The sequence below is a fragment of the Chanos chanos genome, chromosome 3 (genome assembly GCF_902362185.1).
Source record: "Chanos chanos chromosome 3, fChaCha1.1, whole genome shotgun sequence".
NCBI lineage: Eukaryota > Metazoa > Chordata > Actinopteri > Gonorynchiformes > Chanidae > Chanos > Chanos chanos.
In genome coordinates this window covers 50,827,363-50,971,541 of record NC_044497.1, presented here as the reverse complement: position 1 = coordinate 50,971,541, position 144,179 = coordinate 50,827,363, and the positions used below count along the sequence as shown (strand labels likewise).

Sequence of the window (144,179 nt, the reverse complement as noted above, 5' to 3'; positions counted from 1 at the left end):
GTTAATAATACAACTCAGATACAGTGTTAAAATAACTAGTGTTAAAAATTAACTCTGCTCAACACCAGAAAGTGTTATCTACTTGCTACACTGGTTTCGTAACTCTGTAGTACGAGTTGAATCTCCAACACTTCTCAGTGACACCAACTCTATTTTGCATGTCGATTCCTTTAGTGTTAAATCATGTTTTTACAGTGTCAATTCCACTCTATATTCAACACTTTTTGCTTAACACCGGAAAATCAACTCTGAGAATTTTGCTGTGTAGACGACTGAATAACCAAGAACAACCCTCATGTCATTATGAATCAGCAATATCTAAACATAGCCACAGGGTGGCATCCTTATACATCTGCCCTGCTCCTGAAAGCCTCCTGTTCCAGGGGTTGAGCAGTTGCATATGTGTTGGAAACACAGGCAGTAATCTCCCTAGCTGTGTCGTATGTTACAACCGGGTCATTAAACCTGAGACTCCACCGGGCCTGACATTCGAGGGTTAAATGCTGCTTGGTTTTTGATCTCTTACTGTGAATGTCATACGGTTACTCTGCCCAAGGCTTCTCTTGTCAAGAACAGTGTGGCTTCTCCACCTGTCACAGCCCTGTGTTAACATTTCTGTGTGTATGTGAGTGCGTGCGTGCGTGCGTGCGTGCTTGCGTGCATGCGTGCGTGCGTGTATGCGTGCGTGCGTGCGTGTGTGTGTGTGAGAGAGAGAGAGAGCACGTGAGCGTGCTGTCTGTATGCATGTGTGTTTTGCTTTCGGGATAACCGCGCCTCATTAAACCTAATTGAAGCTGTCAGGGTTGTTTCCCAGTGCCTGGCTCCCCTCTCTCCCACCTGGCCCTGTGCTGCATACTGACTAGAGAGGAGGGAGAGATGGCTTTGTAATCGCTCAAGACCCATGTTTACAACCTGTTACAGGGGCCCACCATTTTGTATGGGATTAATCTTCTGCTGTCTTTTACCTTGCAGAATAGGAAAGAGTAGAATGGAATGGAATAGAATACTGTTCAAACCAGTCAGATGAGGCATTGTATAAAACACACAAAATGTTTAGGATTTAAGTAAGAACAAGAGACCTCCTATTAAACTGTTGGAATAAAGGGGTTTCAGTGACCGTGAGGCCAATCTTGCCTGCAGGTCTCCTGGAGATGGTGATGATGGTGAGGATGAAGGTATGAGGAAAGAGAGAGGGTGTTCTCCACAGTATCAGAGCACCCCTGTCCACGTCCTCACGTACTTTGAAGCTGAGCCCGATGAGCGCAGAGGGCAGACGGACTTCCTGCTGGGCACTGATTGGCAGGTGGATGTTACGGAGCTGGTGAAACATAAGCTGAGGGTGGAGGACCAACGCGTGGCAAGTCTACGGGACGGACAAGTTCTGACGGGCCTAAACACAGGGAGCACCAAAATCCAGGTGAGAGAGAGAGAGAGAGAGAGAGAGAAAACAAGAAAGGCAGAGAGAAAACGAAAGAGAAAGAGAGCGAGAGGGGAAGGTGAAGAGAATGGATACCCACAGGAGAAGGGATACTCACACTCTAGACATTGCAGAATTTATTACAGTGAAACTCTGCAGTATGGTATCCACTCTGTAGTATAAAAAAAATTCTTGGGTGCAGCCCCGCAGGCTGCTTAGGTGACAATCGCATTCCTGAGGGATGGGCTGCTAGTTTCCGCATGTTCTTACTGTTTCATTTGGGAGACGAATGAAAAGATGTCACTCATGTTTCAGGGCCAATCATTTATCTGACTCCATCTGGGCTAGTGGAAGATTACTCAGGTTTGATGGTATTCCACGTGTAAACTGCCAGACGTGCTCATGACAGCACACAATCACTCAGTCACCGTCTGCGAGCAGTTAGCCGCCCGTCACACCCACGTTCACGTTACTCTTACCTCCATTTTCCCTAAATCACACACACACACACACACACACACCAACACTCACTGTTGTGCTACAACACTTTAGTCGTGCACATCAGAAATTCTCTCAAAAAAAGAGTGAAGCTGTCACACGCACGCACACACACACAAACAGATTAGGAGTAAACACGAGTCCAAGCTCATTCTCATAAACACAGCCACACAGGGGAGTGCACACCTCCAGTCACACGCAGATACACACACACACACACACATACCAAACTGAAAAGAGTATTGACAATGCTGTTTGAGTGGTATGAAACTCTATTTGATAGCAAAATTGCGTTTTGGCTGAATGAAATGATTTGAGCCACAAACAAGAGAGCCTCGATTTGATCCAGTGGGTTGAAATTAAAATCAGATAAAAACCTCAGTAATAGCTGGAATAGGTACGGAGAGGGTGGGATTCAAAGTGCCTCTCTTAAGTGCTTTATGGATGTGAATTGCTCCCTGAAATAAAAAATCATTGAAGCTGTCAGATAGATTTTTGCCTGACCCTACCGTCAGCAACAACTAAATTACCCAAACTCTGTGCTTTGAACCAAACCTTGCATTTGTTTTCAGAAAGGTACCTCTGCAATTTTCAGTTTATTTAAGTTAATCAAATGATTAATTAAACATGATGTAAACTCCGAGTGTATTGTGGGAATGTAGTTAAACAGTTTGATATTTGGTTTCAACCAAAAAATTCAGATCATGCTAAAGAATTCTACAGCTGCCAGAAGCCCAATTTAGTTCTATGTTAATGAGCATAAAATTGGGACAATTAGACAGGAGGATATAGGATAATGCTCCAGGCCCTGTCTTTTGATTCTTATTTTTGATTTAGGGGGCTAATTATAAAGTCCATTAGTGTTTTTTTGAGAATAGAGAGAAGTTGTGGTTAATTGTGGAGGCCAGTGATCTTGTGAGAATTTCATTGCAAAAAGCATATCTCTGTATATACGGGCATATAGTATTGTCAAGCTGTTTTACCAGTGCACTGTGCTGTATATATGTCATAGTGTAGCAACTCTTTAAATACCTTCAGGTCGTTGTCTCCGATCAACTATCTGTGTTAACAGTGTAGTGCCACGCCAGCCGGGTCCTCCTCTGTTTGGGGATAAATTACTGCTGACAGTTCATTATGACAGAGTAAATGTGACAATATTTAGAGGGCTTGATTTGCTGTAATTGATCTGGATGGGAGGTTGCTGCTTCTCTTTTTTCATATCACAATCATTTCCATGCCTATGCTTCAAGCCATTTTCAGGGAGGCAGAAAACTGTCATCTTCTTCATATCACTGTCTTTTTTGCTCGCTGGGGATGTTTATTTTTATCTTTTTTTTTTTTTAAACATATGCGTGACATTTCGTGTACACATCTTTGAATGTTTTTGTGTCACGTGTCAGACACTGGTACAATGAGTGTTTTATGGAGTGGGTTTCTGGGTGTGCAGGTGATGTCCCCACTGTCTGAGGCGGTGTTAGCTGAGAGGATTGTCAGAGTGTTGGATGACAAAGTGAGCATCACAGAGCTTGGGGTGCAGCTGGTCTCTGGCCTCTCCCTCTCCCTACAGCTCAGCCCAGGAAGCAACAGAGCCATCGTTGCCACGGCTACCACGAAGGAGGTACTCCAAAGCCCCAAACAGGTAATTTTAAAGCTAATCAGATATGAGAGGACTTATTTGAGAGTGGAACATCTCATTATTATTATTTTTTTTATTATTATTTTAATTTTAGGAATAGTGATTAAGCTGCCTCATTGCACCAAGGAATTTTGTTCTTTTGAAATCCACAAGAACCTTTACCATGTAGAATTACGAAATTTAGAAAAAGATGAAAAACAATTAGATTCGGATCCTGTGTTGCAGTAACAATAAAAAAAAAAAAAAAAGAAATCAAAGCAGACTGTTTGCAGCTAGTGCTTTGTGTCTTCTTGGTCTGACAAGGACATTGTGCTGATGTCAGAGTTGTGGTGACTGTGATCACAGATGTTTTGCAGGTGTAATCACTATAATCATGAACACAGCTTCTGTGGATAGCCAAGGTCTCTTGGTATGGTTCCACAACTGCTTTGTCTTCATTTATCAGATAGCCCACCAAAGGGATGACAGTGAAAACCAACTGCATGCTCTTTTAACCGTGAATTTTAAAAGCTCTCTGATTAGACTGATTATGCCAGTTGTTTGTATCAGTGGGGGTCTGCCGGCTTTCCACCCTCGGGGACGTAAAACAAAAAAGATAGGCCGGATCTCCTGCTGATCGCAGTGTCTGTTATGTTAGTGACAACACTTTGTTTGTTTGCTGTGACTTTGAAGCTTTTGAAATTTCTCTTGTTCTGGATTTCTCTGGGGAGATATGGGAATTCATAGCATTATTTTTAGAGGGATATTGCTTTTTTTTTTTTTCTCTTGATTATTCAAAATCAAAAGGTTGTTTGGAGTTTATAATACTTCACACTGTCACTGTTTACTCACAGGAGTCGGTAATCAGTGCCTGGCTGCAGTTTAGCGATGGCTCTATGACACCGCTTGACCTCTACGACCCTTCCCACTTTGTTCTGTTGGCCACATCCCTGGACGAGAAGGTGGTGACGGTTCGGTCGGACCCTGCGTGGAAGTGGCCGGTCATCGTGTCTAAGGGAGAGGGTCAGGGAATGTTGGTTCGGGTGGAGATGTACGGCGTGGAGTCCTGTCAGAAGACCAAACGACGTGCCGTTCTGGCTACTGGCAGTGGAAACGTCCAGGTAAAATTCACTCGAAGCGAAGACTTGGACAATCGAGCAAACGATAGGAGACATCAACCTAACGCCCCGTACTACGGAGGTTCCATCTCTGACATAGAGGCTGGGATTATGAACAGAGGGGCCACCACTATCAAGACATCCGCTCCGGGAAAGCCCAGCGGAGGAAGGCTGGCGGCAGACGGTGGACAGAACATCCCCATTGACTTCTCTGAGTTCCCAGCACAAGCGGACCTCCCTCATGGTCGTAGTACGGATGAAGAGCTGCTACAAGGTCGGCGTGGGCTTACCGACCTGGAGATAGGGATGTATGCTCTACTGGGGGTCTTTTGTCTGGCCATTCTGGTCTTTCTCATCAACTGTGTCTCCTACGCTCTCAAGTATCGTAACAAGCAACTGCCTCTGGAGGGCCAGGAGACTATGGCCCATGCTCACGACTGGGTGTGGCTTGGTCATGCAGGAGAGCTCCTTGACGGCCAGCAGGGTTTGTGTCTGCAGCAGGAGGAGCTTAGTGGAGCTATGGACTCGGTTCTGGGTCTTGAGGAGGGCAGCCAGCTCCTTAATGGCCTCTCAGCTCAGAAGAACGTTCAGGGCCAAGTGCATAGGTCATCATCCGATGCCGGCTGTATGGGTAGGGATCATAAGAATGAGTCACTAAACTCTCCCACCACTAAGAGGAAACGAGTGAAGTTCACCACGTTCAGTAATGCCAAACCTAGTAATGGACTTACTGCCATTAGTCCTCTGGTTATTGGTCAAAATGATATAAAGTGGGTTTGTCCAGACATTGAACTTGGGGACTCCAAGGAGCTCCGAAGCTACATGGAGAGATTAAACGAGAACGCAACTAAGAATATTGCATAGTGAGATTTGTATTTTTTTTTCTCCTGGACAAAGAGTAGCTCACCCAAATGCCTTCAGTGCAATGAGGGAGGGTCAGGCAAGATATACTGCAAAACAGAGAAGCTGGCATCCCACCACCAAAAGGCAGGCCATTCTTCTGATCTTGTTTCCATGGCAACTGTCATAGGGGTTGATCATCTGGAATGAAGGAAAAACAGAAATGGCCATTAAATCACAGAGGACATATGTAAAATCAAGAATTTGAATTCTAGAATCACATAATTAAAATATCTATTTTCTTTCTAATTAAAAGAGAATTTTGTTCATTTTGTAGAATTTAGTCTTGAGTTCGTAATCTTTCTTTTTAGCTTTTTTTGGAAACCCTTAGTTACTATTCAGTACATGATGTGGTCATTTTTTTTTTTTCAAACAGAAAACCTTATGTGTGCAAATCTCAGAAACACTCTCCATGGAGGAAGGAAACATTTCCATAATGTATATAAAATGAGCATTCTGATAATGCAAGAACACATTTTGTGTATTTTTGTATTTTTATACATTTTACCTTTAGTCTATGTTATTGTGTTTTATTTCTCCAAAAAAAAAAAAAAAATGAAATCGCATATGTAGATGCATGTTATTCAGAATATAAACACACACGTCTATTTTGGAGACCTGACAGAGAAATAACAATGTAAATACTACTGCCAGGAAGCAATTACATAAATTACCCCAACATCGTTCCTTCTGATCTATTGAGCAAAAATTGTGTTGTTGTAGTTTGTATAATCCTGTACAATATGTTGTTTCTGTATAGTAGAACAATAGAATGTATGCAATCAACCTGCTATTGTAAGTTGTCTCTTGCTGTGCATTGCTACCACTGTTTCTTTTTTCTTTTCATTTCTTTTCTTTTCTTTCCTTTTCTTTTTTTTTTACCCTCTAGGTTTTATTCATCGCACAGAACAGAACTGTATGTTTACAGCATTGCTTTAATAGTAGTCCCCCCTTATAACGTGTAATTTTCCAAAGTAACGAAATAACCCTGGGACATAGTGGTAAAAGTAATTGAGCAACCAATAGTCTAATTTCCAAAACTCAGGTAACGTGATTTTAGTGACACAAAGGCAGTGCAAATAATGCATATATATACACAGCGATTCATTCCTCAGAGTCTGAAAGATCAGCTTGACATGTAAGTGTACAGTGCTCTCTCCCAGACAAATGCAGCCGCTGAAAACAACAACCCGGCTGTCATTGTTTCCTGGGCAAAATGAAAATGGTTTGGGTATAATTACACTGTAGTATGTTTGCTGACCTCACTCTAATCATGTGTCGCTTCATTTCAAATGTGAGTTAGATCAGCTTCCTTCTCGTGGACTTAAAGCGCACCTTCGCCCTTCTTCAGTCTAAGAGGCTAGAGCACTTTCTGTACAAGTCAGCATTTATTAAACTAACTGTGAAACAGCATGCTGTTTCTTATTTGACTGAGCTCCCTATACTTATTCCTGGAGTACTCTGATATTATAGGATAAGCTCAAGTCAGTATTGTGATGCTGCAAGGTTTTAATTAGTGCATTAGTGTGATAAGCAAAAGAACACCAACCAGCACTATCTGGAGCACCAAACAAGCAGCATTATATGGGATAGTTGTGATAAACACATGGCTTACATTGTCTGACTTGCATCATAATAAGCAGCACCATTCACCATATACATTTGCTGATAATATAAATGCAGGAAAATTATATTTCTATTTTTGGAGAGATAACATTGGTTAAATTAGTGGTGTGCTTAAGGTATGTGATGTTTGAACTGGTAAAAACAAACAAACAAACAAACAAAAAAAACCCCATGTTGAACATGGAATTAGGTGTAATTTGCTACACTTAATTTGTATTAGCTGTTTTTGTTTGACTTTGTAGTAAAACCTAGCAAAGTTGGATCAAAGTGTACCCTTCAACCCTATGGTTTTCAGACTGAAGGAAATGATCTTTTCTGTCATTCATTGGATCAAATCACTGAAAGTGTATCTTGCTATGATGCTACTTTAAAGAAGGCTTATTCTGCTTTTTATAGCCCTCTAAGATATTAACTTTACTGAAGGTAAAGCATTGTACCCATAAATGAATATCTCAAGAAAATTGAAATCTCTTGTTCAGAGTGAATTATACAATGACAGTTGGGGAGATAAACTTTTTCTCCGAGCTGTTTAGCATAGGATATAAAATGGGGGATGGGGGGGGGGGTCCAACTCTTAATTAGGGGGGAATCATACCCCCCCCCCCCCCAATCCCCCCCATAATTCAAACCCTGCTCTTGTTTGTGGCAAATTACTCTCTCTTTTTTGCACCAGCTGATGGTGCTAAAATCCAAAAGCTCTCCTAAGAAATAGGGCATGATTTTCTATTTCATGTCCACGTCTCTCAAGCACACATGAAAACGAACCAATACCAGATATATTGCTTGCCAGATATACTACTAACTGTCCCTTGTGTTGAACTTTTTCCCATTGAGCTATTTATGCAATGGTCTTCTGTTCTGTCGAGACTGATCACAATTTACAAAAATCCCCACAAAGTTTGTCCTACAGAAACTAAAATTACATTTGAAACGGAACAGTGCGACTGCGTTCATATTCGGGCTCCTTTTACACTGATATATCTCTATGTAGACACACGCCTTTTCACCACTGAAGTCTGTGTATCGGTACACCATTGTCACTATGAGCTAAGGCCTTCCTCTGTCCAGAACATTAAAACATCATTAATGCTGTTCCCGGCAATCTGAATCCTTCTCCTGGAAGGCGGCTCACGCTCCTCTCTGTGATAGGACAAGCTAATTAATGATCAGTGCAAGGATGTTTTTTTTTTTTTCCTCCGTTGTTAATGCCACATCTCTATTCAATGAGTTAAATTATTGAACCCATTTAACCTCAGATGTCAGTGATTCTTCATCACCTTTTGGAGGGAAATCGGTTTGCTGGTCGATAGTTTGCCTCATGACTTAGAGCTTCATTTGATGATATGACTACTTGTCATTTGTTCCATGACGAGCTTTGTAGCAAAAACGCATAGGGAATTACGTCAACTGGAACTGATGTGTTATATGTGTTTTATTATGCCATATCAGTCTAGTTATATCAAGTAATAATCATTATATGAGTAATATCTTTGTGCTAGGTCCAGCGATTGGGTGAATATGATTTTAAAGCCCATTTTTAAAATCATAGCATGTTCAAGGGCAAAACTATTGCCATTGTACAAATAATGGGAGAGACGTGAATTGAAATCTGAACACTTATTAAATATTTCTTTATATTTATAAAAGGATTGGAAGAATATGACAAATAAAGATAAATCTAGAGTCGAAAAGATATCATATTCTAAAAGTGGAAACGGAATGAAACTGCATTAAAATACTGGGTTTTAAACATTGCTAAGCAACAAGCTTGACTGATTAACTGTTAATTTTCTTCCTCTCCTCAAAAGACAATATTTGGTTATTGAAAAGAAGAGCAAGCAGGATGCACTGTTAGTCTTTTGGTGAATGGAAGGAAATACCATGTGGTAAACATCATTTACAATGCAGTTTAGAGAGACAGCCTTTAGAGCGCATAACTGTATCAAAGACGGAGATGGAGACTATACAAGTTCATTAAGGGAAATGTTTCATTGCCTTTTAGATGCACACAGTTAATTCAAATCCCACTGGTGACGGCCTTTTTCAGATCCAAATTGAGATGCTGCTAACTTAATCCTCTCAAGGATTCTTCCAGAAGTGGGTCTGTTTTCTCCTTTTATCTCTGCTGGTATTCCTGTATTGGTATTTCTGTATTTGGGTCTCTGTTTCCCAAAAATCCTTGAGGAATATTATGGAAACCCTCTTTGTGTCTAGTTGTAATGATGACATTTGCAGTCTGTCAGTCAGTCCTTAAACATACAGATTCAGTCACAGGAAGATCACTTTTTTTGTTTCTTTTGCACAATACGACAATTTAATACATTTTCAAAGAAAAAACAAACCTCAGTTAAAAAAAAAAAAAAAAGCCCAGATCTGCTCCTATTCAATCAAACACTATTGATAAAATTCTCCACAGACTAGCTGAATTACCATTGTGGAAAAAAAAGTCTAAATAGGTTGTCTTATTTGTGACTTAATGGTGAAATAATGAAACTGAATTATTTCACTGAAAAATGCAATGAGAAACCAGTACATGGTTTCTGGTACATAGGCACTGTGTTGTATTCCAACTGGGGTAATGTGAAAAAAAAAGCATAGTTTTCCTTATGTACATTACTGCCAGTGTTTTAGAGAATGTAAATATTTCTATCAGTTACATTTGTCTCAACTGACAGAAAGATTAGCATTCGTGCATCTGTGATCAGGATAGCTTTGACAGATATATTTGTGTGTGTATCTCTCTCAGGTTTTTCTTTATGTCTGGAGCACTTTGATGAACAAGCTGTAAGGAATAGAAAAAAAAAGACTAGACATATGTAAGAATCATAATTTGTTTACATTTTTGTTTATGTTCTTTTCACCAGGTTCCAATTTCTCTTTTCACAAGCTATTTTTAATAAGAGAGACTAGACAAGTGTCAAAGGGCCTCTGAGGTGCACAGAATGCATTACACACAGAGAACTTGTTCTTGGAAAAATGGTAGCTGTCACATGCTCTGCTAGCAACCATTGAACCAATGATAAAATTATAATTATTACTGTGGAGGATATGTCAGAGATCGGGCAAAAACAGACAGACAGACAAACAAACAAACAAACAACAGCAACAACAACAAAAAACTCTATCATACCTGCTTGTTTTCATCTGCTGTAGTGTGCAATAACTGACTACATGAGCTGAAAATATTCTCTGTATCCATATGCTGTACTAGGAATTAGTCAGCTTTCATCTGCTGTTCAAAGCTCAGACCCCTCCATTTGATGGCACCATCACATGAAGCAGTAAGGACAGCTAAGGAAAAGGTGGTGAGAGGACATACACAGTGAGAGTAATCAGAGAGTAGAAACTTGGTTGCAATGCCAGAACATTCCTATTTGAAAATATCCCAGGAGATCTTTAATGATCCTAAAGCATGATCTATAAAGATACTATCAAAACCTTTGAAAAACCTAATCAAGATTGTTAAGGACTATATAAACATCTGTAAAGATCCTAACCAGGATCTTAAAGGAGTCTAACAAGATCTTCACAGTCAAAGATCTTCAAGGGGACTGTCAAAATCTTCCAAGTGTCTTAACCCAGGCCTTCTTCTTTTTCTTCTTCTTTTTTTTTAGACTTTAAACTTCTGACAAGATTTTAGTGAAAGATAATGGCAAGACCCTAATTAGAATTTTAACAAGAGATACTTTGCATAACCATTATGCTTTGTGTCTAAAAAATCAATGAGATTTGAATGTTATTTTTTTTTTATGACTACAGTACAACAGTCTCTGATAAAACTGATTTGAAAGGAGTCTTTCTATAAGAGGGGAATAGGGTTCTAGATCACAATGAGTCTCTAAATATTAGATTCGTATGTTCTAACCTCTAACACTCCTGAACACCACCCTTTGGAAGAACACCTGGCAACCCTGGCACTAGAAGATTAATTTGATCCAATATGTTTAAGAGGTGTGAAGAATTTGCAGAAAACAGTTTCTGTCTAATGCTATGTATTGTATCGGCAGCATATTTGAACACGGAATCAGTGGTCAGTGTAATTTTCTGCATCTGTAACAGCAGATGTTAGCATTGTTAACATGTCTCTTAGGATGAAAACGAGGCATAAAAAGCGCTGTCAGCATTTAATGTGTTTTATAAAAACATCAGGTTATCGGTGTCAAAGTGGAGTCACCTCAGGACTGTCCAATGAATTGCATTACTGTCTTCAACAAAGACGGAAGAGAAAAGTGCTAAGACTTCAGCGTCCCTGGTAATATAATTAATGCGTTGCTCTCTGTCTCTGTCTCTCTCTCTTTATGTCAGTCTCCCAAGAGTCTGTTCCTAAATCAAAGTGTCTCCTCAGGAAGACAGAGGTTGAGAGTCAGAGGTGCTGACTTATTGTACAAAGCACAGGAGAGCTGCTTGTAGGTCTGTTACTTTGCCTCTGTCAGTCTGTCTTTAAGATATGGTTACTTCTCTTTGTACACACTATCGGAGGATGTTGTCATCCTTGGTGTCACGCCACAGCTCCTCAGAGAGAAGCGCTATGGCATACTGCAGAGAGATTCTGCTCTGAAGCGTCACAGCAATGGTCTCGGGTTACGGTCTAAATATTTTGTTCTGTAGTACTCACATGTGGAGTTATAGAGAAGAGTAAGAATAGCCCAGAGATATTATCCTGATATTCATTAGGACTTGTTCGTATATTAATTACCTCTTTTATTCTGGTATTGAAAGCAATTGAAATAATTTCCATGTTAAAAAGGAACACTTCAGCACAATGAATTATTATTTTTTTTTTGTCTTTGTAAAGATTTCTTTTCCAATTTTAATATCCCTTTAAATTCATTTATTCATTTTTTTTTATTCATTCCTCATAGATGTTTAAGGATGGAATAAGCTAGAAAAATACATTTTGAATTGTGAATTGAATCAGGCATGATCAAAATCTGTGACAATTCACTGATGGTAACTTCATAAAGATCAGATATATTATCTGTCTCATACTTCAGTATCCCAAACAAACTAGCACACACACACACTCACACACACACACACCTGAATACAAGTTGATGTTTTACAGCTGAAGCATTCTGCCCTAGTAAAGGCTTTCAAATGATTGAACGTTTGTAATCATTAAGTATTCCACAATATAGAAACATGAGTCAACTTTCTCAACAGCTGAAGGGAAGGTGAAATGAAACCTAATCAACAAACTAATATGATGCCAGGTGTGAAATTCATTAATAAGCGCTCTTCCTAAAGAATTTGATAATGACTGTCCAAAAAGTAAGACTATGAATATTTATCATTTCAGACACATTGGATTTCATAGACAGGCCGTTTCATTTATTATATGGGACCAAAGCGTCTGCAGAAAAAGAAAAAAAGAAGAAAAAAAAAGAGAAAAGCTGATGTTGCAGTGTTCGTCGGTTTGTTTTTATTCAGCTTTGCTTTTGTGAGTTGCTTTTGATGTTGTGAGCTTTCTCTGCCATGACTGCCCTCCCACCAGCAATGTGAACACAATTATAAACATTATAAACATCTCTCAGACTCTCCTGGTCTCCATGCCTTGAGTCTTGCAACAGTTGCTACTTTTCACTCCTAATTGCACTGCGGTATTCCCGTTTCAGTCAAATATAAAATAACCACTGGTATCTTCAGGATTTACTGAAAATAAATCTATACAGTTATCCTTTGTCATATCTAATTTTGCCATGTTATCCTGCTCTCTCCTTACAGTATATCAAAACACACTGATATCAGCTGACATTTAGTGGTCACTGATTACATTATTTCTAAGTTGTCTAATAATGAATAGCTGCACTCAGTGGAAGCACATTCTGGACTAGCGGTGCCCAACGGAAGCACATTCTGGAGCACATTTCCAGACTATTCCTCTTTTTGAAGTATAGTGGTACTAACATGGCTAGCATTACAAGACACAGGCAGAAGTTCACACACATAGGGGTTCACAGTGGCTTCAATCAGTATCATCAGTATCTTCAACTTCATCTTCACTCCAAACTATTAACTCATAAGAGAAAGGTGACATGCACCATGGGTCATCCTGACCCCATGACCTGAGTCTCAACCCTCTGAAACAGGATACACGGTCGTATAATCCACTCCTATGGGATTCCTCTGCATGTGTAGCTGTCCTCTGGTCCAAGTTATACCCTTATCCTTAAATCTCCCTGGGATTTCTGTGCCAATCCTTAGATCCTGTAATTTTACCAACCCACACATTTTTTTTTTTTTTTTTTTTGGCTGCTGGTGTCTTATAGAAATGATAAAAAAAAAAAAAATCCGTGTCTGATTCAACTAGAGAGGAGAGCCTGTGGAAAAGGATAGGATCTCTGCTGCAGTGGGGACCTTTGACCTGTTCTCTGAATGCTGATAGGCTACCGATGTCGGATGTAATCAGCATGGTGGAGTGTGAGGGTGAGGAAAGCCCAGCTGTTTGAGAGAGTGGGCATGCGCACGTGGCTCTGAGCAGACGGTGCTGTTTACTGACTTTTCAGCACCAGGGACAGCACCATCATCGCCATGCAGCAACAGCCCAGACCATGGAGCAGGAGGGGGGAGGGGGGGGGGGGGGGGGGCAGGAGGAGGAGGAGGATAGGGAGGAGGAGGAGGATAGGGAGGAGGAGAGGGGTGGGGGGGAGGGGTCAACAGCAGTGCAGAGACAGAAATAAACAGCATGCAATTACCAATCGACTCAGACAAGGTGAAAAATGGCAGATGGTCCCCTAACTGAAACCAACCTCTTCTGCGTGAGTGGATTTTCAACCAAGTAGATGAACAAAATGAATGCGATACCTTTGTTTCTCCTGTTGCCTGCTGAGCCCACCCAGAATCTTATTTTGCATTGGAATATGAAACACCTACCTGACCCGTGTGACTTGACCATAGCAAAGGTTCACTTGCTGTAGGATTATTATGTTTCAGTATTAAAATTTACAAAGGCACCAAAATAAAGATAAATATTTTCATTGGACCACAGCTGTGCAGGTGTGTCCTCAGGTTCACAAGGCTAGATGTTCATTTTTAAAGGCTGCGTGCTAAACAGGAGTAAAGGAAACAAGATGACTTTGACAAGTGGGATGTGAAAAACATATCTTAAAACCTTTTTAAAGACAAACATCTCTTTTTGTACAGACATAGGTTTCAGTCAGTTTAGTTTTGATTACCTTTTAGAAAAAAATCAGAACTGGGCTCTGCTCCCATGTATTCAACAAATGAACGAACGAATGAATGATTGAATGAATGAATGAATGAATGAATGAATGAATGAATGAATGAATGAATGAATGAATGAATGAGATCAAATACTTTATATATTTCTCTCCCTGAGGAATAGATGTGGTTGTCACAGTCTTGGCTAGACCACTGTTTCTCATTTCAGCAGTCCTTTTTCTCAAAATTAACAGAACATTTGAGAGAATATTGGAGAATCTGCACATTTTTGAAGTTGTTGTTTGAAGCTGCATTTGTAAGAGATAGACAATATCATTGTTTGGTAGTGAGTGCCAGATTTCTGTACTATCAGAGGGAACACGGCACAGGGGGTGACCTGGCCACCACCCATACCCTGCAGAGAGTTTGGAAACAAAGTGCACCTTTGGTCTTTTAAATCTGTGAGCTACCAGCATAGCAGACCAGCAGTGCATCCATACAAAGAATATTAATGCCCCTTGGGTAGGTAGCCTGCTGTGCTCTGAAGCACAGCGAGAGTACAGAAGGTCAGATCTGTGGAGGACAAAGACTAAAAACATCTTTCCAACACATGACTGCAATACAACACCCCTGATCAGTAGAAAGACAAACAGAGCATGATTATACTAGTTGTGCAAATTGACCCCTTCGGGATTTGTACCAAAACTACGGTAATGATGATATGAAAGTTAGTAGCACCAGGTTTGCGCCGCCAATGATACATATTTGAAATGTCAGTTTTCAACTGTCAGAAAAGGAAGAAAAACAAGTATTACAAGAAGATTCGCAAGGATGCATAAGTTGAGTTGGCTTTAAATGTCTTTACCTCTGTCGGTCTACACAGGAGTGCTCGTTGCAAAGAGGCCAATGGCAAAACTTTACTGGAGCGTGGTCCCACTGTGAGAGGTTAGAAAACAATCCTCTGTGTATCCTCTTTGTAGTGTGACGTAGAAGTAATCCAGCTCTGTACTGGGAATTGCATGGCCCATAGAAGCCCAGTACTGCTGTGATGAGTTCAGTGCACTGGCCAGTTGACCTTTCTGATCTTTGGCATTGCATTTGTGGAAGACCACTCGTGGAAATGGCAGATGTGACATTACTGTGGCATAGAGCACTGTTTCCAAAATTGTGTTGATTCTTCCAGAAGATTGTCAAATATCCGCACAGTGGTGGTTCTTCTAACAATATATGTCACCAGGAAACAATGAGATATTAATAAATTGTCTTTGGATATGATTACGAGTCTTCCTCTATTGTAAAGCTAAAGTGATTTTACAGTCTGGCCATGTCTTTTAGCCAAACCCAGACTGGACCCACATAATACAGGTTTTAGATCCTGTATTAAATCCTGTCAATATATGTATGTGTGCATATATATATATATATGGACAGATTAGATTTCAATTTTCTCCAGGATTTTCTTCAGCTTTCATTCTGCATTTGACATTATGCTGCTTGTGAATACAGACTACAGGCAAATTACATTTTGAACTAATTAAATTAACCCAGATAGCATTCTTCTAAGTAAAATGGGTCCTCAGAGACCACTTAACTTTCACTATATTCATTGTTCTACCTTCCAAAAAAAGCATTTACCTTCCAAAATGTAACTAATTTGTTTGCATACCTTTGAGGTTTGACAAACATGTCTGTGGGTGAGGTTGCTTGTTTCTTTTGCATCCACGCTACCTGTCAACCACTCTCATGTTCTAGAGAAAAGAAAAATAACCCAATTAGCATGCTTTCATAATGCTAAACAGCTGCCTCCCAGCAAGCTTCCCTGTGGTGTCTACACCTCAGCTCGCAGCATGGCTCTCTGTCGCATGTGTGGCAGACCGATAGAACATGGTTGGGTGCTGATAAAGTCATGGCAGGAGAATGATGGGGGAAAAAAATGTCCACATTCCCACGCAAAACACCAGCTAAAACAAAAACCAGCTGGGGGTTGGGTCACTCTAGTTCTCATGAGACCGGAACCACTTTTCAGAACCCATTGATAGATCATATTAATGAAATACAGGGCATGCCAACACAGAATTAATGTGCCGAGACATGTATTTTGTATTCCGAATGCCAGCTTCCCCTAAATTCTTAAAAGGTTGGACAATGGTGAAGCTCCTCAAAGTGATTATGTCTCAATAGTGAGGATCGTGAGGCAGCTTTGGAATACAGTTGCACTATGTGAAATTGTTTATGAAGCTAATTCATAATTAACATAATTAATAATGATAATTATAAGAAGTCAGTTTTGAGGCGTCGAGAGCAGTTGCAGTTGCTGGTATAAGGTATCAGGAAAAAGTGAGGTATAGGTGATAATGAAGGTTTAACTTCTTCTTCAAAACCAACAACAATCTCAGTATAATACTGAACTGACAAGCTAGGATCAGAATTGTAGAGAAGCAAGAACCATGTAGTGAGAGATAATTTAAGCAACTGACCTTTCATCTGCCACTCTAATAATATCCAACAGGATAATGTGACTAGCTCCCGATGATAAGCGTTTGATCCCACTGAATGTTTACCATCAGCCTGATAAAGCTCTCCATGCCACTGAATGTTTGGCCAGGCCTATGTTTATCCAAAATTCTCTGGATTTTGAATCTAACAACTGAAAACCCAAGCACTTGCCTAAAAAAAAGGGAGGAAAAAAACAAGTAATAAATTAAAATTAATTTGCTATTCTCCATTTCCATGCCTGACTGTGTTTTAATACGTTTGTGTGTGTGTGTTACAGTGTGTTTAGCTGGGCAGCTGATGCTGGGGTTGCATTGGCTACTGGGGCAGCATGTTTTGCCTGTTTACTCTGCTCATGCTAACTGATTTACATTCATGAACTGGTGAAAATGAGAAATGCCAGGCATCTATGTGAACTAAACAGTATAGCTCAATACACAATCATTGTTGCACAGTCTGCCTTGAACTGGTACAGTAAGGCAATGTGAAGAGATTGCAGAAAGACACAGGAGAAAGAGAGAGAGAGATAGAGAGAGAGAGAGAGAGAGAGAGAGAGCATTTGAACATCTCCACCTCTCAAAAAGAACAGTTGTAAATGAAATCAACTGCTGAAAACAGCTAGAAGAACAGAAAACACACAGGAATAAATCTTTATTTGTTTGTTGGTAATGAATAAAAATCTATCATTTATCATTTCTGGATCCTGTGTGGATTGGAGATGAGTATGAGCCGGGCTAAAAAATATAGTGGAAAAATGCTTCAAATGCAGACAAAACAACAGAAAAACTTGCACAGCATGTAGTTATTTGACATTTTTCTCATCGTGAAAAATCACACTGAAACATAACTGTGGCACAAATTGTCATTAAAAATGTCCTGAAATGCCTTCTTGACAAAGCGTTCGAATCTGAGAGATAAAGCGACCTTTCACTGTATGGTCTTCATTCGCCAGTGTCCTAGAAACTTCATGTGACAGTGAGACACCTGTGTCTGTGTCCCTGTAGGTATCGCGACTTCAGACGCCACTGTCAGCGGTGCCCCTGCTGTGGCAGCTACCTCACTTCTTCCCTTGATCAGAGCACAAGATCTTCTATGACTCCTGACATACTCCAGCTCTGTACTGCTTCCAGTAACCTTGCGTTCTCTTGTGTCAGTAGTCACTTTTCCATCCAGACACAGCTAACTCCCATCTCATCAACTGCAAGACTCTGCTCATTATCACCGCCTCTGTCTTCAAGTCACGACCATCTCAACTGGGGCTCTGATTTCAAAAAAGTTCATTTACGACTCCTCTGGAAAGGCTATCGTCCTCTCTTAGCTTGGAAGACTACCAGGAGTAGTGCCAATTACTCCGTGTCGTTAAAATGTTCTGCTGCGCAAAAGTGATTTCAAAGGCGTCCAGCCAAAATGACATATGCTCTGCACTGAAATGTGTGAGATGCATATCAATCTTCAGCCCGTCGTGATAAGGTTTTTTTTTTAAATTACACGGCAAAATGTACAGCCTGACTAGCAGACGCTCAAGCTCAGTACGCGTGAGCGCAGCTTTTTTATAACTTTTTGGAGTTCACCTTTCCTGCACTTTTTTTTTTTATAGCAGAAATGCTGGTAACAGTCTAATAAGAGCAAAGAAAAAGAGCCATGGTTGAACGATTACATTTCTTCAAGGCAACCTATGGCTCAAGGAAGGACGATAAAGCGAAAAAACCCCCCCGAAAAGCGAGAGATAGCTGGAGCAGCCGCGCTCGCGGTGGACGTACCGAAGACAGACAGAGGGGGCAAAAGGACACAGGAGACAAGCTGCTCACCAACTGTGTCACTGGGCTTTTCATTGGCATCTCATTGATCAGTACACTGCACCACAACTCATTTGAGGTCAGAGCCGCAGTGTAGCAGAACAAATGGACTCTTACTTTCTCCAACGTTGGAGAGCAGTAATAATGACCGAGCTGCAACCAGCCATCTACCACTGTCCTCGGGGTTGAGAACCACTGAACCCTTTGACCGAGTAGGGAATGGAGAATGGATTGTTGGGGGATTGGTAGGATGGGAAGAGAGGAAGAACCAGGAATGCAGACCATTGATTTGTCTATTACAGGATTGGGCCAAAGGCTGTAAGCCCCGCCAGTCACATGAATAGATCTTTAGCATTAAAGAAATGCCCACAGAGTGCATTCGTAATTCAGTGGAAATGGCCCTGATGTCATGGCGCGGTAAACAGACGCATCACCAGAGACACACAATAAATCACCTGCTCATTTTTTATTTATGTTTTTACAGGCACACAACAGCCTTTGCCATATGGAGTATGAACATCAGGGCAAGAGAGTCATTGTCACAATATTGGAAATCAGGTGACAGACAGAGAGATGGACAGTTAAAGCAGTCACATGCAGAGTCATCAATGTGAAAGGCTATTAAGAAAATGGGCGACCATGCCACTTTCAAGCTGGAAAAAAAAAATAATGCACAATAGATTTGACAAGTCATTGGTATTTAGTCCTCAAAAGAAATAGATTTCCGCCAGTCTTCCCAGACAAAGGGAAGAGATGACTTGAAAGAGTTTTGTTCTTTATGTGCTTGTGTCAACACAGTGGAACCTGTCAACAACCACCCCCCCCCTCCACCCCTCTCCCTCTACAGCGCCCCATCCCTTCCTTACCAGGAGCTCCGTTGTCACAAACATCCCTTCACAGCGGGAGCTCCTGTTTCATGTGACAACTTTTTAATACCTTGCCTGATGAGTGGAGTCACATCATCATTTTTCATTCCTGAATGTTACCAACCACCAAATCATCAAAGGAGCCTGAACAGACACAGTCCAAAGGCTTTATTTTGAAACAGTTGGAAAAAAAAAAGATATCAAATCATTGGCAGATATCAACATTCTTTCAAGGGAGGCATGAGAAAAGAGAATGTCCGATGCCAAAGAATCAAAATGGGCTCGTTCTATGCCTCATAGTCTTGGTCCTGCTTATGCTTTTCTTTTCTTTTCTTTTCTTTTCTTTTCTTTTCTTTTCTTTTCCATGTTATCAAAACCTATTTTTATTGCCTTGCGCTTCACCTTGAACTGAAGTCAAATATAAGGTAGTCAGATGAAAGAGGGTTTATATGTATGATAAATAAGAGGAGCAAAGAATACATGTGGTTTACACACACACACACACACACACACACACACACAAAACCACACCAAATAAATAAATAAATAAAGTTGTGAGTGTGTGGATGGTGTGTGGAGAAGGCAGTTCAGGGCCTGAGTAGGGGTGACAGCAGCCAAAGAAACAGAGGAGGAAATAACAGGCTGTCATATATCAAAGAGATAAAGAACACAGGATGCACTTGCTAGATGTGACAAAGAAGAAGACGGCCTCTGAATAAATACTGCAGGCTGATACAGACGATTTGTCCAAATATGTTCCTCTTTTGAACAAAGAGAGAGAGGGGGAGAGGGAGAGAGGGAGAGAGAGAGAGAGAGAGAAATCGCCCTTGTTTTCAGATAAGTCTGACACCGCCTCCCTGTTTCATTCTTCTTTTTATTTCTTCTTTCTTTGTCAGACCCTGGAGGTTTTCCAGTGTTAATTAAAAATTTAAACGGTTGGTTACGAAGATCAATACCGTTGCCCTTTGCATTTTTGTAAGAATTTCCTTCACCTGAGAAAATGTTTAACTGCGATAAATTGGCTAGAGTGATTTGGCACTGCATCCACTATACTAATGTTGTACACACCAAAATGAAGCGTCTTAATAGGGTGTGGTGCCTTCTTGTGTCACAGGAACAGCTTTGCTTTACCTTGGCACAGATTTTAAATGTGTTTGGTACTCTGTTGGCATGATTCTTGTCTGAAAAATGCCAAATAATTGGAATAGTTCACATTGTTTTAATCCACTGAGTAATGCTCTGTGGATACTTCATCACCCCCCCGCAATTGCCATTGTATAATTCGCTCTCTCGTTGTAGTTGATTGATTGGAATAACTTTTCATAAATTGCCATTTATCTTGGCCTTTGAGGACTTTAATGCGTTGAGACTATATGCACCCCACCACTTGGGGTGTCCCCGACTAAGAATTGCCATTGTCGAATTAGATTCGTCAAGTCTTGCATACAGTCAACTGATCGTCGAATCATGGCTTTTTTTTTTTGGCTCATTGGTCCGTATTCTCATTTGTGACACTGGCTTACATTTTTTCCACATCTGAAAAAAGGGCTGAAACACCCAATTAAACAATTTGTCTTCTTGACTTATGCATATGAATTTATTTTATAATAGGATGTGCTCCATCCTTTATCTCGCTCATTATTTGAAATGTCTGCATTGTGGTGACTTTATAACGACAATAAATATGCCCATTTAGAATATAGAAGGCCCATAGCTTACAGAAAAAAGAAGCCCGAGTAGGTAGGTACAAAACTGTTTTCTTCCGCACACAGACACAACTTGACAATGAAACGGCAAAAGCTGAAACAAAGTCATTGTCAAGTGTCGGCATATTAAACATCAAACAAAGTGGCATATAAAAATGACCATAACAAAATATGGGATTAAATAATAAACAGGCGAACACATTTTATTATTTTAACTTAAATTTAATCCCTACGAGCTATAAATTACAGGCAATATGGAGTAAACACTATTCGTTAAACGATTCCCTAACATTCACAGAAAACGAGCATTTTATGCTATGAAGTGCAGAACAACGTCAACACAAAGTAGAATAAAATGTACAACAACATTTTTGATTAAACAGAATGGGATAAACCTAATAAATAACAAATACATAACTGCAGAAAGCCGAATATGCGAGCTTGCAGCCATGTCCAGGAGTTGGTTGCATGACTTCCATATCTATCGTTCATTGCCCTGGCTCACGTTTGCTAATGTTCCTAAGGTATTTTCATAAGTTATCAGGAGTGCATGTTTGGGTCATTATTGAGTACATTTCTTATGTGTATAATGGAATTCTGCGCTGTTCCGAGCCTATATCTGACTTCCGATTTTATGTTCAAATAGTGCTTTTATGTTCAAATGTACCCTGCTCCCTTGCAAGTCAGAAGAAAAACAAATGTGAGAGAGGGAGCCAGAGAGACAACATCAGCATTTCGTCCCGGAGCATGTCACAGTCCGGAGTCACCTTTACATTCAGCACCGCCATACAGTCGGAATGAAATGATCCTTGTTTCATTATCACATTTTGCGACGATTCGACTATGAGATTGGCAGTCAAATCGGGCTCCTTAGATCGAATTCTCGAATAGTCGACAATTCGGGGTTACCCCCTACCCACCACAATGCAAACCTCTAAACCCTGCTCACACTTGAACAAACAGGTTTCTTTTGGCATCTGTCACGCCTGTCTGATCGTTGACAAGGTGGAGGATGAGCCATCTTCTCACATAAATTTTTTTCATCTGTTCCATTGACCATCGCTCATGTTCTTTGCTTCACTTCACTCACTGCTTTAACTGTACTTGAAGGTCAGTGTTCTCCCAGTGAAGTCTCATGTTATCTCACTCATTCAGATGTCTGCTGTATCCAGGGGCCCTCGGCCAGACAGAGCAAATTTGGAACAGCTGGAATTTTTCACTCCACAATCCCTGTAGTAAAATGTAGCTCTGCACAGCACCGCAGTGTCTCAATCAAAAGCAGCACATGGGAGCTATTTAGACCTTCTGAGCTGTATTTGAGTGTAAATGGAAGATTTCCAGCTAATAGAGTTATTTCTGGCCAATGTTACCATATTATGGGAGGTTTTCCTTTTAGACTGAGACTGACACTAGGTGCATTTCCGGGTTCTGTTGATGCTTTGTGAGCTATCTAAGGCAGGAAGATAGAAGCATTTGTTGTATATCAAGATACTGAATGAGGAGCAAGATTTCTCAAAATCTTCGAGAAAAAGTCTCAAACAACTGAAATTTTTTTCTTTCAATGTCAGGACAATACTAGGGGATCCTTCATATTAGGTGAGACTACTGATGCTGCCAATAAACTACAACCTCTGGAAGCCACCTGAGCTTTCTAAAATTGTCTATGTAAAACTGCTTGTCACTATGTATAAAATAACAGCATGGCTCAACATCACCGCAGCAACAGTTTCAAATATACATTCCAAGTTCTTACCTTACTATTTTAAAAGGATATCCCACTAAAATACTGGATCAGCACTTTTTTAAATGAATTAAAATGATTTCTTTTTTAAGTCCTTGATGACTTCTAGGAGAGTCTCTTTGTGCAAATCAGAGATCTATTTGACGGTGGAATACAGCCAGTACAAGGCCAGTCATGATTGGTTGAATGGGTCCAAGTGGTCTGTTTTATAATATTGTAGTTGTGGGCATAAATGAGATACCGTGGAACATTAACTTTCCCACTTTTGCTGTGCTTAACATGTGGCATTAGGCTTCTCCATAATGGTGACTAGGTAACTCTGAACTCACACACATCATTACTATGTTCAAAACCCCACCTCTAAACACACATGCACAGAACAGGCCAAAACATTTAACACTTCAGAAAAAAACTACTCTGAAGAACACAAAACAGTCCTACCCCTAATTCCAAATGCCAGGAACTGCCAACACAACATAAGCTCGCCACTACAATATTCTTTACGGTTGATATCAGACCAGACTGAGTGCCATTTTAAATGTCCATATGACACAAACAATGGCTCATCTATTCTTCCTAAGTGAGTCAGCAAGAGTTGTCGTGAGTAGGCGATTTGTTATTTTTTAACAGGGTAGATGGCCCAATGGTCACTGAAACTACTCTATAGAATATATTGGGGGATGGCAGGTTAACAAAGGGGATGCATTTTGGTCATTTTGCTAACAAGGTGGATGGGATCCCCCCCCCCATCTCCCTACAAATCACCTACTGGTTGTCGTGGACCATAATTGTCAACATTCAGTTGCAACTACCCTTTGAGTCAGAAGACACCACTACCATAAGTTAGTGAATCAGCTGCTAACTTGAAGTCTGAAGCTCAAGTATTGATCTAGAAGAGGCCTCTCTTGGAAAAAGGGAGTGAAGCAAAGAAAATTCACGTTCTTGTTTTTGTTTGTTGCACTCCACGACCCTTTGACCTCTCTTTACCCCTCCCCCAGAGAACATGGTTTGATATGTGCTAACCTGATCCTTGTGTCACAGCATTCAATCTCGGCTTGTCCTTAAAATCAATTGGTTTTCGTCTGTTTTTTTATCTTTCATCTTTTTCCCTGCATAAATTCGAGAGGCCTCTGCTGGTTTTATTTATTGCAACTCATCTTTAGATCCTCCCTGGTCCCTTTGTCTTCCTCTTCTCTTGTGTCTAAGCATTGTCTCAAAACAGAGATGGTTTGTGAAGTGTGTTTGTCCTAGTCGGAACGTACGCTCTCACTGATATTTTTCTGTCACAAGGAAAAAATAATGAAAAACCTTGGATCTCAACCAGTAACAATTTGCTTTGAGACATTTCTTTTTCTTTTTAGTTTATTGTAAATTTCAAATTGCTTTTTTGGAACAAGAACCTATGATTGGATGGCAATATGTCACGGCTGTGACAAAATCTGCTCTGAAAATCATCTCAAATTAAAAAAAAACAACAAAAAAAAAAACACTGTAGCTTTTGAAAATGCTGTCTTTTAGTCTGCTGTTAGAAATGTCATAACAGTAAAAAAAAAAAAAAATTCCAAACAAAACAAAACCAAAACAAAAAAAAAAAAACTGGACAGAACAGAAGCACTGGGGAATGAGAGCAGCCAAGGCGTCTTTGGCCCACATTAGTAAGCAGGCGCACAGAGGGGGGTCCACTAATACATGATAATCCAGCTACACAATGACCTCAATCCCTTAAATCTGTCAATAGAATAGCTGATGCTTAAGATTAACAGGTCACTGAAATGATAGCGCAGGAAAGAGCCTGTCATTTGCTGTCTTGCTCCAAAAATGACAATAAATGGATTTTACTGGGTTTGATCTGGGTCTCTATGTATCCCTCTCGAGGAAATTAATAAAGATTTTATGAATGCAAGATTAAAGCTTTTCTGTATTGCTTTAGCACTTGTCTCAAAATGGTACTTACATCAAACTGTAAATACCTCTCTCTGAACCAAAATGTTTTTTTGTTTTTTTTTTGTGAAAATGACACATTTGAGAAGGAACTCTGAGGTGCACTGTAGAAAAAGCAAATAATGCCATGAAAATAACCTCAGACAGCACTGGATGAATAGTTATTTGCATCAGCAACTTTAAAAGAGCACAAAATATGTAAATATTATCGTCCAAATGGCACAGAACCTTGAGGGTATGGAATGTTTTACAGTGGATCAATCGTTAAAAGACATTGCAAGCAAAGCTAAATTTGAACTCTCTGGAAAGGAATAAACTTAGACTAAATGTTGTTTGTATTTTTGGTAGTAACTACAAAAATGTCAGAATGAAATATAAACCAGGTAAAAATAACATATCATATGGATATTGTTTTGTCAAAAAATCACAATTTATAGTTCTCCTGATTTGATAAATATGAAGGTAGAACTGTTAACTGTGAATTTTGCAGTTGACAGTTTACAAGTCTCCTAACTAACTAACTATTAAAGGAGAATTGAACATTTCTGTATTCCAAAATTGTTTGGTGAAGAGGGTTAAAGAGTCTAACGGAAAAATATGTTAGGACCCAAGCCACTCTGCACAAATGCAGTGGATGACAGGTTTTTTTTTTCTTTCTTTTCTGTAAATCCATTGCTGACAGGGTTGTAGTTGAGGGCATCAGATTATCTGGGCTAGTCGAAGCCAGCACTGTCTTTGCATGAGATGCTGAAAAGTAATTTCAAGATGTGAGGCTCCTGCTATAGCTTGGCGAGAGTTATCAGCCCTTCACCAATGTGGAAGGTGGAAGTAGCTATTCCCAGACTAGCATCACTGCTCTCACTATAATGGAGAAGTGTGCTGTAGACATTTCCTTCTTTTCACTCAGGGAAAACAGAAAGATATTGATGAGCAGAGCCAGCAAACAGGTTGGAGGCCAGAAAAGGGCTTCTACAGCAAGACACAGTCAATAGAAGAGCCACATGTTAACAAGCTAGATTTAAAGAGAATGGACAAACACTCCAGAATAAACTTTTAGATACATTATAATTACACACCTTATAAACAGGAGGTCTTGGCTAGTGGTTAAAAATTGAATGAAATTGAAGATGTGGAGACAGAAATAGTTGTGTTTTCTGAGACATTTGTGACTCCTTTGGTGCCTCACAGTAAATACCCGGCCAGCAAGAAATACTGTGTTGATTTACTTTATTGGTTTCTTTCTTTTATGAATTAGACATAGCTTTTCACTTTTAAACAGAGACACACTGGTATCAGTGTAAACATCCACTTCCAAATGTATAATATATTACTCTGTGATTTAAAAAAAACCAAATAAACAAATAGACAAACAGAAAAGTAGGGTTTTTTTTTTTTGTTATCCCAGATTATTTTTTTTTTCTGTTACTGCTGGTGAAAATAAATTTGCTGAACTTTCTCACTGGGAGTATTTCAGGATGTGCATATATGTGAAGGTATTCAAACACAAAGATTAATTTGAAAACTAAATAAATATTATGTATTCTTTAACTGTCTTTCATCTATTCATATATGTCAGAGTAATATTATAATAATACAAATGTACAAAAGTCAGAAAGAATAAAAACATGATTGGAATACAATTGTTAAATGGGATATATATATATACATTTAACTATACATCTTATATACCTTAACGATGAATAAATATATAAAAAATCTCTCTACAGTCTTGTCCTCTCAAAAGAATCTTCGTCCTCAGATGTACATAAATAGATGTGTAGAAAATGTTGGAAACATACAAGTGTTGTGACAAACACTCAAACAGTAAGACACTCACTCAAATCATACACAAGTCAGCACTCACACACACTCACACACACATGCACGCTCACACAAACACATCAATTTACACTCGTGCCCCTGGCTGCACCACAGGCCAAGGCACATCTGAGAGATACCCTTTAGACTCTGTGCCGTTCCCTGTTTGTATGCAGGCCCCAGATTGGCCACAACCGCCAGCCTGGCTGCTCCAGTTAATGTCCAGTCCGTTCCTCTTAAGTGCCGTCAGGTGTTTGATGTCCAATGTAGTGAAAGTGGTAAACTGGACCTGGTTCCTCTTGCTGGTAGGAGAGTGCAAGGGCTCGGTTCTAACGGGCTTTGCCAGCAGGGTGGCCGACCGGCCTGCCGTGGGGTGAGGTCTTGGGGGTAGGGTGTTGCACCTTCTCCCTAGGGTGGCCGTCCTCTCTTCACCTGTACCTACTGCAGAATGAATGTCCCTGGGCAACCCCTGTTTGCAGGCGGCTGCCACAGGTACTGTTGTGACATGCTCTAAGGCTGAGCCAAGTCGGACCCAGTGATGCCGGTGCTCAGGGGGTCCCTGATTCTGTACAGGAGACTTCTTATTGCGCACCCTCAGTCTGTATGAGGCACAGTTAAGCACAAAAGCCACGATTGCCAAGCAGGAGACTCCTATCAGTGAATACATGCCAACCTCTAAGTCTGTGAGGGCACCAAACGTCCGTACCAAGTCACTTTTCACCAAGGGTGGCCGCTTTTTTGGCATTTCAACCTGGGAGGGAAAGTCAGAACCATCAACCAGGTTCCCGTAGTTTCTTCTCACTGTACCACCTCTACCAACAGTGACCAGGACCTTGTCAACAGAGGGCTTTATAGTGGTACTCACATGTGCCCTGTTGATTGGATTCATGGTGGAAATGTCAACACCAGCTGCCTCCTGTAAGGTGGACCTGGTTGAGGACGTGACCATTCTAATGACACTCTCCTGGAGACCAGCTAGAGTGTTGCTGAGGTTGTCCTGTAGACCACGCGATGAAGAGAGACTCATTTTGGAATCCTTCTCTGGCACTCCTCCATCGTTGCCATAGTCACTGCCACCTTTCTCCTCAACCCTGACAATTTCCCCATGCTCCCAACCTGACTGGAACTCAGCCTTGATGGTGCCTCCACCCACGGCTAGCTTGCTCTTGCGTTTGGATTTCTGACAGGCCTCGCAGATGGCCAGTTCTGCCCTGAGCAGCAAGCCTTGCCCCTCGCCCTCGGCAACCACCGAGAAGGGTGGAGACTCTTTCCGCACAGACACGACCCTCTCGTTCAGAGATGTGACTGTAAGTGTGTAGCCGCTGGGGTCGAATAAGTCGAGTGGTGTCAGTGAGCCATCACTGAACTGGATCCATAAGCCAACCACAGCTTCCTAAAAGGTAATTCAGAGAAACTCTTACCAAAATATGATAGGCGAGTCTAAACTCATATAGTTTACATATTGGTGAAGTACAGCGTATTAAGGATCAAACAAGCAGTAATTATTCAGTATTACAGAAGAAGTCATTTTCTGTGAAAGTGTTCCCATATCTACTGTTCAGCTCACTGTTGTGTACTTGTATCTCAAGGAAATGATCCTTTTAATCTCTTATTAATTAGTGCAGACGCTCAATGCTGTACATGACAGTCCAATAAAACTCCAGGATGAAGCGCCATTTAACTCCAGGGATCAATATTTATGTATTAAAAAATCCATCTGCCAACCCACCCCAGGGTGTAGTATGGTGTAATTGTTGTAACAAGCCGTGGTACAGTTACCCTGAGCTACTGGCTAATATGAACAACTGTTTCCCCAGGCTGTCCTATAATTTGGGGAAATACATTATGCATTGCCCGAGGAATTACATTAGCAGAGCCCATCACATCAACAAATGAGCTCTCTCACACAGTCCTAATAGCTTAATATTGACTGGGTCAACTAAATGGCCATGTTACTGAAATCTGAAATCTGAATTGGCCGTCATCTAAAAGAGTTTAGGGCCTCTAATGGTTTCCCTTGGCACATTTTTTAAATATTATCCTGTCACAGCAAATGTGTGAGCTTTATCAATCTTTGAACCCCACCGAGTTTTCAGCGAGCACAGAGCAGCCGACATTAACTCGGACACCAAACCCAGTAATTCTGTGTATGTAATATGGGAATAGGCTCTCAAATGTGATACTGGTTAATGTGTATCATTTATGGTCAAAACAAACACCTGTTTGGGGCTTTGGAGGACCTCCTTCGTGGTAGCCGTGGCAATGATGGCTCTGTTGCTTCCTGGGCTGAGCTGTAGGGACAGGGAGAGGCCAGAGACCAGCTGCACCCCAAGCTCTGTGATGCTTACTTTGTCATCCAGCACTCTGACCATCCTCTCAGCTAACACTGCCTCAGACAGCGGAGATACAACCTGTCGATATTCAGGGTCAGTTTTGTTTAGTTTTCACATGAAGGGCTTTCAAAAAAGAGAAATCAAATGAAACCATTCAACCTACACTCACTCATTTCTATCATTGACCATAATCCTATCAATTGGTTTCATCCAACAAAATGGCTTTTTGAAACCTCTCATATGTCCTGAAATTTCTGCACACAGTACAATTATTTAACACTAAAATACCTGCAATCCAGTGCCAAGAGTCAAACATACCAAAATGTACATATATGTCAAATCTCAAGTCTCTGAAAATATTATATTACTTGAACTTAACATTGCTGGAGGAGAGGCTTCATTGGTTCATTCAGGTTCATTTTACCTGTATAGTGGTGACTCCCACAGACTTGCCAGACAGCACTGTCCCTCCCTGCAGTCGGGCTATGCTTGGATCCTTAACCCTCAGGGAGTAACGCACTAGACGTGTGATGTCCACCTGCCATTCTGGACCCAGGAAGAAGGTCAGTGCTGAGCTGTTTGGGTCTCTGTTTGGGTCTGTGCTGAGGTCTGATGTCTCAGCACTGAAGACCGTGAGCACTCGGACGAGAGACTGCTGATACTGCAGCATGCAGCCTTTTCCCTTTCGTTCCTCCTCTTCCTCACTGTCCCAGCTCATTCTGAGAGATACAAGATGAAGAGGAGGGACTTGAACACAGAGGTCCTCTAACTGCCAAAGAACTGCTGTCATACACACCTGCTGTATTTTTACCCCAAAGGAAAGCTATGACAGCATTTCCACCGAAAAAAAACCCTATAGCAAAATAGACAAGCAATATTGTTGAGGGCCCTTTTATAAAATAACGATCTGCAATTAGGAAATGCTGTTACCATGGCTTCACAGCTGCAGTTTTACAGCTATCACAGGCACATCTAATGTTATCCTACTGACCTCTAAACATCTGTAAGCTACTGGGTAAAATGCCTAGAGTGATTAAATAGAGTGCATGTCAATAGTTAAAAAAAAAACAACAGAATGGGGGATTTCAGCTCTGTGACCCCTGCGTTGACCTCTTTAACTTATAACCATTTAATCTGGGCGCAGCTTTCTATGCAATTCTAGTAACATAGAAAAAAAAAATCCTGTTCTGACAGATACACTTCAGTACACTAAAAGATCATTAAATAGTTAAAGCATGTAATTGGTATCATGCGCTGATGATATCCGAAAGCATCAAACCTTCATAATACTCTGGGAGGCTGTATTATGTCGTAAGTGTATTCTATTCCGGTTTCCACCCACTGATCGTAATGATCATCTTTTTAAACAAAAGAAGGATCCCTGTAGACCTGATGCTTGAGGTGTTTGCACAAACCTGAATGCGTGTAGGTGTTTGTATGAATCTAAATGCATGAGTGCACGTGTAAAATCCTGTGTGTTTTTTCTTTGTGCATGTACCTCTTGCCTGAGGTGACAGGCACTCTCCAGCCCTTGATCTGGCTCAATTCTGGATCAGACATCTCAATCTGCAGAGGGAGGTGAGGCATCCACACACTCAACTCCAACTGAGCACTCAGATAACTGTAGGTGAAGTTCACTGTCATTCTCGTCTTTCCACGTGTCTCCTCTCCGTTCATGAACACGTAGTCGCAACTCTCTGACACCTGCGTGTGGGGACGACAAAATCAGTCTTTGGGCAGTGCTCCTGGGGTTTTAATAATGTTCAGTGGCTTTTTTATCTGTAATGACGGAATAAACATAAAAAAAAACTATGTCTTTGATAGAATTTCAAAGAAATGATGGATACCCCTGTGTGCAAACGCCTTCAAATTACAAGCAAATTTTTAATGTGTTTCCATTAACAGAACACAACAATGGCACAAAGATTGAGGTAACGTGAGGTAATTTGAGCCTACAGTTAAAGATGGAAAAAAAAGAAAAAAAAAAAAACTGTCATCACACTTCTTCATTAGCATAAACATGTTAGGGCCTACATGTTTATGCTAATGAAGGGGTTTAGCTCAGAATATTATAAAAGAATGGAGAATTTGCGGGAGGACTGGGGTTGATTCAGGACTTGAGGACTTCAGTTCCTGTTCAAATGCATACGTAGTTTTTTAAGTTGGAATTGCAGGCCGTCGAACTGAATTCCGTGGAATGAAGTCTAATTCTATTTTGTGGTGTGTATGCATGCTGATCTCATGCTTTTTGTCCTTGTGCATATAAACAATTTGCTTTACAAATTTGTGTTCAAAACAGAAAAATGAAAAACAAATTCCATTGCAATACTTTTACAAGTCATTGAATGGCTGTTTAGATCCATAACAGTGGATCAAAACAACAAGGAGTCTGTGTTATTTCTTTTTACAAACAGAATTCAAGATAACTGGATATAAGGCATTGGATATAAATATAAGACAAACTGCATTATGAAGCAAAGAATTCATATATCAGCAATGCGTGATCGAGACATTCTTCCTAGCATGTGCTGGCAATATACCAGTAGAGCAGAGATATTTTTAGCCCTCTTACTTCTCAGGACTATCTGTTGTCTGATGTCAGCACAGCAATGTATGTGATGTATGTGTTCATTATATAAGTCGCTTTGGACAAGATGAATGAATTAATGAATAAATGTAATTACAAATGTTAAGGTAAAAATTATTCAACTTTTCTAGTGAGGTCTTCCTTTAAAAAGGAGAGCGGTAGTGAACAAGCCCGTTCCCAAATCCAAACAAAACCAACCATTCAAACGGATTTCTGGGTTAGCTTGAGTATTCTGGATGCAGTCATCTAAAATAATCAGTCAGTCAATCGATCAATCAATCAGTCAATCAGTCAGTCAGTCAGTCAGTCAGTCAGTCAGTCTATCTATCTATCTATCTATCTATCTATCTATCTATCTATCTATCTATCTATCTATCTATCTATCTATCTATCTATAAAATGGGATTTTCTCCATATTTCAGCCAGTTAAATTAAATTAAACTGTATGTTATAGCTGTCAGCGGAACAATGAAAAATGAAGTATTCATGTTTACATGGACTCATATGTTCCATTTTTGTAAATTATTCCTTACATGTAAAAGGAATAATTTACAAAAGAAAAAGTAGATTTTCTGCACAAAAATGTCTCTGTTTTTTTGCTTTCAAAAGCTACAGAATTTCATTCATGCTAGCGAAACTATCTCATTTTTTTGTCTGTGAATGCTACGAAAACAAAAACAAAACAGGCTCTTTACTCTTCCTGAGTTGGTCATTTAATCTGTGACTTTGTATCTGCTCGGTGTGTGTGTTCCTTGCTGTATGTGTGCAAGTTTTGTCCTCAGGGCACACAGATATAATAAAAAAAAAAAAAAAAAAAAAAAACTGTGCTAAAAAACTATGGCACAGCTTCATCTTCAAATCTGACCCGATTAAGTTGTTGAAACCCTCTCCTAAAGCAGCGTGGTCCTGGGGAGAAATGCTATAATAACTGGATAAAGGTCCTGAGTCCTCATAATAAACACACACAGAGAGAAAAGATAGGCCTCAGGGGCAGGGATGTGCTCTGGGTAGCTAAGCACTAGCTCAAATAGAGGCCACTCGGATTCCGTCTCTCTCTTGTCTTGCTTTCTGTCTCTCTTTCTCTTTCTCTCTGTCTCTCTTGCTTGTGCTCTCTCTGTTTTTCTTTCTCTCTCTCTCTCTCTCTCTCTCTCTCTCTCTATGATCATGTAGGCTACGAGATATTGGGAGGGTTTCTGTGATGTAAAAGTATTTTGTTAGTGTACTTAAGTTGTGTATCTGCGGATTTGTACTCCGACAGAGTATGAGCAATATGAGCAGCTCTCAAATTCTGTCTGACTACATATGTAAAGATATCATATACTTCTTAGTCCAGTAGATTTCTTCTGACAACTGTCGTTGTATCCTTTTGGCACAGGCAGTCTTAAGCCATTGCTGTTTTTTTTTTTTTTTTAGCATATTGTTGAACATGTTTGGGACTACTATTACTTGAAGGGTATTTTAAACATTCCTGCAGGTGCAAGATTGTGTGTATTTGCGTGAGCTCCTAGGCCTAACTACAGCACTTGTCTCAGTGTGTAATTATCATCGGCAATGTGACTACGTCAGCTGATGGATGTCAAAGCAGTGTTGCTAACACTAGTGTGCTGCGCACCAGTCTCCCAGGTAGCTATTGTGATACGATGAAATGACTAGAGGTGAGTGATTCTCCTCTACTACCCTTTACATTTATTGGTCATTTGTACTTCTCATTTTATTGTATCTCACAGCTAAAATATTAGGCAGTAAGATGTTTGATTTAATAGTAACATTAAATTGTAGAGTACAAGCCAATATTTGAGGTTCAGTAACTTTAGAGGGCCAACGTTTTTGTTTCTTTGTTGTTGTTGTTGTTTTTTTTTTTTGTCTCATACTTTTAAAACTTGAGTAGTATTAAAAGCCTGATACTTTAAGACATTGACCCAATTTGTTTTTTAATGAGTGAATTTTACGAGGAACACTCTTTTATGGTTGCGTCCGTACTTTAACTCAAGTGTAATATCTAAGTACTTTTACCACCCCTGTTCATGATTTTATTTCTGGCCACTGCTCAGAGGAATGTAGTTGTCATGTTCTGGGGGTGTCAGACTGGTAATGAGCAGCACATGGAGACTGTAAGTAGCGAGGCATGGCCAGCACGGCCTACCTTCAGGACCTCCTCGTCTGTGGACTGGCAGCGAGTCGAGTTAGTGATGTCTGTGATTGAGCCATCTGCCTCCACTGCCAGGACCCTCACTGGGACTGTCACTTTCTTCCCTGTGAGCACAGCCGTGTTCAGGAGCTCCGTCTCCTGCAGAGACATCGCAATGGCGATGACACACACGCACGCGCGCGCGCACACACACACACACACACACACACACACACACATCGGCACGCACACGCGCGCACAGACACACACACACACACACACACACACACATGCACACACACACACATCGGCACGCACACGCGCGCACACACACACACACACACAGAAATATAGACGTGAACTGGATACGTCAATTAAATCAACTAAAATACATGCTTTTGAACTTGCGTACGGGTTTCAAGAGAACATGATATGACCGGCGCTCTAATAGGCTTTTAATATATTTTTTTTACCGAGTAAAATTGTCTCAACTGGTTCTAAGATGTGGAACAATTAAAATTAGTCAGAATTGCAGGTGAGTAACCTCTGAATAGGCCTGAGGTTGCCTGCGAAACATTTTGTTAAAAATGGTGAAAAACTAAGTCTGATACATTCATTTAAGCCATGTGGATCAGAGCCTATTTAGTGCCACAATGGTTTTTTTTTTCCTCTCTCTCTCTCTCTCTCTCTCTCTCTCTTTCTCCTCTAATAAAATAATGTCCATGCATGACATGCATGCCTGATGTGCTGGCTGATTAGGTCTGAATGTGGGTTGAACTAACAGTTCAACCAACAGATGTTGTTCACCAGTAGGCTCTGAATACAGCAGACGGCAGATGTTGCCTGTGATTTGAAAACTTAGACAAAATATCAATCTCAGCTTGTAAATGTTATATATACGCCAAAAACATATATTATGTAAACTCAAAAAGGCTCTAATTGTTAATTTAGAATTTTAAACCAACTTTTTAAACTGCAAAGACGATGTCTCAGGCAGTATGCCACACAATGGCCTGACCTTCCCTTGTAAACTAGTCTCTCATCAAATGTCCTGAATGCACTATTCCTTTTATTGACACCGCAATTCAGTATTGACCTATTCAGAGAGTTTAATAACTTGCAGTAAAAAAGGTGTATTTCAATGAAATTTGAAAATAGAAATTTCTGCTAAGAAAAGAGCTACACTGGTTAAAAGTGGCTAGCACATACTCACTACACATATTCTCTCTCTCTCTCTCTCCCTTTTTTTTTTTATATAAACATGTTTAATCACCCACAGCATGTTTGATAATATCCTCTAAATGAATGTCTATTCCATTAAGGTTGCATCAGAGGGAGGTTGACCTGTGCTTGGGATGCGGCATGCTGAGACCAAAACAGAAGGCAGAAAAACTGGCAATCTGCCTTCCTACAATTGACACTATGTCACACATCTGGTCTCCACAGACCAGTAAATCATTTATATTGGTTGTTGTGCTTATTCCTGGAGGAGGTATCTATATGAAAGTAGAGCAGGCCTAGTAGGTCAGTTACAAGCCTTGGATGAGTGAGGGACTATATGAAGGAAATAATTAATAAAGTACTGAATCATAAGTGTCTAATAAACACGCTTTGTGCCGACACACATTGCTCACCATCAGCAGTGGGGTCATGCCCACGTAGTCTTTCGGGGTGGTGTAAATCTTCATGACACCCTCGTCCCGTCTGTTACCGGGTAGCTCTAGACGCCACGTGATCACCTGGCTCGCTGATTGGTCACTGGACTCTTCAGTTTCAAAGTCTAGCTGCAGGACTTCTAATAGACCTCTGCCAATAAAAATAAACCCAAGACTTGTAACCACTTTCACAAAGAACTGAAGAAGATAGAAGGGCAATCTCTCTCTCTCTCTCTCTCTCTCTCTCTCTCTCTCTCTCATATTTTCCCTCATATTTTCAAGCCTGTATCGCCTTTTATTTCCTTAACAACTTTTCCTATAGATGTGGAAGTGATGAAACTCATCACTAAAGCGCTGACCGTGCTGCATTTGAGATCTCTCTATTGACAATTAAAACAATTATATCTCTGGTTGTGCAACACATTAGCGGGGCATGTGGCAAGACAATGAACGGATGACACACGACCATTTACTTTGACATTCTTTATCCAAATGTGTGCCTACTTAAAGACACTGAAAGCATTTGGATTACATAGCATTTAGCATTCATAAAATAATAGCTTTCTCCTATTCAAAGCTTGTGAATGTATGGGATTTGATTCTGTTATATCTGAAATCTCTCATTCCTAATGTATGTGAGAGTAAACCTTCAATCTACAATTGTCCTTTGTATGGCTGAGGACAAATGAGAGCAATTTATATTGCACAGTACAGAAATAAAAGGTCTTTCCATGACGGACTAAGGCTGTTTGGGGTGAAAGAGCAAACGGCCCATTTCCATCCCATCAGCCCTGGGCCATATCATGAATTTCTTAGTAAAGGGAAATCCTCTCAGGTTGGCTCTTCGCTGCTTAATACCACCGTTAAGACTTGAGATCTCCACTCTAATCTTCTGTGGAACGTGCCGGTTTTTAAGCTGGAATAACGCGCAGATGTATCAGGGATGATTACAGTTAAGTGGGTCGGGCTGTGGGAGATGGTAGGGGGGGGGGGGGGGGGGGGAGGGAGGGAGGGTGTTGTGCTTGTTGGCGGTTGCTGCGCTGTCTGTTGCAGAGGTCTAACAACCCTGAAAGTCCTATTAGTCAAACCCTTAGAGTAATTTAAACAATAATAAGTTTAGACTAAACATAGTTGCCAGTGTAAATACTTCTGAAGGACACAACTGCATGTAAACAAGAACAATGTCGGCAGCTGTGATATTCTGGAGACCTGTTCAAAAATCAGTTTAAGAATGTATGCTTCAGTTCAGTTCAGTTCAATTCAATTCAATTCAATTCAATTCAACTGCAGTATAGTGCTTCTGACAATTAACATTACTACAAAGAATCTGTACAGAATGCCAAACCTCTTAATGCCTTTAAGTTTCAGTATTTTAAATTTATGAATGTGTCTACAGAATGAGAGACTAAAAGCAGTAAAAAAATAAAGGATCTTCTTAATAAGATGTAAGCATTTTTAAAGATGGATTACAGTCTCCCAAAAAAATATCCAAAAGCTGTTTATGTGAAAACCAGGCTGATTGCTCTCCTGCTGAGATGTACAGCAGAGATAATAGTCTGATTCCATCACAATTAGTGAGGTCTGGATACTGATAGCAAATGAGAAAAAAAAAACCTGCAGATGCTCTCCAGTCATATGGTCTGAAATCAGCCTGCTTTGGGATTTTCTTAAATACCTTGATCCATAATGCGCTACGATGTAGTTAACTACACTCTGCTACTACTGTATTATACAGTATATTAAAAGGTAAGTTATGACAGTTGTCTCTCTGTAAATAAATTTTCCTCACAAGTTATCTCTGTAGACCAGTGTTTAAAGAAATTGTTGTTATTGTCTCTCTTGTGACAATGAATGAATGAATGAATGAATGTTTTCAGAAGATTTTTGGCTTGTTTGCTTGTTTATTTATGTATTTATTTATTTATTTTTAATTTGAATTGAAAAGTACAAAAGATAAAAAAAACAAGTCTTTAATTAAAAACCAATTAATGTTGAGGTATGGATGATAATGAACTGATATACTGTAAATCAAAAAGGAGGAACTTTACAGGTGGTCCTGGACATACTACTATTAAAACTCTCTGCATGGGTTTCATGGACCTGCGGTTAGATGGTACTCACACAATTTGTGATTAACAATGCAAGCAAACAAACAAACAAACAAACAAACAACAAAAAACCCAAACAAACAATGTAATACTTGGACACAGAGCAGGATTTTTCTTTATATTGATTTAAAACCAAGTTTTAAAAAAAAAAGTTTGACATTAGAAACACTTTAATCTTAGTCTGGTTCATTTTTTCAAGAACTCCCACTGACATCAACTGTCACAAAATATCACGATATCACACAACGCTGTGGACCTGCCCCTATTTTACCCAAGAAAGGGATTATATTTCATCTTTATTTTTTTAAAAAAAAGGTGGAACAGATTGTTTGAACAGCTGCTGGTATAAGAACAATGAGTGCAACCAAAATGATTGTTTTTTTTCATCAAACCTCAGCTTTGCAATCTGTTGCCTAATTCTGTCTGGTCTGAGAGGAAAACGGTTTCACATCTGGCAAAGTAGAGTAGTCTGGAACAGCACTTCACAGTTCTTTAAGCAGCAAATGAATTTAAAATGAAAAACAACTGCATATTCCTCTAAACTTTTAAGCACATAGCCCAAAGACCAAAGACATCAAAGGATGATAAGGTGCAGAAAGGTGGATGCACACGGCCACAGAACTTACCGTTTTCCACTGACAGCAGTCTTCCTCTGACATATGACTGAGATGGTTTGAGGACTGCTCCCTCTTTCTGGTTCCAAGACAATGTCCCACAAATGAGAATCACTGGGTCTGGCAGTACTGAAGGAAATGCCTTTCCTCACTGTGGCCCTATGGGAGAAATTACACACACAAAAAAACAATGCTTATTTTTTTTTTACATACAGGTTTACATTTCATGCAAGAAACATTATACATTTCATACCTGTGCCCCATCTTTTCCATTGTTAAGGCCTAGCGTGTCTATGTGAATTTATGTGTGTATGTATCTGTGTGTGTAGTTTGATGTATAGGTGCGTGAGAGTGGATGGAACTTCAGAAGTAGTAATGAGGTGGCGGGTGGGGGGGGGGGGGGCGGGTAATGTGTTCATGTCCTCGGGGCAGACAGAAAATCAACATAAGGCTCTCTGTGATCAAGCACTTCACCTACCCATCAGCTCTGCGTAGCATCTTTCTATTTAATCTTGTGTTAGACTTATCCTCCAAATCTTCCAAACAAACAGTAGCATGCAGGGGCACATTACTGGCCTTTGTGGGAGGCAAAATCGACAGTGCCTTAATCCAGATCTGTCACTGACATTCAAAAACACTCAGCAGGAAGTCGTCTCAAAGTTTCAGGACACTCCTTCTACGGAATTCTGTAATCTAATGCATGCAGAACTAAAATCTTTCATGTTGGACATTTAAACAGTTATTTGACTGTAAGTGATACCCATTTGCTTGTACTGACACAAATGCTAAATGAGGACTGTTAGGTGTGTGGCTCTGTTGAACATTAATCTCCAGAAAAAAACTACACGTTCAACCTCTCCCATGTAAAGATGGAGCTATATTGCTTTTTTTTTAAACAGCTTTATCTGTGAGACGGAGAGTTGGTTCCTGTCCTCCCATCAAGTACCGGAGCACAGAGGCATTTATCGCACATGTATAGATAGATTTTGATACGGATGGGACTTGAGCGTCTTGCAAACTCTTCCAAACTTTTGATGAACTTTCAAAGGAGGTTCAGGGCCACACATGGAAGACGATACATCAGTAGCATAATACACTCCCTAACCTGGCATTCGGTTTCCGCTGCTAACTGCATGGATAGATCATGTATGGCTCCAGGGCTATCAGTTGTCATGTGTTACATCTAAAAACTTCATCAGCATCACTTAAGTTATAAAAAATGAAAAAAAAAAAAAAAAGAGCGAGAGAGAGAAAAAAATGACTGAGTTCACTGAAATGAGCAGTGAGAAAACCTTGATGAACATTGAAGGGAGCAGAATCACCTAGCAAGACTACAGCATTGAATTTAACACTCCAAATGCAAGAACAAACCGTAAAAACCAATGAAATTAAATATAAATGTATAAATACATACGATTAAGATTTCTATCGACTGAGATCAGAATCCGTTAGTATTAAGCACGTGCATGGTAGGCTTTCCATTCGATATTTGGCATTAAACAGGAAATGAGATTAGGGGAGAAATCAGTGGTAGGGCAAATTCATGCAGGATGAACAATTTAGATATTGAAAGACCATCAAGAAAAGAGTGTGAGGGTTGGATAAACAAAGAAAGAAACACAAACTCCTGAACTTCCAAATGTTCAAAAGTGCATTTCTCAAGTTTGATACAGCTATATGTGCGCAGAGCCTGTCTCTGCAGCACACAGTTATCTGACTGTCAGTAAGCACAGTGAGTGATGGGCAATCTGGATCAAAGTCTGGATGGATGCACATAAATTCACAGGGTTTGACTGAAAACTTGAGCCTACTTTCGAGAACTGATATCATTACACAGCGAAAATAAATCAAGGATTTCTGGATTTCACTATTTCATTTCAAGTAGATTTCGCTGAGGGAGCTTTGTGTGGCCTATTTTCCGTGTGACTGGAGAAGAGACATTGTATGCATAAGAAGAGGCGGGGTTCGGGAGACTCCTTAATGAGGATCTTGGTCAAATAAGTCCCTTTCACAAATTAACGAGCTGCTGAAGCAGAACAGTGCAAATAAAGCTGAAGCTAGAGCTGTATGAAATGGAAAAAAAACAAAACAAAGTCAAGATCTTGTTTGTAATATGAGTAATATGAATAAAAAAAAAAAAAATAGCAGTTTGTTTAAATATTCCAGTCATAATCGCACCATCAGATCTTTGGCACTCAATCCAAATCGGCCGTAATCTTCCTGTCATCTCTTTAGTTTAAAGTCTTATACCACAACAAATGTGCACTCTTTGTCGAATAGAATAGAATAGAATAGAATAGAATAGAATAGAATAGAATAGAATACAGTGAGTGCAAATAAAACAGCTTTCTCAATCACAAAATTATGATTACAATGTATATTTTCAGATAGTGCTGCTTGCTCAAAATATAGTGTTTATTTTCCAGTCTGGGCTCTTATTGATTTGTATCTCTTGTACAGATAAGGTCCACCTGCTGCTTTTAGGCAGGGGAAGGGTCCCTTTGCTCTCAGACACAGTATTGTTCTGCAAAAGTTGTTTGAAGAGTGGACCTGCATAAACTGAATACTGTTTATTCCTCCCTGCAGTAGTTTCCGCAGATGTCAATCTAACAGTCTCTAAAGGAAGATGGGTTTCTAAAGGGTTAACAACTCCACTAATTTTCAATCAGGGTGCGGATTATCTCTCCTAACCCCCAGGGTCTGGACTCAATCTTGGAGAGAAGAGTGAAGTAGAGCAGAGATTTTTCCCAGGATAAAATCAATCTCTTTGTGAAACTAGGCTCCACTCCGGCTTAGCGCCCCCCCACCCCCCCCACCCCCCACCCAAGTGAGTATCCATTTGAGGGGGCAAAGGATAGAAAAGTGGGTCCTCCTTGAGGGCGGGGATTTGGGGGACTCAGGTGTTGCTCAAACCTGTACCTCAGAACAAAAACAATACTTTTTAAGAGCCAATATCTCCGCTAAAAAAAACTGTCGAGCTCTGAGAGAATACTTTGGGAAACTGCGAAAGAACACTATCTTCTTCAATGTTTTTTATGTTGATAATCATCTTTAGTCATCTCCATCAAGTGTCACCAGATGTCCAAATGTTAACAAATAGTGTGTAAATTTAAGAATACCTCAAGACCACACCAACAGGCAGGGAATATAGGAGGTAATTTATCAGAAAATGTCATTTTTTAGATGTTTACACAACAATCCCTACTAAGACAAAAACATTGTTTACCCAAGAAAGCAACAACAAACTCTATTATTGGTATGAAACCTCTAATAAAATACAGTTGCACTGAGTTATGTTTTACTTCCAAAACAGAGGTTTAGACTTCGGAAAACACATTTCTCAGTGTGCTTTTGCCTGGCATAGCTGTCTCCCTTATAAGTTCATCTGTGCCCAAAGGAGCCAAGTAGTTACTAGGTATTTGTTTTTTTTTGCTCCATTAAGTTGATGCATTATTTATGGAGGGAAATATCTTCACAAATAATGAAATGTAAAGAAATGAATGCTGCCAAATAATTTTGCTATTATTTTCCCATTTGTGGAAGAATGCTTTTGAATTTCCTCCAGTTAGAAAAATGAATTGAGCTGGCACAAGGTTATTGCATTTCTGTAATCTGTGTACAGAGTGGAACCACAGGATTCTCTCTGCTATCAAGTGCCATGACAGCACTGTCACACACTTCATTTAATTCACAACAAGCTTTTCAGACGCATGACAAGGCCTATATTTCAAAGCAACATATGAGGCGGTTTTTCTACTGGGATAGAAACATCCCAAAAGCCTCATTCACCTCCAGCCTATTTTTTCTTTTTTTTCAATTCTCATGATCCAATTTTGAACTGCTGTGGACTCCAAATCCTCTTCCGGGGAAAATGCTTGCTGTTTGCTGTGTTTTCAGGGAATATCCAGCACACAGTAATCCAGAGCAAAGACATTTTCTGACCATTTTTGTATTTGTTAAGGTTCACACAAACACAAACACAAAGCAGATCGCAAGCTGGAGAGTCAAACTAGTCATAATGCTAACCTGAGTATGAAATGCTCCACGGGAGATATGCTGGACAAGAAGACATAAAACGTGGCTGTGTCTGTGGGTCTCAGTGGTTTGGAGGAGGTCTGTATCACTACAGCTCCCCCCAGTCGGAGACGCATAAAGGTGGGGTTCCCTGGTGGAGAACGCAAGAGGCTGACTTTTCCAATCCTCTTCATGGTGGATCCCAAACTATCGGCATTCATCTGGATTGGACCCTTCCGCTGCTTGCTGTCCTGTGGAGTGCAGTGACTGGTTGGACTGGGTCGGGTCTGGTAGTACAGCTCTACAATGTTATTCCGCATCTCGCCTCTCTGCTCCCGGCTGGATCTCGTGCTGCCTGGGCTAAACCACATAGGCTCAGGCTTCAGGTGAGCCAAGCAAAAACCTCCGTCTGCAGGGACAGAGCAGGTGGTCCTGACCTCCCGTGTTTCCCAGAAGGCATAAGCTGTCATGCAGATGAACCCCTCATCGTTCTGTCCAGGATCTGTCTGGTCTGTCCCTTCACTGATAAAGCCCTTTCGGCCCACAGCTTGAAACAACAGCCGAATGAGAGGGGCTGAAGAACGGACTTGGCGGGTCAGGATGAAAGGTCGGACTCTGGGCCCAGTGTGGATTAGATCCAGGGGAACGACCTGTTCCACAGACATTGGCCCATAGCTAGCATTGATGGCTGGCTGCCCACTGAGCCCTGTGAGAATGAAAGACTGTCTCTGGGCCTGGAGACTGGAGTTACCCATTGGATACCGATTAGTCTCACTGAGAAAGAGGGACTCAGCATTGAGGATCTGATAGCTTATTGGTGGGAAGACAGGAAGCGGTGCATGGATCCATGGATCATCTGATAACTCTTCAACTTTCAATCCTAAAGGACGACATGAATAATACTTGCTTAAAAATGTATGATACAACTTAAAAAGCTTTAGATACAGATAGACAGGGCATCGCTGCACCGATTTGAAAAAGTAAAAACACATTATAGTCACCATAAGCAAAGCAACAGAAGAAGCATTCAACACAGGTGCCAGTGTACTGAATTTGCAGGCTTCAGTTGTGCCCTGATTTGAAGGTGGTACATGATGGCTATTTCCAAAAATAAACGAAGACATATGAACGAACAGACCAGCTGAAACGAGAAATATACCCTGTTCTTGCACCCCATTAATGCTGAGCAATACTCTATAATCTATTCAGAGAACATTTTTAAAATGCAGTGGGCATTAAGCCTTCTGCCATTAAAGGACTTTTATATCCTCAGTCTCTGAATGTGTTGATTTCTTAGCATGCAGAAGGAGAGGGAAGTGAGCAGAAGAAGGCAGAGAAATAGTGACAAACACTCTCATCAGGTGTTCAGTGTGTCCAGACAAGCAACTTGTCAAAGCCGTCGTCTGGAGGAGACACTTAACCTTTCCCTCCTGACAGGCTACGACGCTTCCGCTGTCTTCCTGCCTGTGATTGCCAAAGTGCAGCATTGGAAATTGAAGGTTGATCCTGACATGCTGCGTGTCTTCGAAGTAGTTTGTCAAAAGGTGTTCTGTGTGTCATGTTGATAAACTAATGTGTTTTCGTTTTGGCAATGACAGATATCTTTATGCCTGTACTGAAATGAGCCAATCCCAAAGAGAAAAGATTTTCATAAAAAAAAAAAAATGCAGTTTTAATCAATTTTTCATGCGCCGTCACTGAATGAGTGAATAAAACGTTCAGTATTTGTTCTCAGCCACGGATAAATAAATATAAAACAAGTACGTGAGGAAAATTTGAGAATGAGGTGTACAGAAAAACACTTGTTTGTCAAAACATACGCTTATTTTATCCCAGGCATTACTGAAACTTCATAGTTTTTAGACATCTATTCATTTTCTTTCATCACAGTGGCAAAGGTGCAACTCTTTTTTTTATTTCCACATATCTGCTCAGAAACAGCCTAAAATCTTTATCAGCACCAGACAGACGGCTTGACACTGTTCTTGTATTTATCTCTAAACAAGCAACAAGCACCACATTACTTCAAACCCACAGGCCACTAATCTGTTTGATGAGTGTTTCTACTGGCACGATATTGATTCTAAAACAAAAAGAAAAAAAAAAAACATATGAGGTTAATAAACAAATCCTGACTGCATCTGTGTCTGTTGATGGTATCTGTGAAAATGACAACTCAAAGTAGGTTAATGGACAGAGCCAGAGGGTAGTAATGGACTTGACCTCTCTGGGGTGTCTGCGCACATTAAATCGAAAGTGTGTGAGTTACCATTGTACTTGAGTCATGATGTGTCTCTTGCGTCTCTGACCACCCTAATTACTTAATTCACTTGCCAAATTTACATGGTCTTATTTTATCACTGATAAATCTATGAGCCTAATCAATGCAGGAGTTTTCTGCTAATCAAGGACGGGCGTTTTACTTAGTTTTAGATGCATAAGTATGTTCTCCCTGATATTTGCAGAACTGCCTCTCAACGAAGTGACTTTGTTTGGAAACATTGAATGAAATTACAAGCAAACACATGCCAAAGAAAAAGAAAAGAAAACGGATGAAATGGAATCTGTTGTGTCACTTTTTGCCACAATTTGATCACAAAAATCTACAAAAATGACATCTAATTAAAACATTAACGTCTCTACAGGATGGATTAATGCAATAATGGGACAACGCGAATGCGCTTCAATTATCAGTGTGAATAAGGGGTGCGAAGAAACTGTCATATACTAAGCATCAAACTTTTAAAATGCACGTATACTTTCTTCAGCACGAAATCGTAAAACTTTTCTGATCGCTCTCAATGAGCTGTCATTTCGGTGTGTGTAACCTAAAATGCGTTTTGGGATTTTGATATTTGAGTACATCAAAGATGTATAAAGTAGGTGACTTGTACAATGCAAATGAATCCTACCTTGAGTTGCAGTAGAAAGAGTAATCACCACGGTCATCAGCAACATTTTCCAAACTGAAACGAAGTTATTTATCCTGAAACTGGATAGTCCAAAGTGGAGCGCACAATGTCAGTGAGAGTCTCCTGGTATAGCCGTATATCTCAATGTTCGCTTAGGCGAAGGAAAATATATGGAGAAAAAACTTTCTCTGTAGATTCAAAAGAGGAAACATGGTTTCACTTTCATGAAATGGTTGTGTTATTCATCAGTGCCTGCACATATACTTAATAGCTGATTTATGAAAAAACTTCCCGTAAAAAAAAGTTTACATTAATTTCCATCAATCTCTTGACGCGTGCTTGAGCTCGGGAGGAAAACAATGCATCTGGGTTCTTGACATGTAAAGACAATTTTTGAACGCGAAGCGCGTAGCGCAGTCAGCTTACCCAAGAGTCCGGACGATTAGGAATCTCGTGCGTAATCGTCAAGAGTGCATGGCTCCCAGCAAATAAAATGCCTAAGAGGTCAAAGGTTTAACGATTTAGCTTTGGCTTACGGTGTTGCTCCCACCACTCTGTGCTGAGAAGGCCTACGTGTGGAGCTACATTTTATCTCTTAGACACGAGCAAATTCGACCCGTTCACATCATGATAATTACACTTTACTGCAACGAAGAAAAGAGAATTAATGATATTTACAAGACAAAAATATAGATATTCACTTGATACTTGATATTCACATTCATTTGATCTTGGATCACAAGCAGCTTAACAAATAGTCAAACACACAAACAAACAAACTTACAAAACAAGTATACAAAATAACAGTCAAAACAGAAGTTAACTAATATACGGGCAACTGTAAAGCCCTAGGTGGATACATGCTTTATCATATTAAACTGCAATTGCAGTGGCACTGCCCAGAGAACATGGAGGTGAAATCCAACTGAATTCAAAAACTGCAGAGTGATGTGGCTGATCAGCATCCCCTACTGACCATAGAGAGGTCAGGAGAGAGAGAGAGAGAGAGAGAGAGAGAGAGAGAGACAGAGAGAGACAGAGAGAGACAGAGAGAGCCTAAATCCTTTGAGCAAAGCAAAACAAATCTTCGAGAAAAAAAAATCATTGCTGTAGATTTTTAATGACTTTTAATGCTGTAGATTCTTAATTCACTGTCATGATTTATTGTCTTTATCATACTGAAATGCCATGTACGTTGGCATAAATACTGAAAGAAATCATTGTATGACATATCTTCTATCGTACACATGCCAAAATACAAATGGGAAAGCAGCCGTCATGTCTCTGTGGTCTTCCCTGTCAGTTCTCTGTGTAACAAAACATGTTGTGATGCCCTGCTGTTTGACGAGAGCTACGTATTCCTTTGCAAGGACACATATCTTGTCAACAACTAATGTGGAAAATAAATCAGACAAGAAGATCTTGCGTGGTTGCCAACTCTACATGCTGTTTAAAAGCTTGCTGGTTTTAAATGCGGATGCCCCAAATGCCAAGGTAAAGGCTTATGCAAGCTTCATTTGCAAACGAAAGGAAGATCCCTTGCTGTGCGTGAGGGTAAAAAAAAAAAAAAAAAAAAAGAAAGTGTCTCAAGTATCATCAGAATGCTTATAAATAAAAACCAACCAAAGGGAGCAAATTAAATTCAAGGTAAAATCCACAACTGGAGATTATGATCTTGACTGGACTCCTAATGCTGTAGTATTGACATTGTAGTCCTCAGCTGGAGACAAATAAGGGATTTTTTTCTTTTCAGTATTTGTTTGGCTCTGTTTATTAAGGCTCTCACGGCACTATTTTCAAACCACTGTTTTTTGGAAAATATCAAAATCTTATCTGAGTCTAAACGAAAAGAAAGAGAGAGAGAGAGAGAGAGAGAGAGAGCATCTGAAACAGACAGTTTAGAAAAGGTAATACCATAAGATATCAAAGATTATCAGTTTTTCCTCAGTGAGGCAGCAAAATATATCAAGAATACACTGCTTGGTCTGAACGTATGGGTATACAGCTTCTGCAGTTGGTTTGACTGTTTAATCAGTCCTGAAACAAGAGTCGGTTTGACTGTTTAATCAGTCCTGAAACAAGAGTCCTGCTCGTGCAGGGATCATGTGATGATTGGATGCCACATTAACACAGAGAGACACTAATCCCACTTGTGGATTCAGATATGCAGCATTAACCATTGCAGTTCTAAGGTATCTCGATCTTCATAACCTCAGACCTGTTTTAGAATATATAAATGACTCAACAAGCCATCACATATAAATCAAAACCAAAACTGTCATCATCAACAAACCATGCGTTAACGACATATGTACGGTCAATTTATTAGATTTTTCCTGCGTAATGATGAACGATATCCATGCATATCTAATATTTATGCAACAATATATAGCAGGGAATATTATTACGCTAGGATTGTTATGCTCATGTACTATTTGCAAATAACCAATAAAATGAATGGAAAGTACAGATGTTTGCACTTATATCTGAAGATGTAGCTATGTTCCTCTTCCATCTGACCTTTTTCTGCAAAATAATGCAAGCATTTAGAAGGCAATACACATACAGCGAACCTGACCAATGAGACCTTTGGAAATTCCTCGGTTTAAAGAAGGAAGGAGGAAACGAGAGATGTGGCTGGCTCAGTCACGGCAAACCTTGACGTTGATGAATGGATGAGTTTGGCCAGAGCTGGGTTCTTGCTCAGTGTGAGCTGCATTACCATGGAGGTGATGAATGAATGTACCTCGCCAAGCGTGTCATCGATGTATATCACTCCACTCTCTGCTGGATGGGCGGATAAGTTACAGCCAACCTGCAAAGTCGTTCCACCTACACCTTAGCTCGGAAGAAAAAAAAGAAAAAAAAAAGAAAGAAAAAAACCCTCCTTGAGTGAGGTATATAAAAAACGGCTTTAGGTCCTGACCTTTGAATTTAATGGTCTCTGCATCTCAAGAGACAATGCCTTTGTGCCTTACAGAGGTCAACCTGTAGTTGTAAAAAGCCATGCACGACTGTACAAGCCAATGCTGGAGTGACAGACTTGTCTTTAACCACTGCCACTTTAAGAGGAGCAGTGCCTAATGGCCTCATTTGGCGTATTTGTCCTTTGTCTGTGAGCTTATTGTTCCCTGCAGTCCCTGACTTGTTTTTCCACTGTAATCTGCCAACCATGGCAAAAACTGTCCATCTATTCTCATTCCTCTTGTCCTGAGGTGCACTTTTAAGTTCTCAAAAAATTTCGTATGTCCAGTCTTGTACGACCGAGTAGGAATCTGAAGTTCTTCCAACTCTAAGTCCACAAGCCCACAAGTGCAAATATCCAGGTTGATGATGATCAGGATCCTTTATTGAACCAGTTGAATCCTAAAGCATTTTTATGCCATGCATGGAAATACATCATTAAAATATTACAAGTGCTTTGGCTTTAGATCAGAGTCCATCATTCTGCACATGGGATACAGTGTTTTACAGGTTTACACACTGAGAACTATGCTGGTAATCTCTAACAAATCCTGCAGCTCTCTTGTAAGGGTATTGATGTGGATGCCACTATGTTAACATCTGTACATCCTCTGGTTCGTTCAGGGAGACCAATATTTCAGTGACATTCCTTGCTTGAAATAACAGGGTTGTGAGTTCAACACACAAATGGATGATAAAAGTGAACTCATGAATACAATGAAAAATGTGTCCCGTTGTGTTCGACCCTGAACCTCCTTTGAAGCCGGCAGATATTGAACACACCTCTGTCATTTAGGGGTCAGTAAAACGCTGTTCTCTGAAAAGGGCTGTTTTACAGCTTCTGAAATATTCAAGGGAAAGACTGCGGAAGATGAATGGGTCCTCATGTCCCTGCTTGGGGCTCTAGTTAAAAAGAGGCGTTGATCGAGAGGTCAAAGCCAGAGAGAATTTTAAACATCCATTGGCCCCGGGGCCTCGTGGGACCATTACAGCTCACTTGTGACTTGCGAGGATCATGAGGCCGAGAGAGAAGAGAGGAGAGAGGGTGCAGTGATGTATGGGCATAATCATCTCTCTTACAGTATCACCGTGGCCCCTGCAGCTTCAGCTCTGCAGCGGCATGGCTCTCCTGCGCAGGTGCTCTCAGAAGAAGGACTGGACCTGCGAATGCATGTACTTTTTTCTTCCTCACTATATTACTGCTGAGGTCTGTACTAAAGATCCCTATGAGTTAAAATACCTGAAATACCATAAGTAAGTTATTGATAGCAAAATGGACTCGCCTCACAAAATGGGGTGATAATATCAGGGATACAGCTCAGGTGTGGATTTCCGGGGGGAATTTCACTCAGTTGATACGTGTCAGTGCTCTTGGTATCATTTAATTGCGATCTTGGTTATTGTATGCAGTGGGAAGGTTCCCAGTGCCAGAGATAAGATAGAAACAACATCCTGTTGTCATGTTTCCTCGAATCGTCATTATAACGATGAATGACAAATAGATCAGGGTTTGGGGAAAGTAATTCTGTATGAAGAGCATTAAATGCAGTGTCATAAGTGCATTCCAGACATTCACATTACTGTCAGAAAATAAATAAATTAATAAATAAAAAACACTGCATTCAGATCTCAGTAAGTGACATCAGCTGTCTCTCTGGGCAGTGACTAATATACTGTAGAGCTAAGGTTAGACATAATGCCATGCTTTAAAAATGACTGACAAAAAAAATGATTGTGGTAAAACTGAGAAATCATTTATAAGACAGACGTGTAGGAAAAAAAAAATAAGCAAGCTTAAGTAGTCATTAATTTGTCTCTCCTTTGTCAGTAATTTTTTTTTTTTTTTCAAACACTTAACTCTTCTGCTCTGTGTAATGACTTGAAGCTTTGGTGCAGGCTTCAAACTAACCAAATGTCAGTCAGTGAAGATGGAACACACTGGTCACTACTGCCCCCCTGTGGATATACAGCACAATATTTGTTCAAGCGCAATACAGTGGCAATGGTCAGGCAGTTTACCGACAACTTACCACAAAACATGGGAGTGCAAAATTGAAAAATATCAAATTTATTCTCTTTAAAATTGTTTTTTTTTTCTTACACATGCACAGCCACACAGCAGATGATATCCATAAATATAGGCCAGCAATTTCTCTTTTTTCTTTATTCCACAGAGCGAGCACAGAATTGCAGACTTCAACATCTTTTGTTGGAAACACCATGAATAATGCTTGCACCACTGAATAATAAATTTAAAACTCTACTTTGAAAACCAAGTATAAACATTTATAAATTATCTACAAATGAATAAAAATACCAACGAGTAAGAGCGATGTGAACAGTAGAGATGCTATTCCCAGTCACAGATGAATGCTCATGGTTTGTGTAATTTATAGAGACATCTCTATTGTTCAACAAAAATATGTATGGTTTCCATTTTTGGCCCCCCCCCCCAAAAAACAAAATCAGGCTATACAGGCATCTGGACATAATGTACATTCCCTTTTTTTTTGGCGGTCCTCACAATATTTTTAACCATCTTTAGATATATATGTATAAAAAAAAATCTCAAAGAAACATATTTCTGATAGGTCCAAACATCTTTACAAAATATATTTAAAACAAGAAAAGAATTTCTAAAGTTTGATGCAAAAAAACAACTTCACACACAAACACCCACTCACACGCACTCAAATAAATACACACACATACACACACACACACACACTCAAAGTAAATAAAAAGCAAGAAAAGAAAAGAAAAGAAAAGAAAAGAAAAGAAAATGCATGTATCTGATACCCTGGATCAAACCAAAGCAAATGTGCAGTGCTAAACACACTGCTTAGCAACCTTACATTTGCAGTTGATGAAATGTTCAGATGATTTACGACTTAATTTATTGGTTTATGAGAAATTTTCTCTAATGAAAAGTTTCACTGTTTTTTCAGATAAATGTGCCCTGTTACTTAGCTCACATAGGCTGGGTTGCAGCCATTGTTAGCCAGAGATTTTTTTTTTCTACAGTTTTAACAGAGTAAAAGCCCCCCTCTACCCCAATTTTTTTTTCTTTTTCTTTTTTTAAATCTGTCCCAAAGAAAGTTTGGGTCAGATAGGTGTACATGTAAACACGTAATGGTGCAGATTTTTTCAGAGGATACACCAAGACATCTTTGATTAAATATTATATGCTCTGTTCTTCTTTTTTTCTTTTCTTTTTTTTTTTTTGAGAGGAAAATACTACCCCCACCAACAGGCAATGATACAGGATACACAGTGTCATTCTCAGCACAGCACTGATCACATGACTCGGAACTACAATTTCCTCTCTACTTTGAGGGATGTACAAACACGAATGCTTACAGCACACACACACACACACACACACACACACACACACACACACACACACACACACACACACACACACGCATGTCTTCTGTATTGATATCCTAGTGGGGACTTCCGATTGACTCCCATAATCCTGAAACTAGAGCGTATCCCTAACCCTAAAACCAACCTTAACCAAAGACGTGTTTTGACACGTTTGGTTTTATCAATAACAACAGTATAGTTCAGAAAAACGCTCTCCCAGTGGAGACCAGCATTTGGTCCCCACCAGGCACTTTTTGTCAGATTATACTGTCTTACTGGGGACTTTTGGTCCCCGGAAGGATACCAATACATGCTACACCCACACACACTCAATCACACAAACACACACACGCACACCACCATTTTTGCTGCATTTCGCAGACAAAACACACACCTTTGTGCATTTGGAAGGCAAACACAGGAGGCAAGATTCGACTAGGCATTTCATTAGTGTCTCAAATTGGTCACACTGTTACAAACCACATAATATTATAAATAATGACGAAGGGTTCTTGGCAACGACTGATGTTGAGAGAACATTGTCACGTAAGAAAAAAGTGTAAGAAAAGGTGAAACACTACGCTCATTGAGTTTCTAATGAAGGCCACAGCAATGTAGAATAAGGTTATGTTCTCTGTCCACTTGGCCACTTTGACTGGAGTCTTTCTTATCATAGTACCTTGCCTTCTGTCTGACAGCACTCGTTCTGAGAACGTTCGAGTAATGCACTGAAAATATTCAAACCTGCGTTTTGGAATACACTGAACCGTACTTAGGGGCATACAACGCTTGAAGGAAAACAACGACATGTAATGAGCCTTACAGCGTGTGATTTTCCTCATTCTCCGACTGAGTTCTGATTCTTTTCTTTGTCCTTTTTTTTTTTTTAACTATTCACCTCTTTTAAGATAACTTAGGTAGTTTTGTAAAGTTTTGTACCATCGACTTGTAGCACGTCACGTGTTATGGAGCTTCCTATCGCTCCAAGACTGTAATACACCGCTATTTATTTCAAGAAGGTATTTGAAATGACTAGTTTCATATACACTGTTTCTTCCTTCTGACTTTGGTAAGCTTACAGCATGGAAATATGTTATTGTTTAATTAGCTATTTGTTTAATCAGCTAGTTGTCATCGCAATTTTGACCATAAGCGCAAGCCCATTTGTCTTTGTCCTTGTGCATGACCATGAATGCTACAACGAAGTGATTTGATTATGCTGAGTACATCATTCCTGTGTTGACTCAGCTAATTCACCAGAAAACAGGTTAGTCATTGCCCTTTGATTAGCACTGTGTATGCAGTAAGTCGGTGGCGTTAGCGGATGTGGACCGTAACCTCTGAAGATCTTTACTTTGCAGAAAACTTCTTGAATAGTTTCTTCCCTTTGGAGAGCAGTCCTTTTTTCTTTTTGGATGCCAGGTCTCGAGGGCCACCGGAAGGACTCAGGGGCCTTATGGGGCCCACAGGGAGCTGGGGCCGCACGATGGGAGATGCTGGTCTTCCAGGCAGGGACATGTTTTCCACAGGTACCTAATAAGAGACCCATAGGAAGGAGGGACAGCGTAGGATATTACACAGAAAACTTGGCTCACACCTCCCTCCCGCACACGGACACACACACGCACACGCTCACGCACACGCACACACATACACACACACACACACACGCACACACGCACGCACACGCACACACTCACGCACACACATACACACACACATACACATGCACACACACACACATGCGCGCACACACACACACACACACACACACACACACACACACACACACACACACACAGCTTTAGCTCAATTTTTTAACACCTATCAAATTAGTTTGAATGGGCACATTGATACAGATTTCACTCCATTGTGAATAAGCACAAAATATATAACACAAGAGGGAATGAGAATTCACAGGGATACATGCAGATCAACATCTACCACAGATGTCACAAAGCCCCTTTTTCAATCCATGATGGATTATCTTTGTGAATGGGAAATTCATTTTTTTTATCGTGATTAAGAAAAATGTACAAATTGTCATAATTTAAAGACACAAAGAGACTTAAAAAGGGTGGATTAGGGAGGGTTTTGGTGAAACAGCTCTGAATAATTGATGTTGTCCTAAGTTTCTATGATACTGAAAAAGGATAATTGCTCATAGAAATGTAAACCATCTGCGTGAGGTGAAAACTATCTACTGCAAATGTAGCTGTATAAAAATAAATGTAACTCAAAGCTTAGAGGGAGGCTTGTCATATGGAAGTTTCAACTGTACAGTAATGTACCACAGTCCGGCAGAAAACGGGAGATACCACAGAACTGTCTAGTGCATTTCGCAGAAATGTTCTGTGTAACTGAAGAGACCATTTACTGCATGTTCGGCACCCTCGTGTAGACGTGAAATTGCTATTTTCTTAGTCGCCAACAATAAACAGTCAGTGGGTGAGATCAAGAGAAGTTATGAAATGACTACCTAGTGCTATGAGTAAACAATAATTAATAAAGATAAACACAGTGGATTATAATTCAAACAAGTAAATAAAGATAAAGAATATAGCATTGAGTGTAGACTATATATACTATATACTGTATATACTCAGTTTTTTCGCATGAGAACCATGTCCAGTGGACCCCAATTAGCGATTAGTACAATTAGTACTTTGTGAAGGAATTTATTATCAGAGGTATTAACACTAAATGTCAAAGAAGTGGACATGGGTAGAGCTGAGCTCTGCATAAGACCATTGGTATCCCCCAGCTGTTGACTTACTTAGCTGAAGCAAAAAGCCTGCTAGGATGGGAAATGTATCATCTCCCCCTGTTTTTATGCCAAGCGGGTGAGAGAAAAGGAAATCATAATGCAGTGACGTCATTTCAACAACACTCACACTATAAACATGAGAAAAAAAACCCAAACAAAACAAAAACGAAAACAAAAAAAAACAACAACTGCACCAATACACAAATGAGCACAGATGTCCACTAACACATCATCAGAAAACATATTCATTTCAATTTTGCATTTATTTCATAAATATTAGTGTTACAGCGTGTTTGTTGCTTTAGTTTTCTGTAGGAGATTATGAGTAAATTCAGCAGATCTAAAAAATAGATTTTTTGAAGGGTGGGCAATATACAAAAAAAGAAACAAAGCCTCCTCAAAGAAATACAACAATCAGGCCAAATGTACTGTATGTTTATAGAAAAGATATCAAGTTTATTTTGAAAAAGGCATGCATCTGTCATGACTGGCAAGCTACATTATTCTCCAATCGTTCATTAAAATAGGTGACAATTCACAAATTTAGGACCCTTTGGATATATTCATAAAGCACTTGAGATGTTAACAGATAGAGTATGCTTATGAAATATTTGAGTTTCAGTGCAAAGACATTAAGGTTCCGTTAATCCCATCCATTTCCATGTGCAAGTTTAGGATTAGGCGTTTCCCCAGTGTCCTCTGGGGATGCTCTATGAATATTTCCCATTGTAGACCAAGTCCTACTGTTTGCTCTGTGTGTCTCTATATGCTGAGCTGTGCTTTCACCATGGGCTTTGCTTCTCCCTTTCTGAACACAAGAAAGGTTTGGCTTGAAATCACCACGGTCACACACAAACAAACAAGCACGAAAAAAAACCAACCAACCAACCAAAACAAACAAACCAACCAACAAACAAACAAACAAAAAAAACCACAGAGACGGCGAGTGAGGAAATCGAGACGGAACTCAAACGAAGGATGGATGGACACAGGGCCTAGCGCTGTGAACGGCGATGTACCCTTTTGGTCTCAGCCTGTGGCGCCGGCTCTTCTTGGCCGTAGTGCGACGGAGTCTCTGTGAGATATACCTCCACATCATCAGGCACTTCTTCAAGAAAGTTGGAGGGAACCAATCCCCGGTGGCCATTTATCTCTCCCTGTGAGATTGCAGTACGGAAAAGACATAATAGAGCACGGAAATATAGACGCAGCCCGTGAGGACGACAGTTTCCTGCTTAAGTTCTACACATTTGCCTCTGCCGTAACAACTGTTTGTGTCCGACAGAAATGCATTCAACTGAGGAAAAATGAAATTGTTTAAAAGAGATTCTAAAAAAAATACGGACAAGAGTAAACCTAATAGCTTTGGGCCCAAAGTATCAGTTCGATGTCTGCCTTCAAGTGTGTCTAGTTACAGAGCTGCGGTGACCGAACAACGTGAATCGTCAGCACATGAAAACTACTTACGTAATAGAATCCGTCCTCATCGATCTCGCCGAACACAGTGATGATGTCACCGGCACAGAACGTTAGCTCTGCCTGTACCAGAAAACATCGGAAAACTCAGCCACCTCTGATGGGACAGCTCAGCAAGCTTAGAAAATGTATGCAGGTGTGTGTGCATGTGTGTTGATGTGGGTGTGTAGTGAAGTACCTCAACATCCACATTTGGAGAGCTTTCTCTGGGATCATAGTCATAGAGAGCGACCATTCTTCTGGTGTGAACAGAATGCTGGCGACCACCTCTCCTACTCTGTTCTGTAGAGAACAAGAAATAAACACTAATCTCTATATCCTTATTTTCAAAGAGTTTGGGGTGGGATCTGGAGAAGGCTGGAGGTAACGAGCTACCTATTCTATCCACTGGTGTATTTAGAGGGAGGAAGCCTTGCTTTATGAGCTGGTCCATGGTCTCCTCATCTTCTGCTCTGATCTCTGACACCATGTTACAGGGGATAAGTCCTGACCTGCCACGAATCTCACCCCGATAGAACCCATCTGTGTCTTTATCTCCATAAACCTGAGAGGGACAGAAAGAAAGAAAGAAAGAAAGAAAGAAAGAAAGAAAGAAAAGGTATTAGTTATATGCAAATCAGTGGGGGATACAAAAATGATCCATCTGAACGTCTAAAAACTAAGATTGCCTCTTACCCTGATTATCTGCCCTTCTTTGAAAGGCAGTTCCTCATCAGCAGCATCCGGGTTGGGGGACATGGAAAGGGGATCGTAGTCAAAAAGTGCGACAAAGATACGACACGGGTCCTCTGGCTCCGATTCATCATAGTATGGAGGGGAACGTCGCCCGCGGTCTCTGTAACCATCTAAGAAACGAGGACAGAAAAAGGCTGACTTGCACATTGAGGCAGGTTCTGTAATACCCATTGCTCAAGATCTTCCAAAGTAAGCATAGAAAGAACGGTTGCATTGGGCAATCCGAGTGAGCATGCAATACCAACCAATGGATTGAAGCTTCAGCTGTAATGAAACAAGTTTGTCATCATACCTGTGTGACTGTCAATCCATTTATTATTATATCTTTGAGTGAAGTAACCGATACACATTTTGTACTGAAATGAGTGAAAATGAGTGTTAAAAGCGCTTGTGGGACCTGATCATTTGCGTGAGTTAAGTATAAAAAGAGCAGGCCAAACATACGCAGAGACAGAACAGACAGACAGGTCACAGCACACAGACAACCTGAACTATTTTATTCATGCATAGTCATAATTCTGAGGGAAACAATTTTTTGATGGACCTTGGGTCTTAGTAGTCCTACATGGAACTGAATATGTTTTAATCTCTGAAACACCTACTGAGGTTCCCACAAAGCTAAGAGTCTAAACATGCTCAAAGTGACCTATGAAATGATAGTATTAATACTAACACAAACAGCATGTTACATTTGCTCATTGCACCAGGTCTGTGTGAGGTAGTCACTCGGATTTTGATGTATAGACTAGCTAGTGGCACTCTTAACGTACAAAGCGACACCCTTATCTTTTACCCCCCAGTCATGCATGGCAAGAGTAAAAGCATGGGCCCGGTCAATTCAAAAGGGTGAGAAATGTCACAGACAACTCAGTGCAAGGGCCCAGCATTCTCTGAGCAGTGGGCATTCAGTCTGCTACAGTGGGCACACCATCTTACAGCTAGTGTGCTTCAACGAGGCACCACACAAGCCTCCATTTCGATGCTGTCCAGTGGATCATGCGTTGCAAGTCAGGCTCTTTCATGGCATTTTTTTTGTCCACTCCCTATTTTCCTCTCCCCAGTCTGTGGATTGGCTCAACCTGTGCTTTTGGTGGAGAGCGGAGCTTTAACACGTACCATAAGGAGGCCTGGAGCCTCTGCACCTCCGCGAGGACCATGTCCTGTGCCGCGCTACATTGCCATAGTAAACATCCTCCATGACCGGAGAGAGGTTCCCCTCACTGTTACTCTCTGTGGTTATCTCTATGGGAAACACCAATCAAAATGTTGTTACCATGCAAAAGCTAAACCGCCCCACCCCCACGCCCTGTCCATAGAGTCACTTGAGGACTTCAGGTCTGGGAGGGCTGGGTTCCTATGGTTTCTCTGCGCAAGGTGTGTGATTTCGATGAGCCCAATAGTATCAGTTTGAGCTGAGATGTTTTTTTTTTTTTTGTCATTGTGAGACTGAAACCACAGTGTCAGAGCCTTTGGAACAACTTAGAATAAATAAGATCTAATCACGCTTTAAGGGCTGATAGAACCAGGATATGAGCATGGATCAAAGACACAGAGGTGATCAGCACACACTGAAAAGCTCATGGACGTATTGCCATCCTACATATACGATGAAATGTTGGCAGAACATCTACAAAGGCACAAGGAACATTTAAAGACAAACAGAACAGATGGTTCTCGTTCCTCCATCTGACTGAGATTCCACTGACCAATGGAGGGCACCGTGAGGGGTCGACGCTGCGGTTGAGGACCGCCGTGAGTAGGCCTTCTCCCTGACTCTCGATCCATTCGACCCGATGACGTAGTGTTCCCTAGAACCTTGAACCAGAAATAGCTGTTCATTTTAAGGAAAAACTGCAACCATAACTTTCACACAACATTTCACAGAGAATAATATGATATAGCATAGTTGCTGATTTGTATGTTTTTATCCATGTACAGATTGCCGACTAGTCTATTCAGCTGAAAGTTGGAAAGTCTGAATTGTGTGCATGTATGCCTATATTTTGTAGGATCTTACTTTCCCAACACACACACACACACACACACACACACGCAAACCAACTGAACAAAATTCTTATGTTACTACCATAGTATTGGAATATTATTATGTCTTCTGTGGGCTGCATGAGTAACACTTTGCTACAGATTATATGAGTCTCACATCAATGAGCTTAGTTCATCTAGCTGGTCCTTCTACCTTGAGTGTATTGTGGGAGTTACGCCGGCGACCCTCATCCAACTGCATCTCTGAGTAGAGCTCCTCCTCATCCTCTTCTATGATGTCAGACAGGTCGGACCCTCGGCTGCTCTCTGACTGGTACTCTTCACTGTGGCTGTAGTGGGGCTGAGGAAGAACACAGGGCAATGTAACACCGGCTAGAAATTCTACAGTTCCTTCAATAACGTGATTCTAAAGAGGTACTGACTTTAGCCTGCGTTAGTCTAACTACATGAGTCAGTACCTGCCGGCCTAGTTCTGAACCTCTGAGGAAGTCATCGACAGATGCTCCTCTTCTGCGGTTGGGACCATAGCCCTCTTCATCCTCTTCCTCATCTGAGTTTTGAGAGTGAAAGGTATGGCTCCTCCTCTCCATCTAAATATCATATCACAATATCTTTAGGAATCCCTGTGATCAGTCTATTGTTTAGTCTACTGACCTATAATCAGGACCCTACACTGCCCTTCCAGCCTAAATACAGATAGCCCAAACTCGATGTTTGTGGAAATAAATGTGTAATATATGTCTCATAATCAAAGACATATAAAGGAGCAACGTATCTTTTTAAATTCACTCACCCGTCCATTTTCTGCCGCTACTCTCTGGGCTGCTTCACGAGCAATGGCCTTGGCCACAGTGTCGGGGATGAGTGTACCGCGGGGCTGTGGAAGGATTCTCTGGGGAGAGGGTGACCGCTGGTTAGGGCAGGATGGAGTTTCCAGGGTATGTCCATGTGGTGGAGCTGGGGACAGGCCAGAGGGGGAGCACACAGGCTCCCATGGCTGGGGTGGCCCACCACCATGCTGAAGCATGCCTAGGCCTTGTTCTTTGGTTTCCAGCTCTCTGGCACTTAGTGGTCTCTGGTGTTGAGGGGCTGGATGGGGGAGCTGGGGAATGTGGGGTTGAGGCATGGGGATAGTGGGTTGAGGCATGGGGTGTGGGAGAGCAGGTTGTAGGTGAGGTGGAGATAACTTTACAGGATGGGGCAATGGGTGCGGTTGCAGATGGAGTGGCTGGGGTGGATGAGCAGGAGGAGGCTGAAGATTTGTGGGTGGTTGGGGACCAGGGTGCGGCATCTGTGCCTGTGGCAGGGGGTGGGGTGGAAGGGGCTGTGGAAGAGGTGGGTGGGCTTGTGGTTGTAGTGGAGGCAGCAACAAGTTGTTTGGAATGGTGGCGACGATTGAGTCCTGGGATTCTCCTTGGGCTGACAAAGTCCTGACGACAACCTCGCGAGCCTCCAGACCCTGGATTCTGATCAGGTCGACTGTCACAAAGTCTGCCATTGGGTACAACACCTCAGCGATCTGCAGCATTAAGCAAAATGAAAGCCAAACTCAAACTCTGCACTGATGTGCTCGGCTGTAAAATCTGTAAAATCTGAAAGCTGATGATCAATTTAGCAATCAGCTTGTGAAGATGTATCAAGAAAAGGTACAATCAGACCAAACTACAGTAAAGGATTTACTCGGGACTGAAGTCCAGCTGGTGTCTTAACATTCCCTCACCAACAGAGGGCATATGTGTATTTCAAAACAGCATGGGATTTTCACAAGCAGATAACAGTACTAAACCTGTGTAGGGTTGCTGTTATAACAGTTATACAGGTTGTGATATGGTAGATACATGTTCTCACCCTCTGGCCTTTGGTGCACACTGCATAGCCTATAACATTGGCACCGTTGGATGTTCCCAGGGGAGTGAGGGGAGGGGGCTTCCAGTGGACCTGGAGTATCCCTGGGGCCTGACCACACTGGACATGCACATCCTGAGGTGGAAGTGGTGGACCTGGGTGAAAGACACTGGCTGCTCATTTCACTAGCAAATCCATGCTGACTCTAACTCCCATCATTGTACTATAGAACAGTGTGTTCCTTACAGCTCAGTGAACATGCCAGAAAAATAACAGCATTCGAGCATAATGTAATATGGACTCTCAGATGAAAAAGTCAGTTTTTACAGCTGAGTGATTTGATTCACTATTTTCAAGCATTTCGGCATCTGGCAAAAGAGCAAAACTAGCAAGAATAAAGCTACTTGATAAGTTGTTTCACCACATAGAGTATGGTAAGATGGGGTAGAATTAGAAAAGATAAAAGCTTAAATACTCAAATAGTGCTGGTAATACAGTGCAAACACATACGCATACATAATCCTGTTTGGAAAGCTCCTTGATAGTAAACGTTCCCGCCTTTAAAATATGTACGACACATCTTGTGATGTAGTGTGGGGTTCCACGTGAAAGGCACAAGCGAGAGCTTTACAAGTATGCAAATGTCTATACTGACAAAAAGCTGTTCACAGATATTTAATACCTTTTAACACACAGCAAAATGTGCACAGTTTTATTTCGATGTACTAAATAAGAAAAAAAAAAAAAAAAAGAATCGCACAAAAAAAAGATTTCTGACTGGCTATCTCTGGGGCGACGAGACAGTAAACTATGGTGCGTTTATATCTGACCTGCAGCCTGTGTGCAGAATTCTACCGCTGCTTCCTTCTTCTCTCTCTGCTCTAGAGGGAGCTGCCAGGGCATTTGATGGGGTTTGGCCACCACCCTCACTTTGTACACTGTCATGGCCTTGAGGTTCATAAAGCGGAGTCTGTAACAGCATGGCTTGACCACTGCATGCTCCACATCGTCCAGGAACACGGTATGGGCGTAATTACTGTTGCTGGGCAACCAGGAGAGGTTGGCTGAGTCACGCATAATGTCGTCCACCCGCAGACCGCAGGGGGCCACGGTAACATTGCGTCCCACCAGCAGAGTGCAGCGCAACTCATCCGAGAGGCCCCTGTCTGTGACGCTTTGCACCGACACGCGATATGTGCACGAGGCTAGATCCAGCTTCTCAATCAGCAATTTGGTCCTGCCTCCAAAGGGCACAGAGGTACGCACTTCCCCATCCACCAGAACGTTATATCCGTTAATGTTGCCCCATCCCAGAGGTACCAAAGGCGGCTCCCAGGCTATTATAACACTCCGTGCCAGTTGTTTGATTAGGTTGATCTTCCTGGGGTAAGGCACAATATCATCAGCCAGTTCTTCTGCCTCCAAAGCCCCAGTCCCATTGCTGCATGGGCCGAGGAGGTCGCTGCCCAAGCTGTCCAAAGGAGCCCCTCCATCTATTGAGGTTAAGCCCAGGCCGCTATGCTCCAATGGCCCCAGATCCTCTCCATCATCCATTGATGGCTTCTCTTTATCCTGGACAAACTCCACAAAGTTTGAGGGGACCAGGCCACGTTGGCCATCCAACAGCTCCCCTGGGGAAAGCAAAGTGAACCAACTATGAGTCATGCTCAGCACTCTTTGGGGTAAAACTATTAATATACCGCTCCCCTGAACACCCAGAGTGAGATAAATCCCTTTGGAGATAAACATTGCGTGGATAATTAATTCCATCCCTGTGAATGCTCATTTGAATACTCACTGCTGCTTAGATATTAATGTATGTTGCATATAGTGAGCTCTCAGTCAAACAGCATATTCCAGAAGCTGAATACCCAGAGCACATGGTAAAGACCCTAATAATAACTGTCAGATTATCAAATAATTTAGTACTGAAACTTTTAATGATGCCTGCTGTAAATGTTGAAGGATATAAATGGCAAGTCCAATTAGTTGATGAGAAATAAATAAATTATTTAAAAAAAAAAAACACACACACATTGTAAATGACTCAGTGTATGTGTTCTCTGAGAGTCCTTGGTTACCCAGGCCTTGCATGACAGCCTATGGGTATATGATAACCCCAGGGAGGCTTTTCAGTCTGTAGTTAATTAAATTTACGATGAATTCTGAGCTGGTCATGACAAGGGCCCAAACTGCACTGTAGAGAAGCATAGTATAAAGGAAATATCATGTGATTACATCTGCCATAGCTAAAAGGAGTGGTAATTTGCACAATCTAGAGATACTACTTAGATGAAGTCTTGGCCAATAATGTTAAAAAAAAAAATCTATATCTATATCTATACCTATATCTATACCTATATATATATGCTGAGAATGAGAAAGTGTTCATTTGCATGTTCCTCAGTATAGAATCAATGTCATCACTCATCAGACAGACTTACCTTCATAGAACCCATCATCATCCATATTCCCATAGACATAGAGGTACTTCCCTGCCACCAGGGGGAGCTCTGCTTCTGGGTGCTCATTAGGTCCATCATAAGGATTATAGCTGACCAGAGAAAGTGCAAACAGACTTATTAACATGACAAGAAATGTACAATATTAATGATGACACTTGTTATTAACAAGAAAGGGATTATTAAGAGACCAATCATTTATCACATTCCCATAGATCTAAAACATTCCTTATGCCTCAGCTCCTCATACCTGTAACGGGCAGTGCAAAGACGGACTTGTCCTGTGTAACGAGCCTTGGACCTGGGTGTTGGACTCGCCTCATCATCCATCTGGGGAAAGACGAAAAAAAAAAAAAGAATGAAAAAAATATGTTCAGGAGAAATGTTCAAAGCAAAGCTGTATTCTTCTCATTTCTTATGTTGTCAGTATTCAAGACATGGCGGTATTTCTCATTGGTATTCCATATATTGGTTTACCCCCTTCACTCCACTTCCATAATATGCAGTACATGTATTGCTGTATGTGAGTTTTGCTCATACATGACGGGTTGCTCCACGCACACACCAAGGATCATTAAAGCTAGTTTATAATACTGCCAATCACATGTGTAGTGGAAGATGAATTATAACACACACTACATTTAGCATCAAGACCTCAGGCACGTGACACACAACATGGCCTCGGCTCATGGTCTTATTTACGCATCCTGATTGTTGCATAATCTAATGTTTGTGGATCTCATTGTAAAGATTGCAGCAGATAGCAGAAGTGACATGGCATGAATGTGACTTCTTCAGTGAAAACACAATACTTAAGGACATTTAATGAAATCAGAGGAGAGGCAATCATTATTTTGAAAGTCAAGCAACACGCATATACTCCCCGCTAAAAAAACCTTTTTATTTTTTAATGCTGCCTCAGCGTTTGTCTTACTACATGCGGAATTGTAACATTTTTCCAAACCGAAAAACGCTGACAGGATATACAGCGCGACTACATTTGCATTGCTAAACTGAGACAACTGAGACTGTAACCGCGCATGGCAGACTGAGTAGAACCAAAGGCCAGTTATCGTCATGTGGCACGTGAAGTTTGGCAACGTTCACACCAGGGGTTATGAAATGTGATAGGATGGCTGCAGGGTGTAGGCGTGCACCTCTGAGGGAGACGCACGAAGGGTGCTGCTGGAGGGACTTCTGGACTGGATGGTGGGCTTGACAGACAGCTGCTCGGGCTTGTCGCTGTTTATCTGCAGTGGGTGGAGGAACTCGGATATCAGCGGAGTGCCTGCAGTTCTGTCATTGCCTAGAAACATTATTTCCATACCAGATGAAAAGCATCTGTCACTCGTTTCCCTTTCATATTGTGATAATGGTACATTTATTGATTTCTGTTGAAGTACAAATTGTACTCATAGCCTTAAAACATTTACAATATCTTCTTGCTGTTCCCATTACCACAGAAAGACATTCTGAGATTAATAGAATAGATAATGTTTCTCTTAAGTTCACTACTCCAAATGATTAGAATGGGTCTGCTAAAATCGATCCTCTAGAAAACATCTTGAATCATAAGATCATAAAGGGATCTTTAATAGTGTTCTGCTCAGTTCTTAGGAGAGTTCTCAAATATTGATCTAGAAAACTAATATTCATTCAATAAAATGATCATATATTTTTTATTTTATATACAGTAGTGACAACAGCCTCTATGAGACATAAAATGGACATCTTGAAATTAACTTTTCTTACTGTCTCTTAAACAGTAAGCTCCACCCAAAGGTCATTGATTTTAAAGGAATAAATGTCTATTTCCATCACTAAATATCCTGAAACAATGACTGACACCAGGGGGACAAAAGCAATGAGCAACTCTCTGACTAAAAAGATTCTCAGTTCATCAGTACAAAAAAACCCCGGGGATAGTTTCAGGTGAAACCCAGCGACAGGTGTGTTGTCAGAGACCATTTACAGCTGTATATTTAGAGACGAGCTAAATGTACACAGAGCGAATCCAGAGACTTGAAAGACTGCCGGAAGTCTGTCTTAATGAAACTGCATTTATTAATGTGTTAACGGGTGGCCAAACTCTTACCTTTTTCTGTCTGAGTAGCCAGACCGTTCAAAATGTTACAGAGCGCTTTGTCTGGATCGCTCTGGATCCCCGACCAGAAGGTAGAATCCGTGCTCGGAATGTCCGCGGTGTTCCTCTCCAGACGCAGTTTCTGAAGCTCTTTTGATAAATGACTAAATTGTTTACTTTGTGACCGACATTTTTGCTCCAAATCTTGAACCTTGACCTGTGAACGAAAGGGTTAACAAAAGGGCACAGGGGGAGAACAAGAGAAAACTAGAGATGATCCTGTGATGACATACGTAATTAAGTGAGGTTACAAGGTATAAGCAAAGAGAGCCGTTGTTCTTATGTAAACATTACCTTTTGCCAGATTTACAAATATTCGTCAATGAAGCTGTTATTAACATAAGAAGTTTCCCCTCAGACAACAGTGATTTTAAACCTTGTCTCTTCATATCAAAAGAAAGAACCAGCAACTAACTGTGATCCCCAAAGGATTTTTTTTTTCTCTTTTTGCTTAGAGCAGTAAGTTAATACAAAGGAGCTGTGCGCTGTGATCAAAGCACACAGAGAGAGCTTCAAAACATTGGTACACTTAAACCACAAAGCACCACATAGGGCAAAGAAATAAGAAGCTTATAAAACTACTCAATATGGCTTAAGAATATTATCTAACCAGCCCATGATCCTGATAAGAATCATCATTTAACCAACTCTTAGTTTAACTCTAGCAACAAGGCTGTAATGCTATTGCCTGCTTAGGAGCAGATAACAGTAAGCTGTGTCATAGCCATAGGGAGAGAGTGAATTTTTGCCCAAGTGATCTCTTCTATCGTGGACACTGTTTAAAAATTGGCGTTACACGAGTTACAGACAGCTCATCTAAATGTAACTTTGTCTGTTGAGAAAAGGTGTATACCTGCATTCTGTCCATATGGCTCTGTTTCAGAGAAAAAAAAAAGAAAAAACAAAAAAACAAAAAGAAAAAACAGTCGTCAAAATGAAAGAAAACCAAAACATGACTTTTAAATGTCAGAAAGTAATAAGCAAAACAAGTTTAGAATGAGCAGAATGAAGAACTAATAGAGGAACATACAGGAAATCTGAAAATCTGAAAGAATTCTGGGGGAGGAGAGAAAATTGTGGAATGTGCTGGATGTGAATGGGCCAGACAGGGGACAGAACAAAAAAAACCCAAGAAAGAATCTTAATAAAAACGAATCATGACAAACGCTAATTTAAAAAAAAAACGAAAACAAAAGAAACATAACAATGCTGTGTACAGTACTCCCTTCACTCCCGTCGTGAGCGTAGAACCGCCCTCAGTCAGATTGATAACAACGCAGGCGGTAGCGATTTCACGGTGTCACTAAGAGTTCACCACTACTTCCCTCGAAGGGAACTGTCGGAAAAGTTAGCCTCTTTCCGTACAAAATCCACCCAAACTGGCATTGTTCTCCCTTATCTATGAGCATTAGAACATCTGAATGGCTTGTTTCTAAAAGTGGACTTTTTCTGCTCTAAACACAGACTGTTTTGACCTAATTATAGCGTTTGCTCCAGAGGTAGCACTTTACTGAGTGGTGAACATGGGGGTTCAGATAAAATAAAGGGGAGAGTAAGAAATGAGAGGGTTTCTTTTACCTCTAGCAGATGGACCACACCTTCATGCTCTGTTCCAGCATCAACCAAAGCCTTTGAAAAAGAAAAGTATAAAAAAAAAAAAAAAAGATTTTATACTTAAAATGCGATTGCTCCACGTTTATTGAGATAACATCTACCCTGTAGACAGACAGATAATCAGACAGACAGAAACAGCTGAAGGCAGCAAAAGACAGACAGATAGACACACTGACTGACTAAAACTCATACGTGTGTGCTCTGCGATGAGAGGGCTGTGTTGTGACAACCTCCCTTGGGAACTGCAGCACTGCTGTGTCTGCTGTCTTTTCTAATTGCTTTGTTTGCCTGTCGTGGCTGTTCTCTAAAGTGAACGCAGGCACAAAGGAAAACGTACAAATCTCTAGGGCTCACCTTACAGTCGTCCCATTACGTAAGAGCTCGGGTTTTTATCTAGTCTCTCCCTTTCCGTATGGATCACATCCATGCTCTAAATGACATGGCTCACTCAGGAATGCGCTATGGCAGTAATCAGCGTCAGGCACAGAGTGTGAGAAGGAAAGACAGGCAAATGCAGGAAGGTGTGAGTTCAATAGGGAGATGCTGTAGTGTGTGAGTGTGTGTGTGTTGGAGAGAGAGAGAAAGAGAGAGAGAGAGAGAGAGAGAGAGAGAGAGGGAGGGAGAGGGAGAGAGGGGGAGAGAGAGAGAGAGAGAGAGAGAGAGAGAGAGAGGGAGGGAGAGGGAGAGAGGGGGGGGGGAGAGAGAGAGAGAGAGAGAGAGAGAGAGGTGGAGCCCCTTACCTTTTGCAGAAGGTCAATCTCCTGCTGTTTAGTGTTGAGGACAGCCAGGGCCTGTTCATGCTCTGCCTCCAGCTGCTGCCGCCTCTCTGCAGCCTCTCGCATATGCTGAGAGAGACAGAGAGAGAGAGAGAGAGAGAGAGAGAGAGAGAGAGAGAGAGAGAGAGAGAGAGAGATGGAAAGGGATAGAAAGGGAGAGAGATGGAGAGAGAGATGTAGGGGGAGACGCAGGGAGGGGAGGGTGATTATTTTGTGAGAATAATACATTTCAGTCGTTTGAGTCATTTCAAGTAATGCTGAGAGGAAGAGGTCTCAGGAAATGCATTGATTATTGTCTTGATTGCAAAGGTTCATTTCAGTCAGTAATCATATAAAAAAAAAAAATTGTAGAAATAATCATTTCCAATTATTAAGAGCCTGTTTACAGCAGCAGTTCACACTGAAAGCCATGCTTGATTTGATTGGTATCCAGTCCCTGACAAATGTGTTTAGATAACGTAAAGAAATAGAGAGCACTGAAAATGGCAACTGATCAAATACATAACAACACACCAGATTTCACTGTTTTATCTCATGTCAGGTTTCATCTGATCCAGTTACTCTCCATTTCCAGGGTTAAATTGAACAGAAATTGGAGTTGGAGTTAAGTACATCAGATGTGTTGTGAGGCTTAGAAACATAAAGCAGCTTATGAAGTCTGACATCCATCTTTCTCTCCGTGAGAGAAGCAAAGCCTCTTTTCCTATTTGAATTTCTCTGAGGTGTCTGAAACACACAGAGGTTTGCATAATCACCAGAGGGCTTATTCTTCACTTGAGCAGAACAGTAAGTGAAGAGTCTGCCGGAGACTGTGCAGAGTAAGAGAGAGAGAGAGAGAGTGAGAGAGAGAGAGAGAGAGAGAGAGAGAGAGGGAAAGAGAGAGAGAGAGAGAGAGAGAGAGAGAGAGAGAGAGAGAGAGAGAGAGGATTCTCTATGTTCCCTGCTTCAGTTTAAGTAGATATTAGCAGGCCAATACTGTGAATTCACTGTGTAACTGCTATGTCCAGTAATTTCATCCTTTCAAAACCAACCAATGCCACTGGACAGACTGGGATGGTTACAATCTGTTCATCATCACCATCATCATCATCGTCATCATCATCGTGATGTATGGTGTGATGCATATAGATGTATCAGACACTTAGCAAGAAGTAAAAAAATATCAGAAAAAAGGAAAAGGAGAAAGAAAAAAATTAAAATCAAGGAAGTGCACATTTCCCGATACGCATAATTTCAGGCTTGTGCAACTGTGCAGTGACTTACACTAATGACTTCTTCAGATTGGTTGCTTGAGTCACAGAATGTAACTAAATAAAACTCAAAGAGCGCAAACTCTATTAAAAAGTTCTGTTCTTTTCCAGAACAATGGTATAACCTCTGTCACCTTTCTTCAAACATTGAAAACTTTCTTTTTTGGGAGACTTAGTAAAATGCATTCAATTGTCTGAAGAGAGTACAAAGAGAAATTTTCTGTCAGAGAGGCAAGTCAAAGTGATATAGGGTAGAGACAATCCTTAAATAAATTATGTCACAGTGCTCTTCTCTTCTCTTCTCTTCTCTTCTCTTCTCTTCTCTTCTCTTCTCTTCTCAGTTTCTGCTCTCTGCTCTCATTATCCAATCAATATTAACTCATATAAAAGGAATAAACTTTTTGAGGTGGGAGGCAGGGTCGATTTCTTGCTATGAGAGCTTTTTGCAAGATGAGACAAATATTACAAACAGGTAATCAATAAAGTGGAAGCAAACCTAAGAAACTTGACAAGGGCATTTTTCTTCCACCATTGAGTTACCAATCCAGCATTGTAAGTATATGAAAGTCTTATAAATAAGGAAGACCTCCCTATAACAAACACAACTAATGCTACATTCTTATTTAAACCAAACTGTGGAAACAAAGTCACTCACAACGTTTTCCAAAATGAATTTTCACAAAAATATTAACAAACAAATAATTTTCTCAAAAAACATTCAAAATACACCTTATATTTTAGGCTTTCTCAAGGAATATACAAACATATTTTTTAATTTATATTTGATTTCTTCTCTGACAAAACACATCACAGGTTGGATTTTACCATTTACACGGTCATTAATCATAAAAAAAAAAACTGACTGACACCAGCAGTATCTACAGTGCACTGGTCTTCGCTGTTCATGCGAAGACCAGTGCACTCCTTGCATAACTTTTGCATTTTGAGTATATTCATTTGAAAAGTGCCCACCAACAAAAAAAGTAGAGTCAAACAGGAAGGACAACAGACTGTGAGATTTGGTACAGGTAAGGAGCACCTCCCACCTTAAGGACCTGCTCAAGGTTCTCCACCTTGTCTTGGAGCTGGCTCTTCTCTTGCCTGGCCAAGTCTCTCTCCTGAGTCACACAACCAAAGGTCTCTCTGAGCTGCTCATAGTCTGACCTCACCTACAGAGAAGACACAGCACAGAGGGTGGGAGAAAAGAGAGAAATGGTGAAGAATAAAACCATGAAAGTTTCACAGCTTTGTAATAGAGGTAATGTAACGGGAATTTTCTGGTAAGTTATTAAAGAAAGAACAGTCCTGTGGGGAAGAAACTTAATTATGTCCACAATAAAATGAACCAAAGAAGCTGAAAAATTTGGGCGTTCGGGTTTCTATCATATATCTCGGGAACCTACTGTACTAAGGATGTAGCAGGTTCTGTTTTGGAGGGCTCAGCAGGGCTATTGCAGTGGCTACATTAATCTCTACGACAGATACTTTCAGCAAAAGCTATACTTTCACACACAAAAACAGTACAGTTACAGCCTCTGCAGTAGATCCTCAAACTCATCAGTAGGATGAAAGGGATATATCACAGTGATTGTAATGATCTACGTTTGAGAAATATTAAAAAAGAAAAAAAAAATGAACTCATTAAACTCCACTGCCACTCTCATGTTAACTGTACAACTTTAAGAGATACTCCACAAATCATCAGAGAAAGGTCAAAGAGACATCAGCCAAATAAAAAAAAAGGCAACTTATCAAATGTTAGTGACTAAAATCAATGCTTGGAGCTGTAGTGCAGACAGCATTCGTTCTGTCCTCTGCTCGCGCGTTCACCCTTATTCATCTGTCGGCACTTCATCTGCCCAGACTGGAGAGATGAGAGAGTGATTCATATCTTGTATCGATCTGCTTGTCGTACATGAAAAAGCGCCCTCTGTCAGAGAGGCTGACAAACAGACCCATCCCTTGGGGTTATTTACCTACTCTCCCTTGTCTCATTAGCACCTCACGGACCACGGTACGCTTTAGAAATGTCTCTTTGATCATAGCAAGACCGTGAGCGGGCAGGTCTCCTGGGCGGAGGTACCTGATTAAGCAGAAGGCTTTTTATCTCAGACACTCGTCTTGGGTTGGGACAGATGGCTCCTTTTTGTCGCATTATGAGGGGGAGCAGACCGAGGATTACGGAGAGCATCAGCCAAGCTGTGCCCTGGAAAGTTTGGCACGTAGCAAGAGTGAAAATGACACCATTGGTGCCAGTCACAACAGACTGCTACTGTAAGCAGCGGTGCACTGAAACGATATCCGGCCCCTCTATAGCGACGATATCCCAAGAGAGGAAAGAGTTGCAGTATGGGAACTGATACACTTGTTTGGGTGTCAAAGGATTTTTAGCAAACGGGGATCAGAATCAGATTCTCAGTTGTGAATGCATTTCATATTTAGCCTGTCTGGATGGAGCCATGTTGCTTGACACTTGTTTGAATCTGTCGCATATTTCAATGCGGAATTAGCTGAATGCACTTCCAGTTAGACAACAGCATAACCCCTAGCTCTGACTCCAGTTGCAGCTGGGCTGAGTAGCAACAGCCAACAATCCTAACAGATATTGATCTAACAAACAGTGCTCTGGACCTCCATTAGGGTGAGGAGAGATATACCTAGGGAGGAACGCCCCAAAGCTAAGAGGCCGTTACATTAATAAGGCATTGATCTGATTGACTGCTTCTCACCTGGTCATACTGGTTAGCCTTTAGGCTGTGACTGAACAACTCAAGATTGAGACGATTTCTCTCCTGTATGGCATCTTGCAGCTCGTTCTTCTGTTTCAGAGAGAGAGAGAGAGAGAGAGAGAGAAGAGAAAGAGAAAGAGAATAAGAATAGAGAAGGAGAAGAAAGAGAATTGTATATGATGTAATGAGAGGCTTAAGGGCAAATACATTCCTGGGTTTGCATAATAAGTTTATGTTTAAATCAGTTCAGTTCAGTTTTAATTGCATGATGCTTTTTTTTTTTTTTTGTACAAAAGTCGTTGACACAAAGAAACTTTACAGGATACTCATCCTAAGATCTGTAGTGAGTGAGCCTAAGGCTACAACGGCAAGAAAAAGCTTCCCTTGGCTGACGCAGAAGAAAGCCTTGAGAGGAACCAAGGCCAAAAAGAGAAAGCATATCCTCCTTTGGCTGGCAGCAGGCTGTAAGAGTACAGTAGTGAGTCTATCATACGGAGCGAGGATGACAGAAAAGTCGAGGAGAAACGTCAGAGAAATGAAGGAGAAAGGGACATTTGTTGTGTCAGTGCAGAGTCGCTGAGGTTTAAGGGCTATTTTTTTTTTTTTTTTTGCAGGAACTGAAGCCAAAGGTGGAGCAGGGAACAAAGGGAATTAAAAAGATTCACCTGAAGTAAAAAGCCTCTCTCATATGCTTTTCAGAGCTTTGATCAGCGACAGCTTTTCATGAGTGGCTGATTGAAAGATTCACTTGAAAAGGCGGCTATGCAGATGCCCATTGCCTAGCCACCATCTCAGCTGAAACCTTGACTCTGTTAAACATGATTACAAAAAGAATAACGGACCTTCACAGATCCACAACAGGACAAGATCAAAGCACTTACTTACTTAGCGTTCAAATAGTTCAAGCTTATTAGTTAATTGCTTAATTAAATGATAATAATAATAATAATAAACTGAAAATTGCATCTTATTAGGGCATGATGGAAGTGAGAGTTTCTTTGATGTTTTGTGTCTTTTACTGTGTACAGGTGTCAAATAAGCCTCCATTTATGTCATCGCTCAATCAATGCGCCATGAAAGCTCTTAAAAACGACCTCATCTGCGTTTTGGTGTAATGGATATAGCCCATCATTTAACACGTCTTTCAACAAATTAATCAAGTGATGCGTCAAGGGACAACATCGAGCCATCAGATCAAATGTAGGATTCAATTTGTTGGTACAGTGCTTTTTTAAACGATATTCAGGCCACATTGTTTGCATCCTGTGGTGAATAAATAGTTCAAAAATTGGTTCAAAAAATTGTACCTTCATACTTGTTATACAGCTCATACAGTAACATTTTAAAGGCCATTCAACCTGCCCTACAGTGCTATCATTTTTGACTGACCCCAAGATTTCCATCTGTGACAGTAAATACTCTACACTCGAACAACATATAGCAACAGTTACATTTGCTCATGACCACTTTGAAGAAAACCTCTTTAAATTCAAACTTAATAACGAAATATTTTCAACAGCCGACTTGAAAAGTGTCGATTTCCAATGCAACACAAATTTAGAATCTGCCTGCTATTGGTCTGTATGTAAATACCATATAAGGCTAAAGAATTATGACGATAAGGGTGTGTTAAAAGTGTGTACTGTGTTCAAACTGGTTTTTAATATGACTCTCTCTACACTTTCATGACGATGGAGCGCTTTGTTCCCCTGCTTTTGATCTGATATGTAACCATACACTTTCCCCCTTCTCCTAAATCTAATATCTCTCCAGACATTAGCTGGCCCTGTCAGTTCCTGTGACAAGAGTCCTGTCCCGCCACGACTGATTCAAATGCCTCAGTGCATCAGGTGCCAGGTCTGTTCGGTGGCTTCGTTCTGACGGGGCCTGAACCTGGCCTCTCTGTCAGCAGTCTTGTCTGTCAGAAAGAGTGTTGACACGCGCACAAAACAGCTCCTCTGCACATAGGCACAACAGCCTGCAAATGGAGCTTGTTAAGACTCTCCCTAGAGATCCCTTGCATTTGGGACAATTTAAGCCATCAAATTTAATTTACTTTCATTTCCATCAACTGGATTCCTTTTAATCTTTGCCTGGGATTTGAGAGATCATTGTAATTTGTAAACCGTACATAATGTAACAGTCATTAAAACAGTAAATCGAGTGTTACAGCCACAGTATTGTACACCTTTCAGCGTTAACAAATCCAAAACATTTAAGCTTCGGTCAAATCTACAGCATGTTATCAGCGGCCCAGAGGGAGTTTTGAGAAATATGATGATAACAAAGATGAGGGCGTCTGTACGTTCCCTGTGGCAACAGAGTCAAGGTACTGTTTTAAATGACACCGAAACTGTCAATGCCTATAGGATGATGACAGCACTAATGGCCAACATGTCACCAACAAAGTAATCCCTTCCTTTTTTTTAACCTTTATTTCTAAATCCAAAAAATTATGCAACTACGTCCAAGCAGTCTGACAGACTTTTCCAAGTAGATTAGAAGCATGCAGCAGTTGAGTGGCAGTTGAGGAGTGGGCAGACAGGAGAGAGGCATCAACACAGAAAGGGACTAATTCAAACTGTCATGGCTCTCTGATCTTCTGCCGCCAGTTTGGCCCCTGGTTCTGCATCTGCTCTGAGAAGCCTGCTCATTCTTCCACAAGATTCATAGAAACATGGGCTTCCTGAGCGTCGCCGCTTCAGAGAAGAATACTTAGTGTGTAGGCGTTGTTATACAACCAAAGATATGAAGCAAGAGTCAGAGGAAGAGGGAGAGAGAAAGAGAGAGGGAGAGAGAGAGAAAGAGAACGAGAGAGAGAGAGAGAGAGCGAGAGAGAGAGAGAGAGAGAGAGAGAGAATTTACAATGGAGGATGCCTATGTCAAAACAGGGATGAGGCAGATAGTTTCAGCTTTCTTACAAATCTATAATTCACCTCCTCGAAAACAATAGACATCTGCTAAATCCATTAGATCCAAACAACTCTGGATAAGTCAATTCATATTGTTCAACAATGAATTCAAGTCACAGGCACCATCCAACATCAACCTGTCTTAAAACCAACCAAGCACCACTAAATAAAATCCTCAAGATGTCAACATGTAACTCCTGATGTCAGTTGTGCTTATCCCAGGAGACATTCCAGACAGCATCTAAAGCAAACAGAAAGTTACCCTGTGATCCTGCTGGGAGCTCTCAGGGCCTCTGTCTTACAGAGAGCAGGTGGTTGCCATGACAGCTTATCCCAAATGTCTGTAAAACATAGTGTTTGTGGAGAGAAAAGCTTTTCTCTCCATACTTGTCAGAGCTCTGTCACTCTGCTACAGGCTTAGCAACTACCTGGAGATGTCATTTTCATTGGTTCATTCATTCATTCAGCCAGATCCAGAATGTCTGTTTGGTCTTATGACGATACTATGACGTTTTCCTGAATGGGCCACCATGCAGCATCTTCCTATGTCTTTCCCCCTGTTTCATGGGCTGTGGCACCGCATACAGCAATGATGAGATAAAAAAGAGAAAGAATCAACTTTGATTAGAGAAGTCTAATCATAGTTGCATAGCTTGGTCAAGAAGCATTTTCAATATAACGAAGTATATAAAAATAATCATTGGGTATTTGCTAATGAGATGAATCCATCTATGTTTTGAAAATAGATGCAGAATTCCTGTGGAGTTACTGGAGGGATTTCCCTCTAATGAGACATCATGCTGATTTAGTCTTTGTTCTTATGAACAGTGGGGAAACTCTGGACATGTCATGCTGTTCTCTTTTGAGTGGATTACCCACAAGTCATACAAGCGAAACCCACAGCGGGATTTTGAACAGAATCACCTATGTCACTGGGTCTCTAATTAGATAGATCTGATAGATCCCTCAGTGGATCAACCAGTAGATGCATATTTAGAATCTTATTCTCTGTTACGTGGATACAGAGATGAACCACAATTAGTTAAGGCTTCAAAAACGAGAGGATCTTCGGGGGCCAATGGGACACCGGCACATTAAGTTTCTGAAAAACGTAAATGGAGGCTGTATGTACATGTGAATCATTTGTAGACTTTGTGAGGCGGAGGATGGGCGAGGATAAGAAAATGGGTCTCGGGGTGATTCATTTGGACGTTGCCCGGTGACTGCACGACAGATTTCTTAGATGTTTCCATGTGGTTGTTGATTTTTGCATGCAGTGGGGAAGCAGAGTAAGCGGTGTCCTCCCGTGATAAATTCTTAATGTGTTTCTGAAAAGCTGTGAGGTGCTGGAACAGAAAGAGGAAGTGGGGGGAAAGCCTGGTGGTATCTGACGGGCAAGGGAGGTTTTTCTAGGTTGATGAGCTAAGCAGAAAAAACGCCCGGGGCTTTTGGGTTCTCTTGGCACAGACCACTTCTCCAACCCTTTAAAGCCCCTCTGTTTAATGCTTTGACAACAGGCTGATCAAACATGCAAATGGATTTATTTTATGGTACAAAAGGCAAAAAAGAACCTCGGAGTACAGCAGGAAACAAGAAGACAGGACTGCTACCAAGAGGCTTAGCTGTGCAGTCACTTAGAATTAACCTCTCCATATGATTCCCCTCCAAAATGGCTTCACCCTACCCTCCAACATCCCCACCGCATGGCACCCAGAGCAGGGAAACTCAGCCAGGAACATGCTGTATGTCTAAAGCCCAGGGCCAGGGGACATGGATGACCCTTTCCACAGCCAGCAGACCCCCCAGGTTCCCAGAGACATTAACCCAAGACTGAAGGCACATGGGAAGGAGACAAGGCAACGCAGATATAAATAGAACAGCCAGTGTAAAATATATCTTTGTTCATCATCTTGCAATTAGTGTCTGATGAGCTCAATGGTTCCAGTTGATTTAGTTTGTCATGAGATGAGTTGATTTTGTTTGACAGATGAGCATGTTTGAGATACATTTTTTTTTAAACTCAACTAATGTCCTCTCTTCAAGTACAAATTAACTGAGGAGGGAAAAAAAAAAAATAAGAGAGACAAAAAAAAAAACTAATGAACAGGTGTTTCTGCTGATTGAACTTACCAAACTCTGACATGTTAAAATCTTGTTCTTCACTTCCCTTTCAAGAATGAGGCATCTCTTTCTTCTCTCCCTGACCTCTGTCTCCTGAACAGATAAAGAGAGAGGAGAGTGAAGTCCAAACCCTTACTCCCATCAGACAGCCCTAACACAAAACAAGCAGATTTAATCAGCAAAAGATTTCACAATATCCTTTGCTACCAAGAGGGTTAAACATTCTGTAAGTGTCTATAGATGCTATAGCAAACATTATTTTCCAAAATACGTATATATAAAAGAAAAACATGTTTAATCAATCAATCTTTACACAGATCTAAAATGTTAAAAGGTGATTCTGGTTATTCTGGATGTTCAGTGAATACGGAATACTCAACACACTCTTTTTGAAAGATTGCATGACACATGTCATGTATTGGCAAAAATTACTCTAAGCTCACTATAGGAAGGTGCAGTTCTCTGGACCATGGTGATGGAGCCATATTCACAGATGGATGTTTGTCCTAAAAGGCATGTCCCCCATATGTGTATCTATGTGTGTGTGTGTGTGTCCTTATGATAAATGTTTTAAAGCAGTCATGCACAGCGCCCGGCCTCATGGGACAGAGGAAGAGACAGAACAGCTGGGAGTTTCAAGCTAGCGACGCGGAAATAAAAGGCATTTTATCTGTTTCAATACACTGCCCCAATTGGGTTGGTCTTTTTTCGTAGAACAACACGTTTAAACAGAGGAATACTTTAGTCACTGTTTAGAACGATAAGTCTGGTAGCGTAGTGTAGTTTCAGGAGGTCTTAGGAATGGCTCTTTTAATGACTGCATTATAAAGGGCATTGACATTGTTGGTTTCAGGTTGACTTGGTAAGTGGCAGTAATGCCTTTGAGCAGTCAATGCGGCACACACTGTAATGTGTGAAGGGAAGGGTGGGGGGGGGGGGCGGTGGGGAGACCCTGGGGTTGCTATAGAAACGCACTCTTCCAGGTGGAAATTCAATAGTCAAAAAATGACTGGCTTATTCAGTGCTCATTTATGGTTCATTGTGCATCAAGGTTCAGTCACAGGCAGGCGTGACTGCTCCTACACTCGCACATTATCCGCATGCGCAATGTCGTCAGTAGTCAGTCCAATGAATGCACAGCATATCTGTACACATATGTATACATATATATGCACTTCATAAAGACAACACACACTGATGTAATACATTTGTACATTTGTGTGAGTGTGTGTGTGTGTGTGTGTGTGTGTGCATGTGTCTTTATACATAGGCATACATGTGTATGTGTGTGTGTGTGTGTGTGTGTGTTTGACTGTATGAGTGCAGTAATGTCCTCAGCTTGTCAGGAACATTGAGATTAGTCAAGGCTGTCTATTCCACATTGGGAAAAAAAATCATCACTAATCTCCAGAGAAGAGAAGGGAAGGGAAGGCCGCCTGGGATTTGAAAATAGAAGTTTGCCTTGTACACCTCCTACCTCCCTTGGCACCCAGCGCGTCTCAGCTGGCATTGACTGTCAGTTTGCAAAGAGGGAGGGGGGAAAGAGGGGAGGATGAGTGTAAAGAGGATAAAAGGGATCGGAAGAGAGAAGGAGAGGAAAGAGGAAAACGTTCAGGAGATGAGGAAAAAGGAGGAGGAGAGAGAGAGAGAGAGGACAGAGTGGTGAAGTGCAAAAAAAAGGGTAACAACTTCAGCCACCACTGCTTGTGCTGCATCTCTCTCTGTAACTTTGAAATTTCACACCCACACACTCACACACACAGAGAGCGAGAGAGAGAGAGAGAGAGAGAGAGAGAGAGAGAGAGAGAGAAATAAAACACTTCTTTCAAAGTGCTGCAGAGTGGGAGTTAAAACTCTACATCATGCTCCTCCCTGTACCACCACCTCCCCGACCCCCCATGAAAACAACAAAAACAACAACAACAACAACAAAAAAAACAACACACTCTAAAGTGCACACACAGCCCCCCCCCCCCTCCCAACCCACCTCTCCTGGCCCCTTTAAAACACACAGACTGTCACGCATACGTCTTCATGCGACAGGTCGTTTGAGAGGATGCTCGGTTCTCATGGCCCTTGTGAAATATGCATGTGGTGTAGTGATGATGCTGTGCTTGGCTTGTCAACACAATGATTGATTTTGTCATGGCTCTGCATAAAGGATTCGTCCCCCCCCCCCCCCCCCAGCAAGAACACTCAGAAAGCCTCAGACCCTCGCTGGTGTGTGAACAAAACTCTCTCTCTCTTGCTTTTTTTTTTTTTTTTTTCTCGTCTCTTAACATTTGACACACAGAACTTGTCCAGCAGTGAACGGCCACCAGGGCTCACTCTTAAAAAATATTCCACGGAATGGGTAATTCTGGTTTGGAATAGTTGGAAACACGTTGGAAATGCGTGTGCTGGGACACAGATAACATTAGTCCCTGGGCTGAATGATGAAATGAGAGGAAAACGATGAGGAAATACCCTGATACATCTCAATGTAGAGCATTAATGAAGCATTCATTACATGCTCCAGTTTCACATAACGACTCTGCCTAATAAAAGTTGTGGTTTTGAGATCATTGTTTCAGGTGTATTGTCTCTTCTGTATGTGGGTTGCTGTAAACTGAATGTAAGGCGGGTGATGGCAGATTTCCCGTCAAACAGCGTATAGATGCCTGTTCTCTACATCAGCACTGACTTGATAATCCAACTGATAGCAGTGATATATGATACCATTACCATACACACCAGGAAGGATATGGCACTGTGTATTTGTATATGTAACTTACCATTTATATGGTCTTATCAGGAAATGAAGCTCTGTTAAACATTTCATGAAATGTGCACATCTGTTAGATACCTGGGTAGCACTATAAACAAGTAAGAAAGAAGATCCTAGAAGCAGGGTCTTAAGAAGATCAATAGCTGCATTTGAATGCAAGTGCCATTCTTTTGGAAGGGTGTGTGTGTGTGTGTGTGTGTGTGTGTGTGATTGTGTGTGTGTCGGGGGAGGGGGGGGGGGGTTCACCTCCGTAACCATGACAACCGAATAGACAGAGCGAAACAAAACGGAGAAGAAAAAAAACAGACAAGTCGCAACCACGAGGTCAAAATTCAAACGCGAAATGCAACATCCAATGAAAAGAGACAGATTCTATTTTTGCTGACACAAGTCAGCTGTGCTGTCTTGACTCAGAATATGCCTTTAAGACATCTACAGATAACAGACGTTGAAAAAGTAATTCCATATTCTACACTACAATTTATGTTCACCAGTGACATATAACACAATAGAAACAGGTGGTCCATATAAATCCTGAATTCTTCAAATGAATCACAGAGGTGATGTAGACATATCTGATTTCTCGACAATCCAAGTCAAACATGAACACTATGCTACTAGCTAGCATCCCTGATACATTGAAAGTAAAAAAAAAAGGAGAACACTCCACAAAAAAAATAAATAATTAAAAGACAGAACAACAATAACAACAAAAAACCTTAAGTAAAACACTGTTCTAATCCCTTCTATTAAAACACAGGCAAAGACACTGTGTACTATGCAGCAGTAGCTTCCAGCTATGAAAGCTCACAGAGAAAGACTCCACCATGCTGTACCCATGCCGACAGCGCAGAACTCTCACGCACGAATACTCAGGGAATACTCCCAGGCAAGCTGTGGGGAGATCTAGGGAAGAGAAAGGATGACCAGAAACACGGAATAGGAGATAGGAATATTTACCGTCTCAGTTTTCCTAGCTTGACGGCATAGCCTGAGATGAGACTATTCCTTTTTTTTTTTTTTTTCCCCTCTCTTCTTCCTTCTCTGTCTTCCTCTGGGTGTGTAAATGTCAGACAGCTACAGCAGCAGCACTCACTGGGCCTGCGTATCTCTCTCCCTGCCCTTCTCCCCCTCACTCCCCCACTCCTCTCTTTCTCAGTCTCTTACGCTCTCTCTCTCTCTCTCTCTCTCTCTCTCTCTCTCTCTCTCTCTCTCTCCAGCAGGCGTGCTGCACGTTGCAGAAGGCGCGGCACGGAGCTCCCCCAGCACACATTAGGGATGAGGCTCCATCCTCTGGCTCACTTACTAAGAGAGAGAGAGAGAGAGAGAGAGAGAGAGAGCGAGAGAGAGAGAAAGAAGCTTGATGGTTGAGGGGGTGGGTCTTTTAAAGCCATGACCCCTCCCCTCCAGAGCAATAACCCTCTTTGCAGATGTGAAGCCAGACTTCAAATGAGGGTGGCTAATTAGGTAAAGAGCTTGATTAATACTGCCCCCCTTTCTCTCTCTCTCTCTCTCTCTCTCTTCCCACCTCCAAGCGTCCCAAGTGTGCAGGGATAATATGTGTATTTGAATGTATCTTTGAATATTTGGCTTGATTTACAAAACTGGGGCATCCCTCATGAATCTTTAAATTTATACTGTCTGATCTTCCAAAATGATCATGCAGACCATTTTTAGACAAAGTGAGGGCAAGGTAATCCTGATTTGAAGGCTATGAACAAAACTGCAGCCATACTTTTGGCAAACTGAGACTGCAAAGCTGCTGAATTGCTCACAACATTTGTGAGTCTAGTATAGAATGCATTCAAAAAAAGGAGTATTATCATTCAGATTTGAATATAACGTAAAGCCATTGCATTTTGTCAGGTGAACTGTGTTTAGATGACCATACATACTTCTTGTTGTTAAATATGGCGGCTGATGTTGTCATGTTTAATAAAGTACATCAGAACTGTGACACAAAACATATTTAACCACATTTCTTTGAGGGAAAGCTGATAAATGCTGATATTAATTCCGAAGGCAACTTTCAAATTAAGGATGGAACTCTAACTATCCATCAGTTTAAACAGAAGGTGGATGTTTTCTACTTGTTCTACCACTCAGCTATTATCCGGCATGGTCAGTCTAATGGAACTGGCTAGAAAGCACTCAACCATGTCCATATACAGTTCATCTGTCTGGTCTTCTTCTTGAGCAAAGGGAGAGAAAACGCCTCCGTGTATGTGTGTGGGCGCATGTGTGTGCGCGCGCATGCCTGTGTGAGTGTCTGTGTCTGCATGTGTGTGTGTGTGTGTGTGAGAGAGAGAGAGAGAGAGAGTGTGTGTGGGTTATACAAGTCACTGTGTTATTTATGGAATATTCATCATTGACTCTGATCGCAAGTGTAGACTAGAACATAAGCCGCAGCAGGGAAACAGTAAACAAACTAATTTGTCACAGAGAACAACTCTCCTGCAAGCATGAAATAGTAGCAGGGGGTGAATCATCATGAAGAGCATACATGCCAAGTGTCTGCCCACCAATGAAAACATTACAGTGTTGTGGCAACAGATGAAGGTGAATCTGCAGCAGCATGCTCATGTAGCGTATGAATCTTACATTAGCGTTGCAAGTTGTACCTAGTTGTAATTTGGGATAGTTTACAAGTCCAACGACCTTTCACACCTCTACAACATTATAGCGTTAGTCTGTATGTCTAATTAATCACCCAAATCTTTATAGACCCGAGCCATTTCAGTAAGCATAACAATTGTCCCGTTTTCCTGTAAAGTCAAAGCCCGTCACACGGAAAAAAAAACGCATATCCTCATATGCTTGAATTCTTGTTAGAAAACACATCCTTGGACAGAAGAGGAAACTTGATTTTGGGGTATTTTGCGTCAAAAGAGTGACATCATAGACAATGTGCTCTGGTACTAACAACGACTACTGACTGTCAGCTACTGATTGGTCCATCCTCTGGGCTAGCTAAGCGCCTACACCTCAGAACAAGAGTGAGTGGACAGTTGCTGTGGTAACTAAACAAATCTCATTTCTAGCTGCATATTGCCATTTTCCTTCTCAGTCAAGAAGTTTATGTGCAGAGGTACTAGGCTGCTCTTTAAGTGTGTTTATTTAGAGCAAAGGAATATCTGACTTTGGTTGGGAACTGATTCTTTCCCATTTAGCAACTAGCGTGCAGGAATCAATTGAGGAAATTGCTTTCTAGAGGAACCACTGCCATTCTGTTATTCCCAAAGGCCATCTGTGTCCCTAATGTATGACTTCATCATGCTGTCATAGGCTTTGATGGATCGCCCAGACCATTCTGGTTGGTGATTTGAGGCTAGGCCGTCCAGTGTAAATGTATATCGTATTCAAATGAAATAAATTTCAGCCAGCGAGTCATTTATGAGTTCACATAGCTGCTATTTACCCAAACACATTTCTACAGAAAAAAAAAAGATGATCATATTTATATTTTAAACTGAAGCCACATCACAGTGAAAAAGAAGACACATCTAAAATATAGATTTAGAGTTTTTGGGGTTTTTTTTTTAAAAGAATGTCACCATTGAGCATATTCATGAATAAATGGTGCACCCATTATAAAAACATGTGAGGGAGATATTATGCACTGAAAGCCAACATTATGTTCCAGACACTTCTTTATGGGGTATTTGAATGTGATATGAACAGATAACAGATAGCATATCAGACATTCATCGTGGCATTATTAGACATTAGATCAGGCATGCTGTATGTGATAGCACTACTGGTCATTCAGTGCTTGGCTTAGTCTACTCCCTGACAAGTCAGTTTCACTAAGATCTATGTGCACTTTCTGAAGGTAAAAGAGGTAAAGATTCTGTTAAAATAAGGAACTTTTTAGGAAGACATTAAGCCAAAGCTTATGAATGCTGCATATTTTCAGACTGTAAGACAGAGAGCTGTAATAGAGCCATGCCTGTCTTTTTGACCGTCTCCTCCAGTCAATGTTATGGAGAAGATAATAGAGTTAAGGACGAAAACACAGGCCAGCTGGAAGATCACTGTCTGCGTCTAATGTCATTAGGAGAGGCAGCGAGTTCAGCCAATGCTTCGGCCTAGTCAAATCACCCTTCCCTCAAGCACTGAGAACCCCTCTGTGCTTCTCACTAAAAAGCATTCTACATTTTATGCTCATCTTAATTAAATACAAAAATGTACAGGAACATAACTAACTACAGACAGACAGGGTGTAATGAAGACCAGTTATTACAATAGCTATTAATTTTCTGCTATTGTCATTACAAACATATATGACTACTGTTATCCTCAAGGCAACTGTATAGTCAGAATTTTCCACATCCCATTTAATTTTTTTGTTCTTGTACAAAGCCAACGCACAGACGCCTCCCCTCTGGGCTATATCCAGCAGAAGGAAGGACACACTTCCTCAAGAGATATAAGGTCATTCTTCTCCACAGGTTCATTCTCATCCCTGCCTGTCACTGTAGGTTGCCTGGCAACAAGCCATAGGAGAAAAGCCGTAACTACTGTGACAAGAGATTCACTCTGCACATCCGACTCATAAATGACTCATATCTATGTCATGCAAACGAGCACATCCTAATTCAATACAAATTCTTGACAAAAGTCTAATCAAAGGCTATCTACTTTTTCATTTTCCACGTTTCAGGTACAAGACTTCAGAAAAAAAGAAAGCGCCCTAACATAATACTAAGTTACTACCTTTACATATATGGAAAATAATACACGTGTATGGTCATATTTGTAATCAGCTGAACATAAATTTGTACGTGCTGCTCTGTGCACTTACAGTCGTGCAGACCCACATACATACTAACCTTGCATATTTTGAGTGAATAATTGATGACAAGTTTAAATACCCCAACACTGTTACTTTGCAGCTGAGTGAAAATGGGGTATGAGACCAAAGTCTGCTGGGGATATTTATAAAGAAAGCAGGGTTATTACACATCACTCGAATCTAAAAACTCAGAAATCTGAGTGCCCACAAAAACATTACCACTCAGATACCAAGAAATATTTTGTCAGTGCTTGTGATTCGCACAGTTGAACAGACAGAACGTGGACAGCTATTCTCTGCCTCACTTGCTTTGGAAAACATCGGTTTACATCTCCATCGAGCTAAATTGATCTAGAGCAATGAAGGCTTGTAACAAAAGCCACTATAGTGGTCCGTCAGTTTTTGATTACTGATCTGTCCTCCGTTGCTAGTTGGGCTGGTCGCCAGGGCAACAGCTTCAGCATCACAGCACCATGGGACCTAAAGTAACCCCAGTGGATCTCATCCATCCTATACTGTAGTCTCTTCTTTCCATTACATCATGTTCCTTTAGATCCAGTTGCTATTCAGCTTGTTAAATGTCTCAAACCTTTGCTACCAAAGTTACATGGCACCAGCATGGTGGACCCATAAATATGTGTCTTTTCTAAGACTGACACACCAAAGGACAAGAAAAGTGAAGACTCACCAAAGATTTGTATTGCTGTTTTTGTTGTCTGAGTGTTGCTACTTCAAGTTTAAGGGCTCTGTTCTTGTCCTCTAAAAGACGAAACCGATTCCCATTTTGTGGTGGCAGAGCCGTTAGGTTCAATGGTAGGACATTGTGTTTTAGCTAAAGGAGAAGAGAAGAGAAGAGAAGAGAAGAGAAGAGAAGAGAAGAGAAGAGAAGAGAAGAGTTATGACAACTCTTCAAAGTATTCCAACTTCGCAACATGCATTGTTTAACCGGTGACAGAGCTGTGAAGAAATGCTATAAATCTGAATATTTGACACTTTATAATTATGATAGGAATGCACTTATCAAAGAGAGGGTAATAATAACCCAGTAGCTGTTAAGCCTTAAACATAACTGGAGTAGGAATCAAGTGAATACGATAGGGAATGCATCATTTGAATGCTTCCCCATATGGTCTCTTCACTGCAGTGATGAAAGAAATACCACAGGAAATGAGTGGAGTGAAAGACATTTTTGCCAAAGTTGTGCTGCCAAACCAGTCTCTTTCTCTCCTTTATCCATCACTGATCATTTATTCATGCTATCCATTCAGCAGTGTCAAATACCGCTGAAACACCTTTTGGAAGAGGGCACTCCCTCTAATGGCATCCACACAGAGGAGATACAATGTTGTGAGTAACAAGAACAGCATAACGGGATGTGACAGGGTAAGACAGCAAAACAGTAAATCTTTGGGCCGAGTCTTGTACCACTACGACAAGCAATGTATGAACCGATCCAGGAGAAAGTAAACCTCTCATTTGGTTTCTGTGCATTAATTAATTTTCACACAGTTTTTTTTTGCCTGCTTTTCATGGAGAACTCTGCAACAGTTATGGATTACCTGACATTGTAAGAGGCACAATAATATTTTAGTATGATTAATACATTCTATAGTGCAAAAATGACAGTAGGAGATTTGAAATGATTATATATGGTAAGGAAAAGCCCTGCATAATTAAGCGCACATCTGTCACACTGCTTGTAGAACCTGTTAATGGCTTGTGTCATAAAGTGTGTCTGTTAGATTGCTTTTTGCTGTACGATACAGTAGAAGGAACTGACATCCTTGGCTAGTGGCATGCGTTCCTGGCACAGGGGGTGCTGCGGATGACAGAGCTGTGAGTGTGTTGATTGGTGCCATAGTTGGGCAGCAGAGGGAATGTGGGCGGAGCAGCGAGACACGACAAGCTTTTTGGACTCATCGTCTCCCCTGTGGTGAAGGACAGCTGACTCAGTAGATCTTAAGCGCTCCGCTAACATTAGCCCCTCTCTGTCGGAGATGTCTTTTACATTTCCCTCTGCACTCTCTGTCTCCTGTGGTGAACAATGAGTAGACATAGGGTGTGGGCCTACTGTTGAGGCCCAGAGAAGGATAAACACACTCAGTGCTGGCAAGGAATGTAAAATAAGGACCTGATGCTAAGATGCTATCTCTACGGGCGAGATTGATCCTGTACAGAAATAGGGCTGGCATCAAGAGAGATAGTTTCAAGTCCCCAAGTGGGGTGCACAGCTGCTGTTAACCTTAAAGAGAGGCTCTCAGTCACTGAAAGGGAGTTCAATTCCCAGGGACAAGAATAAATAAATAAATAAATAAGTAAATAATTTTTTGCAAATGATCTGAGACAAAAGCGACCTGTAATCCTCAACTTTGAAAGCATCCCACGCTCTGCTCCTGTGCCAAGTTCTGGCACAATTCCCCATTTTACATCTTACATCCTCTGTCTTCTATTCATCCATTTATTTATTTATTTTTTGAATTTACTCTAAATCCCTGTTTAAAAAAAAAAAGGTCTACAAAAGGTCTATGACTTCACTTACAGGAACATCTTAAAGGTTTTTTTTTTTTTTTTGAGAAATAAAAGGATGGCACTAACCAAAAGTAGCCCCTGGGACACAAAACAGTAATCCCACAAAAAGGACAGAAAAAATAAAAGAGAAAAATCTCGGATATACATCCCAGCTGCAGGCCCACAGAACTGACTGATACTTCTATAGTTGACTGAGAGCTTACTGAGAATTTTCAGCAAAATCTTGAACAAGTTTCATGACACGCTCGCTTGAAAAAGAAATTACACATTAAATTAAAATTATGATATTGCCTACTGGATACTTGAGCAGAAAATCAGCAATCGCCAATGTTACAATTAGCCATCTGTCTTTAATTGCTTTTTCTGTTCTGATCGTTTACAAAATGGTTAACAGTTTCAGTTTTTTCCAGATTTACCAAAGCAGTGTCTGAAAGCCTGTGTGTGCGAGGATCTTCACAAAGATCTCACACTTAAGATGCCACAATCTGGGCAAACATGCTGTAAGCCGAAATCGTTAAAACATCCAATCGCAGGCCTGTCTGTCAGTTCACCAGCTTGCACGTGTGCTCTACCATGCAATAGAATCAAACCCATTGAAAGCTAATCAACCTGTCACCTCACCGACCAACAAACTATCCCAGAGGGCAGAAGGGAACGTTGGTGCAGCACAGATGACCTCACCACGTAGTTCAATATCTAACTAATTATCCAACCAATCAGGGACTGTCAGGAAAGGCAGACACAACATTAAGCAGACAACTACTGAATCATTATGTCCAACCAACCAACCAACAAGGCAATTTGTTTTTACATTACCTTTAACTTGTTAACATAGTTGTGTGTTGAGTCATCTAAATGCTTGGAGAGTACAGTAAAAGTGAAAAAAAAAAAATGGCCTCGGTCAACAAGCACTCACACCTAATGTGTAAAATGTCAGTCTCAATTAGAGCACTGTTAACACAAAGCATGACCTTGACCAAATACAAATGTGTCCAAATATGCCTGTGGTGTTCTCTCTCTCTCTCTGTCTCTCTCTCTCTCTCCCCCCTTCTTCTCCTTCTTTCTCTGTCTCGCATGTTTGGAGGCTCTCCTTCCACAAAATTCAGCATGATCCACCTGCTGCTCTTCTCTGCCATATCAAATCTTCCAACCTCACCTATCCCCTGCACTGACATATTCTCTCTTCTCTCCTTTCTCTTCACAGCAGCCTCAGAAGGGCAGATACATAGAACAGAACAGCCTCATTCACCACTCACAAATTAGCCTTGCAGTAACCAACTCATTCATATTCAGACAAACACACACACACACACACACACACATTCCCAGACTGGCTAGACCGTATGGAGACATGAGCGTACTTTACCTTAGAGGTAGCTTCCCCATGTTTCCCAGAATTCCATTATCTTCCCACACCGTGTCATCACCAGCTAGCAGGAGTCGCAGGGACTGTGGCAGTGACGAAACGTCTGAAGTGTGTTTGTGTGTCGCGTGGTTGTGTGTGTGTGTGCGTGCATGCATGCGCGCGTGTGTGTGTGTTAGTGAGTAAGTGTGTGGGTGAGTGTGGGTATGTGTATTTTCGTGCCCCACTCACAGCTACGGCAGTCTTCAGCCGGTCTTATGGGCGGAAGACGGACAGCGTGAGAGCATCTGCCAGCTCTCTTAGTGAGATGCAGCAGCAGCAGCAGCAGCAGCCGTGCAAGAGCGGAGAATTACACACTCTCACCCCCCCCCCCTCCCCTACACACACACACACAGCAGGGCTGCACATGCGCACACGCTCATTTTGCCTGCATCATATATGGTAGGTAGACGCATGCTCACTCTCTCTCTCCCTGCTTCCTTCCTTCATTTGCTCTGTCTCTCCCCCTCTGTCAGGTTCTCTCCATCCTACATATGCACGTGCACACAGAAAGCACTTTAGTGTACAGGCACGCATATCACTGATGTGTAAATCATGTTCTTTTTTTTTTTTTTTTTTTTTTCTTCATGCATGACTATTTTTCTACTCTGGCAGCGGCTGCCTCACCTCTGAACACACTCTAACCGCAGCGCTAACTCCATACCCCTCGCCGTGCAACACCGTTCAAACGACGGGACAAACAAGTTCAGTTTATTCCCACATATTGCCTCTTTGTGACCTTGCAGCTTCTGATTTCACTCCTTTTTCTCATTTCTACATCTTTCCTTCATCCAGACTTTTTTTCCCCTCTTTAGTTTGGCCCACATTCTACGTTTCTTCCTCCATCTCCCATCTGGAATCTGCCCTAATTATTGATACCCTACGATGGCCGGCATGTTCTGTCATGTAATTCTAAAAGCTAAAAAAAAAAAAAAAGGGGGGATGGAGAAGACTGTTCAAGCCTGATAATACCAGATTGGAGCGATGAACTTCATTGCCCTCTAGGTTAATATTATATTGTGCTATCAGAGATTCGAATGTACAGAGAGGTATTAAGATGGATTACTTAAACAGAGCAGCAGGTATGAGTAGACCATTAGCTGCTCCATTTGTTATAGGGGAAAAGCCTTTTCTACAAAAAAAAAAAAAAAGAGACACAACATAGAACATTTTACAATCTCCTCTCTGCTCTGTTGCTTGGCAACCACAGCAACTCTTCTCTTATGCCCCCCCCCCTCCCTTCAGTCTCCTCCCCTTCAGCCACTGGGGCACTGCTCGACAAATGCATCAGTTAAAGATGTCATGTTCATTCTCAAAGGAGAAGAACAAGCCTATGAAATAGCCAGGTCCTGATAGGACAGCACAATTAACCACACCCTCTAACCACGTGGCTGAGGAGGGAGGCTGTCATTGGATCATATTAGAACCACACCTTTCTCCAGACTGCAGAGTGCATCACATTTGGCGTGGGTACAGAAAAGTAACAGAGTGAAGCAGTGCCACCTTCTGTGCAGACTCACTGTAGTGTCACACACCACTTTAGCTGATACAGGTCAACTGTTTTCACCGGTAATCTCCTTAAATACTTTCAATTACATAAAGCAGAGCTGTGATGTCTACAGCTATTCAGATTAGGATTACCCACCTTGTCTTTTGTCCGAGTATAATGTGCGCTCCTGGCTGCAATGATTGACAGCTGTCTTTGGATCCAGAGCAGTTCAGTCTGAGACTGCTTCAGTAGCTCTTCAACATCAGTGGATCTGTGTCCTCGCATCTCCTTCTACACACACACACACACACATACACACAGATTCATGAGTTGGATCTCAATACAAAATACATAAATACAGACACAGACTATTAATATCCCATAAAACCAAAGTCAACCAAACCACCTTCTGTCAGAGTGAAGCACACTCTCTTCTAAATCCTCCATCCAGATTTTGTCTGTGCTGGCACACACACACCCCGAATAGACTTCACTGCACTCTTGCACGATCTGCTTAACTAAAGCAATGGTTTGCAGAAACTGATTGTGTCTAGGCACCGGCAGTCTGATATGACCTGGGATTATCAATATATGATCTCAGTTGAGTTACATAACAAGCCAACGTAGGATTACATGGTGAGAGAAGTGCAGTGAAAGGAAAGGCTGCTGATGGGAGATCAGCTTGCCTCAGTCAGTGCGCTTACACAAAATCCCCAGCAAACAGTCTACTAACAGCAGTGCATTGCATTCCCCAATTACACTTAGAGGGGAAAGGAGGAGCATGTCTGCTATTGAATGGGAAATCTGAGTCATGTTTGAAATTTGCATCGTCAAGGAGACGTCAAAGATTATTTTGAAAGTAAGCAATGTATAGTTTCTTTTACCTTTCTATTCGTTTAAATGATTCATAGATTTAACAACAGTGGACTATTCAGTGCTGATAAATCACTTTGTTGTTGCACTAACACATCAAGGACACCAGGGGGCAATACTTGTATAATGCAAATCCTCCATCCAGCTCACTTCATGGAGTAAACATTGATAAGGTAAATACATTTCCCAAGTAAATTTACTTTGAATGATCGTCGAAGTGTGAAATCGAGTTCCTTTTTGATAAATATGTCCCGTATTGGAGACGTTTTCATCTGTAAGCATTAGTGTAAGTCGAGGGTCTGTCCCTCAGGTCCACTCATATTTTTCCGGATCCTACCTGTTGGATGTACAGCAAGGCAAAATAAAACAAACTTAAGCTAGTGAGAGTGCCTCTCAGCCATATCATGTTACACTGTAGTGGAACAGATCCACATGCAATGACTGTTAAGGAACTGTATACATTCATTATGTTATTAATTGTGTGAAATATGTGGTGTCATGTCAATATTAGGGTTGTAAAAGCATAATGGATACGTGATTTCTAAACCAAACTAAATGTTCAGACAGAGAGAGATGTGTAGGAGTGCCTGCAAGCATATGAGGCAGAGAGAGGGAGAGAGAGTTAGAGAGAGAGAGAGAGAGAGAGAGAGAGGATGAGAGAGAGAGAATGAGAGAGAGAAAGAGAGTTAGAGAGAGAGAGTTAGAGAGAGAGAGAGAGAAGGAGAGAAAGAGAATGAGAGAGAGAGAGAGAGAGAAAGAGAGAGAGAGAGAGAGAGAGAGAGAGAGAGAGAGAGAGAGAGAGAGAGAGAGAGAGTTAGAGAGAGAGAGAGAGAGAGAGAGTTAGAGAGAGAGAGAGAGAGAGAGAGAAGAGAGAGAGAGAGAGAGAGAGAGAGTTAGAGAGAGAGAGAGAGAGAGAGAGAGAGAGAGAGAGAGAGAGAGAGAGAGAATCAGCTGTGCTGGATCAGGCGAAATATCACCGTCCTGCCGCTTTGACCCCCTGGGAGTCAGAGTGCACCTGCTTCCAGTTTCCCTCCTTTCCTGGGGCAGCAGTGACAGAGAGCCAACATCTTACCCACACAAAAGCCATGGCGAGCATCTGCCTGCCTCAGAGCGACACACCCAGGAGAGACAGAGAGAAACAGGGAAAGGGTTTAGTTCCACACCTTTTTCTCACATACTCACAGGGACAGATGAAAACACCCGCATAGCATGACACACTCTTATGTTTGCTTACAAGTTTCCCGCCGGACGTTCAATTTTAGACGCAGACTGCATTACATTTAATGCTTTGTAATTCAAAAGAGGTTTCAGCGACGTACCTGGTAAGATTTTTTGAAATTTACATTCAGTTCATCAAAAAATGGCTGCATTAGTATCAAGAGTGATGCAGTGAATACTTAGCATTGGAGACACACAGTATCTTCTGTGCTAGGAAAACAGCTTGCGTGACTAGTTGCTAAGCCAACAAATTAACATGCGTAGGTGTTTAATATTAGGCCTACTTTGCATGCATAGCCCAAAAATGTGAAGGGAAAAAAATAAAAACAAACAAACAAACACCCCCCCCCCCCAACAAATCTCTCTTTTCAAATACATATTCTCCATGGTTTTAAAGAATGGAATATTAAAGGAACTGGATTATGACCTAGTGATAAGTATTGTCATGGAAACCTATGAACTGAAGCGTTGTGTACTAAACTATATCCAGTGTAGTATACTAAAAAGATCTCCTCCACAAAGAGTAAGATTGCTGTTACCACGAATCTCCAAAAATGTTACATTACCAGGCTTACGGCAGTGTTGAAAGAGACATTGTCATTTTGACAACTTTCTCTTAGTTTTCTAGTGGATCAAAATATCTTTAGTCTTTCTTCATAAAGCAACCCCCCCCCCCCCTGCTAAATCCCATTTTCTTTTTGGCTGCCCCTTTAAACACACAGTATTCTTACCTTTGGTGCTGACTGCTGTTTGCTTTGCGTCTCGTCCTTTATGTTGCCGAGAGACGGATCCGTGATAATTTTAGGCCACGTCCTCTTTTGTGAAAAAAAGTCGTGTTGTTTTCTGGGAGGAAAGTTTAGTGGCATTGGTACAAACTGAGCGCGAGATGTTCCTTTTTTCCCCACCACAGAGACGGGCGTGTGTGTGAGAGAGCTTTGTGCTTTTTGAGTTGTCAGGCTCTGTCTCCATGGCTCTCGCGAGTTATTTCTGCAAAGAAATGTTGCAGAATAGACTTGTTTTCTTAGCACAACACAGTGGAGAGAGAGAGAGAGAGTGTGTGAATGAACGTCTTGATCTGTTTTTCTCTATTCCTGCTGTTTCTACACCAGGCGCTGCTTGCTGTGTAGCCATATGGCATAGAGGAGCAAGAGATGGACAAAGAGAGAGAGAGAGAGAGAGAGAGAGAGAGAGAGAGAGAGAGAGAGGAGAGTGAAAACAACAAAACATATTCATTTTAACTACATGGCATCACCACATCTAAATGTCTGCCCCATCGCAATGGTCACTTAGTTGCTAATACAATATACATTATGATAAATACACAACATTCAGAGTAGCGTCAGATAAAAGTTGGCATCTGACAAGACTATCAATAAAAACCATTATTACAAGCATTTGGAGTATGGGCTAAAGACATGACATGTGCAGATGTCCACACAGTGCAAAAACGGAGTCTAATTTGTGAGGCTCTACCATGTGTTAGAGTATGTGGTTTGTGTGTGTGTGTGAAATGCTTAAACTCTGGTCATACTTTACCTCTTCCTGGGGGTATGTGTTTGGATGAAGGAACAGTTGGTTTGGACAAGTATGGAGCAATCCGTCTGTATATGTACCGTGTGACTCAACAGTGGAAAAAAAAAAATGACTGAGAAGTTTGTGAGGCAGTGGGTCTGATCTTGGCTCACTGTGGGGTCTTGAGAGCATAGGCATTACTTTAAAATGTCTAAACAATGTTAGACACTTACTACTTTCATCAGTCATACCTTTGGCTAATGTCATGTTTTTGGCATGTGTTTAAAAAAAACACTTAATATATATATATATAAAAAAAAAAGCTTTAACAGTATATTAGTCATTTTATTTCTTTTCCATCTTGAATCTTGATTTATAATCTACCAATATCTAGCAGATGTGAGCTTGATTACAAAGGTGGTCATATGTAAACCATGACAGTAAATGAGATTTGACTGTGATCGTTGTGTTTCTTACATGGTGCTCTTTATTATTTTTCCATTGTATTCACTGTTGCATAACAAAATGCCTTGTAAAAAAATACACAGGAAACGACTTCATTTACTTGTGACATCACTGTAACAGATGTGACATCATGCCTGACAGAAGCATCAAGAACAGACAGGAAATCTGGTCAACGTAAGCTAAAGCAGTTCCTTTAGGTCAAACCACACAGAGAATAAAACACTTTTGTATTTGATCACAACAGTTGCATGGGGGGGGGGGGGGGGGGGTCAAATGAGTCTCATGTTCTTTAAAACACTACTGCCACACCTCTGACAGAGAGGACCCAAAAGGAAGGCGATTAAAAAAAACAAAAAAAAACATGATCAAATCAGTCTGTACCTCTTTGTATTATAGTGTGTGTATCAGGGTAACAAAACTGAAGAAGTTCTCACAAGCCATGAACAACCACCAGAGAGAGCTGTAACAATGCTATAACACAAGTCCTCCATTTCCATAACCGTGCACGCGTTTAACCCGTGTTTGTCATGTCGAGTTTGTTAACACAGCCGTCAAGAGACAAAACATCACCAGGTTCAGATAAATCTGAAGGAATCTGATAGTCAAAACAGTGCTGCTATAGCACCTCCTAGTGGCTATAGAGGAAAATCATTTTTTTCAGAATAGGGGAAACATGATCATTCGCTCTGTTGACAATGACAAAAAACCCTTAACCATAGGTTTTTGGTGTTACTAATGATCGACAAAAGACTACATTCATATCTAAACCTAGATCAAAGAAAGAGAGCATGTCAGCTTTAACAGGATGATCTTAACAGAGCCAGAGTTGCTCCGTGGTGAACGGAACCGGTGCTCAGACTGGATGTATGGAATGAGAAAACCGGACGCTGTATGGTTATCGTTCGTAATCACACACGATCAGATCAACGGGGTTTGGTTTGGAGCTACTGCACGATTCAAATGAAGTGACGATACGCACAACCAAGTGACAAAAATAAGATTTCTCTGTGAAACAAGACAAGGAACACATAAAGGGCTTGACCTAATCAGCCCATTGGATAATCCAGCTATTTCTGAGGAATGTTTTGGAGAAGTGGTTGCAGGGGGGTTAAAAAAAACTTCGAGATTCACTGGTCGTCGGAGATTAGCTTAATTTTGCTGTATTTCACCGGTTTGGTCTCATGACGTCTCATGAAATGATACTTAGCCACATGTCTGGGATAGGACTTAGAAGTAACCAGAGATAAATGTGATAACAAGAAGCAAGACCGGCACAATTAGGGCCATGACAACATATTTCTGCTGAAATAGAGAGCAAGGAGGTCGCTAGCTAGCAAGTAGCAAACGCTAGCATAGTATTTGGAGATTAAGGACAATCAGGCCCAAATGAAACTTCACTAATTGTCATGTTTTTCTTTTGAACGCTACTAGCGTGTGAAACACGAAAGCACTCTTGTTATTTTCTCTGCAGATCAATTAAAGATAATAACAGGGACACCTAATGACAATCACAATTAAGTCAATTAAACACACCGCTACCAGGCTCTTGAACACAGAATTGTAGGCACTTACAAAGCTTTGAGAGGCCCAACTGGACTCACAGTACTTTAACCTTCATATAAAAAAAGGTCTTCGAGGCATTTTCCTTGTTCACAGTGTTAGCGTAAGCAAGCGAAGGTCCGGAGAAAGCTGCTCTCAAAGAGGATTAGTGACAGAAGCTTTGCTCTTGAACAGGCTGACAAAACTGGGAAGGAGCCTTAACCTCCGTGCTTGTTTCTTGTGTTTCAAAGCCTTGTTGATCTCTTCCTTCCCCAAGTTTACCTGCTCTGTCGCGCTCATCACATTCTTCTCTATGTTGTCGATCATCTCACCCTGTGGAAAGGAACAGTGCCGTCACCTCAAGGCAGACTGACGCCATCTCATTACCAAAGCCTCTAATGCTAACATATGCTAACATAACATAATAACGCAACTGAGAACCTGAAACATTATCAAAGCTGATGTCTAAACGTTATGTTAAGAAATTCCTCTGTTATTAAAGACACACATTGTGCTGCATTTCTATACTCCTATTCCAACCAGTTATGAGAATATATCTGAAGGACTCTGAAGAAACAGCACTTCTGAGTCACTCTCTATTCAATCTACCACATCTACAGCTGTCCTACCTCTGTCTCCACTAGCAGAGCAATGTCAAAGAACATGTCGTGCAGACCGTGGATCTGGGACTCCATCCGCAGGATGTCTCGCTGACGTGACTCAATCTCATTCAGGGCCTGCTGGGTGACTCGGGAGTCAGAAATGATCTGCAATCAGGAAGTTACATCGCTGATCATCTGTAGTCTTCACAGACATTACTGTGTATGAGGCAAAGGACAACAGTTGCGCTCTTATAATGATAGCACGTTTAACTCTAGCTCTCGTAACACTCACAGAAGAGGTGAAGACAGCAGGGTTACCACTTTGCAGCATATTTTCTAGCTCTTCATCTGTAGTCACTTGGCCAGCTTTAACAGAAAAGAAAAAAACTTTATTTAGTAATCATTAACATTACTACTCATACGCCATTACTTTCCCTATGAGTATCACTGTTAAAGAGTTCTCTCTTGAAAATTCATTAAACATATTCTTCTGCAGTCAGTGAGTAAAGAACACTCACAGTGTTAAACAGTGCATACAATGAGAGAAAGCTGAAAATATACCTTTTGACAAAAGTCAGAGGGTTCTACAAACCTAACTGAACAGTGAATAAGTAGCATAAAATAAGTCTAGTTTTACTTCATTCTAAAGGAACAGATTGTATTTACATGAATATTGACCTTATTAGTGAAATTAGTTTTACGTGTGAGGGTAGGCACTCCGGTTACTGATGCTACAACCAGTGTACTGACAAGCTCCTCCCCTAGCAATTTTGCATATTGTTGTCATGGTTACAATTATATAAACCCCTCAAGTTGCACACTCCCAATGCCCACATGCAGCTTGTGCAACTAGAATAAGACGATGAGTGTCCAGGTTTCTGAGACTTATTAAACAACTGTCCATCAAATACTGAACTTCATCCTGTGACAAGCAGGGGCATAATAAACCTAATGTTGTCTCTGGATGGCAGTGTGTGAAACACACACTCACATATTTACATGTGTGTGCATGTGTGTGTGTGTGTGTGTGTGTGTGCTAGCCAGGGAACACTGCTTACTGATCTCCAGCTGTCTCCGAATCTGGTCTTTAGTCCGTGTTCGGAAAGCTGACTGTTCCTCCTCATACAGAGCCATGACATCCGCAAACCTGCGAGAAAGTCTCACATGCTATAGATTTGAAAAGAGAACATAACATAGAGATGAGAGCATTGATGTAGGTGACAACACCCAGATACAATTACAAATACACTACAGAACAACTATACCAAGGAGTCTCTCCATTGCTAACCTGAGCCTTTTGGATACGCCGGTGTACTGAGGCACTGTTGGTATTCTCATCCTTTGGCAGGCCTTCCTGCATGTCTGCCAGAAAAGCAAGGTTAGCTTAAAATACACTTCAAGGATATAGGAGCCTAATCTACTCAGTAGGACAACACATAATTTTCACAAATATATACAGTATATTGCAAATGCATGCTATGTTGCACTAGGAAATCAGTGCTCACTTTATGCTGTTTTGCAAGGCAAATCACTTGGACAATGACCTACTTGATTTAAAATTCTAAGTTGCTTCAAAGTGTATGTCTCCCTAGATACCATACTCACAGTCACATCTGCATACACTATGTTACAAGATTACTAACCTTTCAGCTTAATCTGAACTGAGAGGAACCTTGTCTTTATTTCAGAATGGAACATCTCTAATTCTTGTTTAATCTCTGAGGGAGAAATTGGAAAGAGAGAGAGAAAGATAAAGACAGGACGTCAGAGGGAGAGAGAGAGAGAGAGAATGTTACAAGTGGGCACACCAGGAAGAGCATTATCCACATATGTAACCCATATCCTGTTCATTTGGGTCTAAAGGAAGGACGACCTAATTGACTTCTACATTATTTAAAAGTTATGGCAGAATATCCCTTCTGAGTGACCTACTGAAAATGAGCAAATCAAAGAAAAAATACAGGTGGAAGGACCAAGTTAGAACCAATGAGTAAACAGCCACAGTTTTTTTTTTCTCTGTTTGTGATTACAAGTAACCTATGCAACATTTAGAACAAATACTTGTTGAGCAATCTAGCCATCAATAAAATCTCTGATCCAGTTGTGGTTTCTAAGTTATCTGGATGTGGCAGAACATTTCACAGCACTAACGTATTTAAAAGGGTTATAATTCTACTGTATAATCTATCATGAAAACATGAGCATTTGAAAAACAACAGAGCATAACACTAATTGAAAATGTGAATAATTCATATTTTGGAGAGGCATGAGCTGAAGGAGTTGATCAGGTCTTCATATCCAGGAGTTATCAAATTCTTATATACTACTCACTTTCCTCAGGGGTTGGTGAAGAAAGTATGATGTTGTGTTGCATACACACTTCTTCCACAAGAAAGGAGATTTTATCAATGACTGTTTGGACTTCTCTGACCTTCAAAATGCAAGACACCTTTTAATTTTCTACTTTTACTGATATAAGTATAAACAATAAGTCTTGTTCAACTCCCTCTCTCTTCTCATTCACACACACACGCTCACAAATGGCTAACCTTATTGAAGAAGTCTTCCATAAATGTACTGTCTTCCACTGTGACAGTAACAATGTCCTCACTGCGTCTCTGTAATGAGCAGCACAAAACACAAATAACAGGTGCGTGCAGTAAGTTAGTATTTCTACATTCCACCTTGTGATCTGATATTTAAAAAGCCATTAAATTGGTTGTTTATGCTTCTATGCTAATTGATCTCACTCCAAGGCAGCTTTTACTTGATGCCCATACAATTTCTTTTATACCAAGCAACATCCATGCTGATGCACTTAAAATGGGAGACGTCTGGTGGCCTACGTTAAATTCGTCGTAATATAGCCTTTCAAATAAAATAAGCTGGAACAAGCAACTACAATCAAAACAGAAACTGTGTTTCTCAATAAATGCATTCCGGCATTTGCATGCGATAACTCTTACCTGATTCAGAGATACCAAATCAGCCAGACGATCCCTCATGATAAAATCGGTTCCAAATTACAAATTTCGATTTAAAACGTGCGCACGCGTCCTCTCAGCCAGAAACGCAAAATGTCGTCCACTATTACCAGAAGTTTCGTAAGTTTTTATTTTCTTCACGAGAACACGTGGACATACGAGAGAACGGAGTTTTCCATTTTTGCATCTGAAATGCGCATGGGCACTTCTTCTGTTACCACAGTTCACACGAATGTCAAGTAAATTAAACTGTTCCAAAAAAAAGGCTGACCGAAACAAATTTGGATATAAATTTTACATATCTTTTATGCTGATGCCAGATAAATAAGACGTAATATTAGTATTAAAGATCACAGTGTGTGAGTGTCCAGGATCGTAATTGTTATCACGTGACAACGGCATCCCATTGGATGAGGACCGGAGTAGCCTGTACACGGAGATCTTCTCAAACTTTGACGAATATGGTAAATTCACATTTGTATTTGAACATGACTGTTTTCTGCAAGATGTTTTATTCTTCAATCTTTAACTCTATTTTCACATTTTTTCCTCTTTCGTGAAATTACGGATGCCCAGCCCATTTGCGTTTAGCTTGCTTATGCTTTAGAATGTAACATATTTTCCTCGGTGCGTATTAAATGGTAGATCATCACTAGTCAGTTTCTTATACGATGCTGATCTTGAATTTGAATTTTTGAACCCATTTTAAGCTAGTAGAAGCAGCCTTAGTGAGAGAACATATGATGAGAGAACAGGTGATGTAAAATCCCAATAGCCCTATTTTCACACTGGGCAAATTAAATCAAATTTTGCAGTTTAACTACGTTGCAGTTTAAGTACGTTAACCCGGGGAAATTATTTTCAGCATGGCACATTAAACGAGGTGTTCAGTCATAATGCAGAGCTCTCAATACACTTCAACAACAATAAATTCTCAACAGGCGTACCACTGGGCGTCCTTCAGAGAGAGAGGCATTGGTCACATAGTCGTCAAATACTGCATAAGCGACGAATATCCAACTTTCTGTTCAAATTCTCCATAGACATACAACGGATGCAGATTCGCCATTCAGAACCCAAGTGAGAAAATATGCCCTCTGCAAGGAACGTAGTGTGACTGTCATCTGTATCTTGCAACTGAAACATGTATCCTTCTTGGGTTATTTTCATCTTGTCTCAATTTGACTCATTTGATCAGGAGAATCAATCTAACCTAAAATACAAAAACCACTGTTAGGCCTTGTCCCTGCCTCGTTCTGAACTGCAGGTTTTCTTTATACTCAGCTGGAGTTCTGTTCTCAAAACTGTTTATGCAGATAGAAGCTGCCAGGGCAGAAAACACCAGGGTGCAGCAATTCACAGAGCACAGATCAATTTTAATTCACACCCTGAGGGGGAAAAAAAAGTCTCTCCTTGCAAAATTACCACAGACATACTCATTTACCTTCAAAACTGAGGACACCTACTTATCAGACATGTATTGAGACTCAGTGGAGCTCTGAAATGAACTGTTTACTACTCATCTTCAACGGTTATGTTTATTGATTAACTTACTGTGGCCTTGTCAAGCATAAAATTCCATTTCCAGACTGCAGAAAGTGTTATCATGGAAAGCAAATATTAGATCTCATCTGTGCATCTCAGTGCTACACAGCAGCAAATCGGAGAGGTGTTTGTAGGCTGCACAGAACAGAGTCACTCAACAGGCATCTTCTCCCTTTAGATGACTCACAGTGGTTTGTGCTCCTTAAGCAAATTCACTAGTCAGAGCCCCATCTGAGATCAATGCTACAAGTATCTTAAATGATTCAGACAGAGCTCTGTCTTGTTCAGACCAGCACCATCTCACATATCAGTAAAAGGACGGTTATTGGTACATATGTGTGCTTCTCAAATATCTGTGAAGGATTAGAAGCCTATGCAAGTGAGTACTGGAAACACTAACCATCATGAGATAGGAGTGCTGAAATGAATGTGTTTTGTAAAGTCACTTATCGTGGACAATCATTATACTCGTTACCAAGCTGTTTGCTATTTCCAAAACTACTGAATACTTCTTGTAATATTTTACTGATTTATTTTCAGTCCTCCCGGATAAATCACAGTACCCAACCCCAGACACATCAACTCCATTATTTTTTGTAGTCTTTGCAAAGTAAGGCCTGGATTGGAATAATTAGCTTTGTGGGCAATTTTTGACAATTTAAATCCCTCTTAAACTGGCTTCAAAAGCATTTTGATATTGACTGATAAAGTTCATATAACCCCCTGCCTTAGAGACCTCAATTATAATGGAGTCATTTTAGGATGACTAAGTACTCGGAACAAACAAAAAAACTAAGAAAAAAAAAATAGCCTGTAAATTGGTCTTACAAATTTGTAAAAGAGGTCAAGGAGGTCAGTCTGTATTCCCTGTTTGCCTCGGAAAAGAAAAAAAAAGGAAATGAGAAAAAGCTAATATTTTTCTTAAAAGACTAAGAGCATAATTCACTTCAAATGCACTAAGGAGATATTAACATGCTTCAAAACTATAAAATGTGTGTGTGTGTGTGTGTGTGTGTGTGTGTGTGTGTGTGTGTGTGTATCTTTGTGAGTGAGCCTGTGTGTAATTTTATATATAATTTAATGGATTTACCTCTGAGTGTTCTGTGTCTCCTCTTCAAAGGTCAACCTCTGAGGACATTAATAATAGACTGGGTAATTTTACCAGAGAGCTTCTCTGTGACAGCTTTTCTCTAGAGTTTAGAGTGTGCTCAGAGATAATAGTCAGGACCAGGATAAAACTCATTAGAATAGAACAGCTCTAATCTCATTAGCCATGTTTTTGTACTTAGACTACTCAGTTTGCACAGTCTGTAATCCAAATGCAGTGATGGGAAAATCCCACAGATTTCAAGCATTATTTGTTCTACATTACCTATTGACATAGCAGAGACTCTTGTACACAGTGGCTTAGTCTCAGATTTTAATTATTCTTTTTTTTTTTTTTACAGTTATTTGCTGAAGCTAATTCTTGTTAAGCACTAATCTTTGGAGCACAAGAGCAATTTATATGATGTACACGTAACTTCTGAAGTAGTCTGATAATCTGTTGAGTCCTGTGTGAAAGAACAGAAATTCCAGCAGTAATCACTGCACTTAAATTCCTCTATAATGCTCCTCACCGTTTCCCATTTCCCCGGTGAGTTGGCACTGTTTAAACACGAGGTGGCAGTGTTGCCTGAATTTTGTATTCATCCTACCCGACTAAACTGAAAGTCTGTTTTCATACACAGTGTAGCACGAAATAGTAGTTTCAGTGATATCCGATCTCTTTAATTACAATGGTTTTGTCGGCTTTGGTGTGTACGCCTGGGGAAGATGGGTATATTAAAAACACTTCCAAGTATCGATTACTGTTATCCCCAGCCACTGCTTACTGTGTGCACTTCATGTACTTTCTGTTGCTGATGAATGCAAATGCATCTCTCACTGGTCATGATTCAGCGCAGTTACAAAGTGCCATGTCCCTTAAGACTGCCAAAGTTCTCAGGTTCAGAAACAGAAAAATCTTAAATCAGCAACAAATGCAGTAGTTTTGCATGTTTGCGAAAATTTAGCTCTGCACATTTCTCAGAACCAGACAAGTTGTATGAATCATATTGCTAGTGTCATATTTATTTTGTGCTGAGGAGTTGTTTGTGTGTGTGTGTCTGTGTCTGCATGTGTGTGTGTGTGTGTGTGTGTGTGTGTTTTGTTTTGTTTTGTTTGTAGCCTAGTCAATCATGCCATACCCAATCTGGAAGTCCGGAGGGTATTTTTTTGCCTATGCAAATTAAACAGTACCTTTTTTCCTTTTCATGAAAAACTCAACAGAAGCATGAGGAAACACAAACTTTCGGTTTTATTTTGCATTTTGTATGCCAAACTTGTCAAACTTTCCAAAAAAAAAAAAAAACACACATACAAAAGTGAAATAGATGCCCGGAGTGGAATACTTTCCTGTAGCTGAAGTACATGTACTTCATCAATAAACAAACCTGTGAACTGTCTATGATGGTTATGCCAATTATAACTTCACCCCACTCACAACTGCAAACCTCCCTGAGGACCAAACATATCAGAATTCACTAAGCAATGAGCCTCTTGTTTAACTCCATCAGCTCAGCAGACCAAAAAAAAACAAAACAAACCCTCAGGTAGATTAATCGTCAGATACTGTGTGTGTGTGTGTGTGTCTGTGTGTGTGTATGAGGATGCGCATATGTGCAGATGCATGTGAATGCATATGTGTGCAAGTGTTTCTGCATACATGTACTCACACTCTTTTTTTTCATATTTCCGCTTCTCCGTTTTGCCTCTGCATGTTGATGACTTGTGTATGACGGACTTCTCTTAGATCTGGGCGTCCCAGGATCCTTGTGTGTTCCCTGTGTTCCTATGCTTCCAGTGTTCAGATATTGAAATGCTTTTCCTGGAAGCTGCCTGGAAACCTCCGCTGTGACCCAGTAAAGTAATCGTAGCCTGCAGCTTGAATGATATACTTTGTTATACTGAAGCCCTAATTAGTGGCTAGCTTCATCCATATGACTATCCCAGATTTCAAAGTTTCTCTAATTACAAGGCAGAGTTCTGTGTTTATTTGGAACAAAACCAATGTCATGACATGACTTCATGTTTTTTTTTTTGTTTTGTGTTTTTTTTTTGAGAGAGAAAAAAAGTTAACGAGCAGCTTTAGTCATACATGGAGTTATGTTCAACCTAAGAACAGTCTTATTGTGACCTGAGCCCATCATGATCTGTGAAAATGCGTAAAAATCAAGCTAGGAAACAAAAGCTAATCAGTGCACTGAATTTGTCGACGTCTTCTTCAGAAATACGTCAATAGAGCTGTCTTGTCTATTGTATGATATTGACCTGCTAGATATAGGCTTATGATTTTTATACTTTCAACCACAATAATTGTTTTAAAAATGAAATAATTTATGTATGCAGTGAATACTGCATACTGTTGAGGAAGTGAAAAGCCTTCCAAGGCTACAGCTCTGCTGCAAATATGCGAAATAACCCTGAAGTCACAGATGAATTAATGATGGCACTGAAAAATCAGCCTTAACTCTGTGCTCTCCTGCTTTCTGTTCTCTTCTTTTCATACCTCTGTTTTTTTGCCTTGTATCTCTTCTGTTACAGTCAGTTCTTTATCACTTCTTAGCTGTGCCATGAACCACTCCAGTTTTTGTGCGCCTCCCTTCCTGACCATCAGTTCTCTGTCTTTTGTTGTTATTTCCCATGCTGCACATTGCAGTGAGGGAAAGCCCTTATGCAATATGGACCTGGACAAAGACACTTCTTCTTTGTCAAAAAAAAAAAAAAAGTTTGATAATATTTGATAATATTTTTATTTCTCCGCTTTTTGGGTTCTTACAGGGTTGTAGGCTGTTGTTTAAAAACTACTGTTCGGCTGAAGTACTCAGCCAAACTGTTGTAAAAATACACCGTAAGCGTAACCTTTTCTCAAGGTAATTTCTATTGTATCTGTGGACAGAGGCATGAATGTAGAAGGACAGAGAGAGAGAGAGTGAAAAGTTTGGTTTTCAAAAACCGCCCTCCTTTGAAAGTCAATCAAAAAAAAAAAAAGAAAACTTGATAACTCATCATCTTATTTTATAATTAACTGAATGCAGCCAATCATATTGCAGTTTTGCTAGAAAATTGGACTCTCTCTGATTGACCAATCACAGTCAGTCAAAGAGTAGTTATAGTTTAATCCCCTTTTTTCATGTGATGCCTCTTTTGGCAGCCTTTTGATTACGAGTGGCTGCTTTTTAAGGCTTTCAGAATTTTAAATTTAATCACAGTGATATGTGCCATGTCCCAAAGCAAGCACACTTCCATATGACTGATGCGCTGCTGTGAACGCAGCACACAGGTACAGTTTACAGGGAGACGGACCGCCAGGGAGAAATTACTGACACGCTCTTTAATGGAGCTTCTGAGAAGGCTTGAAATTGAAGAGAGGGCTGTCTGGAGGTTTTGGTGGCAGTTAAGTGTTACCTCTGCCATCCTGCGGGTGGCAGTGTGGCTCCTGGTATGTCCCCATGGAAAGACGCAACCCGCTGGTTCAACTAGCCACACAGCAGTTTTAATGATATATAGAAGGAAGAAAAATAAAACAGAGTAAGAAGGCTAGAGCTGGACAGAGGGTGAAGGGCTGCTTGGAGAAACTGAAACTCTTCAAACAGAGTTTACTCATATGCTGAAACACAGGGCCAATACACAACGCCCCTGACCTTTATCGTCTGAAGGAGCAGATGTTTATACATGCATAAGATGCTGCTGAACTTCCACATAGCGCTTTGAAAAGAAGTGGGTTTTTTTTTTTTTTTTTTGCATATAACTATTCTCCAGTGTCTGAAAAGGAAAGCAGAAGTAATAAACCAACTCAAGTAAGTACTTGCCCCTTGGCTAAGATAATAAGTAAACACTTAAAATTATAAAATTGTAACTGTGGGCTTCGGTTCAATCTATGGTAAAATTGCTCTATTTTACTGACCTTGGTCTGCAGAAATAATGCTTTCATTTTATATTCACTAGAACCAAAAATTATGGTAATTCTCGCTCTCTTTTTCTTTTTTTCGATTTTTTTCATTACCATCAAAACCACTATTTCATTTTCTTCCATGTATTTGACAATTGCTTGGGGTTAAAAATGTGAGGTTGCATAATCAGCACAACAGGAAGTAAACACTTAAAAGGGAGAGGTTCAATACAGCCTCTCTGGATATGAACTGTATTCATGGTTTCTCCACAGTCATCTAACAACCATTAGAAAAGATGTAATTTTTTAAAGAACAGCAATGCACACTCACATATATGTGCGCCCACTGAAAAAAAAAGAACCCCAAAAAGTAATAATATGCATCTGAAATAAAATTTTGTTGGGTTAGGAGTGCGCTACGAAGTTTTTATAAATAATGTTAATTTTTTTTTTTTAATGGATTTCCAGACTGATGCGCTGGTTAATTTATTAGCACGTTCACTCAGCTACTGTACATTCTCCTCAACATAAATTATTATGATAGATTTTGATGTCAACACTGCAAATATTCATCAAGACCCTGTGAAAAATGCATAATAATGTATGCAGGACTCAGCAGCTCTCGTTGGTTTTAATGTTAATTTATGTATTGATGCAATCCTTAGTCCAAGATCTAACTTCTCTACACACAGTGATCATCCCACCACAGTGTCTTCTGCAAATATATTGTGAATGAACTTGAACGTTGCTTTGGCAACCCAGGTCACTGACAAAGGGTGAGTAACCAGATCACTGTATACATATTCAGATGGATTCCTGAAGTATCGTGGACCAAGAATTCTTCTCAAGGACACAAACAGAGAGTACTTTCACTGACTGAAGCAGGACTGTTAAGGTCTTGCGTATAAGCGTGAGTTCAACACACAAAGCGTTATTCACAAACACTTGCTGCAATTATCAGCATTATGTGGTCTATGGATGTATAGCTTATGTCAAAGTGGTGAACTCAATGGCTTTTGAATTCATTCGTCTTGTCAGTCTTAGAGGTGAGAGGTGGAGAGATATTAAAAGCTGGAGAGAAAGGGAGCGATGTTTCACACCTTCCCAGATATTATGACATATCAACTGAAGACAGTGATGTTAAGCATGCTAAAAACACAACCACAGTGTGGCCAATATGACTCCAACAGTCTCCTCACAGAGGAAGACCATAGTATACTGCATTGTGTTACAAACGGGTAGGAATTATGTTTGTTTGAGAAAGTTTCAGCTGCTTTCTGTCTGCAATCTCTCGTGCTTTGTGAGGATGCAGTGACTGACGACTGAAATTTAAGGATGTTTACTTGTCTCATTCACAACAGAGGACGATATTTCCATTTAGTTTGTTTTGCAGCCGTGTCAACGTCTGTTTAAATTTACATGCAACATAACAGCAGCAGCAGACCAGCACGTAGCACATTACTACAATGGAAGATCCAACTGTCTCGTTATCATAGAAGTGAATACAAGTGAACTGAATTCAGAAGTATTGAAATTAATAGGCTTTAAAACATTAGCTTAACTACATTTTTTTTTTTTTTTTTGGATTCAACGTTTTCTAATCCTCTTCAGTACTTTCTCCTCTCTGTATTGAGTTGGTCAGCTTCAAAGCCTGTTAAAACACCTCTGCTGTCTGTTACCTTCAGCTCCTCTTGACCAATGTGGAATCGTGTCTTCTCACTTACTGCTCAGTTCTGAAAATATTTTGGAGATCCAGCAAACATTGACTCAGGATGATGAGCAGTAATGGCTCTGGGGATGAAGGGTTAGTTTTCTTTCACTCTTTGTGGACTTATGGAAGATGCCTCCTCACCAGTCTCATGGTTCACAGTTTGACTACCCTAATTTTGACAGAAGTCTGCAGACCGGTGGTTTCTGTTTACCTGGAGTGATTGGCACTCTGGAAATGAAATGTTAATCAACACCCCCCTCCAACCCCACCCCCCTTCCCTTTTCAGCTCCTGACGCAGTAGACAGCCCACATCTGACATAGCAAAGTTGTGCTGTAGTGTTCGCACAGATTCACCCATGCTTGAGGGATGTCATTCGTATGATTACATTTGTAGACTTTAACAGTTTTCCCTTTAATACTCAAATGACAGAAACTGAATTCACAATACGAATACAAGCAAGCAAAAAACAAAGAAACAAACAAACAAATCAATAAACCCCAAGCAAAACATGTAGACTATGCACTGTCACAAAATTGATGACTGATGAGCTGAAAACTGATTTTTTTTTTTTTTTTTTAACACTGTAACTACACTATATAGAACACAGAAAAGCTTTTCAAGAGCACACATATTTCTTAAGCCTCCAAGTGATTGATTTTTTTTGTTTTTGTGCTTTCTGGTTGTTTTTTTTGGGGGGGGGGGGGTTGTTGTTGTTTTTTGTGGTTTGAGACCATTTTTTGTGGTCTCATTGATTATTCCAAGCACCTATGTCCTTCTGGTGAGCTCTGCACTAAAATATGCCTCCTGTCCATATGTGCTTCCTGTGATGTCATTTCTGAATGTGACATGGAGCCAATGAATAAATTCTCCATGCTTCACTCCACCAGGCTGAGGATGTCCTTGTTCTTGTCCCCTTCCCCTTCCAAGATCCAGGGTCTCCATCCGAAACCTATGCAGTGTGCTCCATGCCAGCCTGCTCTCACACCTCCAACACTCTGTGTGAAGAATGCTGCTGTCATACAAGAGTGGTAGAGCCTTATTTCAGCTACCAATTTGGCCATGGGTTTGAGTCATGGTGGAACGAAAGCATGAACCATAATTCCAGAAAAAAGTCCTTGGGCAGGAGAAGGACTCACAGCTGCTTCACCTCAAATCCCCTGATTCAGTCCAAACAGATTCACTTGTTCTACCTCAAGACCTCTTTAAAATTCATTGATGAGATTTTTTTTGGTCCTTTTTTTGGTCCTCTAGCCTTCTGCGACGGTCAGTATTTGGTTCCTATTGTTCTCAGGGAAGAGAGGCTTCCGTGGTCCTGCGGAGTGGGCTACTCCATTATCATAGCCTCCCATGACAAGGTCAAGGGCAAGGAGCAGAGCAGACTAATACTGATTAGCGCTACTAGACCAAACCATGAGAGTCTAATTAAAACAACGGGCTTCTGATTAGCTAATGAGGCGCTTAAGAGGAAGCGGGGTAATATTACCGTTCCAACAGATCGGCGTCCACTCCGACACACCACCGGTCTGTGCGGAGCACACGTCCAGGATGAAAATTCTCTGCTCATTAATGGTGGATTAGGCAGATATGTAAGCCTACTCTACGAACTGTCTACCTTGTTTGCCTGTGTCACAGTATCGTACGATGGTTTCGGCTTTTCGGGCAGATATTCTCAATCAGGGGGAAAAAAAAAAAAAGTGAAGAAAGTGTGTACTGATGCTGATAAACACAATTATTTGCCTGGAGTGCGTTTATCGTAACAGCGCTCTTTTGTTTCTTATTTATTTTATGTCACAGTTCACCCCAAGGCTTTGGGATTTTTTTTTTTTTTTTTGAGAGAGAGAGAGAGAGAAATGTTGGGTAGTGTTAACCACGATCTTTAGGAAGCAGGCAAGCTTAAGGCCGATTCGAAAAGCCTATGATTTGTGTCTCTCTGCTCCTTTCATTATATTAGCAGCAAAAAAAAAAAAAATGAAAAGAGGGAAAGCGAATGTAGGGAAATGAGGTGAATGATGTCTCCTTTATCAGCTCCTTTGTATTCAGTACAGACATGGAGCAGTGTCAGTGAGGAGGAGATAAATAGCCACCCCACCCAAACTCCACAGCTCTCCATCCGGGCCTGCGGAGCCTCGGTCAGACTTATAATGGAAATGTTGTTCACAGGCCGAAAGGGCAATGCACTGTAATGCACTATGAAATGTCAAACTACTCAATACATACAATGTCAGGAGACAAGCTCTCATAAGGAAACCTTTTGTCTAGAAGGTTTTCAAAAAGAGGAGTATATCCACAGAGCTATTTCATTAGTCTGACAGAAAATACATACTTGCCGTATCCACATGTTGCAGCGTGGAATGGTGAAAGCTGATTGGAAGTGACAAGGAATGAGAGAGCATTGTAATGATAGACAAAAGCCAGGTGGGGTTTTTTTTATGTTTTTCTTGTTTGTTTTGACTAAAGATTGAGCTGACAGGAACAGGAATAGGATCACACTTAGGTGCCATTGCATGTACACACACACACACACACACACACACACATACACACACCAATTCACATTCATATAGAGAAAGTCAATGACCTCCATCTTGCTTACTCATTGCCTCTCACACCTGTTATCTGTGATTTGACCTGCCTTCAGCTATATGTCTTCTTCCTCCTCCTCCTCCTCCTTCTTCTTCTTCTTCCACCTCCTCCTCATGATTATGCACGTAAGCGACATTTCATTCCATCAGAGAGAGGAAGCAGATGTGAGTCTCCAAGCCTCAAGCAAAAACAAACAAACAAAAAAAACCAAAGAAGCCTAATGTTATGTTTTGTCATTTCTGCTTCATTTGGTAGTATGAAGTGTCAGTGCAGTTGCTCCTCCATCCTGAACATTAGGATTGTGCTCTAGCCCAGCAGTTTAACAACATCTTACAGAAGAAGGTGGGCTTGTGAAGATGCATGCAGAGAGTTCGTTGTCCACACATGTCCAGCACCAGATGTGACATGTTCCGGGTCAGCCCGGAGTCAGCAGGGAATTAACTGTGTGTGTCAACGACTACTAATGACAGTACATCACACACATTGTAACGCCAGTCAAAATTTTGATAGAGTCTCCTTGAAATTTTTAACATACTAAAGATGAAGATTGCTGACATTCAGATGGTTCTAGGTTTCCTATATTTTTTTCTGAATAGGTGCTAGTATATTAGATGTGGCGAGTCATTGAGCAGGTGTGAGTGTCGTCCCAAAAGAGCCTATTTAGATGATAATGTATCTTATCGCCATATCCCTGTGGCTGAAGAAAATTATTAGATATAGATATATGTCTTTTCCTGTGTGTGTGTGTGTGTGTGTGTGTGTGTGTACGCGTGTGAGTGCGTGTACATGTATATGTGGGTGTGTTTGAGTGTGTATGTATGTGTGTGTGCGTGTGTCTTATCGTCTGTCTGAAGTTTAGGAGTTAGGGGATACTTGAAGAAGTATCATTCATGCCTTGTGTATTGCTCTGTGGGGTTTGCACCTTCCACAACATCAACACGGTTCTGTTAGAACGCGGGGGTAACAAATCAGTTGTGGTGTGTGTAACACTACAGATGATGAAAACATTTAAGAAAACATTGTTGTTAGACATGTCACATTACATCCCTTAGGCTGTTTTTGGATATTTGCCAATATGAAAGGAAGATGATAGTGATGAAATTTGAAAATCTAAAAAATAATAATAAATAAATAAATAAAAAGAGTAAAAAATGTCCCTAGAAGGAGCATTATGTAGATAGTAATGATGATAAAATGTACATTGCTCTGCTCGTTATTACTACTCTTGAATGGCATTCGCAGTGTGTTTGCAGTCTGCCTGCAAGGAGCAGAGTGTCTGGCTGCATCCTGACGAGTTGATGAGAGGATAATGAGGACCAGTGGTGAAGATGGCGTACCTGGCCTTAGGTTGTCACTCCCCAGGTTGCACTTCAAATTACACACTATGACATGCTAATTAGCAGTCACATATGACTTGACTGACATGAAAACAGCAAAAAACTGCAATTTTTTTTTTTTTTTTTTTTTTAAAAAAGCATTTTCCTAACTATCCAAAAATAAATACACAACTTCCACACGTAATTATAGCCACAGTGCTCACCATGGACTCACCGGTCACTCAAAACTGTCATAAAGTAAGCACTCAGCAAACAAACTGAACAACGCGGTTCAGAACAGCGGCGGAACTGCGGTACGTTTTTTTTATTTGTCTCCTGTCCTTTCCTTTTTTCTCCCTGTTTTTTTTTTTTTTTTTTTTTTTTCAGGTGTGCTTGTCAGTCACACCTGTGTGAGTGTTTTTCATGTGTCATCCAATTTCTCTCTGACCCGTTCCCTCCTGTGGGACTGTTAATGGAATGCTTGGTTGGTTATAGCTGAATGTCTGCAGGTGGCAGCTTTATGAGATACTTAACATGGCTCTCCTGTCACGCAGCAATCTATCCTCCATGCCTCAGTTCAGGTAGCAATTCAGATCAGCATGGGTAGATCTTTATTTATGATTTAGTTGCTGTTACACCTGCCTTCTAAACCAGGCCTCATACCCAAACAAAGTTGCAATAGATGTTTGCTTTATCTTCTTCTTTTTTTTTTCCCCCTCTCCTCTTCAGCATCCCATGGCTAACTGGTTGTAATCTGTGAATGCGCAAAGAGCGTCCTCTGGAGACGTTCTTTGAATTATATTCTGCTTTTTAATCTATTTTTACTTCCAGATATAATACGATCCCTCTGGAGCTTGCCCTGGAATTGCTTCATGCTTAGACAAACAAGGGCAGGAACACAAACACTATTTCCACTACAAAAGACAGTTATGGGATAAGGGCCTTGCTTTGGTATCATTACCATGTGAAGAGGCAGTGGACGAAATTCTCCCTCATCTGGCCCTTTAATAAGCAGACAGCCTGCTTGGCTCGGAGCCTCAATAATCCTCTCACGACTCAGGTAAATCAGTCACTGTCTCGGGGCGCTGAGAAGATTTTTTTTGGGATGAAATGTCTTTTTTTGCCCAACTACAACCGACCAGACAAATCCGTGCCCTCTGATTTTTTTATTTTTTTGGGGGGAGGGGGGGGGGGTTGCTTTGTTAGTACATGTGTCACTCCACAACTGGGTGCAGTGGCCACTTGTTATGGTGCCATTCAAATTCAATCTACGCTTGAGCATCCTTGAATTAGCTGGGCCAATAGAGGCTTGATTATTCTTTGGTTCCCATCGAAATTTAATTTAGCAAATCACCGAGTGTTTGTATCACAGATGGATGCAACAGTTCCATTGGTCAGAGCAACGAATGGGAAAAAAAAATTAAATAAATAATAAATGAAAAATGAAACCTGGCTAGCAAAGCCTGCTCTTTTTGGTTGGTCACTGATGTGCTGTTGAATTGAATACTGATCAATGGTACAGTGATATGTCTAGGAGAAAGTGAATTAGATTAATTTCTCATTCCATTCAGACATAATCTGATCTCTTGGGGCTCTGTTGTGTTGCCAATTGCCTCAAGCATTCAGCATATCTGATGTATCGGTTCTGCTCAGCTTGAATGAAACCGTGTGGAATGACAAGAAGCAATGTCTGTTTGTATGATTCCATACATAAACATATGTCACACATGGATGATTTTCCCCCCCAGTTCGCCCTCCACATATCTGGGATAGGCATTTTTAATTCTTTTCCTTTCCCCAGTTGGGAATGCCATGCATGTTTCCAACTTGGCAGTTACCTCAGTGCGGGTGAATGAGGCTTCTACACACTCTGACCCAATAGATGGGTAGCAAATTCATATGCCTCACACTACCAACTGCAAAGTAACATCAACGTATGTAATTTGAGGAAAGTGTTATTCAATTAAATCTACCAAAACCTGTACCGGCACCAGACTATGATTGACTACTGCTGAACAAGAGAGGGAGTGACCCTGACTGACTCACTGTCTCATGTAAACGTGGTCCGCTACATTCCCATCGATTTCATCAGTTTAGATTGTCAGCAGAACCATCTATGCATGGAAGCACCAGGCCAATGAGATTTAAGAAAAGAAAACAGTGAAATAGAGCACAGTACATCAATTAACAGATAAATTAACAATTACAAACGTTAATCTGCAGAAAGGAAATGGAGAATAATTCCTGCAATTTGCATTATTTAGGCCCGCTATACACTAAATTTTCTTGTTTGGACTTAACTTATAAGCCCCCAGAGAACAAACAGAACAAATTGAACAAACTGGCCCCTTTCAGAAGAAAGAACAGGGGAAAAAAATCAATAAAACAAAATAAATCAAAACTATTGTCATGTGTGTAGGAACAGGATATAGATATTTCCTCTTTGTGGCAATGTTCTATTTTGTAGCCTGTTCATCAAAAGTAATAACCTAGAAACATGTTTGTACAGGCTGAATGTTACAATTCATACGTACGTTTCAGATATTTCATTTTGGAGAGAGGTACCAGCCTGCTCATGTGTAGCTTGGTTTGTTTATTCATATATCACTTGTGTGAGCATAGCAAAATAGTTCTCAGAAAGACATACCTGTCGTCTTGAGCGGGTCGGAAATTCTGTCTTTTGGTCTACAGAGAACAGGTTTGAAAAATCAATGTGAGTGATTGTAAGCGGGTTCGGATGCAATTCCTGAGTTCAACAAGAAGTGGAAGCTGGAAGCATACAGTCGTATTAGACACTCAGGACTCTTTATAGACATGAATGAAATAGTACACACTAATAATAAAAATATATATATATATATATATATATATATATATTCCGTTGTTTGTCAGACTGTGTGAAAGGTGTAAAAATCAAATCTTACGTATGTCCTATTCATGGTTGGTAAATGTTGTGCACCTGGGATTTAAACTGTGAGTCTGACTTTGGTCCTACAGTGCTTGAACCAGATGCCCTTGGGAATGTTCAACCCACTTTCTGTTTTCCCATCAAGGTGAATGTCTCCATGGGACACCGAAGGAGCCCGTTATGTCTATTTTTGCCATCGGTTGAGCTATCTGTATGATACAGATGGTTGGCAGTGTATGATAATAATCACACAAATGAAAATGGGATGCTCAGATGGCACCATGGACAGCAGTAAATTACACTCCATGCCATGGTCTGGATCTCTACTTCAAATATATGGCTAAAATGCCCCCCAAAAATGAAGGGAAAATGGAGGAATAGGGAGCAATTGCTGGACAATGGAATCCAAATGGAAGAGTTTTGGTATAAGTTCTTTTCAAAGAAGGAGTCTAACACTCGTTGTGTATGACTCAAATTAACTATGATGTGGCCTCCTACAATAATCAGCTGATTTAAATGGGATAATTTGGCTGTCATTGTGTATCTCTCTGGACCAGAATTAGCTAATGTTTGTCTTTCACTATTGTGTGTGATTCCAGTCACGTCGTAGCTGTAATTAACTAATATATAAACAATAACCTTCTGCTGACATCACGTGCGGCATTCTCTGGAAAGCGAAAGGGCTTTGAATGTAAGAATGATGGCTCTGACAGCCCTCACTCTGAGCTTTCTGAAGGTCGAAGGACAATTCAGCTGCCTAACATGACATTGGCAATGCTTTTTCTATTCAAGTCGACCAACGTTCACTGTCAAAATGAAGTCATAATACTGAAGGTTTACAAGACTGTGTGTGTGTGTGTGTGATTGGCAGGGGATTATTGTGTGGATTGCTAGAGAGATTATCTCACATTGCCTTGGGGAGAAAAAAAGAGAGACTCAGATCAGCTGACAGCTCAGTCTTTTGTAGAAGCAACTGGACAACCCAATCACTCCTTTTTACAGATCTTTTCCTAGTACAGCTTGTGGTAAGTCACGTACGCGTTGTTAGCTTCTGTCGATTGCTCAGATTTACTTTTCTTTCTTGCTGTCTCACTGTCCTTTGTTATTCAGTGCTGTAAGGCCTGTGCTTTAATCTTCTGTCCTGAATATTACCACATCCAGTAATGAGCAGCAGTGCTGACCTGCTCCAAATCCCCTCCAATCATCAGCATGGTCATAAACAACACACTGGTCCAACAGCATCTCTGGGTTTAGCAGGCTGTTCAGCTGTGAAATAGACCTAAACTGTGAGCAATTACTGCATAATGAGTCCAATGCTTCATCCCAACAGACCCACAACGATAATTAATAAACTAAAGTTCTAATTACCAAATCCTATTAGCTTATTTTGTTTATGTAAAACGGATTTTAAAAGTTTTGATCTGACAATACAACACTCAAAGTTTTTTTTTTTTTTTTTTTGTATTTAATATGAAACTTTCCAGCATTTTGTAGTTTGTTTGTGGCTTTGTCTTCAGTTGTCTTTAAAGTAGAGAAGTTTGCTATTCTGCTATTAAAAATTCTATGCAGCAAGTGACATCCTGCAAAGAAACATGTCTTGTTAGCAGAAGAAGTCACTGCGTAGCATACGTCCATTCTGAAATGTGTAGGAGCTACATATATATCTCTAACAGCCACGAGCCAGTCCTTCAAACAGTCTCTACCTTTATCACGTAACCAGTGGTCGTCTGAATTTGTTTCAGTTGCTTTATGTTGCTTTAAGGAAGCACTATATCACTGTCACTTCTCTGCTCGTAGAAGCTCTTTCATTTTAGTCAAGGCTACATGTCCAGCTCAGCATCATCCAGGATATTCCCTTGAGGCTGCCTTTCTCATTCATTCAACATTCAAAGAACAGGATCACTCAGACTGAGTATGGGTAACAGAATCAATTATTGTCCTAAACCCCCAACTGTTTTTTTCTTCCTCCCGTTAAATTTTTGCATGTTTTTATTGGGCAGGGGTTTATCTGAACCTCTTGGTTTTCAGCTCTAGCACACTATACTGTTGGAACTGGAGATTGCTTTTTTTTTTCTTTCTTTCTTTTTTTCATTTAACCCTATTTGCCACTCAGCTCCTGATATGTGTTATGACTTGCTGTGGTCGTTGCCATGGAGGCATGACATAGCATAAAAGGGAAGAAGGCGGAACTTCAAATGACAGGCATATTTAACCTTGGAAGCTACTGCTCTCCATTGTTTTTTCTTTTGATTTAAGTCTTCTGACAATTATCCCTCTTATGTGTCTCTTCCCTTTTATTTCATTGCAGGATCAGTGTCTCAGTGTTACATAGTGCACTGTTCCAGTTGTTTAGAAGAACTAGCAAAATAACTGATAAACAAACTAAAACTTGAAGACCACAAAGGAATATTTTTTTTTTAAAAAACATCTACATAACCTGTACAGAAAGCGCTTTTGTGAGTGTTTTTATCTTGATTACAAACTCATCTTTTTAAATAAGAATAATTGTTTTATTCCACCGTTTCATTTGAATGAAGAATTACGCGCAAATCTAAAATTCCCTTTTGAATAAAACAAACCCTTAGATTAGCATATTCCCTTTGTAATTTTGTGTCATTATAGCAATCATCATTTCTTTTAGAACCCATAATCAAGATGTAAATGGACAAAACTGAAAAAAGAAATGATAAAACCCTCGAAAAAGAAAAAATTAAACTCATTATCTAGGTATACATTTTTCCTCATGCTTACCACGGTTCTTCTCTTTCCCACCTTTTAGAGGTCCATTAAATTAACGTTCTCACCCTCTCATTACATGATGCATAGGGATCAGAGGAAAGCTTTTTGGTTTGTTTTATTGACGAATAAATCATAATGAGTAACCTCTCCCCCCTTACTCATTATGGCTTTGATGGCTTCTTTTGATGATGAAAACAGCATGTTGGTTACACATGCTACTAATGGCCTTGCTAATTAATGAAAGGCCACAGAGAGGGTTGCATCAAAAGGTTTTTGCCTTATCACTTATCGCAAACTACCCATAAAATTGTGATTTTTTTTTTTTTTTTATACTTGTCGTACATGCCTTTTTTTCTTTCTAAAGACTAACATTAATTTGTGACTTACTAGTACAAGCTAGTTGCATTTCATACTAGTTCAAAGGCAGTGTTTGCTGTCTCCTTTCTTCGATAAAAAAGTCACTCTGCCCAGTAACTCTTACTGATTTGCAATTAAGCCTCTCGTGAGCAGAAATCAATTGGCCACAGTTGAAGCCAGACCTTGAAGTCTGTAGTCTCTCCTCCTACTCATTCTGCTGGAAAATGATGGCTCATGCCGCTTAGGCCGCCATTTGAAATGATGTCCGAAGGGAGATCATAAGTCTTAACCAGACTCCCTGTGGGTTTTTCTTTCACTGCTCTGCTCAGCTCTGAGGAAAGTCTGCTGGAGTGACACTTTATTTTATTTTTATTTTATTTTATTTTATTTTATTTTAGCCCTTGTCATTCATTTACTAAAGAGTTTTTAACACACAAATGTTAGGCAATGACTTACAATGATGGTTATAACCCAATGGCACTGACAAATGCTTCATGTGAAACTGTGTGGGTTCTTATTTTTTAACAATCTTTCTTTCTCTTTTTTTTGTAGGGAAGCAGTGCTGAAGGTTGTGTATCCAAGCTCTGCTCAATGCATTTTAAGTGTCTTTTTTGCAAGTTCATCCTCTCTCTCCTGTGGAAGGCTCACAGTGATGTAGTGTTTCACATGTATCGTTAAAATGACCTCAGTGTGGTGTATTTATATGGCATGGGATGCTGTTTCTCTTTCACGCCGTCTCTGTGTTCGCCTGGTTTTCTTAGTATGTGCTACACTTTCTAACCATGCTAGCAAATTTTATCGCCAAGTCGGAGCAACAATAAAAGAGATGTTAACACAGCAGTTGTCCCAGGTAAATGCTTTTACACAGTATACTGAGTCTCTTAAAACAAAGTCAAATGCAATACCATCTGGCTCTCAGCTTGAGCTGAGGAATAATTCCTGGTCTGTACGTTTTTAAATCCAGCTCAGGTGGTTCCTTGTCATGCTTCTGATGTTACAAATGATGGAATTTAAAGTGGGACTGTCACACAGCCATGCCTTGTGAATTTAAAGGTAGAAAGAACTCATTCACCTGGCTTTCACTGTTATTTTGGAGACAGACATCAGTAAGAGAAAGATTAGGCTCATCTAATGCTATTTCAGTTATCCTCCCACAGTAATGCAGTACTTAGTCTACTGTCCAGTGGTGTCTGGTTGCCTATGCAAGCTGAACATTGCCTAAGGCAGAGCATAATATGCATAAACCAAAAAAAAAAAAATCATTGAAATTGAAATCTTTTCCACTGGAAGGGGCAGTCTTTCAAAAACATCAGGAGGACCTTCTTGGCCATAAACAGGTGGTATTTGCTAATAACAGTCCCCTAAGTCAGAGATTCTCAATCCTGCTCCTTGGGGACCCCTGCTCTGCACATTATCCATCTCTCCCTGCTCTACCTACCTGACTGAACTCATCAGTGGCACTTTTGATTGGCTGAGCACACCTGATTTAATCTAGAGCATGTTAATCACACTAATCAGGTGTGTTTGGAGCAAGGATAGATAGAAGATACACAGAGCAGGGGTCCCCCAGGAGCAGGATTGAGAACCACTGCCCTAAGTCACTATCAACCTGCCAAGCTTGGAGCCATAGTGCAGCTGTGGGGTGCTACAGCTTGCAAATATTTGATTTGCAGGTGAATTACAAGCCAGGTAGGACAAAGGGTGATACCAGTCTCCAGTGTGAGCCCTTTCTTTTCATACAGGATTTGTTTTTAGAGACCCTTCTTCCACCTGGTTTGAAACAAACAGTCTGAGGTGCAGAGCTGCCCGGTTAGGTGACATAAGTGACAAAACCCCATCGTCCTCACATGCTAAAGGAAGCACAGGAACACTTACATGCCTCTGATGCTGTTACAGGTCTTTTTCTAAGCTCCTGGAAACAGTAACAAGGTATGGACACAGTACAATGAGAAAGTATTTTACCACACAATTTTGAAGCTTGTTTGACACTGGTCAGTTAATGATAGTACTTTTTACGCATTCTTTGTCCCTCTAGACACTGGCAAGGTACTTCACTAGCTCCTTTTAACAGCTGCCTTGTAAAATAAGGTTCTAAAGCATCACATGTCATTTAATGGCAGAGAAAGCTCTTGATATACTAACTACTGATTTTACTGTCCTGCAGCATCAGTACATGATAAAGAAGAAGATCCTCAAATGACTGCCCTCAAAACATTCAAAGGCTTCCCTTAACTGAGATCATTTTTCTACTAGGTTGGAACTGTCTTGATAAGCTTTGACTCTCATGACTTCGGGGCGCTTCACAATTTTTTTTGGGGGGGGGAAGGAGGGGGGGAAGTAAAAGCCTGTGGACTAAGCAGGAGTGATTTATCTATGATATTAAAACAATGAACCACTCCATCTGGTAAACAACAAGTATAAACATTTTAACAAAACATTACTTTTCATGGAACCTAAATAAAATAAACCTTAAAAATTAAATAGCGGAGGACTTACAAATGAGAAAACCTCTGTACACGCACAAAAAGTCTTTATAAATGTTGACTGGTGTGTGTTTCTTTTATAAATCATTATCTTCTTGATATTGTGCACATGTTCACATTCCACCCCATTAATTCCAAGAATTAGCCACAAATGACTGTTGATATGCCCCGTTAATATCATTCGCATATATAAATGCTTTCTCAATTAGCTCATTCTTGTGGGAAAAAAAATGTCAAATCAAAATGGAGACAAAAGAAGGCAGCAGTAACAAAATAGCGTATCGACATTCTTTGGGGGAAAAAGAAGCCAGAAATCATTATTTTTGGTAGTCTCGGTAGTAGCATTACAATAGATTACAAAATGTCAATTACAAAAATATTTCAAGCCCCCAGCATGTCAAACGCAGCTAATCCTACATGTTCCCAAGTCTGTTTAATTATGGAGATCAAGACAAATGCCAACATTTAATGGCCAGTGCCAAAAAGTCCATCACAGAACATTGTCCAATAGTAAAAAACTACTGCTGGAGGAAAAGCAACAACAGAGGCAACTCTCCTTGATGGCCACTTGGCTGCACTCATGGAGGGGACCTTAGGTAGTAGCATTGGGCCAAGCAATGAAGCAGATACCAACAGTGGTGCTGATGAATCAGATAAATAGGCCTATGCTATCTTAGGTCGTGAAGGTTTTTTTTTTTTTCTTCCCCATGGCATGAAGGGGCAGGGTTTTTTAAATTCTGATATTTTATTAAAATGAAGGGTTGGGCTGGAGGGTGGGTTGAGTAATTGGCAATAGGCAAAGTTGTATTGATTGTAGTCATTACTCTAATGCTACAAATATTGCTGGTAATCAAATGGCGAAAATAAAATGTGACATTGTGGGGTAATTGCACTTAATTTTACCTCACTGTCTGGTATTGTCGTCCTGACAATATCTTGAAGTATTATATTAGATAAATACAAAGTGGATTACTCCATCTAGCTTTGTTTTTGCTGTGTTATAGTCAGTAAGTGATTTGTTATTTTTTGAACAGGGGGGATGGCCTAATGGCCAACAGAGGAGATGGCCCAGTGGTCACTGACACTACTCTATAGAGTATACAGGGGGATGGCAGGTTAACAAGGGGGATGCTTTTTGGTCATTTTGCTAATGGGGGGATGGGATCCCCCCTCGTCCCACTACAAATTGCCTTTAGAACTTGAACAACACATGGGAAACTGAGTACCAGCTGTGATCAGCTGGATAACTTTTTAAAGTATGAAAATGCATATGCTGTCTATTAAAATACTATGTTTAGTAGCATTGTCAGTTGCATACATTCTCCCATGCTTTCATGCTTTTTCATGCTTACATGCATTTTTTTTCTTTAGGTGCAGTGTCCATAATGCAGTGTAATAAAATCTAATTTCTTTATAATTAATTGCAGTAGAATATCTGTCTTTAGTTACACTTATTAAATAGAATCTTGATCTTATAAACTGATAATTAGACATAAAAGTCAAAACTATTTTATATTTAATAAATAGAAAAATGAGCGGTTTAAAAAAGCTCATTACCTGCAAACAGGTAATGGTCATCTGATTCATAGTTGGACCCAATCAATATTTTCAGGCAAGCTAAAATTTTCATGCATAACTTTTTCTATGCAAGCCACCTGTTTTTTCTGCACTTTCAAAGAGTGAAGCTGACAAGGGTGTTCTAACCAGTTCAGTTCATTTAAAAAACTACAAAAGAATTTCCACAGGTGCTTTAGCTACAACTGTTGATTTTCTTCTCTCAAACTTTTTTCTTGCCAAGATACTTTTGCAACCGAGTCTTTTTCTGCCTCAAGCTAGAGTACACTGGCTCCAGCTTGAGGTAGAATGGATGGCACAGGAACAAATGGTTTCTCCAAAGTCTTGTTTTTAATGAGCTCTGACAACATTGCATCTGCTGTATTTTGGGCAATAAAAGGAACTGCTTTTTGTCTTTCCTTGTGAAAGAAGGGTATTTATGTCTGTAGGAAGTGGCTTCATCTGGAAGGTGTTGAGACAGATAGCTTTTTATCCCTGACTTAAAATCCTCCGTGGAGGAAAGCGAATCCTGCTGAATATGTATAAACACTGCTGTGCATGTAAGACAAAATCCATTTTACAGGCATGGATGTTAATATCCCGTGATAATGGGGGAGGGATGTAGGCTCAAATTTACCCTTGAGGTTTTTAAAGCCAAAAACAATATTACACCACAAACAAGGCAATAACAATCATGTAATTCCATTTGAACTGCCATGTACAGCCACAGAGATCCTCGTTGTTTCCGTAGTTGTTAAGGTTGGAAACATTTCCTCTATGTAATTGCGTGTGTCATCTACGAGTACTCTCCTTCAACTATGAAGCAGTAGGGCCCTTGAATATTACCAGTCCTTATTTGGAGAAAAGTTTTACGAGAGCTTGTTGTTGCCATCATGTCAGTAAAATATGGATGTGTGGTTTGGAAAGAACTGTGAGACATACATCAAAGGAGCTTGCTACCACTGACTTCAGTTATTTATCATAATATGGATTGAAAAAAGAAATTCTTCAGTTGCAGCTGACGTTTCTGATCACTGCCTGTAGCCTCAACTGTGTTTTATTAAAGGGAGATTTTTTTTTTTTTTAAACCAAAACCTTAGCAGACATATACATTTTTACTTCATGCTCAAAGATGACTGAGTTTTAATTACATTCGCAGTGCTAATGCTGACTTAGTCCTTTCTTATTGCAATTTTTTAAAAAATTATTTCAGTATTTTAATTGGTTCCTACTCCTTTTTTTACAAGAAAAAAAGAAGAAAAACAGTTTCTGAGGAACAACTTCTAGTTGCGTATTTCTTTGTACATTTTTGGGATTTCTTGAAGGAATATGTCACAACACAGTGTTCAGGCAGTCATGTCACTTTAAATGCCCACAGATTGTCAGATATCTGAGCATTTAGATATGGTCTTACAGTATTTGGCATGCACTGAGGCAATAATGTCTTATTGCACAAGAATTGTTTAATTCTTCAAAAAAAAAAAAAAAACTCAGGAGGTCTTCACAAAGAGGAATGATTCATGATGTTTCTTCAACAGCAATGCTTACAGATAGCAATCACACTTCCTAACATAATGAAGTTATACAATAGGTTCTACAAGGTGTGGAAGAATTTGAGAATGTTTCTAAAATTGTTTGTCTCTTTCAGCTCTTTTCCTCAGCCAACATTTAGTTCTCATTTTGAAATATTTTAGATTCGAGTTTTTTGGGATTCCGTTTAGACAGTTAATCGGGCATTGTAAAATGAGCTGTTAAAGCGTTCAAGGGTAATTCGGGGTAGACATGTTGGAAACAATTCACAATGGAAGCCTTGATTGAATATTTCTTTCTGTTGTGCACATCTTTGTGAACACTGAGGCATGCACCCTTTTAAAATGTGAGTGAGTAGCCAGAGACAAAGACGCTTAATTGCTTCTCTCCACCAGTCCCACACCATAAACATGGGGAAAAATAGTTCAATTTGTCAGTTATTATTATGAAGTCATTATTTCTTTTGTGTATTCTTATGTACCCCAGGAACATATTACAAACAGCAAAATTTTATTTTATTTTATTATTCGAAACTGAGGCGTATGGATCATACTCATAAAATAAGACGATTAAAATAATCTATTCAGTTGGAAGGTTGAAGAGAAGTCATCATAATGTGCAAATTTAATATCTTAGTGATTACCATATGATTTAATTATGCTATGTATGTAAAAGGCTCTAGTGGTAGAATAAAACAGGGTGCTTAAATTACAACCTCTAAAACAGATTACCAAGTATTATTATTATATTCAGGTTTCAAGCAGTACAGGTGTTTCATGATATATGTGCATATTCATTCACTGAAAATGTGTTCCTTTCTGAAGTGAGCCAAATAAACAAACAAACAAACAAACAAACAAACAAAAAGAGAACCCAAGTGTAAGGTTACTGTGTTACTGTTTGTGTAGTACCCTTGGAAATCATCACACTATTGACTCTCTTTATGCTTCTGCTCTTTTGAAGCCTGTCCTGCATACAGCTTGCATTTAGATGTATATTCCCTGCACTCACCCTCCCATTCCCTGTCCCTCAGCTCTCCATTGTCCTTAAATGGCATTTGACAGGTCTGAGATGAGAGTTGAACTGGCATGTCTGAGGTGTCAAGTGTCTTTATTGAGTTGGAGGCCATCTGTGAAATTTTCCTCTATAAATTTCTTTTCCTGTCTAGATCTGCATCTTCTCTTTAAACAAAAAGGGGGGGGGGGCGTGATAATTGAATATTGAATTTGTTTTTATTCTCTCAGGTTGCCATTTACTGATAAAGATGACTCCTCTTAATCTGAGGTATATAAATGCCAAAGATAGACAAAAATAAAACATGTAAACATTCCTACTGTTTACAGAGTCAGTTATGAATGTAAATGAACATGTCATTGTATCTGAAGGAAAGAGACATGGAATCATCGTAATATCATAAAATTGGAGCCCGTGCACGTGTTTTAAAGGTATTCATATTTTTATTGAATGTTTTCAATATTTTTTCCCTTTTCTTTAAAGCTCTTAGCACTTGCTTCACTGGTATGTTACACACATTCATTCATTATCTAAACCACTTGTCCTGATTAGGGTCACGGGGGTGCTGGAGCCTATCCCAGCGCACATAGGGCGAAAGGCGGGGAAACACCCTGGACAGGTCGCCAGTCCATCGCAGGGCAGACACACAGACAAACACTCACACACACATTCATACCTAAGGGCAATTTAGTGTCTCCAATTCACCTAACCTGCATGTCTTTGGACTGTGGGAGGAAACTGGAGCTCCCGGAGGAAACCCACGCAGACACGGGGAGAACATGCAAACTCCACACAGAAAGGACCCGGCTTGCTGTGAGGCAACAGCGCTACCCACTGCGCCACCGTGCCGCATGTTACACACATGAGAAAAATTATTTACTCTGCCCATTGACTGACATTGGTCTGTTCAGCAGAAGATGATGCAATGTTCTTCTAGATTCCTGGTTTATTCTAGATCAGGATAAAGAATGAAAAGACATCACTTTCAGAATTTTATAATTGTCAGTGCAAGGCATGCTGCTCCCATTATTTTAGAAACTGTCGCCTTCCTAAGCCTTTCACACACAGCAGTATCTAGGATTTACTGAGATTGGTGAGACACACACACACACACAGACAAAACTGCAGTCAGTGACAATTCCTTAGGCAGAAAACAGACCGTTGATGAGAGAAGCTGAAGGAGAAATGCAAGCTAATAAGTGGAACACAAACAGGCAAATAACAACCTAGTATAACAGTGCAGAACAACATCTCAGAACACATAACTTGTCATTCCTTGTCACCGATGGGCTGCAGCAGCAGACAACCACATCAGAACACATTCCTGCTCACTCAGATCAAGTTGAAGGATCGTTATGTGGCACACAATCACCAAAATTGGACAACTGGTAAAATATTTCAAGGTCTGACACGTTCCAGCTCCTTTTTTCATACCATTTGGTGGAGTCCATGGACCCATGCTGCCTGGTGTCGGTGGTAGAAACTTGTAGATGTCGTGTTTGGAATATTTTCTTGGCATACGTTGAGTCCCTGGATACCAAATGGAACAAAATGAAATGCCATGACATATTTGAAAAATTGCTCCAACCAGGTGAATCCTTTCATGACTACAGTTGTTCTTTTTTGTCATATGAAGAGATCTGGCAGGATGATGTATAATGTCACAAATCATGTATTGAGGCAGAATGGATCCAGAAACATGACAGCAAGTTTGCTTTTCTTGAGTGGTCTCTACAGCCAGACCTCAAACCACTGGAACTTCTTGTGGATGAGACTGAACTGACCATCCAGTCTGTGTTACACTAGAATTGACCAATAGTCCTGGGGTGTTTTCAAGACCATGTACGCTGCCTTGAGGAATGTGTGTATCTCCTTAGGCAAAGAGTATGGCAAATAAACTGGCCCTTGAGTGTAGTATGAAATCAATTTTGGCTGGACCAGAGCATAAACAGAGATAAATTTTAATCTTATTCTGGTACCAGCAGCTGGAGTAAAGCAAAATATTTTTTGTGAGATATTTCAGATAATTTTTAGAACAAACTGAAAGCATCCTACATTGCAGAAATTTGGTTCTCTCCATCACAGTATTCCACTCATGAGGTGCTTAATGAGAAATTTTAGAGCTCTATTTGATTAGAATTGGATTATTACTCAGTCTTTGTGTTGCATTATGTCAAATATTATCTAATTTCATTCAAGTTCCCAAAATAAATGTAAGTGTAAAGTCAGCGGTTAAAATTCAATTAAAGTAGCTGATTCAGGAAACAGTTGCTCATAGAACTTCCCTCCAGTCTTGTAAAGTAACAAAACAAGAACAAGGGATGAGCAAAAACGATAAAAAGAAAAATTCTACAGTGATTGGACTATAATTGTTTCTCCTGCTGTGGCTATATATCTAAGTTCATGTTTCTTAAACAGCGACAGTCTTACGTCAGACAGCCCCCTGGACTGTTGTGGTTGTGTTAAGATGCGTGTTTCCAGACCTAGCCGTCAGTGCACATGGTGTTGATGCATTGATGCGCCCTGCATGATCGAATGTGTCTTGCTCATCTTATCTGTGGAGGGGTTACTGTGAATGAAACTGTGCACATCCCTCAGCCACCGTCCCTCTTATCTATCCATGTCAGCAGGCTCTACATACGCTGATCTTCCCCACCTCCATTTTGCTATGAAAATTTCTTTCCAAAGGAGTTTGGGTTAAAGATACACTTTGGGGCGTCATTATATGGGCATTCGGTGCTTTGGCTTCTTTGGTGCCTTAGATCTCAGGGATTAACTGAACCTTCATGATGATATCTACTATACTTTACCAAATGTAAATGACTTTGGTTGGTCACTTTTTGGGCTGTAAACTCTGATTTCTATATATGTAATTAGTCTATTTGAGTGACATGTTTGGTTAGTATAGCTAGAGTCATATTCAGTGTTAAGTGTGGTGAGAAGACCTTCAGTAGGATGTACTGTGTAAATTGGAGTCTAACCTTTTTTTTTATCACCTTATCCATTCTCTTTTGAGGTAAAACTCCTGTCTTTCCTTCTTCTTTTACAATTTCTGTCTTACGACCATGGGTGTAAATTAATATCTAGTAATGAAAAATACATGTCATACAAAGATTTTAGTAGGGTGAAAAGACTTTTAGTAGAATGTACAGTGTAAATTGGAGTCCTACCTTTCTTCATCTTAACCTTCCTTTTCTGAAGGAAACACTCCTGTCTGTTCTTCCTCTTTTACAATTTCTGCCTTACGGCCATGGATGTAAATTAACATCTAGTAATGAAAAAGAGACATCATGCAAATATGATAGTATGGTGAAAAGACTTTTAGCAGAATGCACTCTGTAAGTCGGAGTCTAACCTTTTTTCCTTTGAAGGAAACACTCCTGTCTGTTCTTCTTTTACAATTCCTCTTTTACAGCTATGGACGTAAGTTAATATCTAGTAATGAAAAAGACATGCAAAGATGTGAGCAGGGTATTATGAATAGCGCAGCACTCTTTATAAAAAGTTGTACATCTTGTGATAAGAATTTAGCCGAGGAAAGCAGAAGGACGGACAGTGGTAGCAGGTGCCAGGTGATCTTGACCGTCACAAAACTAATTGAGGATGAGAAAATTTACGACCCAAGGCATTAAAAAGCCAGGAGGGAGTGAAAGGGCAGGCAAACAAACATTTGCAGTGTTATTAAGCCTGCCACGTGTTGGCTGCTGAAGTGTTTCTCAGCATTTAGGTCACAGAAAATTTGCATGCTCCATTCCCATGAAACCATTCCAGGGTTCTCTAGGCAGGGCACTGCACTCACTTTGTTTTTTCTTTTAGTGAGAGCTAATGGTGGAGCAGAACGCCTGAATGTTCTCCCTTTCTTGTGTCTTCATTTCCCTGAAGCGTGGCTCTGGTTTTCCTTAAACCCCTCTCTCTCTCTCTCTCTCTCTCTCTCTCTCTCTCTGTCTACACGATAAGCCAAGACCGTGAATCTCACTTTCAACTTTTATAGCCACAGAAGACTTGCGGTTTCATATTAAACAGGGCAGAAACAACAATCACAGGAATAACAGAGAGACAATATTTTGCACAGTGGTGGAAAACATTTTTTGAGACGCAGTGTGAAGTAGTGAGGAATAAAGAGAACACACTACCTGCTTCAACAAACCTTCAGGGAAACAAGGTAAACAACAACAACAACATTAACAACAAAATACTAATACTAATACCAATACTATGGCTAATAATAATAATAATAATAATAATAATAATAATAAACAGTTTTATTCTCTTATATTCAGCAGACAGCTCTGATACAGTCTAGCACCTAGTGCTGCCAGACCTTGTATACACTTATCTCAGTTCAAAAAATAATTTGCAAGTCTACTTACAGCTCCTGATATCTCTTGTCCTTATTATTACTTTGGCTTAAATGAGGTACAAGAGAAAGTAATGACTCAATGATCACTATTACCCTAATAGATTAAATTCATGTTAAATTAAAAAAGGTCTTGTAAGGAATTTATGAGGATAGCATGTTTGGAAATTGACAAATGTCACAGTGTTAATAGTTTGTATAATTCTGTTATATTACAATATAAGTAACTTTTTTAAAAAGATGTTTCTTGCAGTCCGTCGGATCTTATAGCAGGGCATCCAGTATGGAAACTACTTCGGATCAATTATTTTTGAAATCTTTACTTGATATAATCCTATTATGGTGGTCTTGAAGAGATGAGAAGCTACCGTCATGGCTGTCAGGATTAATAATTTTCAATGGCAGGTTGTGTGTGGTGTGAAGACTTCAGTATGAATGAAGAACAGGGATAGCCAAAATGGACATGAAGTCTAGAATTGAGTTTGTTGAAGAATAAGAGAGAATACGAGACATGATATTTGTCTTAGACATTAATTACAGCACTACAGATTCGACTGAAATGGAGGATGATCGCACAGTGCTATGATAAAGGATCAAAATAAAACAGATTATTAATGATATGTCTCGCAGATCAGAATGTACCACTAATTGTGAACAAAGACAGCTTTGTTCTGAATTTGAAATTGCTGAAATAAAGTTCCAAGTCGGAAAAAAAAAAAATAACAGTGCAGACTGAATTAAAATCAGTTAGGAGGAACTGAGATAAATACCATTTCACCATCCTCTAACATAATTAGTGAAATTAATTGGATGTTGTGATTTGCCTAACCGTTTAATTAGTCATTCATGCCACCGCTGGGATTCCCCAAGGGCAATTTTTAAAATTATATTAGAATTAGGAGTGATCCTGTTTGATGCTTTGAATGAGAAATCTAAGTGTGAAGAGTGCAGGATTTCTTGGTATGATAAAGAGGCTTTGGGGGGCAAGTTTAGTCATAACAAGCACAAAGGTCACGAGTCCAAATCGTTACACTCAAGGAGCTGTTGGATTATTCTCAAACCACTCTAAGCCATGGAGTGAGTAGGATGGTCAACCCTGTTAGTCCAGCAGTCATGAGTACTTGTCCACAGCTCATTAACCTCCATTTTTTTATAGTCTGGTTAAGTTGACCTTTTCCAGTGGATCAGTTGAAAGTGTTGACCTGCAGATGCATGCAGACGCAGACGCAGACGCAGACGCAGACGAAGACACAGGAAGTGGGAAAAGATTACAATCAGTAGTAATGCTGTAAAAAATGGACCTTTCTTCATCTTTTCCTGCTTTCTTAATCCCTGAAACTACTCCCCTTTTCAGTGTTTCCCTGCATTAGATTATAGAAGAGTGGTTTTAGAGAATCTAATCGTTGCCTCATTAACAGGTAAATCTCAGGGAGAGCTTGTCAAAGTTTAAGTGAAAATGACCATGTCAAAGCAGACTCATTCATGGTCACAACCTTGCACCTATGGATTGGACTGATTGTAACACAGGGTAAAATGGAATGCAGTTTCACTCTTCCTCCGCATATGTGGTCTTATCACTAAAGATTTTGCTCCAAGGGACAAGAATGGCCCTCTTTTTCTCTTCCTATGAGATATTAGAGGAAGTGATGTCACTTGAATAGAATTGGTTCTGATCATTCCGCCTAATTTTTCACCAATGAAGTCGTAATTCAAAGGCCGAACGATGGCGTTCGTGCTGTAAAAGTGAAACACATATAAACTATTATGCGCTCGTCGTTAAAGGTGCACAAACCCTTCTACAAACGCTTAATTTACAACTAAAATGAGTCCCAACTTGTCTTCAAACTTGAATACGCAGAACATGTAAATAAATTCCTTTCTTGTAGTTTGCTTGGCTTCTCTGTGTGAGTTCACCAGGCAGTTATGACAAATCATACTTTCTAGAAAGTTCCTAACCCCACTCACCAGCCCCCACCCCAAAAAACCAAAAAATGTCAACGTGATGCCTGCAAGATGCCATGTCAATTTTGATGTCATTGTTTCTGTGTTTGTAGTTGTTACTTATGTTAGTTAGAATTAAAGTTTTCTCGCAGCCTCATAGGTTCTAAATATGTAAAGATTCCCCCCCCCCCCCCCCCCCAACAGTCTGTTATGTCTATGCCGGCATAAATATTAGAGCTGGTTTTGTAATGTGTGTGAGTTGGTCTATTCCCTGCTGCATTATTGAGAATTTATCTCTGCCACCATAGCCTCAGGTCTATTCAACATTACATCTCTGTTTAACCTGTCATTCTTCCCACACACTTTATGAATTATTTACCCCATCAAATAAATGCACAGAACATTCTCCAGAGAAGTATGTTTTAAGCAGGCCATACATTATTAAAAGCCTGAATACAAACAAGATTAAACTAACTCTGACACTTAATAGTAAGTGAATCTATTTTCACCTTTAATTGATGTTTTCTTTTCCATTTCATCTGTGCTGCTTTCTTTTCTTTGGATATAAAAGTTGTTCTAGGAGTGTTAACACCTCTGCACACATACTGTATACTCCCACTTATTTCAATGCCTCATGCTTGTATTTGGATTACTGTTGTTGTGCTTTGAGATTTTCTGACACTATGTAATTACTTTTTTTCTCTCCCCAGAGAACTGTTTTGAATCAGAGATTGTGTACTTTCTTAATGAAAAAATTAAATAACCTGAGGCAAATATTTAGAGTGACCAAAAAAAAAAAAGAAAGAACAAAAGAAAAGAAGGAAAGAAACTATAATGCAAAACTTCCTCAAAATAGATGAATGATGAAGAGTTATACCAATAACATATACGATAACAAAATCTGTTCTCTAATCTGTGTATAGCTTGCTAATAAAACTTTAAGGCAAAAATCATACAGTTTGTTTTACTTTTTAGCAAAACACAGTGGTGAGATACGGATTTAAATATGCAACCCTTATATCTGATTTGTTGCATTGATATCATTCGATGGTAACGTATATTCTTTTGCCTGTTAGAGAGTATTAGTAATCCATCAATAAACTGTGAGAACCTTATTTTAAACAAGAATTTCACTAGGCTAAACAATGGAAGTATTACACCGAGTTCTTTATCATTTCCAGGAGATCTCAAGTCAAAATGGAGAGATAAAAATGTTTTTTCATTTCATCGTAATTCATTTATTTTTATCTTATTTCATCCACAGTTGATATGTTGATATTGAAGCTAAACATATTTTACACACTGATTAATTACTATTGTTAAGCTATAGGCACAATTTAAGGTGACGCTAGAAACAATCGTTGCTTTAAAAAATTCAGCTTAATGCTGAGCAGCTCAGGGTAGTATTTCTGATTAAAAAACAAAAAACAAAATAAAAGCCATGTGAACCTGTCGCAGTATGGTGTTCAGCTTTAAATACAACAACAAAGCAGCCCTCTCTGCCGCTCACACAGACGCACTGGAGTGAGGAGACACAGTGAGAGAACCAGCTGTGCTGTTTCTGGCACAGGGGTAAACAGAAACAGCCAGACTGCAGCAAAAATATGTACCTCGGCCATTCTTGCCCACGATATGTACTTATGTATGTATGTATAACGTGGTGTTAGGGCAGTTTTGATTAAAATTAGCTCTCTCTCTTGGTTGGAGGCAGCCTTTAGCTTGAAGGGATTCTTTAAGATGTAGCAACATTGTTAGGCTCTAATTGCTCAAATACTTATAGAAACTTTTTTTCGTTGACAACATATGCTTCCAAATGGAAGCACAGACCCAGTGTTCTCAAAACATAGAGACAGACAGCATAACAGGTGCTCTGTGGGGCTGGAGGCAAGAACTGTGAGCATCAAAGAAGGAGAGATGCTGATCCAGCAGTTCAGACTGGAATATTCTTATTCATTTTGAAGGCTAGATAGTAAATGAAATGTGAGAACGATGCAGTTAATATGTCAATGTGAGGAGCTCAAACTAGTTACGTTACACTTTAGCGATCTCTTTAAGGAAATTCATCTCTGCATTTAACCCATCCTAACTACTAGGGAGCAATGGACAGCCACCATACAGCACCAAGTGAATGGCTTCAGATCTGGGCCAGTGCCTTGATCAGGAGCCATGGTAGGAGTATTTGATGAACTCCACAATAAGAGGAACCATAACCAGGGCTTAAACCCAGAACCTCCTTCTTGTGAGGTGGCAGTGAGATTCCCACCAAGCCACCATATGGTTGTGGGAAGTTTTGAAGAGTTTTAAACCTGTTTCAGTTCCTCTGCTCTGCTTGTGAATTCATGTTATTGCACGGCCCTGAGTATCAGTGTCGTTAGTAATTATGTTTGGAGAGATTAGCACAGTGAGATGGGTCATTTAAGTGCAATGTTGATCATGAGTAAGACTTTAAACATGAAATTAATTACTTTAGGCTGGGCTACGATTGGGCTGAAAAGATATTTTTATCCAGTTAGTATGAGATAAGCCCAAACAGCCTTCTCTCTGCATGTGTCTGTGTGTGTGTGTGTGTGTGTGCCACTGCTAAACTTTATAATACAAGAGCAAGATCTCATCAAAAAAAAAAAAAAAATCTATTAGAAAAACGTTTTCTTTATTAATATTCTATAGCCCTGTCATGCTGTCCCCTCATTAACAATGTAAGAGAAGTATAATGTTCAAGTTAAGTTTTTCGGTTTCTCTCATGTTTCATGTGTTGATGATATCCCCCTCTGTGTTATCTTTTTATCTTCATTTTTTAGTCTTCTGCAGACAACAACATCTAAAAATATCCATTTCTCCAAACACTTACCCCTTTCTACTTGCTGATTCCAATCATATCCACTAATAGGTACCAATTTACCCAGTTTTCTGCATTAACTGATGGCTTGCATGAAATTGTATTTCAGTTCTTTGAAACCAACCTGTAGCACCATGCAGTTGTAAACTTAGAGAAGACAAGACAGAATAAACCCAAGAATGTGAACCAAGCAGTCTTTACATCTTCCCCGCTTGCCTTTGACATTAAGATGCACTGTCTACATTTTGCTATTCAGTGTGGGTAGTGATCGGTCTTCAGTTTCGTTTCTGCCTCATTTCTTTTCCTCTTTAATTGGTAGAGGGGCAGAATGTCACATTAGCCTTCATACATACCTCCTCCCTCATTATCATCACAGCCTGGCACGAACGCTCTGTAACGAGGTGAGAATCAGACCGCAGTGTGTAGCTCACATGACTGTGTCTGTTTGACGCAGTGTAACTGGGCTTGCTCAGGCTGTGGCTAATGTGATTATGGGGGTAGCTCCAACAGGGGTTCAACCCTCTGAAAGACAATAATTGAGCTGATATGAGAGTATTTGTTTAACAGTTCCTTCTGAATATGCACTGTGAAGTGACTGTGTATGTGTGTGTGTGTGTGTGTGTGTGTGTGGAGTCACGCTTGACTAATAAGCTTGCAGGTGTTCTCTATCGTTGTCCAATTGTCGTCGAGCTAGAATATCGACACCCCTGCGGAGACTCGTAACCTCTTCTCCGTAGGCGTCGTCCTCTGAAAATAACACAACACTTCACTTTGATTACAGCAATTACGATCAATCAAAATGACAACATATAAATATTAATACAAACCTCTTCAATGCCACCTTCATCATTACATCATTAATAGATCCCTCAGGTTGCAAGTAATTATCCGCCGAACAATGAGATTGACTTGATGAATCTGTTCTGCTGTTTGTTCTGCACATCCTGCACACTTCAGTTTCCAGTTTCTTTTTTTTTTTTTTTTTTTTTTGTTCAGATATCATTTTTTCTATCATCTGAAATATGTTTGAAACATTTGTTTTATTAAATATTTGATACACCTGTCACAACCTGCACCGCCATTTTGGACTTTTGTTTGACATGTCTTTGTGCTCCTGTTCTGTCTGTCTCCGCCCCTCACCTGTTCCCGTTTGTCTCATTATTACCTTGTTAATTTCACCCAATCCTGTTTTGCCCTGTTCAGTTCTCCTTCTATTTAAGTCCTAGTGTTTGCCTTGTCTTTGTCTATCGTTGTTTGTGTATTTTGCGCACTGTCATGCTGCACCTTTTTGTTATCGGCTTTTGTTATTTGTTTGCACTGCATTATGGTCTTCATTTTAAGTAAAGCCTTCCGTTTTTTCACCTTCAACCATCGTGTCTTTGCACTTGGGTCCTGCACCACACCACCAGCCGTGACAGAACGATAGACCACACAAGGACCCAGCAAGACACTTCTGTTTCCTGGCAGAGACGGCTCCAGCTCTTGACCTGGGTGCGGCGGGGCTCCCTCTCTCGGTAGGTTCTCCAGCCCCTAACCCGGGGGGGGGATTTTTTGGGGGGGGGCTCCCAGCCCTAGACCCAGGCACCACATGGATTGTGGTGCTGGGCCCAACCATCTCTAGGGCTGTGTCCGCTCCTGGGCCTCCTGTCTCTGCCACCCTGAATCCCCTCAAGCCCCCTCTTCAAGCAGCGACTCCGAAGGCTCCATGGAGGGTGCGCTGCCCAGCGCGAGGAATGCGCTGCCTGGCGCACCATGGAGGGTGCGCTGCCCAGCGCGAGGAATGCGCTGCCCGGCGCACCATGGAGGATGCGCTGCCCAGCGCGAGGAATGCGCTGCCCGGCGCACCATGGAGGATGCGCTGCCCAGCGCGAGGAATGCGCTGCCCGGCGCACCATGGAGGATGCGCTGCCCAGCGCGAGGAATGCGCTGCCCGGCGCACCATGGAGGGTGCGCTGCCCAGCGCGAGGAATGCGCTGCCCGGCGCACCATGGAGGGTGCGCTGCCCGGCGCACCATGGAGGGTGCGCTGCCCAGCGCGAGGAATGCGCTGCCCGGCGCACCATGGAGGGTGCGCTGCCCAGCGTGAGGAATGCGCTGCCCGGCGCACCATGGAGGGTGCGCTGCCCAGCGCGAGGAATGCGCTGCCCGGCGCACCATGGAGGGTGCGCTGTCCTGCCCTGTTCCCGAGGCCGCTTTCCCGGCCCAGGTCAGCTCCCATGCTGACGCCCTGTCCAGGTCAGCTCCCATGCTGACGCCCTGTCCAGGTCAGCTCCCATGCTGACGCCCTGTCCAGGTCAGCTCCCATGCTGACGCCCTGTCTTGGTCAGCTCCCATGCTGACGCCCTGTCCTGGTCAGCTCTCATGCTGACGCCCTGTCCTGTTCCCGAGGCCGCTTCCCCGGCCCTGGTCAGCTCCCATGCTGACGCCCTGTCCTGGTCAGCTCCCATGCTGACGCCCTGTCCTGGTCAGCTCCCATGCTGACGCCCTGTCCTGTTCCCGAGGCCGCTTCCCCGATCCAGCTCAGCCGACGTCGAGGCTGTCTTGAAGAGTCTGCTCCGTTCCTGTTCTTCTGCCCGGTTTGGAAAGCCCGCTCCGGTGTCCGATCCAGCCAACCTTTCACCTGCTCCGCTGCAGAGGGGACCCATCAGCAGCACCCTCGGTCTTCCCTCTGTGCGCCCCCCCACCCACCCGGTCTGTTCTGGACTTTGTTTTTCTTTTGGGCCGTCTGGGAGCCGCCCCTTAAGGGGGGGGCTCTGTCACAACCTGCACCGCCATTTTGGACTTTTGTTTGACATGTCTTTGTGCTCCTGTTCTGTCTGTCTCCGCCCCTCACCTGTTCCCGTTTGTCTCATTATTACCTTGTTAATTTCACCCAATCCTGTTTTGCCCTGTTCAGTTCTCCTTCTATTTAAGTCCTAGTGTTTGCCTTGTCTTTGTCTATCGTTGTTTGTGTATTTTGCGCACTGTCATGCTGCACCTTTTTGTTATCGGCTTTTGTTATTTGTTTGCACTGCATTATGGTCTTCATTTTAAGTAAAGCCTTCCGTTTTTTCACCTTCAACCATCGTGTCTTTGCACTTGGGTCCTGCACCACACCACCAGCCGTGACAACACCTCAACTTAGTAGATGATAGACAGTGCCATGTTTAGGTTGTTTTTTTTAAACATAAATTTAAATAGCTTGGATTTATTGCAATTCTTCCCAGACAGTTCAAATTAGGAACTGTTTACAGATTTTTTTTTTTTATCTTGAGTCCTTATCCCATTGCTTCACAGATGAATGATACAAATTTTACCTGCTTGTTACTTGTTTTTCAGATTCCACTGAAACAGGTAGGTATGAAAATCCATAATAAAGTTCCCTAAAAAAATTGGTATAAGTGAAAAAAGAAATCCATTAATACAAATTTGTTTTTTTGTCGTATTTTGGGGGGCTTGACTGAAACACTGTGGGAATAATCATGTTCAGTTTGTTAATATGACTATTAACTATTAGAAAAGAAACTTTGGAGGATGCTGTGTCCTTTGGAAGATGTTGTGTGATTATATATTCAAGATGGACTTTCATAATGGGTCAGCAGTACAACCACAAACAGGACATATCAAAGGTTTAGTTGTGGTACACTGAAGAAGACGTCCTGTGCTGACAGCGTGAAGTCTGTGTCATTCTCCCAGGTCATAATTCTATGTCATTCTTTCAGCATAGTACCCAATTTATGTCGAATTAATTTCTTCTCCTTTAGTAATGAGTTAAAAAAAAGTAACAAAAAAAAGAAAGAAAAAGAACAGTCCATTTCTCAAGTAGGTATTTTGTGAAATGGTCACACTTTTAGTAGCCTACATAGCCTCTTTAAAAACAGACAAGAATTTTCAAAGCAATTAGTACCTTTGCTTATCCTTATTTCCATAGTTGCTGAGGTTTTGTGCATACACGGGTTTTTCAGGATTTGATCTATTTGATTCGGGATTTGGCTATTCTATTCCTATGCCCAGGATACATTGGCTTATTTTACCTAACAGTCAACATTTGATATGACAAAGCACTCATCCATCTGGCAAGATGTCCTTTAGAAAATACAGAGGAAAATCTCTGCCTTTTCAACTACTGTTGAAATATTTTAATCAGTTTCTGTGGCATCTATTCAAATCATTCTGCAGCGAATGTAATTAAAAACTCTTGCATTTCATCAACTCTTGCTTTTTTTTACGATTCAGATTAATCCATGACCATTCAGATGATTTCCAAAAGACAAAAAGCAAAGGAAGACAGAACACCTGGAAACTGGCGTGGTGTCACGAAGTCACCGAAAAACCAGGTGCTAATGCAGAGATTGTATTTTTAATCAGAACCAGGCGAATACAAAACTGAAACACAGATTCCAACACTTTCCAAAACTAAGTAGAAAACAAACAGAAAAGCAAATGGCAAACTTTAACTGGAATGTAAATCAGGACTAAGACTCCAAGTATAACACTTGGAACAACACTACGAATTATTCTTAGATGAATACATAGCACTCAGATTACACATGGTCAAGTGTAGACTTCGTGCCGACTTTGGGAAACAGTGAGGTTTATAAAGAGGGGGGAAAACAAAGTGAACACAGGTGTGAATGATGAAGGGACAGGCCGATGATTAGTAAACCGGTGACGCCGATTGCTGAATGGCTGGAGTCGGTGCAGGAGGAGACGAAGTCGTTACACTTAGGAATTCATCCTCCAACAACTCAGGGATTCTGGAATTTTTCCATCCTGTTTGCTTCAGTGGCCTCAAGCTGTTGATATTGCCTGAGCCTAATTGACAATAATTCTGAAATCATTTTGATCTTATGTCAGAATAGAGATCAGACAGGGAAGAAAAATGAACATAAGAAGTGGAGAATCCACATCAACACGTTAAGCATACAAAAACAGCAGAGCCAGAAGTTGTTGGTTTAACCTAGAAAGTTGTTAACATATTCTTTTAATGGATCTATACGTTTAGAGAATGTATGAATTGAATTTGAGACTTTTAAAGTAAAAGCCTCAAAATATAGTACAATGGTATTTTTCAGCAATGTTTACTGTTCAAAGCAGAAAAATTGGTAATCCCTCAGTGTTAATCTAATGTTTGAGCGCCGTAAATTTGCCAGAACATGCTCTGTATGTAGAAGATTTGTAGAAACATTTCTTCATGCTTTTACTTGTTACAACCATTTTACATGTCAAAATAAACTGGTATAGCTTTATGTTTTGACAGAGACTCTGCACAGAACCACCCCTGAGTTGGGTAAAATTGCCTTTGATAAAAACACTGCAAATATGGGATTTCAGAACTGGTTTATATATGAGGTTTGATGTAGTCCTTTTTCAATGAGCAAAGAAGTTTATTACTTTTATTATTCATCTTAGGACTAAACTCCAAACTGATTTTATCTGTAAATATCAGACAGCAACAACAACAAAAACAACAACAACAACAACAACAACAACAACAACTACAGCAACACCAACAGCAGCAGCAACAACAACAGCAATAACAACAACAAAAAGGAAACTCCACTTTAACATTTTTGGATGCAACCTTAGTTGATTTATAACCTTTATGAGATGATAGGCGTTCTCTCTAAAACATCTCTACCCACAAGTCAAGTAAATTCAAAAAGGCCATCCAGTGGGTTGCCTTAAAACTTAAAGAGAGCTACCCGATATTTTTTAAACAGTCAATGCTACGTAGAATAGTGCTCATCATTTTTGTTTTTATTCTTTTTTTTCTGACCCCATCCTAGTCTGCACGGTCCTTCCCTTGGCAAGAGCTTATATGAAATCTAATCTTTTGATCAGAAAGGAGCAGAAAACCCTGAGCTACACTCCAGCAGATTTATGGTTGTCATAAAAATGAACCAGGAGAGTGCAGTGGAACAACAGCTTGATGCTCTCTCTTTGTCATACATCACCACCACGCTGTCGGATGTAAATTCAATTTTCCCTCCACCTACTCGACAGCATTAGCCGTTTGAATATCCAGATCCTTCCGAGGGAATGGGAACTGACACATCACCACTGGAGTGAAATAATGTTGCATTGTGACCATAATACAGAGCCACAGTGCGTCAGTAATTATAGTAATCGGTTCAGTGCTATATGATTTTTTTTTTTTTTTTCCATTTAGCCATTTCTGACTCCGTTTCTTGGTACTGTAATGATGAGCAGAAAATGTGAGAAGTATTCAGAATAAGGTGAAAGAACTAACAAAAAAGCTTTCCTGTTTTTATGGTATGATATCTGTGCCTTAAAGTCCATGACAGGGGTAAAAAGTTGATGTGAGTTGGCCAGTAGTCCCTCTACGTGGGATACTGGTTGAAGACAGGTTGCTGACACAAACAACACCTTACTGGGCTTACTTTGCCAGCTGAACTGAAAATATCATGAAGTTGAACCAATAACATCAATAACAATTGTTCTCCAAGAGATGTCTCCAAGTTTTACTCTTCACCAAAATCTAACACATTACAGGCTAAAGTGGTTGCAATGTAAAGAACTAGTGTTAGATTGGATGATAATGGAGTTTTGTATAATGGGTCTTTCAGAAAGACAGCATTCTTATAAAGATGAATGAGAGTGAACTTTGATATTTGAAATGTATGCAGAATATTTAACGTGCAAGATAAAAAAAACGCAAAAAAAAACATTTGGGCCCCTTTACAAAGCTGAGTAGACTTAGCAGATCCTTTATAATGTAATCAGTTGTACCTTACAGGCCTCTTTACCCATCCCATAAATAGAGAATGATCATTTTAAGTATGGTGACAGTTTGGTGCAGGGATGCATTCTCATAAGAGTGCTGTAAACTGCCATTTGGTATATACAGTACCTACAAGTTATTTTGATTCGAAACTTCATGCCATCTCACTGTTGATGCATAATTCATCATAAAGCACCTGACACAATTTCATCATTGGAGCTTAATTAATCTGAGATCAAGAGTCTTGTTTTTTTATTTGACATGAAGCATGGAAAACACTCTTGCTAGTCACAATGTTTTGGCAAACAATTAGATATCTCACTGTGCGTGATGGGAAGATATCAGCACTGATGAGGCCCCTTCTTACTACACTTAAAGGGTGGCTTGCTGCAGCCCAAATCCAACTTCAAGGGTAAAATAAATATACTGCTTTTGCAAGTTATTTTTTTCCTGACTAATTTAGCATTTTTTTTAAAAAATATTTTTCAGTTATGTGAAAAATGTCAGTTTGTGCAGTTTTCTTGAAAATAGAAAAAAAAAAAAAGATAAGAAAAAGGTGTATATGATTTTTCAGCTTTGTGCAATACTAATACTTCATAAGCTGGTGAAGTAACTGAGCAAAGGGTTCTCTCAAAACAGCATAAACAGGTTTAAATCCTTGGATTTATATTAATTTAGGTGTGCGAATTCTTAAGGAGTTAGCCTGATGGATTATGTGCAATAATTTATATTACCAAAGTCCCTAAGTATTAGAGCATTAGAATGTTGGCTCAAAGAACAAGAGGAATTTCTTCTCTTTTCTTTTATTTAAGTGTTGCTGTGCAATAGCATGTATGAGGTAGTTCACTGGTGTTTTCCATCAGAATATTATCTGTCTCGTTGTGTTACATGTGACAGTTTAAATAGTGCTTAAGCAAGTATCCTACTTTCCCTACTTTTAAGTTTTATCCTTTTCAGGTAGGCATGTTGGTTTTACTGGGTCCCCGTTATGTGTTGCATGTAGAAGGAATGCTTATGCCTGGTGTCTGAGAGCAGTGTTTTGTTTTGGTCTTGTAGTCTGTTGTGGCACTCCCTCTACCCAGGGATTATAATCACAAGGGTTTATTCATCTCTAATGGCCCTAAAACTGACAACAGTGTGGCACATACAAAACTTTTACTCGTTACAATGTAATGTATGCTTTTAAAGATGATATTTGATACTGTATAGCACCAGTAAGCTTGTATGCAAAGAAGTCTTACATGCAAACATATTGTGCATAATGTTAAATTTGATAACATTTCACAGTAAAGCATTGTAGATGGTTTGAAGGAAAAATAGCATAGTTGACTACACACATAACTACTTCTTGTACTACTACTACTACTACTACTACTACTACTACTACTACTACTACTTTAGATGTTTTGTCAAATTTGTAGTCTACCATCTGATTTACTTCAGGGCTTTGTTTATTTTTTTGTCCTAGACTGTTAGCAAGTCAGGCTTACTGCATTGATTAGATGTCACTCATAATGAGACATTTATTAAAAAGATTATCATTTGATCCATGGAAAGCTCTTCCATAATTACTTTGGAGGTTTGTGGAAAAGGGTAGTAAAGATTAATCCCAAACTATTTTTCTTTGACATCTGTTCCTCAGTTAATAAACTTCAATCTAAAATGATTAAATATTCATCATCATGAACTTTTTCTATTAAAATCGTAAATAATAATATCAAGCTTATAATTATGTAATCAGAAGATACCAAAACTGTAGAAGCTATTGTCTCTCCATATTTTTTGTTTGTTTTTTTGTTTATTTTGCAGGAAAATGGCTCATTTCTCTACTGATAAACAAACTTGTTTCATTTGTTGATGCATATTCAGTTGGATAACCTCACGGATGTGAGTGATATTCCATGAAACAAAATAACTACTGTAGATTAGGTGAACTGGTTGTCATTGTTAATCAAAGAGTATTTACTTTAATTCGATTTTTTTTTTATAACACAACATGTCAAATACAAATTCTGCTCTGCCTGTTGATCATTGAAAGTTTTGTACCCCTGTGAAATATCCATTTGGTCCTTGACTTTAATGCCAACAATGGAGCAGGACCAGCCTATCTCAAAACGATAGTCTGTCCTTTTACATCCCAGTACAGCTGCTTCATTCGATTTCATCTAGACACCCTGTCTTTTCTGGTGCCATGTGCTTCCTCATCTGGTCCCTCCAGGATTTGACAAGTCCTTGCTTTTTGAAGTTCCTACACATTTGAGATCTGCTGAGCCCTCCCTGTCTTCTACCGGAATGTTCTTCAGCTTGTACTATCCCCAGTGCAGTACTCACCTTTTTTTTTTTTTTTTTGGGGGGGGGGGGGGGGGCGGGGGGTGGTGACATAAAGAAAGCATTAACTATTAATACATTTCCTTCATGTATAAAACAAATGGTGGGGGGCAGTTTTCACCGAATATTACTTTGAACACTGACAGTATTAAAAAAAAAAAGTGACCATATTAAAGAAGGACTGGGACAAAGAAGGATTGGGAACATTACCGCGTAAAAGACTTCCTTCAAGAAATGTCACATGTAATTGCTGATATTTTTGCATTGAGTAATCTTCTGAACTGGTATTTATGATGAGGTCAGGAGCTGCTTCAGTATGACTGTCATTTAAGTTTCACATGAAGCTTTTTTTCATGGGATAACAATTCCTGTGGCCAAGAAGCAACTAAAGAGCATCCCACAGTCACATCCCTTCTGAGCTGAGGGAGGAACAAATGCACTGTTCACTGCTGAAGATATAGATAAGGACAGCTCTCTCAGATGAATTATAGACATAATACTTTGGCTGCAGAATGTGAGGCTCTTTATTTCAGACCACTCATACAGCATTACAATGAACTAAAACAGAACCTGAACCACTCTGAATTCTCACTCATGCTGCAAACAGACCTGATAGATGCTCTTTAAAAAAAGAAAAGAAAAAACAGGGCTAAACCTTGTCTGGAACTTTCAAAAGTATTTAAAGTTTTGGAAGACAACACATTTCTCCTTTGTGCCCTGACACATAGACTTAGATGTACCCATGTTTTTGACCACATTTCAGATCCTTAGTAAAAAAAAAAAATATTGCATGTAAGCAACTGCATTCTAATCGGGCAAAACTGCGATGAAATGAAATTATGTAAATCCTACCATAATTAAGTGTAGGTAATTCTGCTGAGTGATGCTCATGTAAAATTCGAATTACATTTATTGGCATATAATCGGAAATAAAACAATTTCTACGACAGTGGGTGTCGTCCTTTATGGAAGCTATTGCTCTATGCAAGAGCGAAGACAGCCATGATACACTTAGTAGCCCGTGGACTGATGCTTTATAGGTTTTGAGGTTATGACTGATGCATTTTAGACATCTATCAGTTTCAGAATATTAACGTAGTAATAAATAATTCATCACAACTGTCAAAAGTATAGCTAAATAAATTCCCATACAGAGCAATATCATGCTTAGAAAGCCTTTCTTGATAAGATACAATATAAAATGGATTGAATAAAAACGAAAGCGTGTCCAAATCAAATCATAACCGCTTCATTTAACACTAGAGACGCATGCGTCAAAGTTACTGCTGCTGTGAAATCCTTTTAGTATTTTTCTGACGTGTGTCTATGCACACCCACTGAAGTCTGAAGTCTGAATTTATTTTATGCAGATCAGCGTGGTTTGGATTCAGGCAAGTGAGTCAAGGATGTTGTTGTTGTTTTCTTTTTAGTTGCACTTTCCTGTTGCGGTGCTTGTCATCCTAAAGTGTCCATGCTTTTTTAGATTAGTATGCAAATGAGTGTATTTGTGTCATGTAAGTCTTTGAGAAATCCAAAAATAAATTGTGTGTTTACGTGTGTGTGTGTGTGTGTGTGTGTGTGTGTGTGTGTGTGTGTACCTGTATGATTTGTGTGTGTGCCTGTCTATGTGCATGTGTGTGAGCATCGAGCAATCATGGTGTGCTTATTTCTAACTGTACACCTTTGCCATTTTCATTGACAGCTGTATAATTACTACTTCAATGCTGCGTTCATGGGTCAAATGTTATTCTTTGATTTCTCCTGATGGAATAAGCATAGAATGAGTAGCCACACAGCGTTCGTAGAATTTTTTCATTTGCATGGACCATGAAACAAGAAAATGAAGCATAATTTCCAAACATGAAAGTGACAGCGCAAGAAAGCACACAAATGGATGATCAAGTCATTGATGAGTTACTGCAGCTAAGTCTCCAGACTTTGTGAAAGTTTTCAATTGACTGAAAGCAGAAACAAGTGCTTCAAATACTTTCATGCTCTGTTTCTCCCAAATAGCATCTTCATGTTAGCATTAAGAAGTGTCTCTATTATATGAAGGCCTCTGTAAATTAGGGCATCTTCTTTATTAAAGCAAACAGCATAATACTACAATGCGCTCGAAAATCCGATCCCTGAAATAGGACTATCTGTTTATCTGACAACAGACAGCCGGTCCCCAGAGAATTCAACAAATGCACCACGTACTGTATGCGCAGCTTGTTCCAATTTCTAACGCTGTTTAAATATTAAAACAAAATTATTCTATAATGCCAAACAAAGATATATGTCAACATGAGATAGTCTGCTGGGAAACCATTTTTTTTTTTTTTGTTCTGCTTTGCTTTTCGCTGATGAGAACTATTCTGAGTTTTCACTTTTAGAAAGTCTTGCGTCTCACAAATGTATCGATAAACATTTGTATTCGTGCCTGAAGATTGTACTGTGCTTAGTTTCCGTGCTGGTTTCCCTTACCAGAGTTACTGATGGTATAATTTCAGAATGCCAGGGGAGTTGGCCTGAGGTACGGTTCTTGAGGGTCTGAACCGGCAGACTAATTTGGCTGGCGTTATAATAGATCCTAGTAAGGAATCTCTTAACCAGAAAGTTTTACAAATATTATTGTAGAATTTTCATTCCACTTTGAATTCAGAGCAGTTCATTAGTGTTGTGGAAAAGGTTAAAAGCCCCAGGAATGAATAGGAGTTTATTTAAAGGCTCAGACTTTGAAGGATCCTTATCATTATTGGGTTTAATCTAAATTATCCTGCTCATTAACTCTGTTCCATATTTAGATTGGGGAGTCACTTTAATGAGCCGAAGTTTTAGGGAGAACAGCCCTCATCTCTTAAATCTCAAAGATGGCTATTTCTCATCTAAGGAAAATGAGACTCT

The 144,179-nt window shown here is 40.4% G+C and overlaps 3 protein-coding genes across 3 annotated transcripts in view; 1 reads left to right on the top strand and 2 right to left on the bottom strand.

Moving 5' to 3' along the window:
* The window catches only part of LOC115807152 (transmembrane protein 132C), a 54,350-nt gene extending 48,838 nt beyond the window's left edge, over positions 1-5,512 (top strand). The window contains exons 7-9 of the mRNA XM_030768024.1: positions 1,141-1,417; positions 3,363-3,554; positions 4,385-5,512. Coding sequence (XP_030623884.1) covers positions 1,141-1,417; positions 3,363-3,554; positions 4,385-5,512 — 1,597 coding nt within the window. The remainder of the gene's footprint in view (positions 1-1,140; positions 1,418-3,362; positions 3,555-4,384) is intronic.
* A 21,272-nt stretch (positions 5,513-26,784) lies between these two features.
* Positions 26,785-45,093, bottom strand: LOC115807151 (transmembrane protein 132D). The gene is made up of 9 exons (XM_030768023.1): positions 45,048-45,093; positions 42,148-43,015; positions 38,134-38,280; positions 35,379-35,550; positions 33,760-33,903; positions 30,528-30,733; positions 29,454-29,748; positions 28,916-29,107; positions 26,785-28,089 (listed from the first exon to the last, which is right to left on the bottom strand). The coding sequence occupies exons 1-9, from the start codon at positions 45,091-45,093 to the stop codon at positions 26,785-26,787; spliced, it is 3,375 nt and encodes a 1,124-aa protein (XP_030623883.1).
* A 10,052-nt stretch (positions 45,094-55,145) lies between these two features.
* On the bottom strand, positions 55,146-89,484 carry rimbp2a (RIMS binding protein 2a). The gene is made up of 22 exons (XM_030769138.1): positions 89,356-89,484; positions 84,468-84,611; positions 76,227-76,310; positions 71,185-71,274; positions 69,502-69,624; positions 67,170-67,274; positions 66,394-66,444; positions 64,768-64,972; positions 63,830-63,978; positions 62,923-63,002; positions 62,655-62,764; positions 61,041-61,841; positions 60,214-60,365; positions 59,159-59,884; positions 58,824-58,955; positions 58,559-58,705; positions 58,068-58,176; positions 56,302-56,471; positions 56,002-56,170; positions 55,805-55,908; positions 55,618-55,689; positions 55,146-55,307 (listed from the first exon to the last, which is right to left on the bottom strand). The coding sequence occupies exons 1-22, from the start codon at positions 89,482-89,484 to the stop codon at positions 55,146-55,148; spliced, it is 4,014 nt and encodes a 1,337-aa protein (XP_030624998.1).
* Positions 89,485-144,179: the final 54,695 nt, after the last annotated feature.

Coding starts and splice junctions, on each gene's coding strand:
- rimbp2a (XM_030769138.1), bottom strand. CDS start 89,484: ATGCGAGGACACAGATCCACTGATGTTGAAGAGCTACTGAAGCAGTCT. Junction 69,625..71,184: donor AGGCTAACCAGTATGACCAG/GTGAGAAGCAGT, acceptor TCTTCTCTGTAG/GTGAGGTCAGACTATGAGCA. Junction 64,973..66,393: donor GTGTGGTCCATCTGCTAGAG/GTAAAAGAAACC, acceptor TTTCGTTCACAG/GTCAAGGTTCAAGATTTGGA.
- LOC115807151 (XM_030768023.1), bottom strand. CDS start 45,093: ATGTTGCTGATGACCGTGGTGATTACTCTTTCTACTGCAACTCAAG. Junction 38,281..42,147: donor GTGGAGCATTTCATACTCAG/GTTAGCATTATG, acceptor TTTCTCCCATAG/GGCCACAGTGAGGAAAGGCA. Junction 29,749..30,527: donor CCTGTCACCTCAGGCAAGAG/GTACATGCACAA, acceptor TGTATCTCTCAG/AATGAGCTGGGACAGTGAGG.